This window comes from Neltuma alba, unplaced genomic scaffold, assembly GCF_004799145.2.
Source record: "Neltuma alba isolate B1F8T4 unplaced genomic scaffold, ASM479914v2 tig00011058_pilon, whole genome shotgun sequence".
Lineage (NCBI taxonomy): Eukaryota > Viridiplantae > Streptophyta > Magnoliopsida > Fabales > Fabaceae > Neltuma > Neltuma alba.
Genome location: NW_021635802.1, coordinates 21,308 through 165,486, shown reverse-complemented (window position 1 = coordinate 165,486; position 144,179 = coordinate 21,308). Strand labels below are relative to the sequence as shown.

At 33.2% G+C, this 144,179-nt stretch overlaps 10 protein-coding genes and 2 pseudogenes across 15 annotated transcripts in view; 6 read left to right on the top strand and 6 right to left on the bottom strand.

Moving 5' to 3' along the window:
* LOC114760967 (indole-3-acetaldehyde oxidase-like) overlaps positions 1–1,034 on the top strand; it is an 8,331-nt pseudogene extending 7,297 nt beyond the window's left edge.
* A 2,123-nt stretch (positions 1,035–3,157) lies between these two features.
* On the top strand, positions 3,158–5,742 carry LOC114760955 (indole-3-acetaldehyde oxidase; the record flags this gene model as incomplete). The annotated part of the gene is given in 4 exon segments (XM_028950273.1): positions 3,158–3,232; positions 3,400–3,498; positions 4,212–4,399; positions 5,344–5,742. Coding segments are annotated over 4 exon segments (582 nt in total), but the record flags the coding sequence as incomplete, so codon positions are not given.
* Positions 5,743–32,326: 26,584 nt separating this feature from the next.
* LOC114760953 (indole-3-acetaldehyde oxidase-like) lies at positions 32,327–34,869 on the top strand. The gene is made up of 3 exons (XM_028950272.1): positions 32,327–32,560; positions 33,514–33,701; positions 34,650–34,869. The coding sequence occupies exons 1-3, from the start codon at positions 32,327–32,329 to the stop codon at positions 34,867–34,869; spliced, it is 642 nt and encodes a 213-aa protein (XP_028806105.1).
* Positions 34,870–36,426: 1,557 nt separating this feature from the next.
* Positions 36,427–39,127, bottom strand: LOC114760957 (uncharacterized). 3 transcript variants are annotated; one of them, XM_028950276.1, is made up of 3 exons: positions 38,904–39,127; positions 37,143–37,330; positions 36,427–36,948 (listed from the first exon to the last, which is right to left on the bottom strand). In XM_028950276.1, exons 2-3 carry the CDS (start codon positions 37,315–37,317, stop codon positions 36,632–36,634), a joined length of 492 nt encoding a protein of 163 aa, XP_028806109.1. In that variant the 5' UTR covers positions 37,318–37,330; positions 38,904–39,127; the 3' UTR covers positions 36,427–36,631. The 3 variants fall into 3 exon arrangements, with proteins under 3 accessions (XP_028806109.1, XP_028806111.1, XP_028806110.1); XM_028950278.1 differs by lacking the exon at positions 38,904–39,127 and adding an exon at positions 38,655–38,835; XM_028950277.1 differs by lacking the exon at positions 38,904–39,127 and adding an exon at positions 37,506–38,581.
* Positions 39,128–45,116: 5,989 nt separating this feature from the next.
* Positions 45,117–53,093, top strand: LOC114760958 (indole-3-acetaldehyde oxidase-like; annotated as a pseudogene).
* Positions 53,094–58,235: 5,142 nt separating this feature from the next.
* LOC114760969 (50S ribosomal protein L20-like) lies at positions 58,236–61,159 on the bottom strand. The gene is made up of 3 exons (XM_028950290.1): positions 61,046–61,159; positions 60,121–60,325; positions 58,236–58,561 (listed from the first exon to the last, which is right to left on the bottom strand). Exons 2-3 carry the CDS (start codon positions 60,304–60,306, stop codon positions 58,382–58,384), a joined length of 366 nt encoding a protein of 121 aa, XP_028806123.1. The 5' UTR covers positions 60,307–60,325; positions 61,046–61,159; the 3' UTR covers positions 58,236–58,381.
* A 2,937-nt stretch (positions 61,160–64,096) lies between these two features.
* On the bottom strand, positions 64,097–70,384 carry LOC114760961 (putative DEAD-box ATP-dependent RNA helicase 29). Of its 3 annotated transcripts, none has more exons than XM_028950281.1 (11): positions 69,863–70,384; positions 68,553–69,714; positions 68,308–68,365; positions 67,383–67,487; positions 67,151–67,199; positions 66,561–66,643; positions 66,389–66,441; positions 66,008–66,089; positions 65,867–65,923; positions 65,605–65,743; positions 64,097–64,613 (listed from the first exon to the last, which is right to left on the bottom strand). In XM_028950281.1, exons 1-11 carry the CDS (start codon positions 70,236–70,238, stop codon positions 64,375–64,377), a joined length of 2,403 nt encoding a protein of 800 aa, XP_028806114.1. In that variant the 5' UTR covers positions 70,239–70,384; the 3' UTR covers positions 64,097–64,374. The 3 variants fall into 3 exon arrangements, with proteins under 3 accessions (XP_028806114.1, XP_028806115.1, XP_028806116.1); XM_028950282.1 differs by having other exon boundaries at positions 66,561–66,637; XM_028950283.1 differs by having other exon boundaries at positions 66,561–66,634.
* A 7,706-nt stretch (positions 70,385–78,090) lies between these two features.
* LOC114760963 (beta-glucosidase BoGH3B-like) lies at positions 78,091–82,673 on the top strand. The gene is made up of 8 exons (XM_028950284.1): positions 78,091–78,512; positions 79,401–79,491; positions 79,646–79,791; positions 80,373–80,616; positions 80,918–81,022; positions 81,098–81,280; positions 81,500–81,704; positions 82,192–82,673. The coding sequence occupies exons 1-8, from the start codon at positions 78,091–78,093 to the stop codon at positions 82,671–82,673; spliced, it is 1,878 nt and encodes a 625-aa protein (XP_028806117.1).
* Positions 82,674–84,552: 1,879 nt separating this feature from the next.
* Positions 84,553–100,273, bottom strand: LOC114760959 (structural maintenance of chromosomes protein 3). The gene is made up of 30 exons (XM_028950279.1): positions 100,149–100,273; positions 99,479–99,515; positions 98,668–98,743; positions 97,932–97,970; positions 97,727–97,794; positions 97,555–97,626; positions 97,179–97,258; positions 96,964–97,042; positions 96,742–96,859; positions 96,485–96,660; positions 94,439–94,684; positions 94,231–94,352; positions 93,324–93,468; positions 92,465–92,637; positions 92,295–92,394; positions 91,453–91,589; positions 91,019–91,220; positions 90,508–90,595; positions 90,273–90,422; positions 90,004–90,155; positions 89,695–89,886; positions 89,438–89,621; positions 89,275–89,345; positions 89,050–89,201; positions 88,152–88,320; positions 87,642–87,788; positions 87,280–87,375; positions 86,557–86,731; positions 85,357–85,548; positions 84,553–84,905 (listed from the first exon to the last, which is right to left on the bottom strand). The coding sequence occupies exons 2-29, from the start codon at positions 99,491–99,493 to the stop codon at positions 85,358–85,360; spliced, it is 3,615 nt and encodes a 1,204-aa protein (XP_028806112.1). The 5' UTR covers positions 99,494–99,515; positions 100,149–100,273; the 3' UTR covers positions 84,553–84,905; position 85,357.
* Positions 100,274–109,667: 9,394 nt separating this feature from the next.
* LOC114760960 (uncharacterized) lies at positions 109,668–111,888 on the bottom strand. The gene is made up of 3 exons (XM_028950280.1): positions 111,760–111,888; positions 110,823–111,154; positions 109,668–109,865 (listed from the first exon to the last, which is right to left on the bottom strand). The coding sequence occupies exons 2-3, from the start codon at positions 111,116–111,118 to the stop codon at positions 109,757–109,759; spliced, it is 405 nt and encodes a 134-aa protein (XP_028806113.1). The 5' UTR covers positions 111,119–111,154; positions 111,760–111,888; the 3' UTR covers positions 109,668–109,756.
* A 4,582-nt stretch (positions 111,889–116,470) lies between these two features.
* On the bottom strand, positions 116,471–119,375 carry LOC114760952 (zinc finger CCHC domain-containing protein 7-like). The gene is made up of 7 exons (XM_028950271.1): positions 119,038–119,375; positions 118,645–118,761; positions 118,391–118,549; positions 118,082–118,243; positions 117,848–117,964; positions 117,190–117,396; positions 116,471–117,012 (listed from the first exon to the last, which is right to left on the bottom strand). The coding sequence occupies exons 1-7, from the start codon at positions 119,335–119,337 to the stop codon at positions 116,482–116,484; spliced, it is 1,593 nt and encodes a 530-aa protein (XP_028806104.1). The 5' UTR covers positions 119,338–119,375; the 3' UTR covers positions 116,471–116,481.
* Positions 119,376–135,536: 16,161 nt separating this feature from the next.
* LOC114760951 (ubiquitin carboxyl-terminal hydrolase 12) overlaps positions 135,537–144,179 on the top strand; it is a 15,520-nt gene continuing 6,877 nt past the window's right edge. The window contains exons 1-15 of one of the 2 annotated variants that reach the window (XM_028950270.1): positions 135,537–135,699; positions 136,060–136,126; positions 136,561–136,711; positions 136,831–136,988; positions 138,190–138,455; positions 138,552–138,770; positions 138,874–138,982; positions 139,069–139,184; positions 139,820–139,918; positions 140,755–140,864; positions 142,041–142,115; positions 142,569–142,647; positions 142,740–142,886; positions 143,266–143,346; positions 143,504–143,623. In XM_028950270.1, coding sequence (XP_028806103.1) covers positions 135,670–135,699; positions 136,060–136,126; positions 136,561–136,711; positions 136,831–136,988; positions 138,190–138,455; positions 138,552–138,770; positions 138,874–138,982; positions 139,069–139,184; positions 139,820–139,918; positions 140,755–140,864; positions 142,041–142,115; positions 142,569–142,647; positions 142,740–142,886; positions 143,266–143,346; positions 143,504–143,623 — 1,827 coding nt within the window. In that variant the 5' untranslated portion in view covers positions 135,537–135,669. Of the gene's footprint in view, positions 135,700–136,056; positions 136,127–136,560; positions 136,712–136,830; positions 136,989–138,189; positions 138,456–138,551; positions 138,771–138,873; positions 138,983–139,068; positions 139,185–139,819; positions 139,919–140,754; positions 140,865–142,040; positions 142,116–142,568; positions 142,648–142,739; positions 142,887–143,265; positions 143,347–143,503; positions 143,624–144,179 lie in introns of both variants that reach the window. The other variant, XM_028950269.1, reaches the window with a different exon arrangement.

Sequence of the window (144,179 nt, the reverse complement as noted above, 5' to 3'; positions counted from 1 at the left end):
TAGTGGACATCACAAAAATCGCGTTCTCTCCTCTAAGGGTATGACATTTTAATTCAAATTTTATTTGCCAGTAGTTGTTTCTACGTAGGAACGCTTGTAAAATAGTTTGATTTTTGATTAATTTGTAGTTGAAATGGGGTAAAATGCATCTCTTAACAAATTAGTACCCCTAAATTTGTTTCTTCACTTGGAATTTTTTTTGAAGTCGGTTGAACCATGTATGAACGAAAACATATCATGGTATTGGATTTATATGTCAACTTCTGCTTGAGAATTTGATTCTTTGGCACATGCATGCTAAAAAAGTAGAGAACAGATCTTCTGTAGTTGAAGTTTGTTAAGTTAAACTTCAATCGCCAGTATGATAAGTATAACATCAATTCTTTATGTTCAACTTCATCATCAGGTTCAATTCATAGATTCTCAACACCATAATTCCATAGAAGATATGAAATGCCAAATGAACAAACGCTTGATGGTGCATATTGTAAAGTTGCTTGGCCATGAGAGCCTCCTTTACAGTATATCTTTCAATAAGCAGCATGTGCCTTGTTCTTTTCTTTTTAAAAAAAAAATAAGGAAAAAAAATTTAGTATAAGTACATACAAAATGGTTTTCCCGCTTAACAGTCCTGATACTAAAAGGCTACTTCAAATCTTGTTTATGTAGCTTCTGGTGAGCCGCCACTACTTCTAGCAGCTTCAGTCCATTGCGCTGTCAAAGCAGCTGTCAAGGAGGCTAGAAAACAGCTTCATTCATGGAGCAACTCAGATGCAATTGATAAACCGTTCCACTTAGATGTGCCAGCAACCATGGCTGTGGTAAAGGAATTCTGTGGATTAGACATTGTGGAAAGATACTTGAAATGGAAAATGGGCAAAATTTGAAGGTTCTCAATGTCTTGGAAAATAAATTAGCGTGTATTTTATGTTTGCATGTTGAAGAAATATGTATTCGTTTTTTCAATGTTTTATGTGTACCTTATGTTTGAATAAGAGGAAATATGGCCTCATGCTCAAGACATTAACACTCAACTGCAGTCAGTGGGGATTTCTTTGTTTTTCTTAATAATAATAAAATGGTTTTGTCACTGTCATTAGATGTTCTCCAGATTCTGCCTACTTCATAATGAAAATTACATCAACCTTATGCTAATTGACTAATTAATAAGGGCCCACATACATATAGATTATTAGCTTTTGGGATAAGACTTACGGCATTTGTTTCTATGTTTCCATTCAAGTGGGTTATACGGCACTTTGAATGGTTATCTAGATCAGCAAAATGTGGCAGTATCGTGGGGGGGGGGGGGGGGGGAAGAAGGGGCAATCAGAGCAATAATTAAATCAGAGTCTTACGAGTCCAACATTGTGAAACATGATTAGGACTTGCAACCCCTCTATCTACTCATGGCCTATTGATTATGATGTTTTCATAGGCAATGCTCGGATCATGTGTGTGTGTTAAAAAACAATTCAAAGGTATAACATTTTAGAAGAGAAGGTTTCGTTCAAGATGAAGACGTTGTTATTTGCAACTATTCAGAATCTAAAGGGCAACGACAATTGTCACAGTAAAAAGCCCCGTACGCCATCCATCCATCTCACCGCGAATTACATAGTCCACATTCATGATAGACGCATAAATGAAAAATTGAAATCGTTTTAGAAAATGAAAAGTCTCCATAAATCTCCGATGAAAGAGAGAAGGGAAAGGCAAATAGAGGCAGCGAGAAAGAAGAAAACTCACTTTCAACAAGAGCAAGGGCTTTGGAATCCTTCGCCGTTCAGCGAGAGGGGTTGTCGACGGGTTCGGAATCGAGGGGCTTGGCATCCACGGGAGCGGGGGTGGAGAGAGGTTTGGAACCCTTCGCCGTTCGTAATCGGAATTCTAGCCGTCGCAAGTGAGAGCCAGAGCGAAAAATGGAGTGTGAATAACTGAATATCGTGCGAGAGGGCCAGGAAGAGCCCCGTAAAATGCCATTTCCTCCCCAAAGTCTCTCTTCCGTGCTGAGGACTACATCCTTTTTTGACCCGCCTTTTTTCCTTCCCTCTTTTATTTTCCCTTCTACTTTTCTCACCATGCAAACGCAGAGTACAAGTCATATCAAAGCTTCTTTGTAAGTATCAGTAAGAGGCCATTAATTTGATCCCTTCTGTAACTCATTAGCACCAGCACCAGCACCAACCCCTTTCCTTTTTAAAATAAATTACTAATACCTAATATAAAAATTGATTTGAAATTCAATTTAGTTCTAAATATAAAATTTTAATCTATTTTATTTATCATATTTATCTATTCTTTTAAAATAACCATTATAGTAGTTACACATATTGAATATTTTATCAAATGTTAGTTCTAACTCATATACATGCAAAGGTGGGAATACAGGTTTGGCTGGCCCTAGCCGACAGGTTTAAAAGCACCGGCCCTACGGGCCAAAATTTTAAAAATATCTCAATTTTGCTATATCAGCCCTTAAGCCGACAGTCTTAGGACCAAGCCGCAGGCTTTCCACCCGTTTAGGAAATTTTTTTTTTTATATTTCTCACATTTTTAATTAAAAAATAAAAACAAACCAATAAAATTATTAATAAAAGACATAAATATGAATAAAACTAAGTCACATACAAAATATCATCATATATAAATATCCATCAACATCTAATAATATCTAAAACATTCATCAACGACCTAAAAGTATGTTCTAGTCTTGGTGATTTCTTAGAACCCAACTCACCTAAACTTTATTTTCTACCCAGAAAAAAAACATTCATTAATGAGACAACAACATCCAAAAGTTCCATTGATAGTGCAAATATGCAATAGATAAATACTATTATTATTTTTTTTAAACTTTATCATCACTATAATCAATTGCTCTTCTTCATAAGTATGCAATTCTTTCGTAACAAAAATATCAAATTTTTCTTCTTTATAAGAATTTCATTTTTAAATTTTATAGTCTAACTATTATTTTACTTTAATTTGAAAAGTATTGCTGTTGAAATTCATAAATTTTTAGTTCAAATTATAGAATCACAAGTCATATAAGTATAAAAAAATTCTTTTATTAAATATATATAGTTTGAAAATATTAACACATATAATATAAATTAAATCATTATTAAAGTTCAAATTAACCTTTTTTTAAAACTTATCAGCAACTTCATTTGATAATCCTGACAGTGCAACTAGCACGTACCTCAATTATGGTGTCGCAGTAGGTGAGGTTGGCTCATTTTGTATCCAATTTCTTATTTAGAAAGTGATTTTCTTTTTTAAATTAAGCTAGTGGATGGCTACATTGCTTAAATGTATTTAAATTTTTGTGGAAGCTTGTTGTTACATCAAATTATCATTGATGTGGGAAACTAAAGGTTGAATATTATTTTACATGTGGAAGTAGATCTTCTCACAGGAGAAACCACTATTATGCAAGCAGATATTGTCTATGATTGCGTAAAGAGTCTCAACCCTGCTGTAGATTTGGGACAGGTGAGCGAGCTAAGATTTCAATATCACCTGACATTTAGGTTTCTTATTACTCCCTCCGTTTTTAGTTTATAAGATGCTTTTGGAGCAAATTAAAAAAAAACCAAATAATCTTGTTAAGCATGGTTAAAAATCTTAATTTTTTAAGAAGTATAAATTTTCAAAAATGCCCTTCATTTAACACTAACCCTCTAATTAACTCATGCTTGATTAATGGAGATTTTTGCAACGAGGTCATTAATGAATCATAATTTTTTTCCATAATTTAAGAAGTCAGTTAAAATTAGTTATTTCTTATAAAATATCAAAATTATCCTAAATGAAAATTATTAGCTAGAGGAGTTTGTTAATTAGTTAGGAAGTTTTATAATTACTAGCTAGGTGAAAAAATTAATGCTTTAGATGAAACATGGACTAAAGGGAGTATAAACATCTCTCTAAAAAACACCTTATAAATTGAAACACAGAAAATAATTTAATAGTTCTTTAAGTCTAGAAAGTTTACACAATGTTGAAAAGCTGGAAATTGAACAACTCATTTTGGGATTCATGTAACTACATGGAGTCCACATTGTTTTGAAATTAAGGAACTAAGATGAAAAGGCTTGGATAACCAAATAAAATAATGTGGCATAAGTTATTCTCATGTATAATAAGCAGAAGTTATTAGATTATGAAGTTGTCTAGTTTGACATAATATCTTTTGGTTGTTGCAGATTGAAGGAGCATTTGTGCAAGGGTTAGGGTTTTTCATGTTTGAAGAATAGGAAATAAATCATGAAGGATTAGTGTTAGTCGATGGAACATGGAATTACAAAATCCCCACATTAGACACCATAACTAAACAGTTCAATGTTGAAATTCTCAACAATGGACATCACATGTATCACGTTCTGTCTTCCAAAGATATGACTTATCAATTGTTAGAATTTTTAATTTGACATTTTCTTCCAAATTATTTGTTCCTTACCAGCACACATATGCTTTTTGTACCATCCTCTTTTAGTTGATTCATGAAGCCATTAGGTATGTTTGGCATGGCTTTTGCTTTACTAAAATTGACTTTTTAAACCTAAAAACCGATTTAAGTCTAAAAGTATATTTGCCATAGGTTTGGCGGCAAATGACTTTTTGCCTAAAAACCACTTTAAAGTTGAAGTAATTTTTTTTTTGGTTTTTTACTTTTCTTTTTTTATATTTGAACCTTTTGAAACTAGCTTTTCAATATATTATCCAAACAAATTTCCGTCAAGCTGACACTTTTATAATAGTCTATTAAAACATAAATTACATTACACTAATTAATTTTTACCTCGACTTTAATTTATAAAAGTCAATCGAGATAAAAGTCACTTTTGCAAACGTCCATTCAAACAAACCCTAATTTAATAAATCATGTGAAAGTTAATTGCAAAATGAATGAAACCAATATTAAAGCATTCGAAAGTTGAAATTCCTTTAAATTTCCATGCTTATATATGGTTCATCTTTTAGCATTGTCCTTTATGTTCTTAAGATGTTAACGTTGAGTAAATCAAATAATTGTTTCAACGAACCAAAATAGACTTGTAAAATAGTTTGTGTTTCACATATTCTCAACTTTCAAGTTGCATGTCATCTATTTGTTAAATGAATTAATTGTTGTTGAACACTTTTTTTTCAAATAAGAATTGTTGTCGAAAACTGATTCCAAAGAAGATATGAAATGTCAGGTGATCAAGCATATGATGGTGCACACGGTTAATTAAATCTCTTATTTCGGACCTGATTGCAATTATCCCTTTCTTTAATACTAAATTCTCAAAAAAGAATTCTTATACTAAAAGATACTTGAGAATTTGTTTCGATAGCTTCCGGTGAGCCACCACTACTTTTAGCAGCTGTGGTGCATTGCGCAACAAGAGCAGCAATCAAAGAAGCCAGAAGACAACTTGCTTCATGGAGCAACTCAGATGAACTTGACAAACCATTCCAATTGTATGTGCCAGCAACTATGCCAGTGGTAAAGGAACTCTGTGGATTGGACATTGTGGAAAGATACTTGAAATGGGAGATGGGCAAAATATGAAGGAGTTTAATATCTTGGAAATAGATTGATGTGTTTGTTTCTTGTTTGGATGCTCAAGAAATACGTACTAGTTTGTCAAAATGTTGTGTTTAATAGTTCTATCTTCTTATGAACTATATTTTCAAGATGATTTCATTTGTACCATAGGTCATATAGAAGCATTATGTGAGATGCATTTGGAAAACTTTTTTTTTTTTCAGTTGTTTCTTGTGTAGTAAATGAAATTTGAAATTTATGTGTATGTCGGCGTGGGCGTTACACTCAATGCAATTCATGTTAAACTTTCTTGGATTTTGATTTGATACAACTCAATCCTAGTTTTATAAAATATATAATTTAAAATATAAAAACTGAGTTACAACTAACTTAAAACTATACAAATTAAATTGTACTAAATTAAAATTTAACTAAGTCAAAAATATAGAAACTACAAGATTACTTTTCCAAGCAAAATAATAATATTATGAACAAAGCTGCTTCCAAGTTCAATTTGGGTCAAACAATGGCTAAGTTTAATCCAACAATATTAATTCTTGACAAACGGATAGCAAAAAAAAACAAAACAAAACAAAACTGCATGCACCCATGAACAGAAACACAAGAGGAACACACATAAATACTATATTTAGTCTTTAATATAAAAGTCAGATAATTAATTTACAAATATGAATAAAATCAATTAAAATGATTATTTGTAATAAATAGATGTTATCTTCTTTAAAATATCATTATTAATCATATTCATGAATACATATTGGAGATAAAGGTTTTATATTAAAAAATTGAATATCCAATTAACTTGTATATTAAGAAATAGAGCTGGTACATACATATTTTCACTTTTATATCTCAAATCATGAATATTTAGTACATCATGAAACAAACAACGAAGACATTTTTTTTCACAAGGGGTCAAAAAAGACTTTAGATCCTAGTAAGTCTTACTTTGTTGGCAATGCTTGTTTCGTCTTCTAACCATGAACTTCATTTAAAATTTATCCTCATACTACATCCAGTCCTTAATATAAGAACTAGCAGAGGTTTATATCTCCATAATTACCTCTTTTCAATTTTGGATTAATGACTCTTTGATAATTTTCAAATGCGGCGAAAACTAAATTGTAAGATGGTGATTTATTTCCATATTCATGCATTTACTTTTATTTTACTCTCTCGAAATAACTGATATAAAAACATAAGTAAAATTAGTTGATTGCCTTATTTAACCCATATTTTCAAAAGAGGAGCCATAATTATTTGTGAATTCTTTATCGTAGTTTTTAATTAATCTACCATATTACTCAACAATATTCAATTATTCATACCAAAAGTAGTATTAGAAAAAAGTTTTTTTTGGCTGAATATTAGGAATAAAATATTAACCAATTCATTAACTTTACACAAAGACTTATATATACATGAAAATGGTATGTTGTTTTTTTAGCAAAATTTAAGTCAAGTTGTTTATATTCATTAACTCAAGTTTATAAATAAATGTATAAGTGCAAATACACATGTTAACAACTAACAATATCAAGATTACATGTGTTCATTTTTCATAATAAATTTATAAGTACAAATACACATTTTAACAACTAACAATAACAAAATTATAAGTGTTCAAATGAAAATCTATAAATCCTAATTCACATGAGAAGAATTGATGTGAAAAAATTTATAAGTATTGATAGATAAATTTTACAGGTGTGCACACGTATTTTAACAATTAATATCCACCTTAGTTACTTATAATAAAGATTATTTTTAAGAATATTCCTTATGACAAGAAATATTTTGAAAATTTTAAGATTAGTTGAACAAGATAATAGAAGACATGGTATACGGTATACCTGTGTATTACTATTACAGTGATATAAAAACGGTTATGATATATTAACAAGATAATCACATATATGGTTTCGTTTATTGTCTGCCCTTTTTTTTGTATATTTTCACCAGCGTTTATTATGGCATTGACTTTGAATTTCCTCAACCATATCTCTCTTTAATTTCAATTAAGAAATTCAACAATTTAATAAATCCAACAAGAGCATCCTATTGCCAAATGAATGAATGATCTTTCTTTGTTTTTTCTTTTTTTGGTTTTTTCAAATACAATAAGCTATGGCTTGAAACCATGCAGAGATTAAAGATCAAAGTGCCAATGCATGGGATTCATTATAAGACTTGATTGACTAATTTGAAAATATAAAAAAAAATTAAATAAATTATTTAATTATAGCATGTATTATCTGGTCTCACTAAAATACTTGTGTATCATTAGATTATACATAAATTTATAAGTGATGTAAATTAGTTTGGAAAAAAATAAATGACAAATATAAATACTTTACTTATAAATTTATATATAATTTGATGATACAACACTTTAGAGTTTTTTTAAAGTGTGTCCACCATAAAAATATTAAAAAATTACTTAAGAATGATTGATACATGTTCATTTAATGGACTTTTGAGGATTTAATGGGTATGTTAAAATTGTCCCGGAAAAATAATTTAAAGACACAATTGCTCCTTAAAAAAATAAATACTTTAAGAAAAAATTATACCACAAAACACTACTACAGAGTGAGGAATACTTGACGCTAAATATTTGACGGCTATTACAACAAACCGTCAAATATAGTATCTTAGGGAGAAAATTTGATGGTTTTAATAGGAATAGTCAAGTTTCATGGGAAAATACTTGACGGTTTTTAAAAAACTGCCAAATATTCTCCAACAATACTTGATGATTATGTTATAACCATCAAATATCTTTGAGGTAAACTTGACGGTTTCTCCATAAACCGCCAAGTTTTATAATACTTGACGGTTTTTGACTAAAACCGTCAAATATTATTGTAAGATACTTGACGGTTATTAATAGAAACCGTCAAGTATTATCTTTTAAAACCCCTTTCCCCGTTCATTTTGCTTTGCCCAGTTCAAAATTTCTAGCGCCCCCTTTTGCTTCGAACTCTTTAAGCCACCATACCCACCTCATTTCAGCCCTTCCCTTTTGTTTTTATCGATCGTTCTCCATCATCGTCCCTCTCTGTGTCCTCTTTCATCACTGAGGCGTCCTCCTGCATCGTCGTTGTCGCGCATTGTTCTCCAGATTTGACAGCTTCAGGTTGTTCCTCCTTCGTCACTCGCTCCCCTTATTTCCTTTAGTGCTTTATTCGAAATAATTGTAGTTGAAAGAGGATGATAGGATGATGTTAGGACCGTTCACAATGCGCATACGGAAAATGGATTTTTCTGTTCAGCCGAATGGGTCTTTCACATTTTGATCAGTTTTTGGGTTTAGGGTATTTTCAATTTTTGTTTTCGTCATAAATTTTTTGGTAAATAATCAAAATTGCTAATGTTTCAATTTTTTTCTGTAATTGAAATTGACTGACTGCTGGTTTTCTGTTTAATTAATACTTCATTTGAAGTTAAATAGAAGGCATAAAGCCTGGGGAATGCTAAGTTATAAGCTGTATGCTGTTAAATTTTTTTCAAATGGAATAGCACATCAGTAGTAGTAGAATATTTTTCAAATTGAAGTGAAAGTGAATTTTTGTTGAATTACTAGTTGCTAACAACTAGAATTCTAGTTGTTAGACAAGTAGAATTAAAGAGGGATAAATGTGATCAATAATGTCTCATGTGTTGACTTTCTATTTTTGTTTAATTCTCACAATATCTTTGAGTCGCTGATTACATTTTCCTCTAAATGATTCATCTTAGTCGGGGACCATGGGCAAGGAATGGATGTCCGCCAATCGTCTATCAAAATAATATTGGGATAGGGTAGAAGATTTTATTAAGTTTGCGATTGAGCACGCCGATGATTGCAACAGGATTATTTGCCCCTGTCTTAAGTGTTGCCTTTTGAAGTGGGTTTCGCCATCCAATTGTGAGAGCCACTTAATTATCAATGGAATTGATCAAAGTTACAAGTGTTGGACAAACCACGGAGAGACAAGATATGTGAGTAATAGTAGTCGAGGGCATAGTGAAAGCTGTGGATCATCTAATCTTGACATGAGTACATGTGAAGCTGATCGTCTTGAGGAGATGACAAATGCGATTGAACGAGAACTTGATGATTGTCCTGAAATGTTTGACAGATTAAAGTGTGATGTTGAGACACCTCTATATGAAGGTTGTACTAATTTCACCAAATTGTCTGTAGTGTTGAAACTGTATAATTTGAAAACAAGAAATGGGTGGAGCGACACAAGCTTCATAGAACTGCTGTTGCTTGTTAAACAAATGTTACCAAAAGAAAATGAGCTTCCAAGTAAAACGTATGATGCAAAGCAAGTGTTGTGCTTTGTCAACCTCAGCTATGAGAAGATACATGCTTGTCCCAACAATTGCATTTTGTTTAGGAAGGAGTATAAGTCACTAACTGAGTGTCCTAAGTGTAATGCATCGCGCTACCAAGAGAATGGGAAGAGCTCGAAGAAGGCATTTTGGTATTTTTCCATTGTACCAAGATTCAGACGTTTGTATAGTAATGTAAAAGATGCGAGAAATTTAAGGTGGCATGCGGATGAAAGGGTTAAAGATGGCATGCTTCGCCATCCTGCTGATTCTCCAGAATAGAAGTTTGATATTGAGTATCCTGAATTCGGGGAAGAAGATAGAAATCTACGCCTTGTATTAGCCACTGACGGGATGAACCCGTATGGGATGCAAAGCAGCACCCATAGCACATGGCCAGTGATTTTGTTTATATATAACCTTCCTCCATGGCTATGCATGAAACGCAAGTATTCAATGATGTCTATGATAATCTCTGGGCCAAAGCAACTAGGAAATGACATAGATATATATATCTAGCTCCATTAATTGAAGACTTGAAAGTATTGTGGGAGAATAGAGTTGATGTATATGATGCATATAAGGAAGAAACATTCAAGTTGAGAGCTATGTTATTTGGCACAATTAACGACTTTCGTACGTATGGTAATCTCTCAGGGTATAGCATTAAAGGGCAACTTGGTTGTCCCATTTGTGAAAAGAACACAGATTCCATAAGGTTGAAGCATGGAATGAAAAATTCATATATGGGACATCATAGATGGTTGCATTGTGATCATCCTTACTGGCAATTCAAAAAATATTTCAATGGGAATTCAGAAGAAGGTAAGGCACCTACACCGTTAATTGGGGAGGATGTATTTCAAAAGGTGAAAGATATAGATTGTGAATTTGGAAAACCTTTCGTGAAGCATGTTGGGACAAGTGGGTGGAAGAAGAGGTCTATTTTCTTTATACTGCCATATTGGATAACCCTGAATGTGAGACATTTTCTTGATGCTATGCATATTGAGAAAAACGTATGTGAAAGTCTGTTTGGTACATTACTCCATATTCTCGGGAAGACTAAAGATGGCATAAATGCTAGGCTAGACATGATTGAAATAGGGATAAGGGAGGAATTGGCACTAGAGGATAAGGGAACTCATACATTTCTTTGTTCGGTAGCTCACACGCTTTCTAGAAAAGAGAAAAGTAGTTTTTGTGAGTTTTTTGTTTCAGTAAAAGTGCCCGAAGGTTACTCTTCTAATATTAGTAACCTTGTTTCAATAAAGGATATGAAGTTAAAAGGTTTAAAATCTCATGACTGTCATGTCTTAATGGAAAACTTTATTCCAGTGGCAATATAGGCTATTTTACCTGATAAGGTGCGAGTTATGATCACAAAGTTATGTTTCTTCTTTAAGTCTCTTTGCAGCAAAGTGATTAATCCTAGTAAATTGCCAAGATTGCAAACCTGAATCATAGTTACGTTATGCGAACTTGAAATGTATTTTCCTCCGGTCTTTTTTGACATCATGGTCCATTTAACCATCCACTTAGTTAGAGAGGTCCAACTATGTGGCCCAGTATATTTAAGATGGATGTACCCAGTTGAGCGTTACATGAAAATATTGAAAGGGTATGTGAAAAATCAAAGTCGGCCAAAGAATTGTATCGTAGAATGATATATTTGTGAAAAGGCCACTAAATTTTGTACCCATTACTTAAAAAATGCAAGTGATATTGGGGTTCCAATGTCTCGTCATGAGGGAAGGACAGATGGAGAAGGAATTATGGGAAAGAAAGTTGTAACTATTTCAAACCAACAGTGGGAGCAGGCAAATCTATATGTATTGCACAACTCCGAAGAGATTGAGGACTATGTGGATGAGCATATTGATGAGTTAAAGAGGGATAATCCCAATAAACTTAAAAGTTGGTACACCAAAACACACAATAAACAATTTACAGCATGGTTGAGAGAAAAGGTGCATGGCAAGTATAATAATGATCCTAATTCTGTTTCGAAGAAATTAAAGTTGTTGGCGGATGGACCGAGCAAACATGTGATTTTTTTCACAAGCTACTTTATCAATAGGTTCACTTTCTATACTAAACAACAAGATGATCGGAGTAAACAACAAAATAGTGGCGTAATTCTTGTAGCTAGTACCATGCATATATCGAGTGCCAAATATAAAAATCCTATCTATGCACGTATGTCATACTTTAGAGTGATTGAGGATATTTGGGAGTTAGATTACATTGAATTCAGAGTTCCGGTATTTGGTTGCAAGTGGGTGGATAATAATAATGCATTGAGGATTGATGACTTAAGGTTCATACAATTGAATTTGAATAAGGAAGGATACAAAGAAGAGCCATTCATTTTGGCTTCTCAGGCTACACAAGTGTTTTATGTCCCTGACTTGACTACTAAAGGATGGTCTATTATTTTGTTGACTAATAAAATGAATATTGAAGAGATGGGGTATGAAGACAATGCAGTTAAAGATGATCCATTTCAAGGGACATCACTTGATTCTCATTTAAATGAAGATCAATCCATGTACGTCAGGCACGATCACAATGACGGAATATGGATTTCAAAGAGAGGGAAAGTGTTTCGTAAGAAGATCAAAACAATTCAAACCAAGAAGAATATGCAAAAACATAAGAGTATAAAAAGAAAAAGATCTTCTTAAACATGCATGTAAATTCCCTTATTATTTTCTTTGATTCTTTTATTTGTTTTAATTTTGTTCAAGTCAATTTCGTCATTAATGACTTTATTTTCATTTAATGGATTCTGATTCATTTTGTTTAATTGAATTTCATTGCAGATGGCAAACGATAGCAGATCTAGCACCGATAATCCATCTCAGCTGAGAGATGCCTCTGACCAGGAGAGACAGTTGCAAGACGAGGCAGCACACATACAGAGGGGCCTTTGTGTCATGCAAGAGGTCGTGAAAGCTCGAACGAAAGGAAAGAAATTTTCCGTATAGTGGAATAAGAAAGAATAAGATGTACGATCAAATAAATTTATCAACTATATTGGGGCATTGGCACGAAGCACCATGCCTATTACAGCGCAGCACTAGAGGAGGGTTGATCGTTCAATGCGAGACGCTATTTGGACAGATGTATCGGTAATATATTATAACAACTCAAATTTCATTTTCTTACAAGCTGCGTAACATTAATGTGTTGTTGTATATGTTTTGCAGTCTGCATTTGATATAGATGAGAGCAGGAAGAAGTTTGTGGAGGGGAAGGCTGGGAAGGCACTGCGCTCTTTTCGATACTTTGTGACACACAAGTACTTGAAGGATCCTTCCACAACCGACGAGTTCGAGGTTGCTAGCTTGATACGGGATTTGGTCAAACTAGAGGATTGGGCTGCTTTTGTGACTTCACGTCGTGATAGTCAATTTCAAGTTATAATACTTGCTCTTTTCGATATTAAATAGTCCATTTTGTTTAATCTATATATTGTTTAATTGTGAATCTACTTTGTTTTTGCAGGAATTAAGTACCCAAAATAAGGAAAGGGTAAAGAAGAATGAATATCCCTACCGAAAGGGGTGCTTGGGTTATGCGGGCCTCGAACAAGAGGTGACTCAGAAGGAGGGATCAGATGTCATTGTATCCCGTCAGATGTTGTGGGCATTGGTCAGGCAAAATAAAGATGGCCAAATTGATAATCCTCCCGTTAAGGAGGTCGTGGATAGGATGGTGAGTATTATTCTAAATTAAATAATCCTCACGTTATTGTGAAATATCTTTAAGTATGAATAACTATGTCAATGTTTGTTGCATAGGAGAGTTTGTCCCAGGAAGTTTCGCAGGGGGCATATTCTGCAGATGACCAGGATATATTGAGGAGGGCATTAGGGACTCCTGACCATCCTGGTCTTCTTATGGGTGTCAGTTATGGAGTCACCAAGAGGGATTACTTCGAGTACCGATAAAAGCCCTCTTCATTGTGCATGCCTTCCTCTTAAGTTCATGGAGCTGAAGAAAGAAACACGCTGGTTAAAGGAGCAAGTTAAAGCGCAAGCGCTCCTAATCGAACAGTTGATCAAGAATCAAGCACCACAACAGCTTTGAATCTCAGCCCAAGTGGCAAAGACAGCTGCACATTCCCTTTGCTACTTGAGGTATAATACTTGTGTTTATACAATTACATTTAATAATTTATATATCTAGCTAACTTGTCTCTCATGTTAAATCAGGGTGAAGCGGACATTCAGTGTATGGCAGATAGCCCTAAACATCACACTGTTGCAATTGGCCGCATGTTCAATTTACCGGGGGAGAGTATGATTCATAATGTGCCTCTCCCTACTGATCATGTGAGGGTGCAGTTGAACACTGCTATTGATGCGAATTATGCCCTCCCGATGCCTACCCCAGATGCAGAGACAGTAGCTCAAGCAGTGGGTAGCTTTGTCGCTTGGCCTGGCCGTCTTCTTTACATTAGGACATCCTTCAAAGGTATATATGTATAGGTCCACACATTCAGCTGATTTAAAATAAACTCTGTTTTAATTACTAACAGTCTGTTTGTCAATCTAAGGGGAAGAAGAGCCTATTGGGTGATCACTCATTATCATCGCCACAGAAGCAACCCTTTGAGCCCGTTCAAGCGATATCATCAAGATTCAAAATATGTCTTAAGGAATATGCAGTTGGGGCCAGATTAGAACATGATGAGGATTTCATGATTCCCCTAGAGTTTGAGCCAGAGGTCTATGGTCGACCCTCGTCAGAGTACGTCACGAATGAAGTATTGAAAGAAATTTTGACGCATGGAATGGCCAGCACAAATGCCTGTAACTTTTATATCAAGTATTTGTTAAAACTTAACTAAATACTTAAGTACTTGAGCATTTATCCTATTGATATCTTTGTTTGTTGATTTAGATATCTTTTCAAGAACTTTATAGCCCCCAGTGGCCTTGATAACAAGTTCAAGATTATTAGCCCCCACACTTTTGCTGGCCACAGACATGATATGAAGAAAGACTTATCCAGAGACTTGTTGGATATCTTCATTTCTAGGGCAGCACCGGGGGCTTAGACTTTGTTTTTTGCGCCTTACTGTCAAGGGTACGTACGTAGTATACTGATCTTTCCTAAATTCTTTCATTTTCAAAATAATTTGTAATTGTTCTAATTGTCTTTCTTATACTTAAGGGACACTAGATGCTGATTGTGGTCAATCCCACAAAGCCGAGGATTTGGTATCTTGATTCTCTTCATGGGGATCCAACCAATCGACCATTTATGGTTTCATCGTTCAACAAGTAACATTTATATCTATTATTTAAATTTAATTTAATTTCTTGCTTCAATCTAGTTTTTGACAATAATTAATATTCAATTTTATTGTCTTCTTAGGGCTTTGTGGCTATACCGCACAAATCAAGCCTTAACCTGCCCCTCGGTAAAAAACAGCCAATTTGACGATAGTTTCCCTTGGAAGAAAGTGAAGGTATTCATTACCATTATTTACTATTCTACTAAATATGGTTTATTTATATGATTGACTAATATTATTTCCTTTTCCATTCTTTACAGTGCCCACGTCAGCCCAAAAAAAGCTCCCATTGTGGATATTGCGTGATGAAATTTATGAAGGAGATAATTATGCACAATGCTAACACAATCCCTACGCAGGTAATATGCATTTGTTAAACTTCAATTTATATATTTAAGAATTGTACTTACTGTAGCTTTACATTTATATCTAACTTATGTCATAATTTGTGGTTGCATACAGTACTTTGCTGACACATATTGCACAGTGTATTCATCCGCTCAGATGGAAGAAATCATTGAAGAGTTGGCGATGGCCTTATTCTGTCAGTGGGCACAAAATAGATAAGGAAGTGTACATTAAGACATTGCATGTACAGCTTTAGTTTCAATTTTGGTTTTGGTTCATTTTTGGCTGTTGGTTAGTTTTTGGTATTGCACAACTTTGGCAATTGGCTAATTTTAAAATTGGTTCACCTTTTGTACTTGTCCAGAATTTTTATATTACTTGCCTTAAACACAAGTTTTTTTAATATCACAATTGGTTTTGGTTTATGTATATATAATAATGTAAATTACTTTTGGTTCATTAAGATGTATATGGCTGAATTGGTTTGAATGCTGGCATGTATGGTTCTGTTGAATGAGCCTTTGTTCGATTTCAAAATTACAGGGGGGCTGCTGGCAAAGCAGAACGCGTATTAAAAAAAATTCCCATAATACTTGACGGTTCCTTATGGAACCATCCAGTATTAAAGTATACTTGACGGTTTTTCAGAAATAACCGTCAAGTATTTTTAACCATGCATGACTGTTCCCAAAATCATCAAGTATTGATACTTATAATTGACGGTTTCTAATTAAAACCGTCAATTTTTGTTCCCAAATAATTGATGGTTTTTTAGAAATAACCGTCAAATATTTAGACACATAGTTTATGGTTTTTCTGAAAAACCGTCAATTGTTTGAATAATAATTAACGGTTCTTCATTTAAAACTGTGAAATATTATTAAAATATTTGACGGTTAATAACAATCAAATATTTGCGGTTGAAATATATGACGCCAATATACTTGACGGTTTCAACTGCCAAATATGACCAGAAATAACCGTTAAGTATTTATCATTTTGTAGCAGTGAAATATCTTAAAATGCTAAACTTATCTAAGAAAACACTTCATAATATCAGATCAACCACAGTACAAAATACTTTATTTTATTATTCTCATATTAAACAGATTGGGTATGGATATATAAAGTAGGGGAGAATAACAACAGCAACAAAGTTAAAGATTACTAAATCCCATATCAGATTTGATAACAACACTTTATTTGGCCTTAATAATACTGAATTTACAAATAATAACAAAAAAATTGTGATCCCTCTTAAATTTCTGGACACATTAAAAATGCTGCAGAAGTTGATTTTGAAAACAAATCCAAGAATTGCATATTAGATATTAGTTTCGTGCTTTAACTTTGTGGAGGAGAACTGCCCAACCATTGTTGTTGAAAGAAATAATTGAATCCCGATGACACCCACAATGTTTGTGCTCTCACATAATTACCAAGTCAAGTTTCTTTGGCTTTATCATTTATGACAACGTCGGTCAATGTCATATTCTATGACTTTCATGTTTTGTGCACGTCCGGCCAAAAACAAAACACAAAGAAAGAGAGCTCGCGAATGTTTTTTCCCCCCCCCCCCCTTTTTTTTGGTTTCTTGACACAAGTTAGGCCCTGCGCAATGGTCCATTATATGGATAAGAAAAGCTTTAATTAAGACGTTCCGCCCAGTCTTTGGGTTTGTTTCAGGAAATTGCAACCTTACTTGAAAGGAAGGAAGGAGAAGGAGAGATAGACACGACTTGGACACCCGACGCCAATTTTGTCCCGTCTCAAAAATGATTAGGAGGAGCAGGGATGATGTACACCTTTAAGATGGGTTTAGTAAGATTGATATGACATGCGCCCCTCCTGCCCACGTGCTTGCGGATAAAAGAGCAGTTTGCATCTCAAAATTAAGAATTTGTTACGTCAAGTCGTTAAATATGTTTTAAATTCAGATTTAGGCCAATACTTTTAACAAAACTCCCTCCGTTCCTTATTATAAGAGACATTTGATGCTATGGCATGTTCCTATATATAAGAGACACTTAAAAGTTGTCTCTACTTTTTTGTGTTGATTTCCTATTTTACCCATATTTATTTTGTCTCCAATTCACACTCTCTCCCCTCCCACTTCTCTTTCTTTTAATAATTAATTGTTCTCTCTCATGTTCTCTCTCCTTATTAATGAGGGCATTTTTTAGAAAAAAATTATACTTTTACATATTGATTAGTCTTAACTAATTTTAACTACTTTTTTGATCAACGTAATTCGTCTCTTATAATAAGGAACGGAGGGATACTAATTAGGCCATGAGATCTAATTAGAAATTTTTGAATATTATTAAATAATCATAATGCTCTATTTTAATCAATATTATCCCATTTCAAAAAAATTCACTGGCAGCCACCACACCGGTAGCCGGCACCGGTTGTAACGTACTGTTGAAAAAAAGTAAAAAGAAAAAAATAAAATCAATTAAGGGAAAATGACAAATAAAGACCCCTAAATTACCGAAATTACGCAGAGGTTACCTGAATAAGCAAAATTACCATGAAAAACCCAGTCCCATATTGTAAATATGAAATCTTGGCGAAATATCTGAAATGCCCCTCATTCAAATTGTAATTTGGTCTACTGAAATTGTCATCCGCTAAAATAAACTTGTTATTTCCCATAATCAACTTGTCATTTGGCATACCTTCAATCAAGTTGTGATTTTATCTACTGAAGTTGTTATACGTTAAAGTGAACTTGTCATTTGACTAAGGGTATTTCAGACATTTCATCAAGATTTCATATTTACAATATGAGACTGGGTCCCTCATGGTAATTTTGCTTATTCAGGACCTCTGCATAATTTTAGTAATTCGAGGGTCTTTATTTGTGATTTTCCCATCAATTAATTAAAACAATATTATATTATTATATTATTTTTTTAAAAAACAATACCCAGCTTTCGGCCGGGTAATTCATAAAGAACAAAAAAAAATAAGGGCAAGCATTAATTGAAGCTGGGAAAAAATTGGGGGATGGGGTCGTTGGAGGTTGGGGGTGATAAAATAAAAGAGAAGGAGTGGAGACGAAAGAGGAAGAGAGAACGAAAGGAGAAAAAAGAGCGAAAGCTAAATTGTAGAGTATTTGACAGTTTTGAGGATTATTTAGGTACACAAAACTATTTCTTCTTGTCAAAATTTCTATATGAATATTTCTTATATATTTATAGCTTTATATTATTAGTATCATTATATTATTTAGAGAAAAATTTACTATTTTGGTATAGAGTAAATAAGAAGTTTTGACAATGTATGACCGTAAAAATTTAAAGATATAGTATTAAGGAATTTTAATCGGTTTATATTTACTCAATGATTTTTGAGAGTTTAAATTAAAATTTTAGTTGAAAAATTTGTTATTCGAAGATATAGAATATTTTTATCAATTAAATTTAAGTTAAATAACTTATTTGAGTTATTTAATATATTATTGAGGTTTTAATTGGTTTAAATATTAAATAAGTTAAAGATATATTTTTGAAATAAGTTTTGAAGGCTTGAAAAATTGTAAATTGAGAATTTTGTGAAATTAGATAAAGTTACAATTTGTTTATAATTTAAAGAAGTTGTTTGGTTTGAGAAAAAAAATTTTTAATGAGATTATAATAAATAATTGAGAATTTTAATATAAAATATTTAGATTTTGGGTAATAAAAATATATTTACTTAAGTTGTTAAATTTAAATAGCCTTATATGTAGATTATATTTTTCAAAATAATATTATATCCATTATAAATGGCTAGATTTGGAAGAGTTAATATATTTATGTAATTTTGGTTTAGAGAGTGGTCTTAGAATTTTAGAGTAGTTCGGAGTTTATATTAATAAATATTAACGTGTAATTTTATAGACTCTTAATAATTTTGGAGTACTCTTTGTGAATACTTGTAAGCTAGAGTATCAGGTAACTCTGAAAATTCTTTCTTGTACATGTGAATTGTGTGTGATTGTATTATGAATTTACTATATTTTTATATATTGAAATATAATACTATGATTTTTCAAATAAATGTTTTGATCTATTATTTGATTTTGTTAAGATTTATTACTATTAATTATGATCAATATTTAAATATATTGATGGCTATGGAATTGTCATGAGTTGCTATTAAATGGTATATAAGTTTTATTGCTATCTTATTTTTAATATATTTGCAGACGTATTTATGATGTAACATTGGCATCTGACATGCATTGTTGGGCTAAGGATAGGAGGAGATTGCATGGATATAAAATTACCATGTGGTATGCCATCACTTGGTGCACAGTGGATGGCACTTGTCAGGGCCCCTTCTTCCATATTTTCTTTTGGCCGAGAATTCATTAGAGTTGTGAGACATGTGACACCTCCCTATTCGTAAAGGAGGGGAGCCATAGTTCGAGCTTGAGCTCTCTATCTTTGGCTGGATATATCTCTAGTATCGGTGAGTTTGGAATAATTCAGTGAAATGGATTAGTTTCTATCAGACTATGTGTTAGCCTATGGCTCTAGTCAGCAGATAAAGGTGGACGGTGATATAAAGAGGGCAGCATACTCCATTATTTTTTGGATATATTGAAAAAAATGATATTGGTATATTGTTGAATCAAAAATGAAATTGAGTTGAATGTATCAAATCCGTGATTTTTAATATATTTATACACACACATATAAACAGATTTTTGGTTTACCATATATGGTTTGCTTGTACAGTAGTTACTGAGACATTTGATCTCACCCCTATATTAACAATTTTCAAGCGAAGGATCTAGTAGGAATCAAGAGAAGGCACCAATAGAGTGAGCCGTAAAGGCTTCTGTACTTCTCAAGCACATGTTATGTTATATTTTTATTTGCCATGATTATAAGACTTCAATAGTTTATTTTGTTAAGTTATGTTAGAAATATTCTGAAATTATGACTTGTTTGAAGTGTTAGAAATATTTATGAACTTTTAAATTAAATATTTTGTTGCGTATATTGACATAATTATGTGAGATGTTACACCGATGGTCATAGGCGGTCGTCGGCCGTAAGGGGCCATTCGCTAGTGGTGGCTGCCTGCCGCCAGCCACCAGTGAGGGACTGAGGTTTTTTTTTAAAAAAAAAAGACAGAGCATTTTTGCCACTTTATTAAATTTCAAAATTCCAATTTGGGAAAAACTTCCCTCTCTGTAATTATATTTTCTTAGCTTTCCAAATTGACATTTCACATTTTCAAGCTTCTTTGTGTCATTTTCCCGAAATTATATCTATATATATACATATTAATTTGCATAAATTTCCTCCATTTTTCATTGAATATGAAAGAATGGAGTTTATGTATAGCTTCTAATTTTGGTCACAGTATAATAAGATAGTTTTGTTGAATTATGAAGTAGTCAAGAGTAAAATTAAAAAGAAAAACTTGTAAAGGGGGAATGTGATATTAATGGACTATATTTGAGGAGAGTATATGGGGAATATGAGTTTTCTTCTCATTTTCTCCCTATACGTTGAGAGAAAAGTTGGAGAGAAAATAACCCCTCGTTCGTGGGTTCAACTGGCGAAGGGGTCAGACTCTCTTACCAAAAGGAGGGAGTTCGATCGTGGGGAGTACCACTTTATTGTGACTCTAGTCGTAGCGTTGGGAGAGGCATCACCACAGCGTAATGAAGCTAGGAGATTTGTAACATTCCATTTTTTTTTAAATTTTGAGTTATGGTTGTGATTAATTAATAATAATTAGATGTGTGTTACTATTTGAATAAGGAGTTTATATAGAATAAAATTTATTCTTAATGACTTAAATTACAAACTATATAATTTTAGAGGAAAAAGAAAATAAATCAAGTTACGTTGAAAAAATATATATTAATATTAATAATTTAAAAATAATTAAAATAATTAAATAAGTAATATATATTATAAAATAATATAAGTGGGTGGCACGTGGCCACCCACTGTTACCGGAGAGGGAAGGGAGCAAGTCCCGTGACCCTCTCACCTTTAGTTAAAAAAAAAAATAGTGGCAGTGTCGTTTTATTAGTGGGGGTCACGTGTACCCCACTTTCAAACCCTTCCATCCCTTTTTGCTGTTTCGTTCCTTCTCCCCTAGTCCGTGTCCTCGCCACCACTGCGACAGTGAGTGAGTGTGAGAGGAAGATTGAGGGTGTGAGAAAGGAAGGACTCTACTTGGGTACATATAATATATTTAGGTAAGCTATTTTTATCCTACTATTTTTATTTAGCTTTTTCTTTTTCATTTCTGTAAGTTTATGGCAGAAAATAAAGCCTATTAGGGCTTGTTAGATTTTTAATTTTTAAGGGTTCTAACTTATTTTGATGATATAAATGGAGCTTATGGGGTTAGAATAGAAGCTTTATGACTTAGATTTTTAGTTGGATGGTTGATTTGAGGCAATATAAGTTAGGGTTTGGTTGGGAAATTGTGATTTGTGTTAATGATGATATTAATTTCGAAATTTATCTCTTAGTTGGGTTCATTGGAGGTTATATTGAGGATTCAATACTTGAACTTTGAGGATTTCTGTTAAAATAAGAATGTTGATGATTTTTTTGGAAAGACTTTAACTAGTGAGAGTTGGGTGTTTTCAATAAATTGGGAAAAATAATATAAGTTGTTGATTCTAATGAATAGAGAATGGTTAATAGAAATAGGGAATAGGATTATAATAATGATTGGAGGTATAGTTGATATATAGTTATTTTTCTAAGAGTTAAAGTAAGTACTTTTTGGAGATTTTGGATAATTTGAAGGAATTATTCTTATTAATAATGTGAATGAGAAAAATAGAGTTAGGAATTACTAGAAATTGTCACTTGGAGGAATAGATGAATTATTATTTTTCCTAAAAATAATTTTTTTAAATTAAGCCAATTATGAGGATTTAGTTAATAAACTATTTTCAATGCTATATTAAGTAGTCTTTTTATTAATATACGTTTATAAATTCATTGTGTAGAGTGAGCTTGGTTTGGGCTCTTGGGTCTTGAATCCTCCTACTTATAGTTCTTGTGTCAAGAACTTGAGATAACCACTTTCTAATTTACCTTGTATGCTTGTTGATGTGATTATAAGCATATGTGGATATTATAAATGTCATCTTTATATGTTATAGTGTTTTATGTATAAAAAGTGTGGAACAAATATATGAAATTTATGTTTTGATAAATTTTTTAGTTAAGTGGGCATGAATTGTTTAATCTTGAAATTATATTGTTAATATTGAACAAAATTGAGTATTGAATATGAAATAATTTATGGATATTGAATTATGTGAAATTGAACTGTTGAATTGTTTATAGAACTGTATCGGGTTGTGATGGAGTATGATTGTGGAGATTTGGTTATTTCATACCACGTGGTATAGCCATCACTTGGCGCTCAGTGGTTAGCATTAACATTCTTAGGGCCCTCGATATTACCCTTCCTTTGGCCAGGTCAAGAGTCAACCTAAGGGACATGACACCTTTCCATATTCCAAGGAAAAGGAACCCATGGTCTGATATGAGCTCTGTAACTTTTGACCGAGTTACACCTCATTATTGGATAACTTGGTGCAGTCTTGTAAAAAAGACGAATCCTGTTATGTGTGAATAGCTCATGGGTTCTATCAGAGGTTACAAGGAGGTTATAAGGATGGTCGATAAAGTTCTGTGCATGCAAGTTACTTTTTGAATTATTTATATATTGTTTTCCGTAAAGATGTTTATCCTATATGTTATTTGAAATTGTACTTTACCCGCTTAATTATCTTGTAATCACTCCATGTATATTGGTTGAATTAGAATTGTGGTTACTGGGTCAATTTGACTCACCCTGTGGTTATTTAACATTTTTTAGGTGAGGGTTCAGGTGTTGATCCCAGGAGAAAGTGTCCGAGGCTTGAGTTTTCTCTTCCACTCTGTATAGCCTTTGTTTTGGTATACATGATTTGATTGATGTATATTGCCAAACTTTAGGGCTTTTTTGTTATACTTAACATAATTTTAACTTTTCCACTGCATTCGGGAATTATGCTCCGCCCTTTTTGACACATATGTGACTTTTATTTTGGTTGCGATTGTTATAGGCGTTAATGACTGTTATTCTGACGGGCTTCAAGGCCCTAGCCTATTTACAACTGGTCTTAATTGTATTTTGAGATTTCAGAATATTGTTGATGGATTTGATGCATACGTGGGAAAAAAAAAACCAAGTGTTGATTACTTCTTCTTTCATTAACTATCTTTACTCTTATAGAATAGTAGCTACTGCTTTGTTATAGAAATAAATGGTTAATGATTATGGTAAATTTCTATTTGATTAGTTTTGTCCTTCTTACCATAGTTAACCTTTCGAAATAATTATCGTTTTGAAAATGTTTATTTACCATGAATTGTGGGGGTTTTTACAAGATTCCTACCTATTGGGTCAGGAGAAAAAAAAAAAAAAGACTTGCTTGTCATGCACCCGTGCCCGTAAGGATAAGTCCCAGTGGATTAAGCATTAGGTGCCCTACCTTTAGATTGTGGGTGAACCCAACTCTTTTCCTAAAATTTTCACATCAAAAACAAAAAAATTGGAGAGAAAATAAGGTGAGTCTCACACCCTCTTTTTTTTCCTATTTTTCTTTCCTCTTATTTTTCTCCTCTCATCCAAATAGGAAAAAAGTTATTTCTTTTCCCATTTTTCTCCTCCAATTTCTTTCCTTCCTCATTTTCTCTCCATCCAAACATGGGGTAAAACAATGTTTGATCCAACCAAAAACATAAATTATTAAAACTTAATATTAAATATTTATTATAATTAAAATATTTAAAATCTTAAAATAAATATTTACAACCCGAAAAGAAAAAATACTTATTTAAAGACTACTTATATTATAATTTGAAATGTTTTACGAAAATATTTTGACGGTTTTAGTTATACATACAAAATTTCAAACAGAAAAAATTATTTATATTTTTTGTCTAAATATAAATAATAAGATGTGATGAACCACTTTAGAGGGATAAAATAATTAATTTTTATTTTTAATTAAAGTGGGGCATTATGATCACTTAACAACCTTCAACAATTCCTAATTAGGTCAGATCTTGATTAAAAATTTATTAAAAGTATAGGCCTCAATTTGTATTTAAATATTTCGGTTGAATTTAATTGAGATTTTACCTTAAAAATTCTCATCCCTCCCTCCCTCCCTCTCTCGTTTAAACCTCCCTCTCCTCCTTATGATAAGAAATAAAAGTAGAGAACTATCCTTAATTACCCTGTCAATCCTTGATATTTTGGGTCAAAAAATTTTTTTTCCCTTAAAAAACTTCTTATATCTTGAATCTCTTGAGGTTGGTTTCGTATGAATGAAATGGAAGGAAAGGGGAGGGAAGAAAAATTTTAATGAGTTGGATTTAAAAAATTTTAAAAAACAAAGTTAAAAACTTTTTATTAATTTTTGTTATTCTACTATTTTATATTTGAAAGAATATGGGATGAGAGCACTAAAGTAGTCCGGAAAAGAGTTTATTTGCCTCTTTGAGAGTTTTACTTGGACTTATCCTCCACCTATTAAAAAGTACTATTTCAGGTCCTATTTATAAGTTTTAAATTTGAAGAGGAGTGTGATCTTTTATAAGTTTTAATTTAGTGTTTGCCTTAATATTTAATTAATGTAATTTTTTCAATTATATTTTTAATTATTTATTCTCTCTTATTCTTCTTTCGTTTAACCCTTTTTTTTTTTTAACTTAAAGTTCTTTCGTTTTATGACAACGTTGGTCATTGTCATATTCTAGTACTTACGTGCACGTCCAGCCGAAAACAAAACCCAAAGAAGAAAAACGCACGTAATGAGTCAACTCCTTGATTTGGATTTAACAAACTTTGTTTTGTAGCCAACGTCACGTTCTAACATTTTAAAACCAACAAGAGTTATTTGAATCAGTAATGAGTCAACTCATAACCCACATGGTCATGCATTCTAAACTCTATGTTAATGTGATAACCTTATTAGTAGACAATCTGTAAGTTTTTTTGTGAGTACTTTTTAAACTTGGTGACATGTCTTAGTTTTAATGAATTCTCAAGACCCAACTCACTTCAATAAATAGGGTATAAGAGTTTAGATACAACTAAAGGAACTTAACGAAAGAGACTGAGTGCATAGCCGAAAGGAAAAGATTGGAAAGCTGACGAACATGTTGAAGGACCACATTTGAATGATTGAGAGCTGAAGATAAGATGTGGTTGCTGATCGAAACCTCTCATCCTTAATGTAGTCAACCTATTTTAAATATCTCTGATTTTTAATATAAAAATTAGTTTGACATTCAATTTAATTCTAAATATAAAATTTCAAATCCACTTTGTCTCTCATATTTATTTATTTATTTAAAATAGTTGTTATAGTAGTTGCATATGTTAAATGTTTCATCAAATTGTAGTTCTAACTATTACCTTTGATTAGCAAGATATTTTAGGAAAGATAATATCTATTTATTATAAATAAATAACTCAACTAATTTTCTTAACATATTTAAATTAGTCAATTAGTTCTTATATTAAAAACCGGAAGTAGTATTATATAAGGTAAATGTGTTAGAGGAGTTTTATCTCTTAAATCTCAAAAATAATTTTTTGAGAGTAATTAAAAGTTAAAATACCCACCATATCTAAGTTTACTCTGAAGATACTCAGGTTAAAAGCTATTTTGACAACTTATACAAAATTTCTTTTGTTGATATATAGATAATGATGGTCTTTATTTTCTAGCCCTTGGATGGCGCTATGAACTTTAATGGAGGCATATTAATTCTTATGATTTTATGGAATTTTGATTCCTATAATTTTAAATTATTAGTCTTGGTCTTTATAATTTTATAATTTTTTTATTTGAATTTAACAATTGATCCTTATAATTTTAACAAAATAATCACATATATGGTTTCGTTTATTGTCTGCCCTTTTTTTGTATATTTTCACCAGCGTTTATTATGGCATTGAATTTGAATTTCCTCAACCATATCTCTCTTTAATTTCAATTAAGAAATTCAACAATTTAATAAATCCACCAAGAGCATCCTACTGCCAAATGAAGGACCACATTTGAATTATTTGAAAGCTGAAGATAAGATGTGGCTGCTGATCGAAACCTCTTGTCCTTAATGTAGTCAACCAATTTTAAATATCTCTAATTTTTAATATAAAAATTAGTTTGATATTTAATTTGATTATAAATATAAAACCCTAAATCAACTTTGATTCTCATATTTATTCATTTTCTTAAAGTATTATTATAGTAGTTGCATATGTTAAAGGTTTCATCAAACTGTAGTTCTAACTATTACATTTGATTGGCTAGATATTTTAGGAAAGAAAATATATATTTATTACAAATAAATAACTTAACTAATTTTCTTAATATATTCAAATTAGTCAATTAACTTTTATATTAAAAACCGGAAGTAGTATTATATAAGGTAAACGTGTTAGAGGAGTTTTATCTCTTAAATCTCAAAAATAATTTTTTGAGAGTAATTAAAAGTTAAAATACCCACCATATCTAAGTTTACTCTGATGGGAAGGAAGATACTCATATTAAAAGCTATTTTGACAATTTATACAAAATTTCTTTTGTTGATATATAGATAATGATGGTCTTTATTTTCCAGCTCTTGGATGGCGCTATGAACTTTCCTGGAGGCACATTAGTTCTTATGATTTTATGGAATTTTGATTCCTATAATTTTAAATTATTAGTCTTGGTCTTTATAATTTTATTTGAATTTAACAATTGATCGTTATAATTTTAACGAGTTTGGTCCCTGTACTTATGCTCATACTTTGTCTTTACAAAATTACAGGAAGGACCAAAATAAAAGTTAAATCAAATTATCACGACATATTTATTTTATTGATTTTAAAATCGTTTGACTTGTGTCTGCTTTATTTTAATGCTGGCATGATGAACTTATCTGGATCCACATTTTATGTCCTGTCTTAAAATTTGTATGATGTCAATGTCATGCTGAAAAACTGTTTTTTTGCCAACACATGTTAAAAAACAGATTAATAGTATAAATATAAATTTAAAAATATGAATATGTGCCACATAATAAAAAAATTGGAGGATATATTATTTTCATATGATATACTATCTTTAGACCTAAATATAAGATCTAGTTTATAATATAAATTGTAGTAAAAACTAGATACTGTATTTAGGAGCAGGGGTAGTATATTATTTTCAATTATTAGCCGTTAAAACATAAATATAATAAACTATTCTTTTTTTTTTTTTACTCAAAATGATGTTGTGTCATACTCAAGCAGAAAAGATATATAAAATCTAATTATGTTACCTTGAGTCACTTATTTTCTAGTTTAGATGATTAATCTAACCAGCCAAATGACTGGTTTACAGAGTTGCCAGTCTAATCCAAATTTGAAAACAATAATTACAAATTTACAATATGAGTTACATAATTTCTATGCTTCTTAAAAGTTTATTTAAATCTAGCAGTTTGACAATATAGCCCCTCGCCCCCTCAATAATTTTGACATATTCTTTGGAAAGTAATGTTGATATCGCTATCCATGTCAATTTATATACTATCTCCGATTTTAATTATAAGACCTCATTTATAGTATTTCTTCGATCCTTAATATAGGACTCAATTATTGAGTTGGTTTTAGTCCTAAATATAAGACCCATTTCTCATATTTATCAATTTTCTCTAAATTATCCCTATAGATACTTTCAACCATAATCAAGTAAAACAGAAAGAAGAGGTATCAAGAAAGATGATTATAGTGTTTTAGAAAAAATGTGACACTTTTTTTATGATTAACTAACTTACCTAACTTCTTTAATCTAATCAAATTAGTTAAATGATTTTATATTAAAGACCGGAAGAGTATATAAATAAAAACTTATAATTAAGACTGGATGTAGTATTTTAAATGTTCATTTTATTTATTGTATAAGACATGGACGCATAGTCCCTCGCGGACACACCCCGCATGGCGTATTCTAATTTGGACAAAGCTCCTTTTGTTTCATAGTAAAGTTGGAATCCGTGGTAGATTCTCATGTTTTCAATGATTACTACTGCTCATTTATCTATCATGTTGTAAATGATTACCACTTTTCAGTTTTAGATACCAGATTTATTTTACGATATAATTTATACTACAAAATAAATCTTATATTTAAAATTAAAGAAGTATTATTTGTGCCATATGTCTGTGTTCCTTTTATTTGTTTGTCTTACTGTCTGTTTGGTACGAGCAAAATGGATAAGAAAATTTTAATAAATTTGTTTTAAAAAATTAAAAAATAAGTTTTTAAAATTTTAATAGAAAAATAGACAACAATAATAAAAATTAATTAAAAATTTTTAATTTTAAAATTTTAGTAGAAAGAAGTTGTAAGATAAAAGAATAATAAGAATTTTCAGCATCACTTTTCTAGTTTTTTTTTTTAGTTTTTTAAATTCAGCTCATTAAAATTTTTTCTGCTGTCTTTTTTTTCCCCCTTCATATGTAGGATTAGCCCCCACACATCAAATTATTGACATTTTATCTTTTTATTTATTTACATAACAGTAAAGGAAAAATAACATACGCGGAAATTATATCAAACAAGAATTACTTCAAAATTTCAAAAATAAAATATTTTCTGAATATTAATAATATTTTTTGTTTTAAAGTTATTGATAATAATTATCCTCAATTTTTTTTAAAACTTTACTACCTCCGAGACCAAAATTGGAAATGGAGTGCTTGGCAATGGCTAGGGTTGGTTTTCTACCAGTACTCTTTTTATCACCAAAATTTTGACACTATTTAGTACTAGTTTTCATTGACCAGATACAAAACCAGACTAAGCTCACAACCAATTATTATCTAACTCGATACATATTTATTCTGACTACATATTTACTCAAATACTATCTACTAAAAAAATAGTTATATATTTAATCAGATTATAAAAAAGTAAACTACAATTTATTTTATATGACAATTAATTATATGTCTACATTTTTTAATTAAAACAAAGTCAACATGTAAAAATGACTAAATATAAAATTTTTATCCATCATTTAGCAAAATACATACCAAAATTAAAAAAAAAATCAAGAGAATATACCTTAGTTAGAAGAAAAATAAAATTTCAAGTTGAGATAACACGTATACAATATTTGCAAGACCGCACACACCACCTACTTCAACAAAAGTGTGAAAGGAGAAAGAAGAATAGAAGGAGTCGGCGAAGTTCAAGAAGAATTTGAGAAGTGATGAGAAGGCAGATTGGAATGGGAATGCCGAATATCATTATATAGACAGAATTTACACCATGCATTCACATGCCAAAACAAAACATTTACGCATGAACTGAGTTGAAAATAGTGAATGACTACTGCCTGAGTGACTTTGCGTATGGGAATATTTGGGGAAGGAATTCTTGCGCGTGAGTTGAGCTAAAGACAATGAATGACTACTCCCTGAGTGACTTTGCATGCGTGGCTGAAAAAAGCAAGAGTATGGTCTTGTCAAATAGGAAAGTTGAAAAGTATGGGAGGAAGGAATTTCACATGGAGTGTAGACAAATATGGATTGTGGGTCACATGAAGTTGTTCAGACTAAGAACAATTTTCATTTTGTGATGTGGATCTCACTGAAATTGTTCAGATCAAGAAGAACTTTGATTTTGTGATGTAGGCCACATTGAAGTTGTTTGGATAAAGAACAAGGTCTATACAAATTTAAAGTAGATCACGGTCTGAACGATTTCAGATATAGTATTTTGATAAATAGTTTTGTTGTTATCCTATCTGAATAAATTTTTTTATTGTTAATCGTATCGTATCCGAGTAAAAAAGCCTTCTACCAGTCCCTATCCACCCAATCCTAAATATCGTCACTTCATGTGCACAATGCGAAGTGTGAATCACGGTTCACGAACACGAGAAGACGGTTAAAATTCTGTGAGTGTACGAGTGTGTGGACATGGAGAGAGAGGCACATACACTCCATAAAAAGGCGTAGAAAATTGCTAAAGGATGGCTAAAAGCTGAGAGCTTTATCGTTTCAGTGAGCAGAGTCCGTGAGGACAGTACGGTCTTCCCCGAAGGCCCTTCATTTTTGGGCTTTTTGGGTTTATCTGGGAAATGAAGGAGAACGGAGAAACAACAGTAACCCTGGTTTTTGCTGTGAATGGAGAGAGTTTTGAGCTCCCAAGTGTTGAACCATCAACCAACGTGCTTGAGTTCTTGCGTACTCAGACTCCGTTCAAGAGCGTCAAGCTCGGCTGTGGCGAAGGTCTGTCTCTGAGGCTCTGTTTCATGATCACCATGTTCATGCTCACTAGCTGTAGTGGTCTAGATCTTTGTAGGGGGTTCATCATTCTGAAACTGGTTATTCTCCAAAAGGACACTCAAAATACTTTTATGAGTGTAGCTTTGAATCCTCCTAACTTCATGAGCTAGTGTTGATCCTCTGGCAACTTACTCTGTTTCTTAATAAATTCTTATCCATGCTAATCTCTGCATTAAAGTATTTGAAATTGCAGGTGCCCAGTGATTTAGAGAAAAGGTCAATCTGAGATCATTTTTGGTTAAAGTAGTTTGTTTGAAGTGTTTCTAAGGCTCTGTAGCTGTTCCTTCCATCATTACTATTTCTTGACCTTCCCCCTGCCTTAGGCTTGTTCCTAGAAACAGCATAAACCATGGTTGATTGATATGAAAAGGCGGAGTGATCTCTTTTAGTTTTGTAATATATATGTTAATTTGATCATGCGATTGAAATTCTTAAAGAGGTTTTTATTTCTCTGTTTTTTTTTTTTCCCGGTATATGAAATATTTGGATGTTGGCGCTTCTTTGGACATTTTAAGAAACAGAGACAAAAGAAAAATTGGATATTGAAATTCCAGTGCCATTAACGTAATAATTTTGGGCTTTAGGAGCTTGGAACAGAGCATACTATCCTTTGCTGTTTCAATTATTCGTTGACTTAATGACTAATTTTCTCCTTCATACCATCATAGAGGTTTTTAAAACAATTTACAAAACATGGTGTATATATTATTCTATTTTTATCGATAGCTTGAATATATGGTTCTTCTTCTATTTTTATTGATCGTTTCAATGTGAACATGAAGCTCAGAGGTGTTACTTTTCTTGGTTATGCCTTTAATCTATGTTATGATTGAAATTAGTGCTCTTTTTTTTTTTGCGTGTATGTAATATTTGAATCTTTTTATTTGGCATTCTACGAAACAGAGGTAAAACAAACTTCAGAACCATCATCATGATTTGGGCCATGAGGAGCGGGGAATAGAACGCTATACGCTTATCTGTTTAGAATTATTTGCTAACATCATGATTGATTTTCTTCCTCGTATTTTCACAGAGGTTGTCCAAAACAATATATAAAAAGTACATACATATTTTCTTGTTCTAGTTTATCGGTAGTCTGATTATGACTATGAAGGTAAAAGGTGTTAATTTTTCCCCCAAAAATTTCATCAATTTCTCATTTCCTGGTTCAATCTGGATCGTTTACAGGTGGTTGTGGTGCTTGTCTTGTTTTAATATCCAAATACAATCACGTGCTCGATCAAGTTGAGGATTTAACAGCAAGTTCCTGTCTCACGCTACTTTGCAGCATACATGGATGTTCCATAACTACTAGCGAAGGCTTTGGGAACAGTAAAGATGGCTTCCATCCAATTCATGAAAGAATTGCAGGATTCCATGCTACTCAATGCGGATTTTGTACTCCTGCAATGTGTGTTTCTCTTTATGGAGCTCTTGCCATTACTGAAAAAACCAATCGTCCTCATCCCCCCTCTGTGTTCTCAAAAGCCACGGCTGCTGAGGCTGAAAGGGCCATTTGCGGGAATCTTTGTCGATGCACTGGCTATCGATCACTTTCTGATGCTTGCAAAAGTTTTGGTTCTGATGTTGATTTGGAGGACTTAGGATTAAACTCTTTTTGGAAAAAAGGAGAAAGTGATGATGTAAAGATCAGTAGGTTGCCAAAATATGATCATCACTACAAGAAGAGTAAATTTCCTGAATTTTTGAAATGTATCAAGCCTAATCTGTTCATGGCCCCTGAAAAACACTACAATGGAAGATATAAAATCCATAACTATTAAATTTTATGCATATGCTCTCTCATATGGAATGAGGAGTGAATAACGCGTAAAATTTTAAAAGCTATTAACTATTAAATTTTATCATTAAAAATATTTTGAAATAAAAACTGAAATTCTAAAGAGACAATTATTTTTAAAAATAAGTTGGTCATTCTATGAACTATACGAATAAGAAGATGATTATAGGCCTCTGTGGTTTATCCTGGCACACAGCTACTCAATCGAATTAAGTGGGTGTCAAAGATGAATGGATTTTGTTTACTTAAGTTATGATATTTTTGTTCATACATTATGACTGATTACTTAATATAAAAAAAAACCTTCAATTGTATGTTTGAATTGGCATTTTTGTTTATCTTCCTATTTTTCTTTCGAAAATGGCAACTTAGGGAAGTGCTTTTCAAACAAAAGAGTCCAAGAGAAGTTGGATTAGCCCATGCAGTATGTTTGTCCTATAGTCTTGTTTCCTTCCCAATATTAGTTCAGTTCTACAAGTTGAGCTCAACTATGGTGTTCAGTTGTCCAACTATTATTCCTGGACTAAATTAACATTTTTTGTCCTCTAAGTATGCTTATCATTAACTTAATTATACTTATTAAAGATATACAAATATAGCAAGTTAAACAATGTGCACTAATCAGAAATGATGTGGTTCATTTTGGGCTTTGTGTAAATGCATGGGGCCCATGTCATTTAGAAGTTAAAGGACTAATATAAAAAGAAATAAACTTTAATATATGCCAGATTGAGTTTTTCTCATGCAGCATTTTGAACTTGCCCAATTTAACATAATATCTCTTGTTTGTTGCAGATTGAAGGAGCATTTGTCCAAGGATTAGGGTTTTTCATGCTTGAAGAATATGAAACAAATCATGAGGGATTAGTGTTAGCAGATGGAACATGGAAGTACAAAATCCCTACATTAGATACTGTACCTAAACAGCTCAATGTTGAGATTGTCAATAGTGGACATCACAAGCATCGTGTTCTTTCCTTGAAGGATATGGCTTTTTAGTTGAAATATTGTTTGCAAATAGCTGCTTCTTCATAGAACAGGCTCGTCAAATAGTTTGATTTTTGTAGAGTAATTTACGTCATGGTGGTGGAAATGGGGTAAAATGAATCTGCTGATAAATTAATACCTTTTGGTTTGTTTATTTATTTAGAATTTGTTAAATGACTCTTCTATGAATGATAACACATTATGGTTGGATTTGATTCTTGAGCTTCTGCTTTAGAATTTGATTCCTGGTCACATACATGCTAAAAAGGTAGAGAACGGATTCTCTGAAGTTTATGAAGTTAAACTTAAATTTCCAGTATGATGCTGATAATATCAATTCTTTATGTTCTGCTTCATCAGCTTCATAGTCGTATATTCTCAACTTAAAGGATCTGAGTTCCATTTCTCTGTCATCAATTTGTTGAATCAATTGTTGTCAGAATAACTCCATAGAGATATGAAATGTCTAGTGACCAAAAATTCGATGGTGTATATGGCTATGCTTGGCCATGCTTGTGCCTTGTTCTTCTTCTTCTTCTTCTTCTTTTTTTAAAATAATTGTTAAGATAAATCGATGTTTCTCTATCCAAAGGTTATACCAAAAGAACTGAATATAATTGTTTAAGTTGTACCATGAAAATACTTAAAAAGTCTCTTAGTCATCCCTTATTACTATTCTATATTTTATTTTGAACATTGAACAGTTCTTAAACTGCTTTGTAATATGGTTACCAAAAGAAATTGCTCTGTAATCAAACTCTATTCAAGAATATAATAAACGAAGCAAGGTATGGGTCGAGCTTCTCTTCAAGTTTCTTGGTTTTGGGTTGTTCAAGTAAACAGTGTTGGCCTGCTTTGTAAACATGTGGACATGTGCGAGGGCTAAAATGTAGGGGTTGACCTGGGAATTCCTATACGAATGACGCTTCAAATCTTGTTTGCGCAGCTTCTGGTGAGCCGCCATTACTTCTAGCATCTTCAGTTCATTGTGCTATTAGAGCAGCTATCAAGGAGGCTAGAAAACAGCTTCATTCATGGAGCAACTCAGATGAACTTGATAAACCATTCCAGTTGGATGTGCCAGCAACCATGGCCGTGGTAAAGGAATTTTGTGGATTGGACATTGTGGAAAGATACTTGAGCTGGAAGATGGGCAAAATGTGAAGGAGTTTAATGCCTTGAAAGGAAATCAGTATCCGTTTCATGTTTTTAGTACTAATATCAAATATATTATAAGTAGTTCTCTTTCTCCCCTGTTTCTTCTAAATTTGGTGTTTTGTGTAGTTGGCGATATCCATATATGTATGTATTGTCACTTGGCAGTGAAAAGAAAAACATTTTTAACAAACTAATAGATTAAAATCTCTTATATGTTTAGGGTTAAATTCAACTCCCAACTAGTTTTTTCCCCCTACAAAATGATATCTAGTAGTGTGTTGTTTATACCAGCATGTGTTGTTAGTCATAGTGAGATAAGGGAGGATTCTATATTCATAGTAAAGTTATAAGCCATATGAGTTACCATTTCATTTCTCCAAGACATCGTATCAGCCAATGGTTATATAGGCTAAAACAATAAAAGGTAACACAAGTAGTCTCATGATCTTGCAGTTAATACCAATTTGGGTAAGTTCAGCTGGATGCGTTCTTTTTCAAAGAGAATCAAGACTTTTCTTTGTAGAAGGGGTTGTGAATGATAGCAGACCATTACTTATTGGTCAAAAGGTGTTGACCAAATTTTAACCCTTGAGAAGCGTATAGTCAAAAGAGAATTGTAGCCTGAATATGAATTCCTGACTTACCAACAGATTTGTACAACGCTGGCTCACTTTGAACGATATGAAATTTGGTATCTCAAGAATCAAAATGCAAATTTCAATTTGTGGGTTTTTAATTAACGAATTCCCTAAATAGAAGTGTTTCTGAATGTGTATTTAACATGTTGAAGTGAAAGATATTCTTTGGAATTAGAAAGTAAAAAAAAAAAAAAAAATTCACTGATGCTTGTGTGACATGGAGCAAGCATGTTTTTGGCATTACGGCCATGGTAAAGAGGAAGCTTATCCAAAGTTTAAATGGAATTGCCAAGGTAGAGACTCCATATGGTTTATCAACTAAGGTTTGACGAGAGTCAACACCAACTTTGTGATAAGCCCGAAGATGTCTTGCTCCGAGGGTCTTTTAATTTGGGCTCAAAAGGTTAGGAGTGCCCGTGGTTCACTTACATGTAGAATTACTTATCCATCTACTATATTTAATCCCTAATATAACATTCTTGATATACAAATTAAATAACTAATTTATATGTTAAAAAATTATTTAAATTAATTATTTATAATAAATAAGTGTTATTATTCTTAAAATAACTTTATAATATGTAAAATCATCAAATAGACTGCTTTAAAAAAAACAATATATATATAAAATGGTGTAAATTAAAACCTTATATGTAAGACCAAATTAAAACTTATATTAAGAATTGGAGATACCATCAGGGAAGGCACATAGGCAGGGAAATTGCAAATGCAAAAATCCAAACTTGAAAAGCGCGACATTTAGCTCCAAGACCGGACGGGTTTAATGTGATATTTTATCAAAGCCAGTTGATGCATGTTGAGCAATCGATTTGTGAAGTTATTAGAAATCTATGGAGACATTGATATCAAGCGAATAAATGATATTCGCTCGTCCTAAGCTCGAACAAAGACCACCCTGAGAAGCTGAAGGATATAAGAAACACTAGCTTATGCATCATATAATGAAGAGTCCGAATCAGGCAATTTTGTTCCTAGATGCCATAGGCTCATAGCTTACAGATAATAGTTGAGTAAAACACATACTTCCATACTGATCAGTCTAGTTAAAAAAGTTCTCGTTACGGACAACAACGTCAGTGCACGTTAATCAATACAATACTGAACCACAGTTACTTAAGTACCCTCCATGTGTCTGGGTCATCTGCTGTCCGCCGCAACCATGTCATCAAGAGCTCTCGATTGTCCTTTAGTGCCATGAACACTTCCCTACACCACTTGAATCGGCCAATCATGTTCAAACATTGATGTCGGAAGTCAGGATCAGATGTAATTTCCTCAAGGGTGAGTAAGTGCGCTGTAACATTAGAAACTGAAGCCTCATTCATTTTGATTATTGCCTCTGTTCTTCGTTTACATGCGGTCGCTATGGTACTTGCCGCATCTGCAATTTGTCTTGCGACAGGAGATTTTTTCTTTTTGTTCCTATCTGAAAGTTGAGTAGAAGGAAAAAGAAACAGCCAAGGGAAAAAAGGAATGAATGAACCATTCATTTCCATCAACTTGAAGCTTTGATCAATTACTACATATGTGAAAGGGAAACAAAGATACTTTTTTCTACTCTCAACATTTCATGGCATGGATCATCATGACCTGCCAAAATTTCTTGCACCCATAAATTACCTGTTTGCTCATCAGTTCTGCGGCGCTTTTTGCACATGCAAGACACACAGTATTGACTCACCAATACACTTGTCGCTTCATATTCTGTTAATTCATCATCTATAGTGGACAACACTTTAGCCTCGTCATCTTCCTCCTCTTCATTTGACCATGAGTCATCATTCCAATTTGCCATTGTATGGGGTTTCCTATAAGTGTGATGAAACTAAAGTGTGAGCATGTTAAGTGATAAATAAATACGATTCCAAACTCTAAACATAGAAACACGCAAATTCACACCAAACACATATATGAAAATTTGCAAGTAGCATATTCACATTACATACTTGTTAATTTAAGTTTAAAAAGGTTCCCATTACATACTTTCATATCGATCAGGCTAGTTAAAAAAGTTCCCGCTACAAACAACATCAATGCATGTCGAATCAATACAATAGTGAACCACAGTTAATTAAGTCAATGGGCTAGGGATCCCCTCCATGACTCCGGGTCATCTGCCATCCACCGCAACCATGTCATCAAGACACATCAATGGTCCTTTGCTGACATGAACATTTGCCTACACCACTTGAATCAACCAACCATTTTCAAATACTGATATCAACGGTCAGGTTCAGACTTTGAAGACATGCCTCAGATCACCATACACACCAAAAAGCCCACTCTGAATATATAAAATATGCTGGGCTTGTCAAAATGAACAGGCAGGTTCCATCCATTAATATTTAATCTCCAGAACTTCAATAAGAACTAGAGATACAATAATATTACAAGAACAAACATCTCAAAATAATAACTCAGGACATGAAAGAAAAATAATGATATATTACATGCTTGGATATATAAAGCCAAAAAGCAACACATACTCTTCCTCGGAGTTGTCTTCTGGATAAACAATTTATCCATGTTATGAGACTCAACAAACAGTTAAGTGGATTACCATAAAATGTACCGAAGAATGCACTGGTGGCAAACCTCCTCTAAATATGCTCTTTTGTGAATCGTTGGCTTTTCCATAATGAAATGCAAAGTATTTAATTCAAGAATTCTGTGTTTTTTCTAACTTGTTGGTATAAATTGAATGCAAAAGATTCAAGCTTCTTCCTCTGAAATCTGAATATCTCTATCCTGCACCTTTGACCTAGCTAAATCCATAATCAATCACATAGAACAATCTGCAGGAAATCTACGTTTTCCATAATTAACTACATACTTAATTTACAAAAAAAGGTCGAAGAGCTGACACAAAAATGGCCTCCTCTACCATCTTAATATTTACATAATAATCAATAAAAAATTTTAATGAATAAAAATCAACACTTCAATTGAGGGATGAAACTAAATACTCAGAAAGGATGAACGTTCCTGATCAGCCCATTCACATTAGCAACGGTTCCAAACATATCTTTAGCATTTAAAAGATAACAAGTACGAAAGCACTGGTTTATCTATCTAATCTTAGACTAAAATTAATTTTATAGTGAAATGCCAACCCATCATTAAGGTCCTCACCACTTATCAAAACGCCAAAAAAACAAGGAACTGTCACCAGAGGGCCAAGCCGGACGAATTTCAGGAAATATTCCACACAAAGCAGAGAATGAGCAAATCACAACTACAAATTGCAACCGGAGTTGTGGACCAAAAAATTCAACAAGTCAGCCAAACACGCAGACCTCCGCATCGTAGCAAGAAACTGATCAGATCGGCTACTTCAGGACTCCAACAAAAAATGTTAAAAAAAAAAAAAGTTCAACAAACCTGTACCAGATCGGCGGCTATGAAAACTGAGAGGAGTAAGGGAAGACAATTGGAGGCCAAGATATCCACGCACAACTCACATGCACAGAGGAGACGACGGCGAGCACGACTTGGAGACAGCGGAGATGGAGCTGAGACGAAAACCAGACAACGCTTTACAGAGGAAAAGGAAACGGAGCCGCGTTCGAACGAGGGAGAAGGGGATCCGTAGCCCTGCCCATCTTCTTCCCATTCATTACCCTCCTTTTCCTTCACAACCATTGGATGAAAATTCTGACGGTCAAGATTTAAAACTTTATAAAAATAAAATGTTATTGTAATTATAATTTTGGATAAAAACACTAAAATAGGTAAATAAATGAGAAAATTGAGAATAAATGCCATTTTAAAAAGTTAATTGTAAAATGTGACATAAATTTTTGAGGTTCTTTTAGAGAATTTTTAAAAAAGAGAAAATTACCGCAGTACCCTTAATAAAATGTAATTAGGATCAAGTATAAGTTACTCGAGATCAAGCATATGCAATTAGGATCAGTGATATGTAATTAGGTCATATATACATCTAGACATATGTAATACTCCTCCGGTCCTTAATATAAGACCCATTTAACTAATTTGATTAGATTAAGGAAGTTAGGTAAGTTAGTTAATTATAAGAAAATTGACACATTTTTCCTAAAACACTATAATCATCTTTCTTAATACCCCCTCTCTCTTTTACTTAATTATGGTTGAGGGAGTATCTATAGGGGTAATTTAGAGAAAATTGATAAATATGAGAAATGGGTCTTATATTTAGGACCAAAACCAACTCAAGAATTGGGTCTTATATTAAGGACCGGAGGAGTATGTAATTAGAATCAATTATATATAACTTGGAATCAAAGATATGCAACTTAGATTATTTAGTCTTTTTACCCTTCAAACTTATTGCCATATAAAATCATGTCACATTCTATAATTAGCTTTTCAAATAGAGATTTATTCCCTATTTTCCTTAAATTAATTGTCCACAACTATAAACTATTATTATAAAGCAATCTTTTTCCAATTTTTTCATTACATTTGTAAACAGTTGATGTCAAATTTTAACCATTTAAATTTATTTATTTTTTAGGGTTAATATAAACTTTAGTCTTTTAAGTTTATTTTCATTTTGGTTTTGGTCATTCAAATTTCAAATCATAAGTTTTAATCATTCAAGTTTTTTTCATTTAAAACATTAGTTCCTATAACCCTATAAAAATTTGGATCATTTTGTCCCTAGAGGGACCAAAACTGATAATTTGAAACTAGAAAGACTAAAACCAAAATAAGAGCAAATTTAAAGGACCAAAAATTATATTAACCCTATTTTTATATAAAATTATGATAATATTTGTTTTTATAAAATGTTAAATCTGGATTATTAAAATTTTGATTCAGTAGTTGTGAAGAGAAAAGGAGGGTAGTGAAAACAAAAACATTTTCAACAAACTAATAGACTAAAGTCTTAAATCGAACTCTCAACTAGTTTTGATATGCCTATAAAACGATATCCGGTGGTGTATTCTTTCTACTTTCTTGTGTTGGTGGCTTTACTGAGGTGAGGGAAGATAAGGATGCAGCAAATCTTTCTAAGTAACAAGCATACAACGATGCAGACATAGTGAATTTACAAATGAATAACAGACTCGACAAAGAATTCACGTCTTGTGAGATTCTGCCAAGACAAAAAGTGTGGTTGGAATTGGTTGGCACTGCCAATCATGGTAAATTTTTTGGGCTAACTTTGAGGGATTAGATTTGTTCCAACATTTGCAACCAAGGGCCAAATGGACGCGAAGGCTGGAATTGTTAGAATGATTGTGTTTTTGAAAGTAAAGCTCTATAAGCAACGAAAACATAAAAATTTAAGCCATATCCAACATCTCAGACTGAATAGGAACGTAGCAAGTGATCAGAACACTTGTCGGCCACCACCGGGTTCAAGTTAGGTGAAGGTCAATGTGAATGGATCATTCTCTGCAACAGATGGTATTAAATGTGAAGGTCTCTTGAGAGATAAAGATGGATCTTTCATTGCAGGTTTAATGAAACATGTAAAGGTTTCTACTTGGATTGAAGCTAGCCTCTGGGATAAGAGGATTTCAACAACTATAGCAGAGGTGAAAAGGCTCATGCATGAACAAAACCGTGGAGGCGGGAGCCATGATTGATTGAAATTGGGTTATAAATTTGAGGCACATGTAAACCACGTATTAAATCTTATGTTAAGAACGAGAGATAGTATTATCTAGCATGATTGTCTTAAAGCTATGGATACTGGGTAGCTTATAATTTGAGGGCTTACCTCCCTTTGTCTATTTAAAAAGGGAATCAAGAGCAAAAATGAGCAAACTAATCCGATTTGTGCCATGCAAATGGAATCTCCATGATCCATGAATTATGTTTGGGTTAGGATTTTCATGCTTAAAGATTATGGAGTAAATTATGAAGGATCAGAGTTAGTAGATGATGAGACATAGAATTACAAGATATCCTCACGTTAGACGCCATATCTAAACATTTTAATATTAAAATTGTCAACAGTGAATATCACGAGTATTGCATTCTCTCTTTCAAAAGCTGTGGCTTATAAGTTGTTAAAATTATTAATTTGAAAATTTTCTAGATCATTTGTTTCTAACCATATATTCCTCTAGTCCTATATATAGGATAAATAGAGAGAAAAGTTCTTTTTAATCTTATTTATAGTGTAGAGATAGAAATTTTTTATATGAATATATAATTTTAATCTTTATTTATTATTGTGTTGATTTTATTTTTATGAAGTACATTGTAAATTAAATAGGAATAAAATGATAAGGTTGCTGGATTTTTAAGGAAGAGTTAATAAAGTTAAGATTTTTTTTTTTTATATAAAACACGTGAGAAGTAGCTTATAAATAAAACTAAAAAAGTAAATGCATATCTTTGTTAGAGATTGAAGCATTAGTTAAGGTGATTTTTTAACAGGAAGATCATTTTTTTGAATTTAGAAAAGACAAGTTACAACCAGAGCTATGAAACAACAAAACAGCAAAATAGTCCAACAAACTAGAGGATTAGAGGAAAACAAAACAAAAGTCCAAACTAAACTGAAAAAAGCTAAAACAGTAACAGTGCTATCCAATTCCAGAGCTTGAATTCCATCAGTTGTTTTTGTGACCATCTTTCTTTCATTCCTTGAATTGAGTACTATCATGAGCCGTCCATAGGATCCCATCCCCTTTTTTCCGGGTCGCTGCAAGAAAGTCTGCGACATGATTTCCTTGTCTAATAACCAAGAAAAAGACAAATGTTCGAGTTCAGTTGGATCAAATGAAAGATTTTTGAGAGAATAGAGTAACTTTGTCATTCTGCTTTATCCAAAGTTTTAGTTTGAATTATTTTAAATAACTCCACACAACCCATTGCAAATAGTGACATTATGATCTGATGCTGTTGACAACACTGCTGATTTTGTCAATGCCTTCATGGGGGATATGATGTTATCTCCTAGTTTTGGTTTACGGTCATTAATGTAATTTAAAGAAGTCCGTAGCCTTAATAAGTATGGTAGCTTCAATACTACCCCATAACTAAACTACTATCACAAGTTCAATCCTATTTGTACTTTCATGTCTGTTTATCTGTTCAAGATGATGATGATGATGATGATGATGATAATAAAGACAGTCTCCCTTAATTTCCTTATCAATTGATGTATCTGTTTAATTCATGATCTTCTAACTTCCAAATTTAAACTTTTGGGATGGACTGTCAAATACCAATGTAGAAAGAAAAATCACCTCATCCTAAATAAATTAATCCTCCAGTTCTTAATTAATATAGGACCTAATTGTTAAATTGGTTTTGGTCTTAAATATAAGACCCATTTCTTATATTTATTAATTTTCTCTAAATTACCTCTATGGATACTCTCTCAACCATAATCAAGTAGAAGAGGAAAAGGGGTATTAAGAAAGATAATTGTGGTATTTTACAAAAAACGTGTCACATTTCTTATAATTAACTAACTTACTTAACTTTCTTAATCCAATCAAATTAGTTAAATGGGTCTTATATTAAGAATCAGAAGAGTACTTAATTATATGAAACATGATTTTCTTAAAATACTCATGTATGATATTATACTACCTCCGATACTTGACATAAAATCTACTTAAATAATTTAAGTAGATTAAAAAAATAATTAAATTAGTTATTTGTCAAAAATATATGTTAACTTTTCTAAAGTATTCTCTTAAATTATTTGTAATGAAACTATCATTTGGTACAAATTCTCTTAATATATGCGATTAATAGGGATAGTTTATAAAAAACGATAAATATAAGAGATAAAATAAATTAAAATTTTATATTTTAGACCAAAGTTAACCCTTTAGAGTTCTTATATTAGCTACTAGAAGTAGTATTGCATGTTAATTTATAAGTTAAATAAATTGGTTTCAAAAGATAAAATAAGTTGTGTTGTAAAAATAAGAAATATGGATGGTAGTTCTTATCCTATTTAAAATACTAAATATATGATATATGCCCTCTTTTACAGGCACAACTTTATACTCTTAACTAACGTAGTAAATTTAGCATCAAATCTAAATCTTAACGAGCTTCTATAATAAGAGTCATAGAGACTACTTGACACGCCATATAACATGTAGAAACCGACAGCACCAAGTATGTAGCTTCAAATAATAGCTGCCTAAGAGATAAATTTTATAATGCTGACGTTGGCCAAAAAATAATAATAATGCTGGCAAAGAAAATGAAATTTTAGGTGACGATAGATGAATATAAAAATAAAAAAATGAAAGCAAAATCTCTAGCATAATCTCAACCCAGTCACGTTACGTTAATGTGGCCAATTAAAACCTATAGAATAATATATAATTGTCGGTAAACAACATAATAATAAAATTGCATGATATATTTATTTCGTTTATCGCATATCTACTTTATTTTAATGCTGGCATTATGAACTTTTCATGATGAGCCGCATATTATAGGTCCTATCTTGAAATATAAATATACTCCTTCGGCCCTTAATATAGAACTCAATTGTTGATTTGGTTTTGGTCCTAAATATAATATTCATTTCTCATATTTATCAATGTTCTCTAAATTACCCCTATGAATATTCCCTCAACCATAATTAAGTAGAAGGGGGAGAGAGGGTATTAAGAAAGATGATTATGGTGTTTTAGGAAAAATGTGTCACATTTTTTATAATTAACTAATTTACCTAACTTTCTTAATTTAATCAAATTAGTTAAATGGGTCTTATATTAAGAACCGAAGGATTATAATATATGCCACATAAAAGAAATTTGGAGGATATGCTTATTTATTGGATTTGAAATCCTTCTACTTGTATCTAGTTTATTTTAGTGCTATATTTTATTATAGGTCCTATCAGATATCTTTATTATTATTTATTTTTTAAAATTTCTTAATGATATTTTTTTCTTATGCTTTTCATATGATATATATTATTTTCAAGTATTAGTTACTAAAGTACAAATATAATTGCTATTTTTTTATCTCAAAATGACATTATTTCATTTTTAGGCCTAGAGGAGAAAAAATAAATAAAACTTGATTTATCTTTAATCTATCTTTGATTCTTAATACAAGAGTTAAAAAACTAATTTGAAGAGATTAAAGGAATCAGTAATGTTTGTTAATTGTAACAAATATGTATTGATTATCCTAAACTATTATATTAAATCATGCGTTTGGAACTATTTCTTGGTAAGAATCCCTTACAACTACTAAGGATATTTTTAAAAAAATATTATAAATTTAAGAGACAAAACGGATTGAAATTTTATATCTATGAGTAAATCCAATTTCTAATTAGTTTTGATATGAAGTGCAGTACAATGGTTACAAATTTGCCATATGAGTTGCGTCTTCCTTGCAAGTTTGTTTAAATTCAGGAGTTTGAGAATTTAATTCGGCTCAACGCATTAACCCCACTACCGTAATTTTGACATTTGCTTTTGAAAGTAGAGTTGGATATCACTGTTGAAGTCAACTTTCATATTTTCAATGATCATACAAGTCTTTGTTTCATGTTGGGGTCCACTATAACTTTATAAAAGTAATCATAAAAAACAACTAATTTTTAAAACGTTCCTTCGTATAAAGAAATAGAGAGGCATAGACACATGCGTCACCTAGCAAGGCATTGAAAATTGCAGATGCACTGCCCAAAGCTGACGGCTTGATCGTTTCGGTGAGCAGGGTGCTTGACGGTGTTCTCTGGAGGCACTTCATTTCTGAGCTTTTGGGTTAATCTGAGAAATGAAGGAGAAGGGAGAAAGAACAGAAACTTTAGTTTTTGCTGTGAATGGAGAGAGGTTTGAGCTCCCAAGTGTTGACCCGTCAACCACTGTGCTTCAGTTCTTGCGTACTCAGACTCCATTCAAGAGCGTCAAGCTTGGCTGTGGTGAAGGTTTGCCTCTCAGACTCTGTCTTTGTGATCATCAAGTTCACTAGCAACTGTTCTGGATTTTCTCTCAAATATGGACTTTATTTGATTGAGATGAATGGAAGGAATGATCTCTTCTCTGTTTGTTTAGATTCCCCAATATCTTGATTTTGTCATAAACATATCCTGTTCTTTGACTGAAATTTTGGATACAGTTTTTATTGTTATTTAACTTTTTTCAATGAAATTTCTTGCTGTCGCCATGCTTCTTTTGGTTGAACATTTTTAGAAACAGAGATAAAGATATTAGATATTGAAACAGAGTATACTACCCTTCAATGTCTGCAGTTATTCTTCGACTTCGTCGTTAGTTTTCTCCTTCATATTATAACAAACGTTGTTTGAAAAAAATTCTGTAACAAACTAGAACACAGTTTTAAAAAGAACATGGAGGTCAAGGTGTTACTTAGTTTGTCGCACTTGTTTCTTTTTTCAATTTCTCATTTCACGATTCAATTTTGATGGTATTGCAGGCGGTTGCGGTGCTTGTCTTGTTTTAATATCCAAATACAATCATGTGCACGACCAAGTTGAGGATTTCACGGCAAGTTCTTGTCTCACACTACTTTGCAGCATACATGGATGTTCCATAACTACAAGTGAAGGCCTTGGAAACAGTAAAGATGGATTCCATCCAATTCACGAAAGGATTGCAGGATTCCATGCTACTCAATGTGGATTTTGTACTCCTGGAATGTGTGTTTCTCTTTATGGAGCTCTTGTCAACGCTGAAAAGACCAATCGTCCTGAACCTCCTTCAGTGTTTTCAAAAGCCAAAGCTGCTGAGGCTGAAAGGGCCATTTGTGGGAATCTTTGTCGATGTACTGGCTACCGACCACTTTCTGACGCTTGCAAAAGTTTTGGTGCTGATGTTGATTTGGAGGACGTAGGGTTAAACTCTTTTTGGAGAAAAGGAGAAAGTGATGATGTAAAGATCAGTAGGCTGCCTAAATATGATCATCACCACAAGAAGAGTAGATTTCCTGAATTTTTGAAAGGTATCAGGCCTAATCTGTTCATGGCTCCTGAAAGACATGACTGGCTTAGTCCCGGTAGCCTAAAGGAGCTCCAAGGCTTACTGAAATCGAACAACGATAATGGAACTAAGATAAAGCTTGTTGTTGGTAATACAGGAATGGGCTATTACAAAGATATAGAAAGATATGACAAGTATATCAATCTAAAAGGAATTTCTGAGCTCTCAAAGATAAAAAAGGATGAGACAGGAATTGAAATTGGAGCAATAGTGACTATAGTTAAGGCTATTGAGGCTTTAAAGCCAAAGAGAGGATCTGAATTTCTCTCTGACTTTGATGTGATACTTGAAAAAATTGCTGATCACATGAGCAAAATAGCCTCAGGATTTATAAGGAACACGGCCAGTGTAGGTGGCAATCTAGTGATGGCTCAGAAGTATCATTTTCCTTCTGATATGGCTACAATACTTTTAGCAGTGGATACGATGGTTCATATAATGAATGGCACAAATTTTGAATGGCTCACATTGCAAGAGTTCTTGGGAAGGCCACCATTATGTTTGGAAAGTGTGCTTTTAAACATCAAAATTCCAAGTTGGGAATCCAATAAAGGTGGTCCTGAAAAGGGCAGAAGGAAAGTTCTCTTCGAAACTTTTCGAGCTGCTCCTCGCCCCCTTGGAAATGCACTGTCTTATTTAAATGCAGCTTTCTTGGTTGAGGTTTCTCAAGGCGGAGATTCAGAAGGGACTTTGATAGATAATTGCAGGCTTTCTTTTGGTGCTTATGGGACCAAACATGCAATAAGAGCAACAAAAGTTGAGGAGCTACTCGCAGGAAACTTTGTAAGTGTTGGTATTATACATGAGGCTACCAACATGCTTACAGCTAGTATTGTACCTGAAGAAGGAACTTCAAAAATTGCTTATCGGATAAGCTTGGCAACTGGTTTTCTCTTTAAGTTCTTAAGCCCTTTGATTGGGCAAGTTCATCATGATAAAGCTCCTACTTTTCTATCATCTGGAAAGCAAGAGATTCAAGTGGATGAAGAGTACCCCCCTCGGTGAGCCAATAACAAAATCAGGGGCTACCTTACAAGCTTCAGGTTTGTTCTATATGCAGTCAAGTTTGAAAATCATTTGCAATATATTTTCCTTCCATATTTATGGCATTTGAAAGTAGTAAGCAAATGTTTTAACAAACATGTCATCTTTCACACCAACCATTTTGTCACACTCAGAAATATGTTCATTCTAGAAATTCTTGCGGCATGCAATTTTAATGTTCCATCACAGATTACCTGAATCCTCTATTGGTAACACTAAGTTTTAAGCACCTCAATTCTATTCTCTTCGTTTGAGCTATTTTAAATTTTGTGGTTTGCTTTACACATTCTTTCATTGCTGTTTATACGAAGTATAGATTGCTATGATTGAATATGGTTTCCCAAGCTCCTAACTTGCAACAGCTTTTGTATACAAAAGGAATGAAGTTGATTGTGATTAGCAAATAAACATATAATTCATTTTCAATACTTCTGCTAATCTTTATCCAATGAACTAAGCATATTTTCTTATTTTGGCTATCTCTATTTTTTGTGCTAACATTTATGTGATAGAACATCACTTTATTAAGAAGTACATATTTCGCAAATAAATCATAGGTGAGGCTGTGTATGTGGATGATATTCCTTCACCAACAAATTGCTTATATGGAGCATATATTTATAGTACGAAACCTCTGGCAAGAGTAAAAAATATAAAGCTCCAACAAGAAGATGGAGTGAGGGCAGTCATTTCAAGTAAAGACATTCCTGATGGTGGGGAAAATGTTGGTTCTAAGTTTGTCTTCGGTGTTGAACCTTTATTTGTGGATGAGATTGTCCAATGTATTGGTGACCGTGTTGCATTTTTGGTGAGTGCATGACTGCGTCACTTTTGTCTTCCTAAAAGGGAGATCCTTTGTTACTTATTATTTACTACATGATTTTATTTAGGTTGCAGACACTCAGAAAATAGCAGATATGGCAGCAAACTCTACAGTTGTTGAGTATGATTTCAAGAATCTCGAACCACCTATTCTATCTGTTGAAGAGGCCGTCGAAAGATCAAGTCTTTTCGAAATTCCTCCAACATATCAACCACAACAAGTTGGTGATATATCAGAAGGCATGGAAGAAGCAGACCACAAGATTTCTGCTGAGGTAAATGGAAAACATTTAATTTTTCCTCGGTGTAATCATTCTTGCTCCTAATCTAATACAACCATGCAATTGAAGAAGACTGAGATGATTTCATTGAATTGTTGAAACTATCATGGATAGCCCAGACATATGATCAAACTCCAACTAATTTTGGCAACCTACTAACAATCTTTAAACAGAAATATAGACAGACAAACCTGATTAACTAACTGACTTTTGTTTTAAGAACCCTCTGGTCCTGTCACCCCTTTTTGTTTCTCTACCATTGATTCAAAAGTAAAGCTTCAATTTGATTATGAGTAAATATGTGTTGAATTAATTATATATCAAGCATACTCATTTTCATCTAACAGTTTGACTTTTTCTTAATCCAATATCACGTCTCAAGTATTAGTTTTCACATTTATCTCTCGCATCCATATTTTGGAATGCTTTGACAATTTTTGTGCATTTCTTTGAATAATTTAAAATCCAGCTTAAACTTGGGTCTCAGTACTATTTCTATATGGAGACGCAAACTGCACTTGCTGTTCCAGATGAAGACAATTGCTTAGTGGTTTACACTTCATGTCAAGGGCCAGAGGTTGCCCAATCTGTTATTGCAGGATGCCTAAATATTCCTCAGCATAATGTTCGTGTAATCACAAGAAGGGTTGGTGGTGGTTTTGGTGGAAAGTTCTTGAAATCCCTTCCCGTGAGTATCAAGTTTCGTATTGTTATTTTTTTCATATTCTTTTTATTATGTTCTTTTTATCTAAATTATGCTCATATTGACCATACATTTGAATTTGAATAGCTTACTGTTAAAAGCAGGCAATGAATGTGAGAATTGGTAGGCATAGCATGGGAGTTTCTTAAGTTGCTTTAGAAGAACTGACTAGCAATTGTGCATGATGTCAATTTCAATGCAAATACATGATTTCTTTTTGGTGAAGCAAAATAGTTATAACATATCAGCTTACAAAAGAATTATATTTGCTGCTCAACAGAAGAAAATGGATATTATATGCATGGTGTTCATGATTGTTTATAGTAAGTACTTACAATTAAATCCTTCAGATGGCTACGACATGTGCACTTGCAGCGCACAAATTACGACGCCCCGTCAGGATGTATATGAATCGTAAGGTGGATATGATAATGGCTGGAGGAAGGCATCCTATAAAGATAACTTACAATGTTGGATTCAAAAACAATGGGAAGATTACTGCTTTAGAAATTAAGGTACTGATAGATGCAGGGATATATCCTGATCTATCTCCATACATACCATATTCTATGGTTAATGCACTTAAAAAATATGATTGGGGTGTTCTGTCTTTTGATATAAAAGTATGCAAGACTAATCTTCCAAGTAGATCTATAATGAGAGGCCCTGGGGATGTTCAAGGAACATATATTGCTGAAGCTATAATAGAACATGTGGCATCTACACTTTCAATAGATGTAGATTCTGTGAGAAGCACTAACTTCCACACATACAAAGTCTCTCAACATTCTACAAGAATTCTGCAGGGCAACCTCTTGACTATACCCTAGTTTCAATGTGGAACAAGTTAGCTATTTCTGCAAGATATGACCAAAGGAGAGAAACTGTGAAAGAGTTTAATAGGAATAACATTTGGAAAAAAAGAGGTGTATCTCGTGTGCCTGTTGTGTACGTACTGGATGTGAGACCATTACCAGGAAGAACAAGTATTTTAAGCGACGGGTCAATTGTTGTTGAAGTTGGAGGGATTGAAATAGGTCAAGGTCTTTGGACTAAGGTGAAGCAAATGGCTGCATATGCTCTGAGTTTGATCCAATGTGATGGACCACAAGACCTCCTGGATAGAATACGTGTCATACAGTCTGATACATTGAGCTTGATTCAAGGAGGGTATACAGCTAATAGCACTACATCAGAGTCAAGTTGTGGAGCAGTTAGGCTTAGTTGCAATGTCTTGGTTGAGAGGTTAATGCCGCTCAAGGAAAAGTTGCAGAAGGAGACGGGTTCTGTCAAATGGGAGACACTTATTTCTCAGGTATACACTGGATGATTTTTCTTTTTTTTCTCGGTTGAAAAAAGTCATCCTTATTTTTCATGTTTTGATTATAAGGTAGACGTGCTTTTCAACAATCACGTGGTAACTACCAAAAGCTTTCATAATAAAGACAAATTTTTCTTAAAATTTGCATAATTCCTTTTATTTTATTTTATTATTGTGAAGGCCTTGGAATAAACCATAAAAGAGACTAGTTCTGGAATTTATGAGGATGATGCATACCACCTTTGCAAAGCATGAGAGGTCTCTACAATACATAGGAGTAGGAGTTGTATCATTATGTGCCAGCCAATTTGTGTATACATAAGATTCATGGCTTTTGCAAAATTTATAGAAAGCATATTTTTGTTTTCAAAACCTATAAAAACCACCAAGAACATTATGACTACCTTGTAATCAACAATGTCTCCTTGTGAAGGCACATACGCAATCTGTGAACTTATCAGCAACTTCATTTTATTACCCTGGCAATACTACCAACAGTTACCTCAACTATGGTGCTGCAGTGAGTGAGGTAGGCTTATACCTTGTTCAATTTCTTATTCGGACAGTGATATTTTCTAAAGCTCATGAATGGCTGTCTTGGTCAAATGTATTTGAGTTTTTGGAAGAAGTCATATTTTTGCATCAGATTATCAATAATGCTAAGCTAAAGGTCAAGGAATATTTTGCAGGTGGAAATAGATCTTCTAACAGGAGAAACATTTGTTCTGCAAACAGATATTATATATGATTGTGGAAAAAGTCTCAACCCTGCTGTAGATTTAGGACAGGTGAGCCAGCTAAGATTTCTATCCGCTATACTCTTTATTTCAAATTCTATAATTTTCATTTAAAGTAATGTACAAAAATCCATCAATGAAGGATATAAAATCTATAACAAGCCACGTCATTTAAATTAAGAAGTTAGCTTCTATTTTAAAAATCTGAAATGCATCTTACTAAAATTTATTTACTTTTTCATGTCAAGCTAAAAGTACATGTACTAATTCACTGACTACCTTCTCTCTCTCATATGGAATGAGGACTCAATAAGGAGTCAGATTTTAAAAATTCTTAATTCTTAAAGTTTTATAATAAAAAATATTTTGGAATATTCTTAATTCTTAAAGTTTTATAATAAAAAATATTTTGGAATAAAACTGAAATTCTAAAGAGACAACTATTTTTAAAAATAAGTTTATCATTCTAAGAACTATACGAATAAGAAGATCATTATAAGCCTCCATGGGGTTTATCCTCGCACAGCCACTCAATATAATTAAGAGGGGGTCATAGATGAATGGATTTTTAAGTTGCCCAAATTGACCTAATAATTTTTACTTATTGCAGATTGAAGGAGCATTTGTGCAAGGGTTAGGGTTTTTCATGCTTGAAGAATATGAAACAAATCATGAAGGATTAGTGTTAGCAGATGGAACATGGAATTACAAAATCCCCACATTAGACACTATACCTAAGCAGCTCAATGTTGAAATTATCAATAGTGGACATCACAAAAATCGCGTTCTCTCCTCTAAGGGTATGACATTTTAGTTCAAATTTTATTTGCCAGTAGCTGTTTCTACGTAGAAATGCTTGTAAAATAGTTTTTTTTTTTGTGGTTAATTTACACCAACGTAGTTGAAATGGGGTAAAATGCATCTCTTAACAAATTAGTACCCCTAAATTTGTTTCTTCACTTGGAATTTTTTTTGAAGTCGGTTGAACCATGTATGAACGATTGAACAAAAACATATCATGGTATTGGATTTATACGTCAACTTCTGCTTGAGAATTTGATTCTTTGACACATGCATGCTAAAAAAGTAGAGAACAGATCTTCTGTAGTTGAAGTTTGTTAAGTTAAACTTCAATCGCCAGTATAATACGTATAACATCAATTCTTTATGTTCAACTTCATCATCAGGTTCAATTCATAGATTCTCAACACCATAATTCCATAGAAGATATGAAATGCCCAATGAACAAACGCTTGATGGTGCATATTGTAAAGTTGCTTGGCCATGAGAGCCTCCTTTACAGTATATCTTTCAATAAGCAGCATGTGCCTTGTTCTTTTCTTTTTTTCAAAAAAAATCTAGTTACATACAAAATGTTTTTCCCGCTTAACAGTCCTCATACTAAAGGATACTTCAAATCTTGTTTATGTAGCTTCTGGTGAGCCGCCACTACTTCTAGCAGCTTCAGTTCATTGCGCTGTTAAAGCAGCGGTCAAGGAGGCTAGAAAACAGCTTCATTCATGGAGCAACTCAGATGCAATTGATAAACCATTCCACTTGGATGTGCCAGCAACCATGGCTGTGGTAAAGGAATTCTGTGGATTAGACATTGTGGAAAGATACTTGAAATGGAAAATGGGCAAAATTTGAAGGTTCTCAATGTCTTGGAAAATAAATTAGCGTGTATTTTAAGTTTGCATGTTGAAGAAATATGTATTCGTTTTTTCAATGTTTTATGTGTACCTTATGTTTGAATAAGAGGAAATATGGCCTCATGCTCAAGATTAACACTCAACTGCAGTCAGTGGGGATTTCTTTGTTTTTCTTAATAATAATAAAATGGTTTTGTCACTGTCATTAGATGTTCTCCAGATTCTGCCTACTTCATAATGAAAATTACATCAACCTTATGCTAATTAACTAATTAATAAGGGCCCACATACATATAGATTATTAGCTTTTGGGATAAGACTCACGGCATTTGTTTCTATGTTTCCATTAAAGTGGGTTATACGGCACTTTGAATGGTTATCTAGATCAGCAGATATACAGCAAAATGTGGCAGTATCGTAAAGGGGGGGGGGGGGGGAAGAAGGGGCAATCAGAGCAATAATTAAATCAGAGTCTTACGAGTCCAACACTGTGAAACATGATTAGGACTTGCAACCCCTCTATCTACTCATGGCTTATTGATTATGATGTTTTCATAGGCAATGCTCGGATCATGGGTGTGTGTTAAAAAACAATTCAAAGGTATAACATTTTAAAAGAGAAGGTTTCGTTCAAGATGAAGACGTTGTTATTTGCAACTATTCAGAATCTAAAGGGCAACGACAATTATCACAGTAAAAAGCCCCGTACGCCATCCATCCATCTCACCGCGAATTACATAGTCCACATTCATGATAGACGCATAAATGAATAATTGAAATCGTTTTAGAGAATGAAAAGTCTCCACAAATCTCCGATGAAAGAGAGAAGGGAAAGGCAAATAGAGGCAGCGAGAAAGAAGAAAACTCACTTTCAACAAGAGCAAGGGCTTTGGAATCCTTCGCCGTTCAGCGAGAGGGGTTGTCGACGGGTTCGGAATCGAGGGGCTTGGCATCCACGGGAGCGGGGGTGGAGAGAGGTTTGGAACCCTTCGCCGTTCGTAATCGGAATTCTAGCCGTCGCAAGCGAGAGCCAGAGCGAAAAATGGAGTGTGAATAACTGAATATCGTGCGAGAGGGCCTGGAAGAGCCCCGTAAAATGCCATTTCCTCCCCAAAGTCTCTCTCCCGTGCTGAGGACTACATCCTTTTTTGACCCGCCAGTTTTCCTTCCCTCTTTTATTTTACCTTCTACGTTTCTCAGCATGCAAACGCAGAGTACAAGTCATATCAAAACTTCTTTGTAAGTAGAGTTAAAGTACACTCAGCACTCCCAACTATTTTCTCAGGTGTATCCAGTGTCCTAAAGTAATTTTTGGTGCATTCAATTCCTCAAACTAATTAAAAAGGTGCATCTATATCCGGGCTAATAGAAAAGTTAAGTTTGACCGTTAGTTGACCGAAAAATCTGACGTGGCGGACACGTAGGCATCTGATGTGTATTATTTTGAGGAGTTAAGGTGTGCCCAGCATCCTGAACTATTTTTCCAGGTGCGCCCAGTGTCATAAAGTAATTTTTGGTGCATCCAATGTCCCAAAATAATTAAAACAGTGCGTCCACATCCCAGGCTAACAGAAAAGTCTCGTTTGACCGTCACCTTGTTGATTCAGCTGAAGTTTGATCGAAAAATCCTACGTGGCAGACACGCTGGCGTCTGATATGTATTATTTTGATTGAAAATTCAATTTATTTCCTCCGCTTCTAACATTTATCTTCTACCAGTTTTTAAACTTAAAAAAAAGAAAGACCACCGATCTACCCTCTTAAATCCTGGTACATGTACCACCCATTCAATCCCATCCTCATCTTTAACATTTTATCCCATTTCTTCCACCACTCCGATTTGAAACCACAACTGCTGTCACAGGCTCACAGCACACTTCCATCTTCATCTCTGTCGACTCCTCATTCGACTCGAATTTGTTTTCCTCCTCGTAGAACACAGTAAACTTCCCCTTAGTCACTCCATCGACATCGTCATTGCCTTCTGAGAAAACACCGACCGCCACGGGGCTCGTCTCAGGAGCTTTAGTCGAAATAATACACATCAAACGCTTGCGTGTCTTTCATGTAGGATTTTTCGGTCAGCCTTCGGCTAAATCAGCAAGGTAACGGTCAAACGAGACTTTTCTGTTAGCCTAGGATGTGAACGCACCGTTTTAATTAGTTTGGGACACTGGATGCACCAAAAATTACTTTAGGATACTGGGCGCACCTGGAAAAATAGTTCAAGGTGTTGGGCGCACCTTAACTCATCAGGATAATACACATCAGATGTCTACGTGTCCGCCATTTTAACGGTCAAACTTAAGCCCAGGATATGGATGCACCATTTTAATTGGTTTGGGACACTGAATGCATCAAAAATTACTTTAGGACACTGAGTGCACCTGGGAAAATAGTTCGGGGTGCTGAATGCACCTTAACCCTTGTAAGTATCAATAAGAGGCCATTAATTTGATCCCTTTTGTAACTCATTAGCACCAGCACCAACCCCTTTCCTTTTTAAAATAAATTACTAATACCTAATCTAAAAGCTAGTTTGAAATTCAATTTAATTCTAAATATAAAATCTCAATCTATTTTATCTCTCATATTTATCTATTTTTTTAAAAATAGTCATTATAGTAGCTACATATATTGAATATTTTATCAAATGTTAGTTCTAACTCATATACATGCAAAGGTGGGAATACAGGTTCGGCTGGCCCTAGTCGATAGGCTTAAAAGCACCAGCCCTACAGGCTAAAATTTTGAAAATATCTCAATTTGTTACATCTACCCTTAAACTGACAGTCTTAGGACCAGGCCGCAGGCTTTCAACCCGCTCAAGAAAAAGTTTTTTTTTAATATTTCTCACATTTTTAATTAAAAAATAAAAACAAAGCAATAAAATTATTAATAAAAGACATAAATACAAATAAAACTAAGTCACATACAAAATATCATCATATATAAATATCCATCAACATCTAATAATATCTAAAACATTCATCAACGACTTGGAAGTATGCCTTGACCTTGGTAAGGCCTTGGGACCCAACTCACCTAAACTTTATTTTCTACCAAAAAAAACATTCATCAACAAGACAACAACATCCAAAAGTTCTATTGATAGCACAAATATGCAATAGATAAATACCATTATTAATTTTTTAAAACTTCATCATCACTATAATCAATTGCGTAACAAAAATATCAAGTTTTTCTTCTTTATAAAAATTTTATTTTTAAATTTTATAATCTAACTATTATTTTATTAATTTGAGAAGCATTGCTGTTGAAATTCATAAATTTTTAATTCAAATTATAGAATCACAAGTTATATAAGTATAAAAAATACTCTTTTATTAAATATATATATTTTGAAAATATTAACACATATAATATAAATTAAATCATTATTAAAGTCCAAATTAAGCTTTTTTTAAAACTTAATTAGACAAATTATTGTCTAAAACCAAATAAATCAAACTATCATATGAAATTTAATTTTTAAATGGTAATAACAACTAAATATTCAAAATATTATTAACAATATAAAAAAAAAGTAATAATATTATAATTACACAAAAAAATTTAAAAAATATATAAAAAGAGGTCCTAAACAAGCGAGTCCTATAAGGCCGGTCTATTTAAACTCTCGGCCTTACAAAACCAATCCGGCAATCCCTTTAAACATGTTTCCTATTTGATGAGAAAAATTTCAAACCCAGCCCTCATAATTTTTTGGGTTTAAACAAGCCTGCCTAACAAACTCAGTCTATTTTTCCGACTCTATTAATACATGATTACCAAGAATATTTACATACTTACCAAGAATATTTGAAAAAAATAAAACATATTTATTACAAATATTAACTTGATTAATTTTTTTAATATACTTAAATTAGTTAACTAACTATTATATCAAGTACCATATATAGCATATATATGTGTGTGTAAAATTGATACCGAATGACACCATTTATAATTTATAAATAAACATAACTCATTTTATCATGAAAGAATTATAATGAGATTCCAAAAAAAGAAAATAATTATTCATAAGTCTTAATAACGAGTAAATAATTATTATTTACTATATTGAAACTTTTTATTATAGGCTCCTTTATTGTCATTAAAACTTTTTAGTAATTATATTTCTTAATTAGAGCTTTATTATAATTCTCCTTTTTATCATTCTCTCATGCAACATCAAGTTAGGACTGCTTCATTTAACACCAGTGACTAACAACTAATTCTACATTAGTAGCTCCTAGTTTGAGAAACAACACAAATGCATAGAGTTCAGCATTGCTATGAGATAAGCATAAGTCCAAAGAGAGGACCCAATCCTAAAAAACTAGTCTATCAAAAGCGAGAGCCCATTGATTTTATAAACCCCACAATATTTGTAAGATTCCCCGATATGAGACTCATAACAAAACACCTCTTTCAAGAGGCAACGTCCCGACGACTCCACTTTACGACACTTCACCCGGTCTTCTTACCGAGCAGAACCCTCCGTAGGTAGCCCTTTCCGACTGGCCAACTCTCAATCAAAGCACCAATGTGATGAGTATAAGTCCAAGAAGAAAGCTCAATCCCAAAAGACTAGCCTATTAGGGGGAGAACCTATTGAATTTATAAATCCTACAACAATTGTGAGATTTTTCAATAGGGGACTTATAACAAAGCACCCCTCTCGAGAGCTAACGTCTCCAGCGGCTCCACTTTACAGTACTTCACTTAGTCTTCTTACCAGTCAGAACCCTCCGTAGGTAACTCTTTCCGATTGGTCAACTCTCAATGAAAGCACCAATGTGATGAGTATAAATCCAAAGAAATGGCCCAATTCCAAAAGACTAGTTTATTAGGAGGGAGAGCCTATTAAACTTATAGACCCCACAACACATGAGATTCCCCATGTGGGACTCATAACAGAGGACCCCTCTCAAGAGCTGAAATCCCCGACAGCTTCACTTTACGGCACTTCACTCGGTCTTCTTACCAGTCAGAACCCTTCGCAGGTAGCCTTTTCCAATTGGTCAACTCTCAATGAAAACACCAATATGATAATCATAAGTCCAAAAGAAGAGCCCAATCCCAGAACACTAGCCTTTTATGAGAGAGAACCCATTGAACTTATAAACCCTACAATACTTGTGAGATTCCCCAATGAGGAACTTATAACATGCTGCTAATTCAACTATCAAAAATTATTAACGGCCGGAAAAAAAAAAAAAAAAGGAACAGCGCGGTGACTATATAATGTTAACATCCCAGCAAATGAGGAGATCACCAAGTAACTGAGTACGGGGGTATATTGATAAGGATACTTGACGATTCTGTTACAAACTAAACCACTGCTTAAATGGCAAATGCTTTAAACGGCCACCTTTCTCGGAGGAATGACCACATTTTTGTTTCCTGGAAAAGCATTTCGAGAAATATCAACCAAGGCCTTAAAGCTATACGGTTCATGCATGGAAATCTCTGATAAAACCTTTCTGTTAAGTTGGATATTCTCCTTCATCAGCCCGTGCATGAAGTTCCCATAGTTAACCTGGTTCATAAAAGCGAAGAGACAAATGACCAAGAGTAAGAACATTGAACACTCAAGATGGTTAACAAAAGCAAAGGAGCACATAAGAAAGAATCAGAAAAATGAACAGTCCAGAGCTGATGCACGAAGATATATCTAATACTGCGAGAAAAGTTCATTAAACCAAGGGTAGTAGACTGCAAAAGAATGAAAAGAAAGGTGCAAGTCTACATGGTTTAATGTGCAACTTATAAGCACCAACCCATAAGCCCCAACTGGACAACCCAACTCCTATCCATATGCAGTATGGATTTCATCACTAGTTTACCCAAGTCACTGGATATGACGTCATTATGATAGCAGTTGACCGGCTCACTCATAGGCAAAAAAGAGGGCTGCATTGTTTATGAAGGAGGCGGTAAGACTACAGGGGAACTCGGAACCCAAGATCATAGTTTCGATCAGAGAACAAATTAACCAATTTTGCAGGTGAAGCTAATGTCAACCAATGTTTGGAGATCTGTGTGTTACGTAGTGGAAGGGAAACCAACATAATCCAAGTAAGTGATTATCATGCATAGTTTGGCTCAATACCTCATACAATTGCTACTCTAGCATGTCACCTTTTAATTACTAAATTTTTCAATGCAAGAACACTCAACACCCTTTTTCCCTGAAGATCATCCAAATGCTGATAACATTAATATTTCTCCACACATAATAAAAGCTGCAATCACCACATGTGCTGTATGATCACTAAGTCGCAAAAAATATTATGCACAGCAGTGTTCCTCAGATTCTACAGAAATGCAAGATTGATATACAAAACCAGAATTTGTCTGACTTCAACTAAGGGAACCTTTCTTGAAAGCAAAATTGTTCACATAGGAATGCAATTTTTTAACTTAATTAACTTCTCTAATAAAAATTCATGTTAGACAGAACGGATTTAAAGGAGGATATGGTGGGATTCCCTTTAAAATATGCAGCTAAAAATTGTGAAATGGAAACACCAGCAGTAAAAATAGACACAACAAATAACTTCAATAAAAAATAGTTATTCATAGTTTCTTTGATGAATAAGACATGGATACACATAGTGATACCAAGATAGCACCACATTTGAACACAGGCATTCACTTACAAGGGACTCTGGTAGAAATAGAAAAGAAGGAAAAAGTTCAAAATTTTCAACAAAGTAATACTTTCTTTATTGCACCACTCTGTAACCACTGAATTAAAGAAGAAACGGATACAAAAAGGTGGATATCAATAAAATCAAACAATTCAGAACAATGTTTTATTCATGTAACGTCCCCCCACAAGCCAGACCAATTCAACAACTAAAAGCAACAAACAATTCAAATTCCTTCTGAGCCAACTATATTACTTCCAAGATCCAGAAATTCATTTTTGTTTGGACCTCTTTATTCTGCAATATCCTCCTTTTTGACATTCTTAACATTTTTAAATTCATTAAAGGAAAATTCATCTAAGCAAAGAAAATTCCTTAATAAGCAAGAGGATCGATCCTCTGCAAACTAATAATTAGCGAGTAGAGAATGGAATGTAATACATACTCCATGAATGCGGGTGCCAGCATTAATCCGTTGGATCCAAAGGGAGCGCATGTCCCTCTTTTTGTTACGGCGGTCCCTGTAGGAATATTGCAAGGCCTTCTCCACCCTTTCCCTAGCTATCCTTATGCAATTCTTGGCTCTTCCACGGAAGCCCTTTGCCAGCTTGAAGATTTTATCCTTGTTCATTTTCGTGTATTAATCTGCTCTGCAGTCATAGTTCCACTCACTCAACATAGGATATCAAAATAAAAAGTCCTAATTTCCATCTTTGTATGATATTTTTCTTAATATATTTACATTCTTATTAGCTGTGGAACCAATGAGAAGGTAAGAACTGTTTCAAAAATTCTTCTTCTCAGGAATCCCATTATTAATTCTTAGGGCCAAGGGAGAGAGAGCTATCATCATATGAAGCAAATGAGCACATTAACAATAAGCTTGGAAGTAAATGACAAGTTTTGCCAATTAGCGCCTACAATAGCATCATTTCAGCAGCAAATACAAGAAAAATGATGAACCTGACACAGAAAGACGCTCAACTGCAAACGATGGCAGGAGATATCTGCAAACATAGGCAGACCTATATTGCACTAAGTGGGGCTGATATTTGAAATATGCATAGTCCGTATCATACGGTTTTAATTTTTATTCCAGATAATTCAACGAAAATGCCTTAGTAAGCCAAATGATTCAGGCAACTCCTCCAAGCCACTGAAGAATGACAATGGTAGCACTCTTGCAATTTATGATCTTCCAATTAATTGAAATGAAAAAACAATAAAACAAAGAAAGAAGCGGAGCGACGGCGTCCGACGCAGGATGAACAGATGAGCGGGGGGAACAAATTCCAATCCAGATTCAGAGTCAGATTAAACAAATCAAACTCGTTGGATTCTGGGAGAGGACAAAACTCTAGGGTTCGTACCTTCTTCAATACCAGCCGGAAAAAACCACGCAGGCCTGACAACAGTGGACAGCGTCCGACGGCGAGCTCAACCAAGTGTGGACTGTGGAATGCCGACCCAAAAGAATGAATATGCGCCTCCTACCAGCCGAGGGCGCATTTTGTTGTGGTAATTCCTTTTCTATAAGGGCGTTTTCGTCTGTGTCCTTTTTGTTTTTTTTTCTATAAAAACATTTTCGTCATTTTCTGTACCAAATCAATTCCATTTCTTTTAATAAATACAAAAAAGCAAATAAACCTTTATATTTTACCATGACAATAATTAAATTGTATTAAATTATTAAATAAAATGCACTTTGAATTTAAATTTATATTAAAATGAATAAATTAAATTAAATTTAAAGATAAAAGCACAAAATACACTAACACTAATTGTTATAAATTTATATATATTACTTATAAAAAATTTATAATATCACTTGTAAATTTTTAAAAAATATTATGCTTTTATAAATATAATAAAAAAATTTAAACCTTCAATTTTTATTTATATACCTCACTTTACACATAAGAGTCACACTAAGTCAAAAAATCCAAGTATATATTTAAGATACTTCTCCGATTCTTAATATAAGACCTATTTAATTAATTTGATTAGACTAAGAAAATTAGATAAGTTATTTAATTATAAAAATATGATATGTTTTTTTTCTAAAATACTATAATTATCTTTCTTAATACCTCATCTCCCTCTTCTGTTTAATTATGATTGAAAGAGTATCCATAAGGGTAATTTAGAGAAAATTAATAAACATGATAAATGGGTCTTATATTTAAGACCAAAACCAACCAATAATTGGGTCTTATATTAAGGATCGGAGGAGTAAAAATATAAAGAATTATTCATATTTATAAATTTACTTTCTTTAAATATATATATATATATATTATCTCCATTAACTCAACATTTTGAATTTGCCATTGTTTGTAGAGGTAATAGTTTCCCTACAATTTCACTACACCTTCTAGATCAAATCCAACACCCAAAAAAAAAAAACTACAACTGAAATTAATTTAATTAAATTACCAAATCAATAGGGAAAAAAAAAGACTAATCACATTATTAAAATGATACCCTCAACACCAACCTTATCGCCTAAATCCTGCCCATATCAAAATTCATTGTTTACTAAATCAAATCGCTCCATTTACTTAAGAGAGTATTAAGCATAATTGTAAATGAAGAGTTCAAGTTCACACTTTGGAACAGGTAACAAATAAAGAAAGAAATGTGAGAGTAGAATGTAACATTGTTTTTTAAAACTTAGAAAATCAATTATAGGTCATGAAAAACTTTGGAACAAAGAATTTAACTAAATAAGGCAGGATATAAGACAAATGAAGTCAAAAATTAAACAAGGCCAAATATCTCTAATTCTCAATATAATTAAAAATTCAATTTATTTATAAATATAAGATTTTAATTTATTTTGTCTCTCATATGTATCTATTTTTTTTCAAAATACTCCATCCATCCCTTACTATAAGATCTAATTTTTTTGAATAGATTTGTCCTTTTTTATACGATCCCTTTTGAGTTTGTTTGAATATTTAATACATTATTACCTATTTTATCCCTAGTTTAATGCATTCAATACATTCTCTTTCTTCACTTATCTCACTCTTACTCTCTCACATCTATTCATTTATATATAGGAGTATATTTGGGAAAAAATTGTATTTGCTACATAATTGCTTTTAACTAATTTTAACTTTTTTCTTAAACCGTGCAATTTAATTAAAAGGATCTTATAATAAGGGACGGAGTAGTAGCGATTATGATAATTGCATACGTTAAAAATTTAATAATAGGGTGATTCGAATACATATGATTAACAATGATACTTTAAAAAAAATTTATATGTATTTATTATAAATAATTAGCTCAAGTAGTTTTTTAATATTCATAAATTAGTTACCTAACTTTTATATTGAGAATCACAACTAGTATATTAAAAGATATATAATATTTTACCAAAAAATTAAAGGATATATAATACTAATTGATGAGAGACGCTCTATATTTTAAAATTAGTTTTACATATTTAAAAATATTTATAAAAAATTGTATATAAATATCACATCAAATACATCAATGAAATATATTTTTTTAAATTTATATAGATGTATTATTTAGGAGTGGATTAACTAACAGTACAGTAGGTATAGAAAGCTTTTAATATTTTAAAAGAGTGAGATTAGATTAAAAAATCATTTAAATACTATCTATATCTAATTATGTTTTAATATTTTGATAATTTTTAAAATAAATGAATTTAAATTTTATTTTTATAAAACAACCAAATAAAATTAAAACAATTCCTGTGAAAAAATGTAGACAATTGAAATTCAACCCCCCCCCCCCCAAAAAAAAAAAGGTCCCCACTGTCATAACCAAAATCAAGTTTGCAAAATTGATTCAAACTTGGTATGTCAGTATTACATATCTCTTTTTCTTAAGTAGGAAAACAAAGTTGTTAGTGTCAACTTCAGAGGTTATAAATTAATTTTAACTTTATCTTATCATGTATTATGTATATATACACATTAACCTGCTCTAATTTTAAATATAAGCATCAAATTTTTAAAGAGGTTTACTTTTTTTTTTTATTTTATAAGACACAGTTTACATTCATTTTATCACTTAATACATTTTTTTTATTTTTACTCATAATTGATTACACATCTCATCTATTTTTTTCATTTATTTTCTCTCATTTCTCTTTTCACTCAATATTTCTCCCACTTGCACTCCCCATAAATAAGAGGGATTTAAAAACAAATTACATTTCTTACGCATTTATTATTTTTAATTAATTTTAACCGATCCTTTGAGTTGTGTGATTTAATTATTTGATACTTACACTTTGACCCAGATGGATGGAGTATTACATACAAGCCATTGAGTCAAAGCCCGAAATTTTTATAATTTTTCAGATCCACTAACATTTTACAGTTTCCATGGACTTTATAGCTTTTGCCGAAGTAAATAAAATGATTTTACACCAAAAATAAAGATGAACTAAAAATGTCATGATTGAGAAAAGCACTGGAGAATAGGGCAAAATTCAAGAATGAGAACTGCACAACATTACAATGGAAACCTTGCATTTAACCAACAAAATTGCCCCCAGGGAAAAAATATACAGTTTACTTTTCTCCTCACTTCACTAGAGAGCCACATTTCTCTAATTCATTTCCTATCTTCTTTGTGATCCTCGCTTTCCCTGCTCCTAAATATTTTAAAACAAACAAAGTAACATTTCCTCCAAAATGTCACTGACAAAATCTTACCTTCCCTTCCCTTTCTTTCCACGTCCACCACCACCCTTTCCTTTTTTCCCATTTTTACCAAATTTTTTACCCTTTTTAGCAGACTGGCTCTTCAGATAAGAAAGTCTGTCAGCTTTCTTCTGCCTGTCCTTTCGAATTTGATCAAGATCTTTGATCTCTGAACGCACATGAGCATTTGGCACTGAATGCTGCTTCTTGCTGCCTTTAAATTTCCGGGGACCGCCTCGGGAGTGCCCTGAAAGATGGAAAGAAAGAGTCAAATGATGAAAAAAATTTAGTTTACACATTCAACTTGTCATTAGCATCGGATAAATTGCGCCAGTATGACATTACAAAACAACAGTCACCACCAGCAAGCAATGAACAAGAGATTCACTGGGTGAATGTTTGTCTTCCAAAAAGCCTACTTGACCAATCCAACCGTGATCGAACATAGAATAGAAGCACGTAAACATGAAATCCGCAGAAGTCTACTAATATGCTGACAAGTTTATCCATGATTGGATTTGTCAGCTATTGTTTTTATTGACAGGATCTATGTAAGAATATTTTCTCGTTGCACAGGAAACTTTACAAAAATAACTTACCAAAAATGCAGCAATTACAAAGAAAACTACCTAATTTTACTGAGATAGATCTGATTTAAACAAGTACAAATTCGTTCCAAAAATAATTACTCCCTCCTTTTTTTTTCCCCCTTACAGGACACGGGAATAGTAATTACAGGCATGGTTGACCTACAATTAAATCATTCCTTTAAGTTTTTGTTTTCATTTCTTCATAGAATGCATTGTGCCATTCGATGAATCCAATGACAAGATGGAAACAATGAATTACAATCTAAAACAAGTCATTGCTCATAACTATCATATAATTAAAGTTAACCGCCTCATGCTACTTCTAAAAACCTGTTAAACTAGCCTGATAGTAGGTTGATGGCTTTCCAATTATTTTATACCTTCACCTCATTCCATTCCACTTGTAACTAGTAACTAGCAAAAGCCAACACCTTTTCTCAGAGAAGTTACAGATAATAGAATTCAAGTAAGCTAGAACATATTTAGGCACACTTCACAGCATTGAGCTGCAATGATCCTTCCTAGGGAAGCAAGGTAAGACCAGCCCATGCAGCCTCCTTTGTATCTATCAGGATAGTAGATACTAGCTAATCTCCAACATACAGGAACTCAAACAAACATGTAATATCAAGAGAAGCAAATCCACACCTGCTGAACTAGTGGCTCCATAAGAATCACCTTCATTATCCATCCCCTTATGACCTATCTTATTGTGTGAGCGTTCTTTCCACTTCTTATATATACCAGTCTTGGTGGCCTTCACTTTTGCACCACCCTCTGTCTTTATCTATAATCATGTATAGAACATAAACATGAGGCATAAGGTCATATTAAGAAGTCAAAAGAAGAGAACCCCATATTATAGAGTAAACAACCAAAGATGAGAAAAGGTGTTACAAAGATAAGGTACCTTTCCATTTGCAGCAACACGCTCACCATTGTTTAGCTTGATGTACTTTTTACTTTTCTGCAAATAAAACGTATCCATGAGTAAAATAGGGGGATTTTGAGTACAATGGCGATAACATTAACGCACAATTGATTCACATACCTTGTCCCAATGATATACTGACTTTTGTTTCTGAATGCCCGCACTGTCATCTGCAACTAGATCGAGGACAGCTGATTCCAATCTACAATATTAAGTCTCATTAAGGCAAGCACATAAATAAGAGACAAAAGGTAGGCTGGTAGGGAGGTGATAAATGACATCTATGTTGAATTGCAAACAGAACACGTGGAAAAGACAGATATGGCTTCTTGCTTTTTGCTTCAGAAGCAGCAGAGCATTTTCCAAATGAAATAATTTGAGGTTGGGCCACAATTATGGTGGACAAAAAGATCTGGCACGTTTTACATATTCCTCTCTAAGATAAACCCCTCCCCTTATTGCAAAACACAAGGGCATTGCTGATCAGCACAGTGAGAGTACCTATTAGAAGAAAAGTCTTCTTTAGCCCTGACAGAAAGACCTGCTTCCATATGCTGACAATGACAGCAGAACACAACATATACAGTTAGCCGCCTCTAATGTCAAAAGTGATGCAACCGCATAGTGTATGACATGGTTGTACTCGTAATAGAGAGAAGATAGCGTGACATACGTGATTTTGGGGTATTGAGCTTATGTAGAATTCCTCATCCTTGAAACTTTGTGGCTTTCTCTTAGAACCAGATACTGCTGAAACCAAAAGAAACATGGTCAAATATTAATAACCTTGATATACGCTTTTCTAATTATGTGATACTTGTTTTAAATTATAATCCAAAAAGCAACTCCAAGAAACTAAAATCCTTCAAATGTTAACAATCCTAACCTTCTAATTTCAACCCGTTAACAACCCTTTGGCTTCATATTTTCTCATGCAATAAAATATTTCAAGGCGCTTGAGGTTGATTTAAAAAAAAAAAAAACTCCAAAGCATCATTACATCCTACGTTCTTCCTTTTTCTTTTTCTAATAATAGAAGAAAAAAATATCACAACATCCTAGCTCCTTTTCAACAAACGATATTAAGATTTATGAATAGAAGACAGAATGCATTTTCTATGATGAAAGCAAGAACCATAGTCTGAAAGAAAGGGAAACTGAGGGCGGGGGGGGGGGGGGTGACTTTGACAATTCCATATGCATACAAAAAGACAAAATATCAAAGTGAAATAAAATTAAATGACTAACACAACAGGCACAAACCTTTTTTCCCTTTCTCCACAGAAGGCGTCATATCCAATTGAATTTCCCCCTGCAAGGAGCCAAGAAATATATCATACAAAGAAATATGTACTGACAAAAAAGAAATGCAAATATACCATTATTAACTCATTCTAATATGTTATCCAGGCATGTAATAATAGAGTTCATTTCCAAACAAAAAAGTAGTCAAATTGTAATGAGCACAATTACAGCATTAATCACATTCAAATACCTCTTCTTCCTTATTCTTTGAGCGTTGCTCATGGACTAAATTTATAATATTCTCATGAATGGCTCTTTTTTTCTTCATCACATCAACCCATTGACTAGCAGGTCCCTGCAAGTGATCATACTTTTATGTAAGACAAAACAGAGGAAAGCCAATTATGATCATGTGCCATTATATCAAATAATTCAGAAACATGTATCAAAGTTGGCAGCAAATTTTCATTGAAGAAGCTGGAACCCTTAAGGGCCCAAGAGGCAATTGATGCAGAAGATAAATTTTAACGCATCACACTATCTACCATCCATAGACACAATGAGATGTATAGGATTAAAAAAAAACTATTTTCACATCCAAATGTTTAACAGGCTTCCAAAATATTCTGATCAGAAATATACAAGGTGTGTCTCAACATAATTATACATCAAGTCATCAAGACGTCTTTGAGGATAGTCTCATTATCTCAAAACATTCAATAACGTCCCTAGCATGGTAAGTACAAGCATCAAACAAACATACAAGTTTACATCCAAGACACATGCTTGCACGACATTTCATTATGAAGTTCAAACCATGCATGATTCTTGCATGTTGACGAGTAATACTTCAGTAAAAACAAAAAATGAAAAGAAAACATAAGCCCTATATGCTGAAGTGAAAGGAGAGAAAAATGATAATGAAGAATTTCAAATTTTAGCAAGACCATCCAGATATTTATATCAACTTAGTGAAGCAATATCTGAACAAATAGATCAAGCAGAAGAATGAGGAAAAAAATTTTAATATAATGAACTCAATGAGATAAATAGTATATTTTAAAGATGAAAACTTCAAGTTTGTCTAAACAACACAAACAATAAAGTTATTGAATTAGACCAGAGCATGGGTTTTAAAATTGAACGAAGCCATGGCATGAAGAAATTGAAATTACCTGCAGATGCTTTGATTTAGCTGCTTCACCTTCAGCCTCCAAAACAGTCTGCTTTGGCCTAATATAAAAAGGATTAAAATAATGCAATTTAAAAACCTATTAAAGAAGTAATCTACTTTGACTCCACTATTCAAATACTCCTCCGATCCTAAATGTAAGACCCATTTTGTAGTGTAATTTTATTTTATTACACTACAAAATGGGTCTTATATTTAGGACTGGAAGGAGTATAATATTGCACTAACCTAAACTTTTTCAAGTGCTCTGAAAAAGCAAGTGCCATTAATTCCCCTGTTTCCAATACATTCTTGAATATTGGATGCAATCCCTCGCGTGGTAAATCTTTTACTCTTCTAATAGACTCCTTTGCAGGCAAGGGTTTTGTCTTCGAGTATAAACGAAATGCATTTTGACAGCTCTTCTGTAATGATATTAGCTCAGCAGAAGCATCAATGGTTTCTTGAACTCTGTCTGATACAAGATCTAAGACCTTTTGAGGGAAACGACCATAAACAGTTTCTCCCTTTGCTATTGCCTGGTCAATTTTGGAAAATGCTCCTTGCATATCCTGCAGAACCTCCTCTTCAGTTGGAGCAGCTCTGATTGGTTTTGAGAGGAACAAATGAAGATCCAAAAGGTATGGCATATCCTCTGAAGTTACAAAAGAAAAGGCAGCACCAGTGCGCCCCGCTCTTGCAGCTCTCCCCACTCGATGAACAAATATTTTAGGCTTGGGGGGGAAGTCCCAATTGATAACATTATCAAGTAATGGAATATCTATGCCCCGAGCAGCAACATCTGTCACAATCAACAACATTGTCTTTCTTGACCTGAACCTTGATATATGAATTTTGCGAGCATCTTGATCCATGTCACCATAACATACAGATGGCTCAATACCCTCTTCCCTAAACAATGTGTTAAGAAATTCCACATGATGTTTCGTGGATACAAATATAAGTGTCTGCTGATCGGAACTAATTTGCTCCCTAATCAAATACAATAATGCTGCATATTTTTCTTCCTGCCTCAACGTGAAAAATGCAAGCTTCAGGTCAGGGCTGATTTTAGTTTCCAAATCCAGACGAATAAGCTGAGGGTCACGCAGGCCAGCCTTTGCAAATTCAGCAAGGGCGCTAGGTAATGTAGCACTGAAAAGCAAGGTTTGACGGTTCTCACCCAGCTGCGTAAGAATTTGATGCAATTGCTGAGCAAAACCCATGCCGAATAAACAATCTGCCTCATCAAAAACAACATATTCGACAGTGCGCAGCGACATGTCATCAACTTCAGACAAATGGTGCATAAGCCTACCAGGCGTTGCAATTATAATGTCAGGATTTTGAGCTAACTCCTCAAACTGACTTTCCATACTGTCACCTCCAACTAATAAACTAACACGAAGGTCTGAAACAAGAAAGACGAATCAACCATGTCATTTAAACAGCACAAAGGCCAATTTTTCTAGGTAACAATGACAAGTAGAATGAGCTAAAGAAATTAAGCTGTAGAGGAGAAACTGGTAGAACTTAGGCCATAAATTATGGGTTCTGACCTGTGAAGTGGCCAAGCTCTTTGGTGAATTTCAAAGTCTGAAGCGCCAAGTCCCTTGTAGGGGACAAAATGAGAGCCCTAACACCACCCTGAGGAAGATGCTGATTCAGACGCTGAAGCATGGGTACCAGAAACGCAGCGGTTTTACCAGAGCCAGTACGAGCCATGGCAACAACATCAGCACCTGAGAGAATGATTGGCATCGTCTTCCTCTGAATTGGTGTCGGCACCTTATAACCTTTTCGCTTGATTCCTCTGTACACATTGGGGCTAAGACCCAAGGACTCAAAACCGCCAGACTTGGCCTTCTTCTGTTGCTTCTCCTTCCGTTTCAACTCCGCTTTGGAACTCACGAGAAAAGCACGTTCTTTCGCCATATTTCTGAACCTCAAGAACACTGAATCTGAAAGTGAAAGGTCTGTGGAAACTGAAGAGAAGAAGACTTTGAGTTGATCGGAAGACGACGGGAATCAGGGGGATGGGTGGCTACTGAGTCTCAGAGCCGCCTCATGGAAGAGGAGGGCGCGATGAGGAAGATTATGCCGTTCCCTAATTCCCTCGAAAACGGAAACGCACCGTTTAGGATCTTGGCTTTTTTTTTTTTTTTGTAGTTTCTAGTCTCATAAAATAATTTTTATTTTGATTTTAATCTTTTAAGTTTTAAGTTATAGGTTTTAATTTTTAAAATTTTTTATTTAAAATATTAATTGTTATAATTTTATAAAAATTTGCACTATTTTACCACAAAATCTTTGTTGGGAAACTAAAACTGAAATAAAAATAAATTTGTTGGGTAAAAAAATATATTAACATTTCAAATTAGTGGCCAGGACAAAAAAAAAAAAACAAAACAAAATCACCCTCAGATAAACTGAGGGGGCTTATCACCAAAATGAGAAAATTTCGTCTAATCTTTTGTTTTGACTTTTGAATACATTTTTGGTTGCTAGGCACAGTATCCTTTGTTACTATTAGGGGGAAAAAAACAATATTCACTTATTAGAGACGCGACCAAGTAATATGTGGGGAGAAGGGTGTCTCCGTTCCCTTTTTCCTCTGTTTTCCCTCACTTCCCCTCAATGATAAGATTATAATTTGAACAGTACAAATTTCATATTTTATAAATTATGAATAAAGTGATATTTTTTAAAAATAAATTAGATAAAATTAAAATACTAAATTTCAGCCATGATTATTTAAAACAATAATAAAAATATTTTATAAATTTATTTTTATATAATATGAAATCTATACTATTCAAATTACTATCTTAACAATTGATATGAGAAGTGGATAAAAATGGGAGCAAGGGAAATGGAAACACCCTTTTCCCATTAAATGTGATAGCTCATCCAATGGGCTTCAAACTTGACTTTTTTTTTTTGAATCAATACTTAGAGGTTAAAACATTACAACAAATCCAACAAAACCCAATTTCCTTTCTCAACCCTCTCTCACTCATAGAAGGTGATTAGTTTAGAATACAAAAGTTGCTCTCCATGAAATAAAAGAGTTTGGCTAAATGATCAGCCATAGGGATATATTTATTAGTGGTATGTACCGGGACAACAGTCTGATTCCTATGAAGTAATAATTTAGCATTATCACCAATGCTTTTAAACATGTAATTTTCATCACAACCTCTATAAAATAGAGACATGGCCTCTACATAGTTAGTATACATCAATATCTTCCTGTAACTTCTGCTCCAACAGAGTTGCAATCCATTAATCATGCCAAGAATCTCTACAATAGCAGGTGGTATGGAGATAATCTTACAGCTAAAACCCCCCATCCATTGGCCATGACTATTCCAAGCAGCAGCACCACAACTACTTCTACCATCTAGTAAGACTAAAAAGCAAGGTTTGACGGTTCTCATCCATCTAACTTGACTTTTGACTTTTTTTTTTTTCCTAGGGAAATAAAGGCAACTTCATTCACACAAGATAAAAAGATTATAAATAAAAAGGCCAGCTTATTACAAATGGTCTGCTTGAGTTGTGCCCAAATAACCTCTAAGAGCAGGCCAGCTCAGAGAAACAACAAAAACTACAACAAAAAGCAAGCCCAACATGCAAGACTCAGAGGGTGTTTGAATTGCAACCAAACTATGGTTTCAGAAGTAATTTTACAGTCTACGAGACAAATATGTGGATGAGTTTATCTTGATTTACGGGAAAGTGTTTTTCAAAAGCACTTCTGGGTGTTTCTAAACACCCCATCAGCAAAGAATGCCACCACGAAGCTCAGCTCCAAGATAATCGGATACTTCATGACGTCTACACCAGATGTGTTTGAGCAAAGCCTAAGAACAGCACCGGAGGTGCCATAAGCTTGACGAGCAGTAAGAAGGGCTTGAATTCAGAACAGCAAAACGTAACCTACAAAGTAAAAGCAACAAAACAACACAAACAAAATCACAAACCAAACGATAAGCAGCCTACAGAGCAAGACTGTCATAGCACTGTCCATTCTATGACAACTAACCATCGAAGCAGATTAAAAACCATCAAACAAAAGCAGCAAAAGGTTTAGATGAGCAAGGAAACCCAAGTTGGGATTCCTATACTCTCGAACTAAAAATCCCGACTAAGAGGGATAAGAGAGGCAACGAACAAAAAGTATGGGAGAAGAGGAAGGGGACATGACCAAAGAAATAGGGAGGAGTGAAAAATTGAGACAGAGCTGAAGGACAAAGAGATAGAGGAAGCAGAGCTGAGGGAAGAAACAAAGAAACAACCGAAGGCAGTGAAGAAAAGAGCAAAAAGAAGGTCAGCGGAAGATAATGGCAGTGGAAGAAAAAGAAACTGAAGGCACAAAAAAAGATAGAGAAAAAGAGATAAGAAAGGTGGGAAGGGAGAAGAAGTCGGCAGCAGCAGAAGAAAACTGATGAAGCAGCGGAGCAAGAGGGCGTAAATCTAAGCGGAAAACAAAGGAAGTTTAAGGCGGAGGAAGAAAAAAGAAACGAAAGAAGAAAGAGAAAACGGTACAAAGAAAGGTAGAGAAGAAGAAACACAACAAAGGAACACTGAAAGACGATGCAGGAAAGTGCCAAGCAAATCTCCCAGAACAGAGAAAACTCAGAGCTCTCTCTAGTGTTTCATTAACAATAACTATCTTTTGAGTATATTTATATAAATATCTTACAATTTTACACTACGTAGATAATGTAATTTTCTTCTTCTTCTTTTTTTTTTTACCTGTGGAAGTTATGTGGATAATTTGCAACTTGTTCTACATGAATATTGTCCTTGCTCACAGTAGAGAATGAATGTAACTAAATCTAGCTAACATGCTTTTCGATTCTTTTCTTTTTTTTGGGTTCTGAGAGGTATTCTCTTACTCAACCTTTTAGAGTTCTTATTGTTGATCGAATGGGAAATATCTAGCAACATGAGTTGATGCTTAAAAAAAAAAATCAATTATGTATCAAGCTCCCATCAATGTTGTCAGAAATAAAATATATTTTTAATTTGAAAAAGCACATCGTTTCCTCATGCCTTGTGACTCACTCTTATAAAATACTCCTCTGGTCCTATTTACAAGGCAGAGAGAGAAATTTTTTTTTATCCTATTTATAAGTCACTTTATTAAATTTTTATCATGAATGTACCATATTGTCCTTCATTTATAGTGTAAATGGTTTTTTTTTTAAAGAAGTATATATTACATGGGGTAAAGTTGGAAAGTTGTTATATTTTAGTGAAGAGTTAATGCAATTTAAGGCTTTTCTCAGTCTGTATGAAACATATTAGAAGTGTTTTATAAATAGGATCAAAGGAGTATGACTTAGTTCCTTGCCCGATATTTATCAAATGCCATGTTTTACCCCCATAAAAGTAATTAACCTTTTTAAATTCTTCTTACATGGATTTCTTTGCAGTTCCCCTAGTGATCGAAAGAAAATTTACTTTTTAACTGAGAATGTCTTATATAGCCTTGTAATAAAAGGTGGGGGACTTTGGTTGAAACCAATTAATCAAATTAATCTATCTCTTTTAGTTAATCATATTTGGAGGATAATGGGTGTTCAGAAAAATTCTCTCCTTCTTCTTGCTACTATGGAGGTCGAGTGAATTGATAAGAATTCAAATTCTTCGTCAAGATTGGTGTAAATAATGTGTGTCAATGTATTAAAAGAAGAATCCCACATTACTTGGAATTGTGGGATCTAAGTTATAAGTAATTTTGGGCTATTAAATTAAGCAAGATGAAAAGTGAGCTTGCATACATAATGAGCCACTGGCTGGAGGCAGCCTCTTCAATATTCGAAGGTTTTATTCTTCTTAAATAGTCATGCATAGCACTAAAGAGGAATTGAAAGATTCACCGAATTTTTGGAAAATTTAGGTATTGTTGCCAACAAACGTTCCCTATAAATGCCTCTTGGTTTTGGAAGAAAAATTGTTCTACGTCAGATTTGATTGTTCTTAATCCTAGGTGAGTGGATATTAAGCTCAAATATTCATGTAAGCCATAAATTATGGGGGCCTACAAGATCTAATAGCCCTCTTGTTATTTATCAGACATTAACGATGGCCAATCTTACTAAAAAGGAAGCAATAACTGATATACGATCAAATGGAACGCTCAACTCATAAGAAGACTATATGGCTCTCGGATTTCTAGACAAATCGTTAACAGTCCTTTATCCATTCAGGGTGCAAACGATATATGGGGTGAAAAAAATTTTAAGGTAACCTTGGTAAAGATGGTTTCAACATTTTAATTGAGCTTATTGCTTCTCATCAACCCAAATAAATATATGGAAATTCCTGAAAGCTTCTCTACCAATAGTAGAAATTCTTAAAAGCTCATCATCTTTGGTCTTGTTTACAATCACAATCATAAATCCTTATAAATATATTTCATGTAAATTGTGACAAAACTTTTCTCAGATCCTGACTTCATAAATCATGATTAAAAAATTATTTATAAGCCATTTCAGGCAGATTCTTAATGTATCATCTTTATGCTTCTTTGGATGTCAAGGATGAAGAAACTTTGGAGCATTCGCCTTTTCTTTGTCCTGTCCTGTGGTTTAAGGCTTTTGAAACCAGAACAGATCTAATTCACCAATTGGGCATTGCTACTTGGGTGAGATATTTGATTTCTTCTCTTGTAGAGGAAAGAAACTCCCCTCCTATGAAACAAAACATTATTCTCCTAAATTTGATTTGGAAAAGAAGCATAGAAATCAAAGTGTTCATTCAAAAGTTACTTTAACTCGTCATTGCATGATCAGGGAATTCATGGGTATCTTATTATATAAGCTCTGCAGCCTCTGCTTGTAAGCTGTTAAATCCGATTCCTAGTAGTTATCCTTTTGCTTTGGAAAATGTCAGCTTCCCTTCTAATGAGTTCCTGCTTGGATGAAATATTTGGATAAGGGAAGTTAAGGGGAGGAAAACTTCTTCATATTTCATCAATGTTAGGTATTTTGGGAATTTAATTCAAAATCTTGTTTAGGTTAAAAATCTGACTCTCTTAAAAAAAAATGATCTCCTACATCAACGAATGATTTTCATTTGAATAATAAATTATAGCCCTTCAAGGAACTTATCAAGAGATTTGGTGAAAATAATAAGTTTCATGAAAATTCCATGCGCGTTGGCAAAGGAAAAAACACAGAAAAATCTAATGCTACATCAAACTATTTCTTATTCACTCTAATGTCATTGCAAAAGATCTTATGGCATTGGCCATTTTTTCCCCTTGTTTTCGTTGACGTATTTCTAGCAATGTTTCTCTTTTAGTACTTTTGGTTCATTAGTCTAACCAACCGATTTTGCAAATGAAAATAACATATTTATTCTATATACTATATTCGATCTTAATTATAAAAGCTAATTGCCTAATTTGAGAAAATTAAGAAAAGAAGTTAAGTTAGTTATTTATAATAAATGAGTGTTGTTTTTTCTAAAATATCCTTGCTAATCAAGTGTATTAGTTAAAACTATCATTGTTAGAAGAATTACCTTAGGGGGAAAAATACATAAATACCAGAGACAAAGTGGATTGGAGTCTTATATTTAGGATCAAAATAAAAATCAAACAAGGTCTTATATTAAATACCGGGAGGTAGTATATATATAATTGAGAATTTAACTTCAACTATTCATATTGACCAGAGCCTCTAACACCCACAAGCCACAATAATCATAACCTAAGCTAGTTATTGATATTAATGATTCAATGTTCTATTCTTTAGTGTTTCGGAAAGACAGTTTCAGTAATAACAACTTTTTATTTGCCACGTTCAAAAACAAAATATTGTTGATATATTTTTTAAAATTAGTAAGAGTATTAGAGCAAACCAACTGGGGCAAAATTTTGTTTTTATCACAGATTTACATGCAATCAATATTGATACCATCAATTATCAATTAATATCAATAAAAATAACCAACTTAAATGATAATATCATGATCATAAATATCGATATTGATATTAATTAAATTCATCGATATCAATTTTAATTTTTAAAATATACGCAATCTATAACAAGGTCATCTGGATAAGTTGGCCAAAAAAAGGCCAATTGTATGGATCACAAAGGACCCTGCATAAAATTTCGCTATCTATTAGTATCTTTTTTTTTTCACCCCAATTTAGACAATATATTTTTTTGGGAAAAAAGAATTTATAAAGATTACATGGATGGTCACGGAAAAGTTTTTGTTTTTAGCAATCCTACAATGGATTTTATTTAAAGAAATTTCAGATTTAATCTTTCTGTCAGCCATATATTTAGCAATAATTTCTTTTTGGCCACCACATATTTTCCCACTAGTTTTTTCGCCATCATATATTTACGGATTTACCAATAATTAATATTCATGCGTATATATCAATAATATCATGATCGTCAATCTCAATATAAAATTTTTTCCAAGAAAGTTTAAACAATGGTTTAATCATTTAATTTTAAATTACTTAAAAAGTTAAACTTAAACTTAAACTTTTTAATATGAATAATATTATACTATATCATTCATATTATACCAAATCATTCTATATATGTTTTCCGACTTATAAAAAAAAATCATTCTATATATCATGACAAAACAATTTTTTTGCTACTGTAGAATTTTAACTTTAATAATCTCCTGCATTATACAAGTATAATGCTAGTTAAGTATAGTAAATATGAATATGTTCTTAGTGACTAATGCCGCAAGGTGACAACTAACAACAAATAATATTTTTGTCCTAAAAATATCTGTATTTAAATTTAAATAATTGCTCCGACAATCAAATAATATTTAGGTGATAGAATCTAAATCTTTATATTTAGAATCTCATTCATCCTTTATGTTGTATTATCTTTTGTTAATATTCACCTCACCACCCCATCAAGAATCTTATACTTTATGATCGTGTGACTAATTTGATTAAAATTAAAATTAAAATTTAATCAAATATCCATCCAGTTTTCTATAAATACCCTAGCTCTTCTAGCATTTGACCTAAATTATTGCGTTTAACTATTCCATCATTGAACACAAGTTCTTTCCTCTTTGTTCCGGATATATTCTCCAAATTCGTAAGTGGTCATGTTTATTCATCATGCATCATTTATAATTATTATTTCATTCATATTAGCTGGATTACTCTTCTTAATCGCTCTTAAAATGTGTTTGGCTAATCTAGTTTCAACTATATATCGTGCTTTGAATTATTGATTGGGAAGCTTAAATCCAACCTCATTAGCAAATAATGCCAACTATGCGCTCTTTAAGTTTTATGGTTTATTTTGAGCCATTAAGGCTTTTTATTGTATCATATCAAGTTAATATTAGTTAAGTCAACAAAGGTGTTTTCTTTTTCCGATTTGAGTTGAAGGAACTTTGAAGGTATAGACTCTAATAATCCCTCTAATTTAGAGGAGAGGGTAGACGATTTTTTTTCTTTTTTTTTCCCCTCCAACCGAACATGGTATTAGGATTTAGGACCCTTCAAAAGCAGTTTTTCAAATATGACTCTTCAAAAGTATGTGAAAAGAATTTTATCTCGACTTGTTTATATTAATCAAGCAATTCTAAACAAGTATAAACTCTTAAAAATACAATGAGATTCCTAACTGTATCCATGTGAAAATTTTGTTGATGGATAATAAGCCAAGTAAACTAACAAATGTAGCTATTTTTTTTAGCCTTGAGACTACTTACCTAATTTTATTTTTTTGCTCCAAAAAATCAAACATTAGTTAATTTTTTTTTTTTAATGCAGGCAATGACGATGTTAAGGTTTTTGGTGCTTTCTCTTTGCTGTCTGGTTGTGGGAGGGGCAACAAAATCAGAATACCTAAACCCAGGATTGCCAATCCCACACAGAATCAACAAACTACTCTCAAGAATGACATTATCAGAGAAAATTGGGCAAATGGTGCAAATAGAGAGATCAGTGACGTCAGCCGAAGTGATGAAACAGTACAAAATTGGGAGTGTTTTAAGTGGCGGTGGAAGTGCTCCATCACAAAACGCAAGTCCCCAAGAATGGATCAAAATGGTGAATGAATTTCAAAGGGGAGCAATGTCAACAAGATTGAAGATTCCTATGCTTTATGGGATTGATGCTGTTCATGGACATAATAATGCTTATAATGCCACCATTTTCCCTCACAACATTGCTCTTGGAGCTACCAGGTATATTTGTGTCTTTTTATCATGATTTATTTCAACTTGATGGTTTTGATGAAGCTAGTAGAAATCGGACTAGTCTTTAAACCGGTCGGGTTAGTGAGATCAAACTAGTTATAATTAAAATAAATTATTTTTCTTATAATACTTAAAATGAAGAAACTGCCTAATGTATTTGTGTATGCATGATTTTAGAGTTTATGAATATTAATCGTTTTGTTGATATTTCAATATCAACCAATATACCAACAAAGTTCCCTCATTTATTATTATTTTATTTGTAAAAAAAAATCCCTTCTTCTCTTTTCTTTATAAAAATCTTCTACTTTTTTTTGTTTTAAAAATTCTACTGTCATTTTCTTTTTTTTTTATTTATGATACTTTACTATAAAGATAATGATATACTTTGTCTTTGAGTTAACACAATAATGTTTTAAAAGACACATACTCTCTTAAATTTTCACAAAGACCAAACCATTATCCTTATTATGTAGCTTCATAAATTAATTTTAACATTTAAAATTTTCTGGTAATCATTTAACAAAAATACATTAGTTTTTTTTTTAACTATTTTATATTTAATGATTTTTTAGTCATCTATGATACAGATTATAATTATAATATATACGGATATAGTTTATTTGTCCCGAACTTTATTTAATAATAATTTAAAATTTTATGGCCAAGGAAAAGATACTGAAGATTAAAATTTTCACAATATAATTAATCCAATTTTTATAACCCTTAAAAACCATATATAATTAGTTTTAATAAAATGATATATATATGTCTATATATTATTATTATTATTATTATTATTATTATTATTATTATTATTATTGTTAGCCCCAAGAAAAATATTATTAAGATTAATATTAATATTCGTTACTGCAGAGATCCTGATCTTGTGAGGAGGATTGGAGATGCCACTGCTCTGGAGGTTAGAGCCACGGGAGTCAACTACATTTTCGCGCCATGCATTGCGGTATGCAAGTTCTATTTTATTATCATCAAACTAAACAATCTTCGAATTTTTATGTGTTTTAATTTTGATTTCTTAGGATCTTGCATATGTATTGTGAGTTTCAGAAAGCTTGATCACAAAAATTTCTTTTTGTTTCTTCCTTTCCACGTAAAAGGTTTGCAGAGATCCTCGATGGGGAAGGTGCTACGAAAGCTACGGCGAAGATCCCGAAATCGTGAAGAATATGACAGATATCATTCTGGGGCTTCAGGGGGAGATACCTCCTCGTTTTCCCCAGGCCGTTCCTCATGTCGATGGACCGTATGTGATCCGATTTCTATGCTTTTTCTTATTTCCCGTACCTAAGTTGTTCAATTATCATCTAATAGGGTTACATTATTTTTGACACAAAAGTGAGTCTTTCACCTGACCTGAATAGGGATATAGATTCGAGGACTTAAAATATTGTGCCGGAGCATTGTTTACTAAGTATCACTCATCGATCATTGTTTAATATATCTGAATGTGATTAATGTGTTTCTCGAATGAAGCATATGGGCTAAAACATACTGTAAATTAAGTAAAATTTTATGAAACTTTATGGTGTTTCAGAGTCTAGTGCTACAGAGCCACATCTCTGTTTTGTCGTGGGTAGATTTGTTTTTTATTAGGGAATTAGGGTTTCTGTTTACCACTTCTCTTTTTGGTGCTTGAATGCTAGTCATCAACACCCTAAGAAGTCATTTACTTTACCTTTCTGTGTGTTTTAGGTATGTTGGATGTAGTCTGTGTGCCCTACTTTTGTATGAATGGGAAGATTTAGAAAAATGTGTGTATATATTTTTATATTTGCAAATTACTATATTCTTATCATTGATTTTTTGTTTTCTTTTGCTTAACAGGAAGAAGGTTGCAGCTTGTGCAAAACATTTCGTAGGTGATGGTGGCACCTATCATGGAATCGATGAGGGCAATACAATGATAAATTGGGACACAATGCTGAGAATTCACATGCCTGCTTATGTCGAAGCCATTCAAAAGGGTGTGTCCACAATCATGGCCTCCTACTCAAGCTGGAATGGACTGAAGATGCATGCTAATCATGATCTTATTACTAATTATCTCAAGAACACTCTTAATTTCAAGGTATTGTCATTTTCCTGACTGCCGACTCTTTAATAGGTAGGAGGATATACGCTGGTGTTTGCAATATCAATAATATCACTCAAGTATCCAAATACTAAGCTTTTGAGCTGATCAAAATAGGATTATTGTATTTGTTCTCTGTTGTCACTTCAAACGTTAAAGACTTGTATGAGAAAACATGATATAAATATGAATAAGACCAATCATGAGGCTTCACTTTAGCACTTCAAAGCAAGCAGTCCTTGCAGGAATGAAGAATATTGTTATCTTGCATTTGAATTTTTTTGGGGTAAATTTGCAGGGATTTGTCATATCTGATTGGGAAGCTCTTGACAGGATCACTGATCCTCCTCACGCAAATTACACTTACTCAGTTCTAGAAGCGGTTAATGCCGGAATCGACATGGTAAGTGTCCCTGAGAAGTAAGAACGTGGTCAAGTGATATATGCTTCCAAGTCTAACCTTCATCTCATTTTTCAGGTCATGGTTCCCTATAACTACGCAGAATTCATCAACACTCTGACTTATCTTGTCAAGAACAAATACGTTCCCATGAGTCGCATTGATGATGCAGTTGGCAGAATATTGGGAGTAAAGTTTCATATGGGACTTTTTGAGAAACCAATGGCTGATAATAGTCTTGTCTCAGAGCTAGGAAAAAATGTTAGTTTCTGCATTTTTCCTAATTAATGAACTATTTTAGGTGTTCATTATCTGGTTCACCAATTAATACATAACAACAGAAGAAATTTTTTTGAACTATCAAACCTACACATTATGATTGTACATGAGAATCTGATAAGAACGCCTAAAATCTTTACTTTACTTGTGTTCTTCTTTGTAATACTTACTTTAAACTCTTATTTTACATTACATTAACAGGATCACAGAGAACTGGCAAGAGAAGCTGTGAGAAAGTCACTAGTGCTCTTGAAGAATGGGGAAGATGCAGATACTCCGGTCTTACCTCTTCCTAAAAAGGGAGCTAAGATTTTGGTTACAGGTAGTCACGCTAATAATTTGGGTTATCAATGTGGTGGCTGGACCATTTCCTGGCAGGGACAAGGCGGCAATAACATTACCAAGGGTATGTTCTTACTCTGATTCAATCTGGAAGATTTAATTGTACTTTTAGCCCCTCTAATTCAGTTTATTTGAGCTATTTTTTCCTTCCAGTTTAATAATCCAGAGCATTATAATCTCTCTAATTATGAAATAGACGCAATTAAAAATAATAATTAGATAGAACCATGGCTGGATTTTGTTAACTCTGAGAAAGACAAAACTTTAGCTTCTGCTGAACAACACCCCCCCCCAAAAAAAAAACCCATAAAACAGTTCTTGACGCATTGTTGATCTAGTTGGAATTTTGTATTAAATGGCTCTGGATAATTTGGGAGGACAATATCCCTTTAACTGGAAACTAGATAGATCAATTTGCGTTCTTGAAACATAAATGAAGCATCATTTCTTGTCTGACAAATTTCGAACGTATATTGAACATCAATGAATTTTTGGTTTGAAGTATTGACATTATATAATATAACATGATTTAATCCTGGTTTGGCAAACAGGGACCACTATTCTCCAGGGGATTATGAACACAGTTCCCTCTAGCACTGAAATAGTCTTTAACGAGAGGGCAAATGCTGACTTTGTTAAGAAAAACAATTTTGATTATGCCATTCTTGTTGTTGGGGAGATGCCATATGCAGAGATTGCAGGGGACAGCAGAAACTTGACAATTGCAGGCAATGAAGGTGTAATCACTGACGTCTGCATCAACACTAAGTGTGTTGTGGTAGTAATTTCAGGGAGGCCAGTGGTGATGGAACCTTTTGTAAGGTTCGCAAATGCCATTGTTGCTGCTTGGCTTCCAGGAACTGAAGGCCAAGGAGTTGCTGATGTTCTGTTTGGTGATTATGGTTTTACTGGGAAACTGCCACAGACTTGGTTCAAAAGTCCTGATCAATTGCCCATGAACGTTGGCGATCCTCATTATGATCCTCTATTTCCATTTGGGTTTGGTCTTGAAACTCAACCAGTCCAAAGGTAGAATAGGTTTAGCACGCATACCCATTTTTTGCAGGACATATTTTTTCTTTTTTGTAGATTATTGGCGGTTAGTTTCCTTTTGTTTTGGTAGATGTTTGGTAGGCTTTTTCTTTCGGTAGGTTTAGAAATTAGATTTTGCAAAAACTTTCTTGCACAAGAGAGTTAGGGAATTTTAGGAATTGTTTAGAAAAAAACAGTGGTCTTTAATTTTTTTTTTTTTTGGAAATTTCATATCTTTAATGACAAATTAATTATTGCTTCTCACAATTTACATCAATTTTTAATCGAGCCCGTATAATTCAAAAAGATATAAATTCGTCTCTATATCGTATTTTGATTACCAAGTTGAATCTTATGTTTCCATCCGTTAGGAGATATCACCCGTAAGTTGATAGGGTAAGGGTGCTAGCTTATATATGGTAAGTTAAATACTCTTTTAATCTTTAATATAGGATCTAATTGTTAAGTTAATTTTAGTTCTAAATATAAGAATTATTTTTCATATTTATCAATTTTTTTTCTAAATTATTTTTATGGATACTCTCTCAACCATAATCAAATAAGTGAGGGAAGGAGGATATTAAAAAAAATGATTATGGTTTGTTAAGAAGAACATATCATACTCTTTCAATCTTAAATATAGGATCCCTTTTGTAGTGTAATTTACACTACAAAAAAAGTCTTATATTTAGAATCGGAGAAGTATTTCTTATAATTAACTAACTTACCTAACTTTTTTAATCTAATCAAATTAGTTAAATGGATCTTATATTAAAGATCGGAGCAGTATAATGCTATTTTGTTTATGGTGATATACTCTTTAACACTATCATACCCTGTAGGATGATAATTAACTCTTGTAACAGAACATAAACTTTTCCTAAAAATATAAAGTATTGATATAAATTTTACTAGTTTATTTTTTTAAAATGAATGTGACATTAATTTTTGGGTAAGAGCATACTATTGTCGTCATCAATCGAAATCTATTAGTGATGATTTATCATTACTGATACATCCATTGCCTGGCCTCCAACTCTCGGCGTATCTTACCCGATTCATACCCAATTCAATCTCAATCAATTAAAGCACCGAAGGCTGAAAAAAATATATTAAACAGATAAATTCACAGAGTTTACAAGTAATACACTCAAATGCCTCTGTAAAATTCACACACCTGCATGTGCGCACACTTAAATGTGCAAGCAGCCTCTTCAAACATGTAATTACCTTCCTGAACCAATATGCAGTTAATTTTCTTGAGATACAATTAGCTTTCATAACGTAGAAGTGGTCTCCATAATTGTGCAATTACTAGTATATAATATGAACCAATATGCAATTACTTTCCCCAAGGTGCTATTAGCTTTCATAATGCGCATGTCTCCTCAAAACCATATGCAACTAGCTTCTCCAAGACACAATTAGCTTTCATACTGTGCAAGCAGCCTTCCCAAATCTGCAATTACCTTCCCTAATTAATACCACCTCTGATCTTAATTATAAGACCTCGTTTGTATACTGCAAACAAGGTCTTATAATTAAAACTAGAGGTAGTCTGCAATATGAACTAATATGCAATTACCTTTTCAAGATGCAATTAGCTTCCATAATATGCTGGTGGCCTCCCAAATATGAAATTACCTCGTCTAAATCAATATGTAATTAGCTTCCCCAAGAAGCAACTTAATATAATTTTAACATTTAATTTAATATATCTACGTTTTCTTCCCTATCTCCATAACAATTAGAATTTCCCTTGTAATTCTCAATAGAAGCTCACTTATTATGTTTTTATTTTATTTTTATTAGATACCGAGAGAAGCAACTTCTGGGTTATTAAAAGTACACAGGCAGAAGGTTAAGAGAATGAACACAAATAAACCATAATAATCAAATAAATTATATCCGGCACCATTGAGAATTTAAGTAGGGTAAGGAGAAGTATTGTTGTACATAAAATGATTTCCTTCGTCAATATCAAACAGTGTTCAACGTTTTTCCCCCAAGACAGCTACAAGATGTATAATATATTGACATGTAAACAAATTGAGAAGCATATACAAAAATATATAGATAAGGAGAGATCAGTAACTACTGGGTTATTCTAAGACCTATGCAGAAGCCAGATCAGTCAATACATATCATACAAATGGAAGTGCCGTCTCATGGATTTGAACTGGAATCTGCTATCTACTTCAAATCATGGGACCTTCAAGGGAATCATAAGCACCTAACAACAAAAAGAACATCAAAATATATACAACACACACAAATTGTATTCATATATTCCATCGGATCCTTATCATAAGGCATCTCCAACCACCTTATTAAAACCAAAAAGTAGTTAAGTTATTAAATTTGTTTGATAATGAAAACATCTACACTTACCCATATTCAAAACTATAAATGACATCTTGAGCGAAAAAAGAAAATTGCATCCATCTTTGAATAGGGACAACCTTGGAAAAATATAATTAATGCCCCATTTGGTGATTTATAATAAGAACCATTTGTTTCTTCTAAAAGGTGCGGGACCGGAGTTATATATATAAATAAATATATATATTAGCATTATCGGTGTACCGTGCAAGTTTGATCCATTTAGTTGAATACCATTCACCACCCAAAGCAGCTGTCTAACATCAGTAAAGAGACATGAAAACTTTTGATGGTTCTCTAACCTCATTCAGCATTGTGAGTCTGGTCATGCTCAATAAACTCAAGCGCATCTTCCTTGGACACCAGATTAACACGGCTGACCCTGTTTTTATGTGTCACTCCATATATCTGGTCAGCAACTTTCACAAGCTCTGGTCGGAATGTGGTCGTAATAAATTGAGTGTTAGCAAGGTCAGCCAGACGTCGAATCATATCTGCACAAGTTAAGAAATCCAAACGGCACAGTAGGATGCAAGAACCCAAATGCTGGTGAAAATATAGCAGAAGGCCCTATTTGTCTCTAATGCAGTGATATAAATTCTTCAAATATCAGTGTCAGCCCATAACACAATGGATTTATCTCCAATCACCCTTCCATTTAATTTATAAGTTTACTAGTACACATAAACCCCAGCCTCCATGACTTCCATGAATCAACAAGAGCTTGTTTGGAAATTACCGTCACACCCTAACCAAAAAAATTATTAGCAAGCAATAACACCCTTTAAGGTGATTCCAGAGAAGGGCCACTATACTGTAGGTTGAAGAAATGGAGAAAACTTAATAGATAAGGTACTTCTCTCCAACTATATTAAAACAAGTGAATTTTAAATTTAAAATTAAAAATAAGTCAACAGTGGTAACCCATGAACCATGAATCGTGTATAGTTAGGCTCACTTGTCAAAACTCTCCGCAACACACATAGGGCCCACCACTAGTTCGATTGGAAAACAATATCTAAAGCATAAAGAGTAGGTACCTAAGTATTTTCCAAAATAAATTGTTAATTAAATAAAATCCCAACCTCAAAGTTTTTATTAAACTATGGATCCCAAATAACAACTCAACCCAAACCTGAAACAGATAAAGAAAGGAGAGCCAAAGAAAATCACAACAAAATTGTTGGCATGGAGTGCGAACAAAGCACAAAACAACTAATATCTTTAACCAAATATAACAAACAAAAGGGAATAAATTGTGAACTCTGGACACAACGAGGAGCCTATGGATGCTTTCTGACCACGTTAAAGAACCACAAAATCCAAAAGCACAATGCAGTATGGCATCATATGCATTATATATATATATATATATATATATATATATATATGTCTAGATATAGATGCTTGAATATAACTTACAGAATTTGCAAAAAAGACAATGCAAAGCACTTATTTTATATTTGAAGTGAAGCTAGTAAACAGTTTTAAGAAAAGGATACTCCCAACTGCAGTTCGGTACTGTGGATCCAATGCTGCATCTATCTCATCAAAAAGATAAAAAGGAGCTGGATCACATCGCTGGATGGCAAAGATAAGCGTGAGGGCAACGACAGTTTTTTGACCCCCCGACAACTGCTTCATGGACTGAGTCTCTCCTTGTCCGGTGAAAGACACCTGTAATGCAAAAGATTGTCCATGGTTATCAGAAGAAATTTTTGGATTGATGCCTGACAAACACCAACTGACAACAGACATCATTACCCCACATGAAAAGGGGCAGGGGGATACAAACATGCATGCTTCACAATCATATAATGAATCAGGACATATCTGTATAGTTGGGTAATGATGTTTGCTTTGTCAATTGGTTACATATATCCCTTGGCTCGGTTTGCAAAGAAATGGATGTGACTCTGATGGAAACCTGATTATTTATGCTTTAGAAACGAGTTACAGCTCAGGAAAGATAGACGAAATAGCCTGGCCTAATTTCTTATTAATAGCATCAAGAGCCCCGTTGGACCTTGTCTTATTGTTAGCTTGGCCAAGACATTGTTGGGTTCATCAAACTCCAATCTAAATTCCGACAGGGTTAAGTCTATAGCTATAAATAATGATACGTCTCAACAGCATATCGTTCACTTAGTCACCACAACAAAATCAGAAGCATTCAGACACAGGAAAGCATGAAAGATTCAGCAAGAAGCCAAGTGTGCACTTACCTTTACTTTCACTCCAATATATTTTTCTACTCTCCCCTCTGGATCAGCTTCGCGAGGACCATCCTCATCTTCATCATCAGCAACAGGATCACCATCCTGTCAAAAAGAAATCAGAATGCACCAACACCAACCAAAAATATTATACAAAAAATTCCCAAAAAATGAAGCAACAAAAACATAATCAAGCGTATCATCGATGAAAACCTGTATAGGAAAACAGTGTGACATCTAAAAAAAATATTAAAATTAGTACAAAGCACAAACCTAGTTGCTAAGTTATTAGGCACCATTTCCCCCATCAAAATCCCAAGAATACAATGTAGAAGCTATTAAGCAAAAGATATTGATCAATCATTACAAACCTTCTTCTTCATCATAACAAGATGACCATGGCCGCCTTGTACAAGTTCAGAAAAGACTTCTCGGAAGTGCCTTGCCACACCTTTGAAAGTTCGTTCTATGGATTCATCCTTCCGTTGATCTAGAACTGATATTAATTCTCTAATTTTCTGCAAGTATTCAATGATAGAAATCAACTGAGTTACTGTTGCTGGATAACCCATTACCACATGATAAGGAGAAAGAAGGTTAGATCAAGCTCAATATCAGAGGACGCATTAGAACTGTTAATAAATGTCAGCATATGGCACTCTAGAAAACAAATAATGTTAAATAAATAGATAGAAATTATATAGATGTTGTTAAGAAGACATAATTACGCGATGCAGAAAAGAAGCTACATCAAATGCCAAGAATAAACAGTTGTCTCAAATCTTGAATGTAATAAATTCTGCATCCAACAATGCATGACAGGCAATATACACACTCAATGATCAAGGAATTTCCCGACAAACAGGACAGCAAATAAATACCTCATCTCCTGCATCAAGTTCAGCTTGTCTTTTCTGAAGTTCTTCTCGCTGTTCTGTGAAGTTAATGTATTGATCAAGTGCTTTTTTGTTCACGTGACTGAACTGCTGCAACTGATCATTGCACCTGTGCAGCATTTTGTGCAATTCTTTGATGTTTCGCCGCTTGTACCTATAGATTCCATTGCAAGAGGGGGAAAAAAACAAAATTCTCTTTAGAGAAATTCAAAATATATAGGTCATGAAATATTGTGAAATACAACAAGCTTTAAACTATAACAGTTTCCCATCTCTTGGTAATTACCAACAAAATGACGGTGCAGTAGCAAAGTCAAAAGGTTTTAAACCCAAAAAAAAAAAAACACTGAAAAGGAAATTAATTGAACCAACAAGACAATGGACTAAGTGGCACGAAGGTAGGGGGTAAATTATGTTAACACTGTCCAGGCAAATAAAAAGGGCAATAACCATGCGTTTCAGACTCTGCAATAAGCTGTTTGGTGTATTTTTCATAGATATAAGGCATTTCAGCACAACTTCAAAATTTTAGCATGCCAAATCGGGACCCTTGGAATCAGATGGAAGAATCATAAATATATGCAAAATGCTGTCGCTTTAGCTTGCAAGGCTTAACAAAGACAGTGCAAAACTTTAAATAGCTTATGACAAACTGTTTAAGGAAAGAACTTCAGCTTTGCCTCTCGTGATGAAATGAAGCTAACTAAGGACAGTCCCCTTAGCAAATATTTAATTGGAGCACTCTACCATGTTATGTAATAGTTTCTCTTTTGGTTTCTCTAGACAATAGTTTTTAGTTGTCTAACACTCAAAATGTTCTCCTTGTAACTAAAAATACAAAAAAAAAGGGGAATAAAAAAAGAAACAATATGAGAAGGCTTACGTCTCAAAAGCATCTGATGACAATGGACCCAGTTCCCTGATTTTCTTGGTACATTCATCTTCTTTAGCAGAATAAATATTTTTTTTACTCAGCAATTGCTCTAATTCTTTAGCTTCTTCCTGAAGTTTCCTTTCATAATCATCCTCCAAAGCCTACAGTCATATGTAATCATTAGAGGAGCAGCCAAAATCGCCACCACCAAACAATTTATAAAAGAGTTACTACCTTCAATTTATTCATTTCATCTTTAATCTTTTTACTTTGCCTCATTCGATCATTTATACTATCAGAAACCCCTGAGAAAGATAATTTGGTCAGAAGGAAATACAAATTGGTTTTCAAATATATATACATATATATAAGAGACAACAGTGATTGAGGGCCTCACTTCTTAGCTGCTCTGTTGCATCTTCAACCAGTAGTTTAGCATCATTAAGTTCCTGTCCCTTCAATTCAGCATCAACAACCAGAGAGTCAGCTTCCACGGATGATATTACAGCTTCCAACTCTTGTTTCCTTCTCCTAAGGTTAGTTGTCAGATTAGTTTCCAGTTCTGCCTTTCTTGCTTCAGTCTGCAAAGTTGAAGTTAATATAGGACAAGGGACCATTAAAAGATTTCAAGCACCAGAGAATTCAAACATCAACCTCAACACGATCAGTCTTGCAAGCAACAAGCTTCTCTTTAAGTTCTTTGATTTCAGGATTCAAATCTGACAAGAGTTTCTTTTCCTCGGGTGTTAAGTGATCAATGAGCTCTGTGCCCATCTCAGCCCTTTTCATTCCCATACTAGCTCGAAGCTGATCAATTTGATTCTGAACATCTGCAAGTGACTTCTCCTACAAGCAATGAAGGCAAAGCTAAAAAACACTCGGAAAAAAAAATCAAAAAGAAATGACCGATATAAGAGAAGTTCTCAAAATAAAGGCATAGATAGTCTATAACTGCAATAACACCTTATTTTCAAGTGCTTTAGAAATTAGTTGTTTCTGCTTGTTGGCGTTCGCAATGTCCTGCTTAAGCTGATCCAGTTTTGATTTACCATGACCCCGCTCAACATCAAATTTCTGCTGCGCATCAACAAGTGTAGTGATTTTCTGGTCTATCTGTAAGATTAGTTCAGCGGAAACAACGATGGTGGAAATCCCTCTTGATATCAACACCATTGACACAAGAAATGTCATTTGCAACAACTAATTGATAGATTATAAACATGAAAGGATATCATGAAGCTCAAGTCTAACTTTCTCTAATTCCTCCTCCTTCATGCGAATAGAGTCTGCATTCTGCTTAATAATATTCATAAACTTCAATTTTGATCGCCTATGATCATAAAATCCCCCAGTCATGCTACCTTTCTTGCTCACTTGATCACCTGAAGTAGGGATGACCAGCAACTTGTTAAGGTAAAAACAAGGTAAAATAATGAAGACAACCTTTTTTAAGTGTTCAAACCCAACCTTCCAATGTTATGCAGTCCAGACCATCAGTACGAGCAACCCTTGACGCAACATCAATATTTTTGCAGATAACTGTTCTAGCAAATACCTAGGAGAAATGTCAGAAGCAATGTCAAGGGAGATCTAGCAATCAAACATAGTTAAATGGAGGCATCTACCTAATTAAATAAACAACAGGAGCACATGCAAATGTCCACTTCCAGGTACGGAAGCTCATTATTTGAAGAATTGAACATGTTTAGCATCACAAAAGCCAAAAAAAAAAAAAATCAAGATACAAAAACCTCTAAAGCCACGGGAAATCTCTGCCTGCTGCACAGATATAGAACTGAAGTGTATTGAAACAAGAAACACACTGAAACAGTTTGACTACATAAATTGAAAGTTTGACACAAGGCTTCCTCAAGTTATATTTAAAATAGAACAGACCAACTCCTAGGCATAAACCAGATAGAACCGGTATAGCAGTATTCACATTTAAATAAGACACAGCATTTGCAATAAAGCTAACCTGACTGAATGCTGGAGTATAATCAAGTTTAAAATTTAATTTCTTCAGAAGCGGTATGACATCAGAACTCTGAGGATAAGTGACAGTCGGAGCCTTCACTCGATTAAGTGGGATAAAAGTAACACGCCCGCCCTTCTGAGAATTAAGATGTCTAATTATCTGGGTTGACTTGTCATCATTTTCCACAACCACATGAAACAAGCTGTTCAAACAAGGATGATAAGTGGAAACATCAAAATAGACGTACAAAGAAGCCAAAGATCAAGGAATGCAATGATATGAAACCAGCAAAGAGACAACAGCAATAACAATTACAAGATCAACAAATAACCAAGTAAAAGCAAACTTACTATCCTGCTCCCCGATATTTCTGCTTGGTGAAGCATATATAAATTCACATACCAGGTATAAAAATTAGGACAAATGTCACACACCTGTTTCCTGCAGTGACTTCAACTGCTGTGAAAAATTTTTCATCACAGTTCAACAACTCAATGATTGGACCATGAACTCCTGAAATTCTATACTCTCTGCAGATTTTCCGAACTGAATTCAACCCTCTTCTCACATCCTGATGATTACAAGAAAGTTTCAATTTGAAAACAAAAAATAACTATTTGCCATGAATACATCTATTTACGTAGCATGACAGATCAACTGTGAACTGGAAAAAAAGACAGGTTGTCAACAACTATCCCCAGAAACTGAGCACTCTAAGGTGCCCAGTATTAAATGGAAAGGGCAAACATGGAGACAAAGATGGAAATATCAAGCATAATTATCAGGACTCTGCCTCACTTCATGTCATTGAAATTTTATCTTCCATCATTTGAGTTTTACACTGTTCCTGATATCAGTAAGATCACCAAAATCAAGAACTAAACAGTTTTTCTGTACACATATGTCTAAGATAAAGTTGTAATAACACGTTCAAGTCAATGTAAATGTATTCAAGTGGTGATTTATTCTAAGAATGCAGAGTGAATGGCATAGATTTACATACATTCGGGAACTTTTTGTTAATTAAAGCAGGGTATTTATAACATGAAAGATGTTGTCTTGTCAGAAATTAACTAGAACATAACATGTCAAAGGCTTTGCGCTTTGGATTCAGGTTTCTCCAGTGAATTCCTCAGTTGAGATAAATAGTCTAGTTACTTACTCAACATTTTAAAATAAACAAGCAAAGAAGTGTTGTTACCCGCTTTCTTGCAAAGCTAAACAGTAAAATCCAGAAATAAGATGCTCAAATAAGTTTAAAAAATAGATTACTGACTCCAGGAATCGCATGATCAAGGCTCTTTTCAGCCTTCTCAACTTCTGCTTTCAGCTTATCAATTTCAGAAGTAAGTCCATTCTCTCTGGCCCATAAAGACCTACAGTACTTCAAATCATCAGAACTAGACTCTGGAATCTGAACTGAATAAATTGTAAAACAGAACATACTTCCGCTCATCATGCAACTTGTCTCTTTGTACTCTTCGATGATTAAAATCTTCACGCGATTTAGCAATGTGGGACTCCACCTCAGTAATGTTTGATTTTTGATTCCTAATATACTCATCACAATTATGTAGTTCACCATTTAGCCGATCAATTTCTTCCCTGAGCTTTTGCTCCTGTTTTCCCAAAACACCAGGCCGGGGGGGGGGGGGGATGTCAGTCAAACAAGAGACATATTAAAGAGGTAAACCAACTTGACATAAATGATTTATTATACGTGTAGAAACACATAATAAATAAATGTTTGTTAAGCAGAGCCAGAAATACTAGTTAACCTAAGAAAATACTAAAACAAATATAGAAAACAACATTAAGGATCATTTAATACATCTGGGTTTAAGAGGAGACAGCAAAATAATTAATTTATATACACCAGAATATGCAAATCTAAAAACTAAGGTACAATCCCTTCCCCTCTTTACTCTTCTAATGACAAGGCAGTTAGATGAGTCTTCCTTAGAAATATGCTTAAATGATGCGCGAAGACAACAGCAAGCTTTTGCTTATATGAGCTCTTTAACCGAATGTTTTAGATTTGAAATATTTTAATTTCTTGCAAGTGAATATCTTATCTGCTAGATTATTCCTTCATTCTTTTACAGTCTTTCTTTCACCAAAACATATAAAAGACTCTACAACATAAAATTTTAACACGATTTCAAGTAACAGAACACCAAGAAGAAATTGACAGGAGAAGAAACACAAGAAAAAGATGATAATTTTACATATCAAAATAGTCTATTCAAGTGTCCCTTACACTATTAGAAATATTAAATACTCAAACAAATAAAGGAACCCATACCTGCCCCAGGTTCAAAGAAAGCACTCGTTCAAGATCATCAATCTCCTTTTGAAGCCATTTATCGCGAGCAGCTTTACTGGAAAACTGAGTCGCACGTCCTTGCTTCTGGTAAAGGATACTCAGCTTCTTCTCACGCTCCATTATTCTGTGGGGGAGAAAAGCATTTTCATGAGAAATAAACTGTCATATAAATAATAATGATAAATATAAGAATTAGTTAAGTTAGTTGTTAGTTATGCTAGTTATGATAAGTGGCGTGCATAACCATTAGCCTAGAGGTATACATAAGGGGCTAGGCAATCAGAGTGGATGTTATGTTGTTGCTGTTATTGCATATGCAGAGTAATTCAGTTCTGATCTCTTTCCCTAGTTCCTCTCATTCTCTCCATCTCCTATTTCTCTCCTCTCTTCTTTCTTCATGCCCCCTTTCTACATCATAAACATTAGAGTCCACTGATACTTCTATCAATAGGTTAAAAATTCCATTGCAGCAGATGCAGGATCATGTACATACAAGCAGTATAATGGGGTCAGCTACATGGATCTCGCAACACTACCTAGTTAAGATGTGTCAGATGCATGTGCATATGTGTAAATATTGATACGACTTGATCAATATACCAAACATATATCTTTCTATCAACCCAAAAAAAAAAAGAAAGAACAAGCAAAATGAACCAGTTGTGATGAACAGCAAATATCATACAGGATAGAAAGTAAACTTTAAATGACTGATGCTCCCATCATCATGGGCCAGAAGTCCTTAAATAAATTTGACGTAACATATCATAAAGATACCAATTTTAGATAACAAAAGGGATACAATAATGACATAGAAGAAAAATAAATAAATGTACATCACAAAGGTAGTGTCGCAAAAAATCAACTAAATTGAAGTACAGCATACTGCTTGGTAATGTCTTTCTCTTGTATAACTTGATTCTCATATAAAGGACTGATTTTGTCAAGTTCACTCATTGAGTCCTGAATTTCTTCCTCAAGTATTTTTAGTTGTCTTACCGCATCTTCCTGAATGCATGAAGGCAAAAAAAAATGGATCAGATAGAGAACCATTATATTCAAAAACTTCATAATAGGATATATCAAAATAATACTTTGGCTCGGATATTTCCGGAGATCTTCTCTTGTAGGTCTTTGGCATCAAGCTCAAGCTCAGTGTGCTTCTTTAACGCCTCTGTTCGTCTCTTCTCCATAATTTCTTTCTCTTTATTTAAACTTTGAAGTTCTTTTGTTATGTCTTTCAAAGTATTTTCTAAATCTCTGGTCTTCTCATTTGCATCAAGGACATCATTATACTTCTTTGTTGATAACTCAGAAACCTTTACTCGAGCTTCTTCTATCTAAAAAAGTCTGAGTGTCAGAGCTCACAATTCTAAAAGAGCACAAACGAAAAGGGAAAGAAAAAAGTATACAACTGTAAATTATTAGGGTCATGTTTGAGAACATCAATGATGAGCAACAAAAAAGGTAATTCACCAATAGAGTGCAAATAATTGCAACCAATATTATTTTATTTTGAATCACACCACAGTACTGAAAACGCTGAAAGAACACTCGATCAAATTAGCCAACTGCTCTCGACCAAATAAAACTTCCAGAGGTCAAGTTATTCTCCTAAATAACACATGTACAATCAGTATATGAACACCACAGGTAATGTTTTGCTAGTTGTCAATGACCATTTCAAGTGAAAATCGTAAGCTGTTGAGTAAAGGCCAAGAATTAGTTTTATTCAAATCTTTAAATACACCCCTATGCATAAATGTCCTTTGGGCTTGAAGCATGACCAGAGCACAAAGTCCATCATAACTAAAAATAATATTTTATTTAATTTAATAAAGAAAGTAGGGATGGATGACCTCCATGTTATTTGGCCCTAGGGGCTCAAATACTGCACGTAGGGTCATCCAATACCAAAGCTTAACTTGTCAGGTTAAGACCCCATATTGATTTTTCTGAATTTGAACACAAATAGAGGTTCCACAAACTTTGGGTAATTGATGCCGATCTAGGTTGAAATTAGCATTGAAAGGATACTGATGGGGAAGTAATTGATCAAGCAGTTTGAATTCTAGTGACTGTACTAATGCTGCCAAAGGATGCACTGTCATGTAGTTGCATGCAAACCACCATATGGCATTTCATTTGAATTACACTAAAAAGAAAAGGATAAGCAGACTAATGCATATCCCGTTCCATTAAAAAGTTATACTAATCAGAGCTCAACAACACAACATTAGAACACAAATACGTACATAAGGCACACAATGTAACAAAACATGATTTGATGTGCATGTTTCCCGAAACAAACAAGGTTAGGATGGTCTCTGCTTTAAAGAAAATGAAAAATTTTAACATCTACATGATGGAGAATCAAAATGTCCAAAATTGTCCATAAAAAAGGTCCGAATTTTAACAGATGAAATAATTATCTCATCGAATCACTTGTATTTTTGCCACCTTGTTATCTCTTTTCTGTTCCCTGCTAAAAATGCAGGAAGAGACATGGTATTCACTGACAAATAGACTAGGTCTGTTAAACATATCAAAACCACTGATTTTATTCTTTCACTATAAGCTCACAGATTACTTCATCTTTGCATTTCCTCTACCTGAATAGATTAACTATTCTTTAGAGAAAAAGGAAATCCAGCAGTCCGTAGGACCTGGAACACATAAATTACAAAACCTGGATAAAAGATCATGACTTTGATGCCTCTGTAATGTCAAGTTCATCTTATATGCCAAAGAGAATCTAGGTTCTATCTTAACAATGTTATTCATTCCCTACAGCATTCAAGTACTTTAATGACACCATTAAATTTCCAAGTCCTCGGAATAAAAACATTTTTAAGAAAACTATGATAGTTGCATTTCATCAAGTTAAACCCAAAAGATGGCACAAAAAATACTATGCCTCCATAAGAGTGGTTTGAACATTTTGTTTTCATAACCCAATAGACATCACATGGATTCAGAACAAGCATCAAAATTTAAGAACAAAAAGGATATACCTTAACCCAAAAATATTTACAATTGACAATTTAATTATAAAACAAGAGGGGTAAAGACAGATAAAGAGCACTAAAGGAAGAAAGTATGTAATATCAATAAATGTTATAGCATTTAACATAGATAACCTCTGCCAGTTTTTGCTGAGCATCTTGAATTTCTTTGTTATAAATAGCATATTCTAAGGATTTTCTCTGCCTGTCAAGCTGCTGATATTTTCTAAGTTCCTCTTTCTCCTCATCTAGCTCCTTCAGCCTTTCATCTAAATACTGGACAACTTGAATGATCTGCCTTCTTTTATTTCCTGCTTAACAGGAAAACATAGGTGATCATCAGAAGAATGATTAATAAATATTAAATATCAATCCCACGATGAAAGACTTGCCAGTTTCCTGCATTATCTTCAAACTTTCACGACGCCTCTCCTCATAAACTCGAGTACCACCAATTTCCTTCAGTAAATCTAGTCGTTCAGAGTCTTTCATCAAAGTCAGTGATGCTATCTGTGCCAAGGTATGGGAGAATAAATTTACAACTCAAGCCTTCAAGATATATCAATACAAATATATTCAAATCCACCCCAAGTTTAACCAAAATGCACCAATACCTTCCCTTGCTGAACAACATAGTAAGGGTTTGAGCGAGAGAATCCAGCACTTTCAAGTAAATTCATCACTTCAGTTTTCCTACAGATTATTTACCATGTTTCTTTAGGGCTCAGGGCTTAAGTCAGAATCAGATAGCATAAACTATAATCTATTGTTATCTGACAATGAAATATAAGAATAAATAAAATGCCCTAATTTAATAATCTAAACTCACGTTATGTGTTTTCCATCTAGAAAATACTCATCCTTTTTCAAAGCAATAGTCCGGCGTAGGCGCACTTCCTCTTTGTCAACCTGTCCGGAGGTTCAGATATAAGCTAAGATAGTAAGCAAACAAGTATAACACAAATAAATTACTATGGTTTATAATAAGGGGTAATGGCACTTAGGTCCCAAAAAATAATTTAATGACAGTTAAGTCCAAAAAATTTTGCTAAAAGATGAGTTGCAAATGTTGGTGTCATTCACCCTTATAACAACATTAACAAAATGAAACCACGAAGTAATTTAAACAAATTAAGTTGAAATGAAATACAAAATGGTCCAACTCATGCCGCCTAAAAGATAAATCATTAGCCTTAAAAGGTTACCGGTATGCGATTGTCTGAATTATCAAATACAATCTCCACAAATGCAGATAATACTTGGTGTCCAGCTCCCTCCTGTATAGAAAATGGTTCGCTTAAGCATAATTAAAATCCTAGAAAAGATTAGTAATGCTAAAAAACACAACCTGAAAAAGTGATATGAAATGGATCATACATGGAGTAGTGCATGCCTATCTTCACTGCGTAGGTTCTGAAACAGATCGCTCAACACAAAGCGAATTGCTAGAAACAAGAGAAAGAAAAGGCAAAGGTTTTCAATCAGAGGCGAGAGATCTAATTTCAGTTACTTTAACCCAAAAACAGAATGTCCCCAAAAGAATGGATGAAATGAGAAGCAAGCAGGGGAGAATTCAACTTACCATGGAAAAAGTTTGTCTTCCCAGATCCATTAGCACCAACTGTAAAGAACTCAATTAAATATTATTAACTTCACCGGTTTATATCATCAATACAAGTCTCTAGAAAGGTAAAAGGTGCAAAATGGAAAATGATATTCGCGAATAATTCTTACAGTTAATGAGATTTGATGAAGAAAGATGAGCTAAAGTACAAGTGATGAAAATAAGGAAAATGGAGTGAACAGAGACTCGCAGCAACCAAAACAGTTTTTACAGCCACTTGCTTAATGAATGAACATAGACAGCGCTAATATCAAATGTAGCATAATCATAATCATGTAATGCTTTCCACAGCTAATTAAACCATTCTGACTCCCTAATGCTTGGAGCATGTTTTGACCACTAACTTCAGAGGCTGATGAAGTTGCAATACTGGATATACTAAGGTTTCTTAAAGCAGCATCAAACATTTGATAATCATTATCACACCTCTCAATATTTTTTCATACTGAACAAACATGTCAGTTTATGCAGATATATTCATATAAAACTTCACCAAGTATATACAAGCATATATGCATACATATAAATATAAAAAAGCTAACTAAAAGGTTCATTCCAAATTGCCTTAATTTTCTACTTAATTGAGTTTGAGCTGATCATGACATTTCTGCATACCGTGTCCACATCATGCACCATGAATTATTATCTTGCAACAGAGAAAAAGCAATTCGAAGGTTTCAGATAGGACCAATACCAACACAATTAACTTTAGGGCTGAATGGTTCTGTGGCAATTTGCTCTCTGTAACTCTTAAAGCCTTCAATTATAACCTGCACCACAACACCAAGAAAACATCCAAAACAAATTTAGAAACAAATCAGATCAGAATAGGAGCCATATAAAGTAGCATGAAAAGACCAAAAAATCAACCAAAATGAAAAGATTCAATTCATACGAAAATTCTTCAAAATCCTACTAGGTTTGGCCATGTGCTTATAGCAGCACTCCCCATTAGGGCCATTGCTTGTGAGCCAGACCACCCTCTCCAACTAACTCTGACTAATAATAGAAAGGGCAAATGCCCCTAACATAAAACAAACAAGACACCAGAAAAACAGACATGCCACCAAAATGACATCAAACTACAGTCTCAGCCATGATACACTTGCCTGAGTATCAAGGAGAGTAAATTGTGAGTTTGTGATATCTATCCTCAGCAAAATCGGAGACTTCAACATTCTATTATTCAGGTTTACATTATAATTAAACCCCACCACTAAAAGATTTACAAACCCCAGGGAAGACCAATCTTTGAAAAGGTAGTCTATAAATTCTTGTCCCATCATTTTTACAGTAGCTACGGGTAGGTGCAATAGGGGCACAAGAATTGATCGAGAAAATTGCATGTCAAAAATATAAGGACGCCTAGAAGAGAGTCAGTCTGTGTAATACAAGAAGGGAATCACATTTCTTTTCTGCATCCAATCCATATCCACCTATTGGGATCAAATCTGAAAAAATCAAATGAAATCAAGATTCAAGAACGCATTTTACAGTAAAGTTACCTGTTTTATGTGCATCTTGAAAGTGTCATAACCCGACCTATAGAAGCAATTACAAAATCCATCAGCACCGTTTTTTACAAACGCAAAAGAAACAATTCAGAATATCAGGAACCACAACGCTAGGGAAGCGTTGTTTTATTGGATTTAGAAACTTCCTTGCTGTTGAAGAACAGCCTCTAAGATAACGACAAAGAAATCCACCGAACTAAAAGATGCAAAATCATCACAATAAGTTAACCAGTATTATGAATGCAATTGTATACCCACAAACGAACAATCACCCACTTCCCAACTGCTAGGTAAAAGCTTTCTAGGCCAAGTAATCTTACATTCTCAAACAAGAAAGAAGGCCATTCCCCAAATGATCAGTCTATCTCAAAAATCACAACATTTCACACTACAATACGCTGACATAGCACTTGTCTTTACATTTCAGCAATGAAGTAAAATACTAGAACATGCAATTCACAGTAAATCCAGCTCAAGAAATTTTCTAGGGTTCCAAAAACTGCAAAACCTCCGGCCCCTAAGACTCATCAGTTGAAGTCAAAACTACAGAAAACTCGTTGTAAACAGAGGAAAAAAAAAAGCAGAAATATGGAAGGAATGAGTTGCTAATTGAGGTTGCAGCTCAAGTTCACTTGTTGCGCAGAGACAATCTGGAGTGTACCTGGGCGTACGGAACTAAAAAAAGATTCAACAGACAAAGCAGCGAAGAGATGAAGTTAAACTAGCTTCCTTTCGAGCAAGCTTGTTATTCTTGTATGGGGTGCGAAGGATAGACAGTACGCTACCGTCGCGAACTCTAGCCCCGGGGCTTCGGGCGGACACGAAGGAAGCGGGGGGAAGAAGGCGGCAAAAAATTGAGAAACTTTTCGATTTTTTTGTTTTCGCACAAAATCGGGAAATAAGAAGGGAATATCGCTAAAAAAAACCATGGAATTAAAAAAATTATACACAGGTTCTTAAATATTATTGTCAAAACCCATACTAATATTATTATGAGTCCCAATTTATAATTTTTCTAATTTCATAATTTTTTTATGATTTTTCCAAATAAAAACCCATGATTACTTATTTTATTTTTCAATTTTTACTGGCCAACTCTATTGTTTTTCAAATTGAATAATAAGTTTTAATTTTTCAAAAAATGTCATCTTCAATAATTTGGTAAATTATTTTCCTCTCTTAATTCAAAACATACAAGCTTCCTTTCTCATTAATAATTTCTGGTCATGTTCCTTCCTTTAGGAGCATTTTGTTTGAAATTTCTCAATGCACTCATAATTATCAATAAAAAAAATGAAATTATTACTAATATGATTTATTTTAAAATTTTAAATAAAAAGACTCATTAGTAAATTTTCTTTCAAACTTAAGTCCTCATACTTAATCATCCAAAACCCTTTTCATTAAAACCAAACTATTAATTGAGTTTGATATTATTTTGATATGATTTATTTTCTTAGATCTCATATAATAATGAGATCACATTAATTACAAGATCATTCTTCTCTATCAAAACTAACTTCAAAATAATTAATGTTTTAAGACCCATTTTTTCCTTTTCATGGCTTCCTTTTGCAATTTGAGCCATTCAATTTATCGTAAATATGTAATCCTTTTTAATTATCAATATCAACCACGAGTTAAGCCCAAAATGCACACACAGATATATATAGACACACACACACATTGTTGAGGTAACATATAGTCAGCTTGATAAGATTAGACCTAGACTATTTTGAGTTTAAAATTATTGCTTCAACGGCTCCACTCTCCAGTTGCTTCAAAAATTTCCTATTTTGAGTTTAAAATTATTGGTATGAATGAATATATGAACATTCTATTTTGTCCGGACTTTCAAAAAATAATAAAAACAAATATAAAGAAGTCTTCATGATTCTTCCTTACAATTTGAAAAAATCTGTCTTCTTTGAAATAAATGACAAGTTAACAATGTAACATCCTAAATATTATTAAAACAAATTATTATTATTTCAAAAAAGCAAATAAAAAATATAATATATAATAATATTTTATTATTATAAAATAAAATTTTTATATTAAAAAAAAGGGGAGAGGGACAACACGTTCAGCTGAACGCATTTAAGAGGAAGAGGAATTTTGGGGAAAAGCTTTTAACCGAAGGAAAAAAATATGGAAGAAGTATCAATGAATGAAGAAAAAAATGAGGGAGAACGGTTGGGGTTGAAGGATAAATAGAAGAGGGAGGTATTAGCATAAAAGAAAAAGAGGGAGAGGATGAGAATCAGAGGAAGAGAGAACGAGAGAGAAAAGAAGAGAAGTGTTAGCAGTTTGAAGAGTAATACAAACTTTGGGAATCATATAAGTACATAAAACACTTCTTTCTATGAAATTTTTCTTTATGAATATTTCCTATATATTTAGAACTTTATATAAATAGTATCATTACAATATTTAGAGAAAATTTTGTGTTTTGGGTATGCAGTAAGTACTGAGTTTTGACAATAAATGACCATAAAAATTTAGAAATAAATAAGTAATTAATTTTAATCGGTTCAGATTTGTCTATTTATTACCTATGGTATTTAAAATTAAATTTATTTTGTTGAAAAATCTGTCATTTATGATATATGTCATATTTATACCGATTAAAATTAAGTTAAATAATTTATTTGAATTGTTTGAGATATTATTGATATTTTAATATTTTAAAATGTAAAATAGGTTAAGGATATATTATTAGAAAAATTTTGAAGCTGGAAACTTAAGTTATAAATTGAGATTTTTACAATAGTAGATGAAAACAATATTTTTATAAATATTTAAATGAGTTATTGGGTAGAGGAAAATTGTTTTTTTTGAAGTAAGAATTTTGGGTAGTAAATGTGTGTGTATTAATAATAATAAATCCTGTATAATTTAAATTAATTATTTGTATGTATATTAAATTGTATCTATATTATTTGTAGATTATTCCGCACTTCGGAGTTTGTAATTTGTGCACTTATTTCTCAAGCTGTGAGGTTAAGCTTGGAATAGAGGTAATCAGGGTTAATTTATTTTATATACATGCTTTGGATTGTAAGTCGTTTATTATGTTTTTATTTTCTTAAATTAATTTGTTAAAGTATGCTTGTGAATAAAATATGTATTTGCTTATATGATAAATTTTGGTGAAGTAAGAAATATGTTGATTTAATTATGCCTGATTTTTGTTTTTATTTGAAATTATGTTTTTTTGTGGTGTTGAATTTAATATACTAATATTATGCTATTTAATAAAATGAAAATATGTTGTATTTTGTTTGAAATTATATCATCTTATTTTGAAGAACTATGATATTTTTAATATATATTGTGACTATGCATGGGGTTCATATGTGGAGGTTGGGATTTTGTTATGTGGGGGATAATTGTTTTTGAAGTCCGCGCGGCATGCCTACACTATTGATCCTAGTGTTTGGTCTTTTTGTTAGACCCCTGTAGTTCTTCCTTTTCCTTGGCCTGGAATTGATAACGAACTCTTGAGTAGACACCTCTTGCACCATAGTTCATTCTTGGGCAGTGTAGGTACAAGAGGGGGCCTATTGCTTGATGTGAGTGGGGTGACCTTTGGCTGGGTTACTCAGCACAGAAAGCTCGGGTCCTTGTCAATGAGTCATAAAGAAGAGCAAGATTATGGGAGGGCATATTTCATTGTGTTGTTGCATATATGTACTTTTATATGAATTGTGTTATGGATGGTGAGATATACTATTTTTATGTGATTGTATCTATTAAAGTATCATTTATTACTTAAACTATATTTAAGCACTACTTCATTAACTTGCCATCCTACTTGTATATGTCATAAATTAATACTTAGTTACTGGGATTTTACGTCTCATCCCACTATTCATCAATGCTTTTCAGGAGAGCTGTCTAGTTTGGCTCGGCGCGAAGGGAAGCAACCAAAAGCATAGGTGAGAATAGCCTAGTAGTCCTCTTTTGGTTTAGGCATGTAATGTTATGTATATTGCCATCTTAGAGCCCACGACTATGTTGAAATATACTTTCTTTTGTTTCGATAACTGTATTTGATGGAATACTATTAAAATTGCTTAAGGTCATAAGACCCTGCTGTAGCCTGTATGTGATGCTCTTATATGTATGACTTGTGGACTGGGTTGAGCACCCTGTGTTTCTTGTGCCCTAAGTCTTTGTAGAATGAATGTTATGTTGGGCTTGTGGGCGGTCACTGTACTGAATCCTTGTTCTACATGTTGTTAAACCCATAAGTGTTTTATGTATCCTGAGCTTCTTGGGATGTTTTCGGAATAAGCCAAACTCTTTATAACCATGGTAGTATTTTAACACTCTAACTCAATTCTTTTTCTACTGTGGTTATCATTTTAAAAATGGTTTTATAATTATGTATTAAAAATAGGCAAGGTAAAAAAAACCGGACCGGACCGGCCGGTTCGACCGGAAAACCGGTGAACCGGTCTGCAGTCCGGTCTGGTTCACCAGCTGAACCGGGGGAGATTCGAACCGGTAAAGAACCGGTTGAACCGGTCATAACCGATACAGAACCGGGTAAACCCGGTTGGGCGGGTTACCCAGTTCCCTCTTTTTTTTTTGCTGATATACGTTAAACGACGTCGTTTAACTTTAAAAAAAAAAAACCGGACCGCCTTTCTTCGAGTTCTCCATTTTTCCTTCCCCTGAATCTGTTTCTTTCTTCCTCTCATCAGCTCCGAGTATCGCAGTCGCAGCAGCCAGCAGCTCGCCTCCGGCCTCCCTCCTTAAAACCAAATCGCCTACTCCAAAATCCCTGCTCGCTAGAGTCATTGACGGCACGACGGTCTCCGAGACTCCAACACACCTCCTTGTTCGGCAGAGCTCCAAAATCGCAGAGTCATCGCAAGTCGAATCTCCGGTCTCTCAACCTCATCGCAAGTCTAATCTCCGGTCTCCCTCAACCATCTGAGCTCGCAAGTCAGAGGGTCTGAGCTCGCAAGTCTCCCTCAAGCTGAGCTCGCCCTCCTTGGCCTTCACCACTCTCCTAAACTTGAAACGGTAAGAATGAGTTCCAATACTGCCTCCCCTGTTCCTCTTTATGCCCTAAACCCCTAAACCCCTGAATTTCTGATCCCATTTCCTAATTCGTCTGTCTTTGCAAGCTTTTTGGCATACGCATCGATTGTTGCTGACTTGCTGCTGCTCGTGACCTCATCTCCTTGCCGCTGCTGTCGTTCCCGGTTCCTCTCAAGTCTCAGCTAATATTTTCTGGTATTCTGGCCTTTTCTTGCATTTTCATTTTGGTTTGTAATTTTGTATCGGTCCGATATGACTAACTTTGTAATTTTGGTTTCTGGTATTCTGGCCTTTTCTTGCATTTTCATTTTGTCGTTCCTGGTATATGACTAACTTATCGGATGAATTTTGCCGTTTACTGTGATTAGTCTTGCTGTAAATGAGATCCTGAATGAGTCTGGCTGATTACTGATTATAGACTATGTATAAATGAGATCCTGAATGAATCTTGCTGATTACTGATTATGGACTATGTATAAATGAGATCCTGAATGAATCTTGCATTCTTGCTGATTACTGATTAATATTATAGACTATGTATAAATGAGATCCTGAATGAATCTTGCTGATTACTGATTATGGACTATGTATAAATGAGATCCTGAATGAGTCTTGCTGATTATTAATTATAGACTATATATAACCGTGGCTGTGGTTTGATTCTTATTCAGCCAAGTTGAATTATAGACTTTGATAAGTTGAATTATGTTTTTCTGAATGTCAATGTCATTGCATATATGCCATCTTAATGCATCTGTTTCTGGATTAAATTGATTTTATATGGATTTTGTTTTCTTTTCAAAAGGTAGCAGTGATGGATATTTCAAATAATCAAAGTTCTGGAAATGATAATGTCACTCCTAATACTCAATCTTCCACTCCCAACACTGAAACTTCCAATCCTCCTACACCAATTTCTTCATTGCGTGCAAAAACTGATCCTGCATGGGCACATGTTGCTTATAAGAAAGAAGGGACACAAAATGTATACACCTGCCTTTTTTGTGGTAATAGTTATAGAGGTGGTGGGATAAATAGGATGAAGCAACACCTTGCTGGTATCACTGGTCAAATATCTTCTTGTAAAAAAGTTTCGCATGATGTACGTCATAGAATGACAGAATCTTTGAAAGAGTGTTCAAAGAAAAAAGCCATTGAAAATATAGAAGAGGAAATTGAAGATACTCATGTTGATTCACCAATTATCATGAGTAGTGCAAAAAAGAGAAAATCTATAGGGAGTATGGATAATTATTTTGCTCCTCGCACAACCCCTGATTCTCAACCGGGTATTAAAAGTGCATTAGCAACTAAAGAAGCGAAACACAATGTAAAAATGTTGATTGCTGAGTGGGCCATTGTGAATTGCATTCCATTTAAAGCATTTGATTGCCCGTTATTTCAAAAAGCTGTAGATGGTATTGCTTCAATTGGGCCTGGGTTTAAAGCCCCTAGTGCTTATGATTTCAAAACCAATTTGCTGAGTGATTGGAGAAAAGAATGTCAGTTACTAATAGATAGCCATCGAGCTAAATGGAAAAACAATGGCTGCATACTCATGGCTGATGGATGGACTGATGTGAGGCAACGTACTTTGATAAATTTCTTAGTGTATTCTACACACGGAATGGTGTTTGTGAAGTCTGTTGATGCTTCAGATTTAGTCAAAGATGCGAAAACTCTATTCACTCTATTCTGTGAAGTCATTGAGTGGATTGGTCCTAAGGATATTGTCCATGTAGTAACTGACAATGCAGCTAACTATGTAGCATGTGGCAGGTTGATTAAAGAAAAGTATAGAAATATTTATTGGTCACCTTGTGCTGCTCATTGTCTGAATCTTATATTAAAAGACTTTTCCAGCATGCCAAATGTGTCAGACCTCGCATCAAAGGCATCCAAGGTAACTATCTTTGCATATAATCATATGGTTTTCTTATCATGGTTGAGGAGGAGACCGAGTTGGAAAGAAATAGTGCGTCCTGGTGCCACAAGATTTGCTACGACATTTATTACATTGCACAGCATATATATGCATAAAAATGACTTGCAGGCTCTAGTTGTTGATAAGCATTTTGTGGATCATAGATTATCAAAGACTGAGGCAGGGAAAAATTTTAGTGCAATCATTTTAGATAACCGGTTTTGGAATGACTGTTATCAAGTTGTGAAGATTGTATCTCCTCTCATCAAATTATTGAGAATTGTGGACTTAGATGAGAACCTTATTGCCTTACGTTTATGAGGGGATGAGAAGGGCAAAAATAGCAACTAAGGAGATGTTTAAGAAGAACAAGGAATTGTATAAGCCTTACACAAGAATCATTCAAACTCGATGGGATAGACATTTGAAGACCAATCTTCATGCGGCATCGTATTTGTTGAATCCTGCAATTACATATGGTCCAGATTGTCCTAGCAAGTCAAAGTTAATGATGGCTTTGATTGATGTGGTTGAGTCTTACTCAGATGAAGATATTGATGGCTTCCTAGTGATGAAACAAGCGACTACTTATCGCGAAGGCAAGGAATCTTTTAGCAGGCCTTCATGTCAAAAAGCTGCTCAAAAACTAGACCCCTGTAAGTATTATTATTATTTATTGTATTCATGATTATTCACTAATTCTATATAGTATTGGATACTAAATATATTTTATTATGTAGATGAATGGTGGACATATTATGGTTGTTCAGTTCCAGAATTGCAGCGTGTTGCAATGCGCATTCTTAGTCAAACTTCTGCTTCTTCTGGTTGTGAGAGGAATTGGAGCTTATTTGAAAGAATTCATACGAAAAGAAGAAACAGATTGGGACATAAAAGACTGAATGATTTGGTTTTCACCAATTATAATCTGCAATTGAAGCATAGGTAATCTTGGAAACAGTGAATAACTTTAGTTTTTTTTAATTGATTTATATTTATCTAATATTTGTTTGTCATTAAAGGAGTACATTGAAGAAGAGCAAAAGTTATGATCCAATTGACTATGAAAACATTGATATGGTGGATTTTTGGGTGGCTGAAGAAGATCCCACTCCAGAGTTTGATGATAGAGATGTGGATACATTGGAAAACGTCCTTAACAATGACGGCACTACTAATTCAACAACTCTTGAGAGTGCTAATGAAGGTTTATATATTTAATTAAGACTCTATTCTTATACCAATATATAGTTATTTGTATAATCTTTAATGTTGGTCACTGTCTTATATAGGTGATGAAGATATGAACATTGCTGACCCTCCGCCTTTACAAGATGATGTTGTTGCTCCTGCTTTTCCTTGTCCAGCTGTTGACATTAGCCCATGCAAATGATCTTAGTGATGATTTTGATTTTCCCTAGTTAAGATATACATTTCATTAATGTTTACTTGGTACTATTAAATATTTAAACTACTACTTTTGTAGCTTCTCATCTTTTTTTAGTGATTATTATTTATGAATTTTGTTTTATTTTAATATTATGAATTAATTATATTATTTTAATATGACCGGTCCGACCCCGGTTCAACCTCGGTTCGACCAGTAACCCTTGACCCACTGTCTCGACCGGTTTGATGCTCGGTCCGGTTTTTTGTTCCTTGAAAATAGGTCTTTTCAAACAACATAAATATAAAATTCAGAATTCAAAGAAAAAGTCTCATTTATGATAATTGGTCCCAAATTAAGAAATGAGATTTTAAGCCATTATTGTGGAAAAGAATAACAAACAAAAATCAAAATAAAAACAATATCAGTTAGGATGATTGGCTTCCAAATTAAGAAATAAGGTTTTGATTTGAGTCATCATTGTGAAAAAAAAGTTGAATAAACAAAGCATAAAAAATCTCAAATCGATGATGATCTAGTGCTGGAACAAAAAAAAAAAAGTCATCTTGAATCATTAAGAAAAAAATTTAAAAAAAAGAAAAATATATAAAAATGCATTGATGAGATAAAGAAATCCTAGGTGATTCTTATGGAGAAGAGATGAATAGGCTAGACACCGTTTGCAGACAGATGATGTGGAACTACGGAAGAAGGAGCCAATTCTCTAGCCAGGCAAGGAATTTATCGTCGTATTTGTGACCACCTATGTGAGCCTCGACAAAATGTCTATGCTTCTGACAAATTCTTCGCACAGAATTGACTCTCAAATCTTAGTTGCTTTTGGGGACCATATTTTTTCTAATAATTTGTCAAAATTATGCTTATAAAACTTTGGTCCCTATTGGAAAACCCTAACATGTTGTTGACAAATTAATGAATATCAAACAATACCAATATCAACATAAAACATATAAGCTACTCCTACGGTCTTTAATATATGACCTAATTGTTGAATTGATTTTGATCCTAAATATAAAATATATTTCTCATATTTATTAATTTTTTTTAAATTACTCTTACTGATAATCCTTTAACTATAATCAAGTAAGGGGAATGTGAAAATATTAAGAAAGATAATTATGATGTTTTGAAAAAAAATACTACCTCCAGTCCTCAATATAAACCTTATTTGACATTTATTTTGGTCCTATATATAATATTCCGATCCACTTTGTTTCTCATATTTATGTATTTTTCCCAATGTAATTCTTTTATTAATAATAGTTATTTATTACAATTGACTAACTTAACTTATTTCCTTAATCTACTCAAATTAGTCAACTAGTTCTTATATTTAGGACCAGATGTAATATGTCACATTTTTTATAATTAACTAACTTACCTAACTTTCTTAATCTAATTAAATTAGTTAAATAGGTTTCATATTAAGGACCGGAAGAGTATATTGTCACATTTTCATGCCCTGTCTATAAAGTATAAACAATTTGAAACCTTTTATTATACTAAAGGATTAAGGAATTATACTGTAACTGGGTTGAATCCATAAAAATAAATTAAAAAAATATTAATACTGAAGCATAAAAAAGGTGAGCAATACATTCAAATCTCGGCCATACATAACAAAAGATTAATATTTATCTCGCACCATTGCTGCATGAATAGGGTACGCCAAAAACAAAAACCAAAAAAAAAAAAACAATCGGATTTGATTCAAGCAGGAATGGATAAACAGCCAGCCCATCTCTATTGCTTGCATTTCTTATATATATAGCACAAATATTGAGCAAAATAAATAGTGGGGAAAACAGAAGAGACATGACAAATTTACTCAATGTAGTGAAAATATGCAGTAAGGCATATATACAATTTTTACGCCCCAGATTCAGCTAAAGTCAGCCATGTCTAAGGGCTTGAAGTATTTCCCATCTAGGAGATAGGTCCCAATGCTAAGCCTCACTGCCCACACATCTTTGGGTTTCCTTGATACGATTCTGCAGATGAACAACAATCTCAGTGATTCTAACAGCATTTATAGTGAGCACTGTAAATGCAGATTTTGCTCAAAATCCAGCAAACAGTAAAATCAGATATTCAACTGTAAAAGGTCATCTCTCAGGTGCTGTATTCTCTCTGAATACATCTACATGTAATATGAAAATATAATGAATCGTACTATCCCTATTCATGTAACTATTTTTAGGCTCCATGTGTCTCATAAAACCCACACTAGTCTTTTTTTCTTTTTTTGCCAACAAAAAACCCACACTAGTAATTATTAACTGTTTATCACTCATTAATATTTTAGTATAGTCTTATTAAACATTTTATGCTATCCAAGGCAGTATGGCATATCAAAGCAAAAGAAATCATGTTACCCCAAACCAAAAAAATAAGTGAAAAGAAATCATGGGATTTATGATGTACATATTTGGTATTACAGATGAAATTTGTCGAAAGAACCCCCCAAAAAAAAAGTACATAAAAAGTCAACAAAGCAAGAGAAATGATGGGAAAATCGAGTAGACTTTTGGCCTTTAAGTGATCAAAGACCAAATTTATCATCTCCTATGGTATGGTGTTGGATATTTAGAAGGCACATGCCTCCCAAATCTTGAAGTGCATTTGACAAGTAGAGAACTCAAATTCCAGAGCGCCTGAACTTTGAGCCTGAATTCGGTATATATCAAAGTGCACCCGGTGTGAATCTTATCTGGATAATGCAGATTCAATTTCAACAATTCTGATCTCATTACTTTTTTGGGTGTACCATCTCATTGTTTTCTTCGAAAATTAGAATTGTGGTCGTATATAAGCTGACAGATAAAAACTTGACAGGATTTTATTCCATGCGATTTAACATGAAATATACCTGAGCCTTCCAAATTAAATTTCAATGAGGGGTGCAAAGTACAAGAGATCCAAATTAGAAGAGGAACAGTTGATAATACCTTCCAACATCACCGGGCTTGACCAAGCCAGAATTAGCCCTAAGACAAGGGACAGAAGCTGCAGTCTTTATGACCTTGGGAGCCTCTATGACAATAATGGGCGACCCTATCTGCAACTTCTTTGAACCTTTTGCTGCCACATCTTTTCCCACTGATAATTGGTCTTCTGAAGATTCACACCTTATCAAAACTGCATTTGGTCTCTGATTTCCAGGATTTAGGCCATTTGGCTGTTGAGTTGATGTAAACTTTGAGAATGTCTTAGTCATAGCAAAAGAAGAAAGTGATGATGCCATGATTCTTTACTATCAAATGCTTTGATTTTTCCAACCCTGCAAATACCACCAAGAGGAAATTAACCACCTTCAATAGTTTTTGAACACAGAATTCAGAGATTGAGCACCGTTACTGCTTAATTTGTTTAATTGGAAGAGTAATGAATGGGTATGCCTGGACTAGCTGTTGTTACTATAATTAGCAGAATTACGACAGAGATCTTTTTTCTCTTCTCTTAATTCAGAGCAGGTTAAGACAAAATAGAGCAGATCCACCTGAGAGAAGATTTTTATAGAGTTCTGATTTGCTAAAGGAAGAAAATGCCCAGTGGCAGCCGAAACAAGAACAAAACTACTGATTCTCACAAAAACTCCATCAACGTTGGACTTTCATCTGTGACTTCCACTAGTTTTTCAGTAATACATTACAGGCAGCAAATTACACAAATATCAAATGCATTTTGCAGAATTTCTGCTACCAGATCATTCCAGAGAATATCCAGCACAGAAGACAAAGAAGCAATGTTTCATTAGAGTAGTAGAATCTTTGTCCTTGCTTGATAACAACAGAGAGATTCACAGAAACAAATTAGGTTTTCAAATTACAAAAAAGGCATCCCCTGGATGGCCAATGCAGCTCAAATATCAGGACGTGTTCTTACTACAACATGCTGAATATAGCGTGTGCCTTCACATTTAAGCCGCGAAGTCAGACGTTAGAACATGAAATTCGCAGCAAAATAACTCCAGAAACTATCTGCGGCTATCGTGAATGCAATTACGAGTCTGTAAGCGAACGCTCACCGTGCTACAGTAGTATAGTGGAGAAGTCTCGCGCCACCAGCTTCAGGCGAACACGGAGGGGAGGGAGTGGCATGCGAACATGTGATCAGGATATACCGCAAGAGGATAATGCTTCTTGTGAACATGGAGTGAGAATATTTCAAAATACATGCATTGAAAAACTAATTTAGATGATTTAAAAGTTAGTTAAAATTAGTTAGAGATAATAAGTATATAAAAAAATACAACTAATTTATGGGGATGGTGAGTGGGAGGGGGAATGCATAAAAATACAGACTCAAAAGAATGAGTGAAAAGAACCATTGGCTGTTTAGCCGAGTGGTATGTGTGGGTGTGTGGGTGTGTGCGTTGCGGGTTCGATCCTGCTCCCTTGTAACCAATAAAAAAAGAATGATTGAAAAGAAAATACCAAGAGAGACATATAGTTAATTAGAGATAAAAATAAGAAAAATGCATTAAATTATCCAACAAATCTAAATCTAAAACAAAGCTTATAAAAAAAAAACCAGAATGTCTCAAATATTTGATGTTTACTTTTTAAACCTGATAGAGTATTCTTATTTAGGATGGGGTAATAACATATGATCCAGAAAAAATCAATAAAAGTTTTTTGAAAGAAAAATTACTAGTCAAAAAGACCTGGATTCAAATACTAATATATTTTATGTCCTAAAATATATCATGTACTTCCAAACAATAAATTCTTTTAAGAACTTTTCATAATTATACTAGATTTTTGGGTTGAAAGCTCATTTACAATTTTTTTACCCTTAAAAATCTCATTTGCTATTTGAGTCATTTATTGTAGCCATGGTTTTTCTTGCTTCGACGTGTTTTTATGCATGTTTCATCTCCTCATTGGGTCTTCATTCTTCAATCATCGTAGAGAACTCGGGATTTTTTTTTTTGACTGATATTTATGGGAAACAAAAAAGGAGAAAATGGCACTGAGATCTCATAGAATACAAAATGCTACAAAAAGGTCTTAGGAAATTTGGTAATGATTTTAAAGTCCCAAAGAGACTTGAGTGCAATTTGGTGAATTGTGAAAAGACATCTCTGCCCCTAGTGTAATGCACTCACAGTAACTGAAAGCTGCCCTATTTTTTAATATGAAAATCAGCACTCAATAAGTAGGAAGCAAGTGGGGAAAAACCCAGATTTCATTCTACTTCTTTCCCCATTCCTATTTGAAAATCTTATCAACTCCACTCATGTCAATCATTAGCAAAAATGGCTTGTATTTTTGGTTTAGTATGTGTTTGGTCATTCACGTTGGGGTTTTATTCCAGGTGATTAGGGTTATTATGAATGTTTTTTTCTGGGTATATTGTGAGTGAGTTGAAGATAGGTTTGCCCTGTCTAGGCATGATTTATGAGAAATTGATAAGAAAGATGAAGGTTAATGTGGCTAGAAACCCTTACTGTGAAATAAGAAGATATGTTGTCAATATAAACCGTGACAATTGTCAATATAGCTCCTTGACTTATCAATAGTAACAGCATTGTATAGATTTACATTAACTGATTTTTTAAATTTTTAACACAAAAGCCATGATCTTCTATACTATTGACTCATTGGTAAAGGTTACAAAAAAAGAAAAAAGAAACAATGAAGAAAAGTGAGCAGTCACATAAGGCAAAAGAAAAAAAAGACCGGACAAAAAGCCACTTTAAACCTGGACAATAAATTCATGTCACTTCAATTTACAAAAAAAAAATCTTTTGCCATCATTTGTTTAGGCAAAGTGGCCTTTCTTTTTGCCTTTTTTTTTTTTTCCTTTTGCCTTATGTGACTGCTCACCCTTCTTCATTACCTCTTCTTTTTCTTTTTATAACATCTACCAATGAGTTAAAGACACAGAAGGTCATGGCTTTTGTGGAAAAAATTTAAAGAATCAGTTAATGTCTTGCCCCACCTTGTTACTATTGACAAATCAATGAGTTATATTAACAATTGTCGTGGCTTATATTAACAATATATTTTCCTATTTCGCAATAAGAGTTTTTAGCCACACCGTCTTGTATCTTTCTTATCAATTTCGAACCATGCTCAGACAGAGCAAGCCCACCTTCAACCCACCTACAATATACCTAAAAACAGAACACCCATAACCACTCTACCCACTTATAATAAAACTCCAACTTAAATGACCAAACACACCAAACAAAAAACACAAGCAATTTTTGCCAATGATTGACATGAGTGGAGTGGATGAGATTTTTATATGAGAGTGGGGGAAGAAACAGAATGAAGTTTGGTTTTTTTTCCCCTCTTGCTTCTTGCGTAACGAGTGTTGATTTTCAAACTGAAAAATAGGACAATTTTTAATTACTATAGGTGCATCTCACTAGTGGCAAAGGTGTCTTTTCACAGTTCACCAAATTGCACTCAAGTCCCTTTGGGACTTTAGAATCATTCCCAAAAATTTTGAAACCTTTTTGTAGTATTTTATGTTACATGGGATCCAATGTCATTTTCTCAAAAAAAACAGAAGGAAAGTTAAAAATGAGAAAATTATCAAATTTGATCCAAAACTCTGGAAAATTACAAAATTCTCTCATCATGGTGATGCAACTGCCAAAATCCACCACGTAAGGATTCTAGCTGCAATGCACGATACGAGGGTCGAAGGCAGGATTTGGCCATTGAGAATATTATATATTCACTTTGCAAGTGTTATGCTTTTTTTTTTTTCAATTTTTAATTTGATAGTTATATATTGTCCTCTGTTAATAAAATACTTTAATTTTTCTCTATATTAGCATTGTTAGCCCTTGCATTAAATCAAAGTTATGGATATTAGAGAAAACTTAAAATATTTAATTAAGAAAAAATAAAACACAGGTACCAAATTAGAAATTAAAAAATATATTTCTATTTAAATTACAAAAAAATATAAGTTGTTTATTGAATTGCGTAGCTTCACTTCCAAAAACATTAACCTCATTTTCAGTAGTCTTATTTTTAATTACCAACAATTTAGTTCATGCCTGAAAAATATAAATTTCAAGAGAGATTAGCTCTCTCAAAAGGGGAGCTACACAAATTTAATAGACACCTCGTGACTTTTCCCTGGTGTTATTTTTTATTGTCACTAAGTTTAGTCGAAATCTAAAATGTAAAATAAGTAAATGTTCAAATGAAGTCAGCGATTTTCAGAAGTAATGCTACACAGATTCAATAGATGTCGGGTGTCTTTTCATTATTATGATATTCGTTTACCAACAATTTAATTCAAGTCTAAAATAGATTTAGTTTACAAGTGGAGTTATGCGAAAGCAATTGACACCTCGTATTATTTCAACAATCATAACTTATTTTTGGATAAAAAAAAAGGTTGAATAACCTGAAACAATAAATCGACCTTGCCACCATACCTTTGGAGATTTTACAGTAACTCAGAAAAAAATGTTTGAATGAAAACACTTTAAAAACACTTTTAAAAAACATTTTTTTAATCAACCAAACACCCCTTAACTCTCCAACGAAGGATCTTTCACTCAACCCACCTGATTTTGCTTCTTTTTTTTTTTGTCTTTTTTGAATGAAATTTGTAGCTACTTGTTTTAAATGTAAAAGTTAGATAACTAATTTATAAATATTAAAAAAAATAATTAAGTTTTTTTAATAAATAAGTACTATCTTCCCTAAAGGCTTAAAACAACATTCTTAATAATGCGTATTAAAATTACCATTTGATAAAATCTTTAATTTGTGCAATCACCATTACTCCTACTTTGAGAAATATTGAATCAATAAAAATGTAAAACAAATTGAATTATGGCCTCATATTTAATATCAGACTAAATTATGACTAGCTCTTATATTAAAAACGAAAAGTAATATTAAAAAACTATATCAAGGTACATAAACAAGACATAATCATCCTTCATCCAATGCACTAACCACGCCCAGCATCAAGAATCTGTTCCCTATTCACGTGTTTAATTCTAACTATGCAGTCCTCATGAGTAATTAATCTAGCTCCATCAACAATATCGTGAGACGGATGACTGTCTTCAGAACTTTCAGTGACCAATTTTGTAGCTTTTATACAATTAGAAAAAAAGGTTGATCTTTCTATACAATCTAGCTCCATGGATGCAACTAGTCAGCTCTGCAATGGCTGGAGGAACCATCGTGAGCGTATACCAACAAATCACAATTGCATGATTTGTTATGGCTTCTTCATGTTTTGCTGGTTTTGTTATAAGCCGGTTCATCTCTTGTTCCGGACCAAATTAAGGCATGAATCATGATTGGCCAGTTTTTGGTTAAAATGGCCTGTCCAGACCAATTTTCCAAACCTTGCATATAACCGAAAACACAGCCCTGTTGTCCATCCGCTTTAAAAAAGTACGTGTAAAACAATTCTTGATCCCCGTCTATAGAAGTTTGAGATTTACACGAAAATGAACGTTTCGGGGGATCGATGAAGATGGCCAAACCCAAACAAAAAGGTTGGTATCAAACGAAGAAAAGAAAAATTAATTTAATTGATTGACTTCGAACTTACAAATGCTATTGTAAGGTAATCTGACAAATGGGGACATCCAGATTGCAAAATTATGGAAAGCTACCACCAGTCATACCTTGGTGGTGGATTGTTACTTCTGCCAAACCTCGATGCTGAGGATCTATGATGAAATGAATTGGTTAATCCTTTTGATCCTGAGGATCCAGCATGGTTGAATGACTTCCGCCTAGGCGGGGTTGCAGGAGACATCCATCTGTTGTTGAACTTTCTGGGATAGAGTTCTTCAGGATCCTCAGCCATCCAACCACCTCTACGCTTCGATTTTCCCTGAGGCTTTGGTGAATCATAGTCTCCAGGATCCTCAAACATCCACCCGCCTCTCCGCTTGGATTTCTTCGGAGTGGTAGCACCTCTGTCTTTGAACTTTGAAGGAAAATCTTCAACATCCTCATTCATCCAATCAACCCGCCGCTTTGATTTGCGAGAAGTGCTTGCAACCATATCATCGGTTCGGATCTTTTTCTTTTTATGGGCCTTACCCATATTAGGTGGTGCAGACCCATATTCAACGTAATCTTTCTCTTTACGGGATCTAGGAGATTTTAATAATTGGCGATTCTTCTTCCTTACCTGAAAAGGAACAGCACAGAGGGCATGAAACTACTTGTCTTCCTCCAGAGACATGGAGGTAAAACCCTGACATATTTAACCTAAATAGAACCATAAAAAACTGAATAAAACATATTAAAGATTTAAAATATATGTTTACAATAGTAATAATAACCGAAATGCATGTCCCTATAGTACCTTGGCGGAACTTGTACATTCACGGGCAAAATGTCCCTCTTCTCCACACTTAAAGCATGAACTAGGCGTGGCTGCACCAGTGGTCTCTTCCAACATTACCTTGGCAAAACTGGCGCATTCCCGAGCAAAATGCCCCACTTCACCACACTTAAAGCATGAACTAGGTGTGGCTGCACCAGTGTTCTCCTCTTGTAACCTCAAACATGCCTGCATTGTTGATTCTCACCCATGTGCGACATTATTTGATAAAACATGCATTTCTTGATCATTACAAGTTTTTTTGAACCAATTTCTTCAAGATTATATGATTGATGCAAAAAGCAATATGCATAACATCCAGCATCTAATCTAATAAGAACTGGAAGTAATAGCAGCACAAGTCACATAGTATGATAATTCAGAAACTATAGCATGACAGTGATAGATAATGATGCACATGACTTGAGCAAGTGAAGACAGTAGAAAACACATTCAATACCCGTAAACAATACTCATCTGGATAGCTCACTAGATTTTCCGAGTTCACATGAAAGTCGACATCAAATTTACTTATAACTTGCTTTGTGATGTGTGTGTGTGTGAAATGTCACAATAACATCATATCGAAAGAAGTTTCCCTATGCCCCCAGATTATGCCAAAACAAAGGCTAAAACTTACCAGACCAGTATGACCCAATCGACCACATTTGTAACAAGAAACTTCCCATTTCTGACCATCATCAGAATCAACACAACACAAGTGGCCAAATGCTTTGCAAACATAGCATTGTATTTCCTGAAAACATACATGACATTTACTAATTATATTCAAAATTCGACAAAAATCCCTCACAAAGTTGCAAGGAAAATAAAATACCAAAAAGGAGAGCAAAATGAAATGGAACAGAACAACCTTAAGATCATCTGATGAATAACTATTCTTGCATTGAAACATATCATGCCCCGAATTCCCACACTTCAAACAGCATACTGAACTTTTAGACCCACCAGTGATCTTCTCTGGACAGTCTTTGGCACGGTGACCACCTTTCTTACAGATGAAGCAGTCTCGTGCCTACAGAAAAACACAGGGAATTTGGATATACCAAAGAAAAACAAAAGCACTAGCATTCACTCTCATTCACATACAGACCCAATCCTCTCCATCGAATTAGCGGCTGAATCAAACGAGGCAGAAGATATTTAAAAATAAAACACAAACCTTGGTGCAATTTTTTACAGCATGCTCCAAGCTTCCACATACAAAGCATGGTTTCTTGCGTCTCCCTGCTTTACAGTTCACTGCAGTATGACCTCCTTCACCACAGTTGAAGCACGTTCCCCAATTACTATCAGGAGGATCAAAATACCTCGGGCCCCGCTGATAGAATAGACACAGAAAGGCATATCCAACTAAACCTTCGTGTATGATATTATTTTCAAACTCACAGGTTAGAAAAAGTAGTTCAAACTCACAAGCAGCTTTCGTAGAACAATATTGTCACCCATCCGAACCGGACTTGCTTCTGGGGGCTCATTTGTTTCGCTGGCTTTGATTGCCTCGCTCGTCTCTTGTTCTTCTACTGTAATAATCTAATTAAAAGAAGAAAAAAAAGCCAACCATTAAACTTTAATGAAAAAGCAAAAAAAGACCAAACAAAAGCCCTTGTATAAGTCAGCAGAAGCACAAGCTTCCAATGCAGCTGGATACCTCATTATTTCAGTTCAATTACTCTTGATGCCCATTCCGATTGAATGGGAAATTTTAATATGAGTGTGTTCTCACTTTCACTTATACCCCAATTGCACGAAAAAAATAAACCATACTCACTTTATAAAAAAATAACCTCAAGACGGAATAATACTCACACTTTGATCCCCAGATTCAATTTTCTTAACCTTCTTTTTATTCCTGTTCATCTCAATCTCTGCACTTTCCAGATCGACATCGCCGCCAATCTCACCATCACGGCCCAATTCGCCACCGTTCTGGAGAAGCTTCGCCTCACGCATACGTTGGGCTTTCTCCTCAATCTTGAGAGTCAGGTCCTCGTTTGCTTCTTCATCGTCACTGCTTGAAACGACCACAGACGACGAAGCCTTCTTGTCATCTTCAAGATCCTCCTCGTCCTCAATCTTTGCGCTCTGCCTCTCCTTCCTCCTCCTCATGGGGGCTGCTCCAAAATTACAAACCCAAGCAAAACTTACCAAAAATGTGAGGGAGCAGCGAAAGAAAGAAAGAAGGGCGATGCAGCAAAGCGTGTTTAAAAGCTAGGGTTTTTTTTTGTTTTTTGCTTTCACAGATGGCCAAAAACAGTACGGTCTCTCTCTCTCTCTCTCTCTCTCTCTCTCTCTCTCTCTCTCGTTTTTTGTTTTTATCTTCTGATGGATGACGGAATTCGAAGGGAAATGAATCCTCTCAGTTGAGAAGTATATCCCAACATGGGCTTATCTAGTTTGGGCCTTAGCCCATAAAAAGTTATATAAGCTGAGATAACATTTTAATTTTACCATAGGAAGAGGCCTAGAGAAGAACCAAATCTCTCATAATGTGACAAATCAATATTTAAATTTTATTAAAAGAAATATTCACTTTCAGTACTCGATAGCATTTTAAACAGGATTACCTTTAATTAGAAGATATATATGCTTAGCCAAAAAAAAAATAACATTTTAATTTTAACCATATACATATATAATTCAAATACCCATATTTAGTATCAGAGATCATAGAATTGCATGATCTCTGATAGAAGGATACATGTGCAGGGAGAATGGCTTTAAAAGCATTAATATGCTAACTTTTTTAATGATTGTGTTCAGCCGAATTAAATTATTTACTAAATATAATTAATTAAGTGATTGGAAAATTATTATATAACTATTAATTCATTTTAGATCTTAAATTTTGAAGCTTAGAGGAGTTGGAATGTTTTTATTTCTTCTTAAGCGATGCAAAAAACCATACATCTAAGATCTAAGTCCTCGGTGGAGATCTATGTCATAAAGGAAAACAAATATTAAAAAAATAAATTTGTGAGAATATGGGCACAATTTTTGAATTCAAATGCAAAATGTCAAAGTTTTGAATTTCTAGATAAGTCAACGATCAACGAATTACACTAACGTCAATCATATAGCAAAGCCAAATGAAACATGGAAAATTGAAAGACCATCCTTTTGGAGGCATTACTAAACAAGGACTTAAAATATTAAAGTGAATATGAACAAATTTTAAAAAATATTAATTTTTCAATTTGATTTTAATTAGGGTTCCAAAATTTGTTGGGGTGGTTGGGGGTAGAAATGTCCGTAGGAGTGGCTTTTCATTGAATTGGCAAAATTATTAAGGAAAAATTCCAAAAAAGTGACTACTGAATTTTAAAATGTCAAATTAGGAATTACTAAAAAATAGGTTGTTATTTGCTCTTTGAAGGTAGTTATTTTCTTTATGAGTAAAGTAACGAATACTGATTTGAAATTTTGAAATTCAGCTATCACTTTTTTGAGATTTTTCCAATTATTTTTGCCCCATAAGTGGAAGAGGATTCTGCCCGTTTTGCTTGAATCGTTTTCTCATTGGAATTTGGTTCAATTATGCCAGACACAATTTTGTTAGCCTTTTTTGTTTTTTTAAATTTGGACGACAGGAATAGGGCCTGATTAATGGTTCAGGATTGAACCCCAATCGTGGCATCACTAAGGACACATTTTGTGCCACTAGATCATATAATTTTCTACACCTTGTTAGGCATTTCTCTTCAATGTTTTTCACACGCTCAAGATTCTACCTTACACTGGGTTCACAAACAATACAATCACAATATATAATTATTACATTGAGATTTTGGTCAAAAAAATCATAAATTGACATAATTAATTTGACCATTGTGAGGCACAGTTTTTAATGCATTGCATGAAATTTAAACTTGTCATCTTGTATTGGTGGTATGGTGATGATGTATCTCTATTTTATAATACATTTTCATATACAATTAAAAATTTTTATAATATTTAAAGGGCTTAAAATGTAATAGATACTCATAATTTGACTTAAAAAAATATATAAGTTAATCACTTAGAGGTGTATTTTTTATTATATTTTTATAATTCTTCTTTTGAAAAGTATCTTTGCTTTGATTTCAAGAATATTTTGTTGAACAAAATATGGACCCCGTGGAAACTACATTTATAGCAGCCACTTGAAATTAAAAGAAAATTTTTCAATTATCTAATTAAGAATTATCTAAAATATCTTCTACCTTCCATCCTAAATTGAAGAGTTTAAATAATTAATTTCTTTTATGGATAATTCCTTTATCGTTTTTTAAATTTGAATAAATATTTTATTTATATATCTATTATTCATTTAAGTTTTTAAATATCCACACCTAAATTCTAAGCTCAGTTCATCCTACAATCATATCTTTTCTCAAATTTGAAATATTATCCCTTCATCCACTGTTATATAAATTCAAAAGCTCTTCTTTGGTTGTTATGAAGATTACACCAAATCAAGAGAATTCAAATTCAATTTCTATCTTTTGAATCAAGATATATTAAATAAAATCATTTTCCTCAAATGCAAGAGATTAACAAGATTACAAGATAAAAGAAGAAAAAAATTAACCTAGAAGTCTCTAGGATTGCCTCATTCAACTAGGATGGATTCAAGAGATATAAAAGAAGATCAAGAGAGTTTCAGAAAAGAACGAAGCCATCTACACTTACATAATCACAAGCATATGCTTGGTTTCTTTTGTGTCTAATTGTTTACTATTTTCTTCTTCTTTATTTATCATGATGGTGTCATCTAGCCATAAATGTGGCTAGTCCTCTTTGTTCTGGAGAATAAAATAACGCGGCTTGAGTTCCTACTTATATTTAAGGAGTTTGTTAGCTTTTATATTTTAGTCCATGGATTCATTGTCGTTATAAATTTTCTAGGTTAGGGTTTTGTTTTCTTTTTATGGACTGTTATTAAATTTCTGTTTTAGTCCAACAATTATGTTTTAAAGTTTTCAATAAATATATTTTCAGTTCCTCGTGATTTTATGGGTGTTTATCTTTGCATATTTCTATTTGATTTGCACAAGTAGTTCATATTCTAGAGTTTTCGATAGGTAACTCTCTTTAAGAAACAAGATATAACTATTTAATTGAATTTACAATTTAAGTGGCTTTTAAATAATTAATTAAAAGATAACTATATACTAGCTTTCTAATATAATTGTTACTTAGTTAATCATGACTTAAATGTTATCTAGGGTTTTCTTTTGACTTAATAAACTGTTTTTATACATATTTCCCAGCTTTTTGAGTCGTGATAGCCATACATCAATGGTCTTAGGAAGTGTATCATTCTGCTAAGATTTTCTATAATTTTTGTTTTCTTTTAATTATTGTTACTTTCTTCTTTATTTTTCTCAATTTATTTTCCAAAATAAAATTCAATCAAATTTATCTTCTTCTTCTTCTATTTCTTTTAATCACCTTTTAAGAAAAAGGTTTTTAAACTTTAATTTAGTTAATTAATTTGAAAGTTTACATGACGGGGAGATCATATCATATCTACTATGCTTGAGATTTCATGAGCAAATATTCAATGTGGGAGAGAGAAAAGGTTGAGAAAAATAAAAGTTCTACCCCACAAGTTTAACATAAGAATTAAATAACTAATTTTAAAATATTAAAAGAATTAGTTAAGTTGATTATTTATCACAAATACATATTAGATTTTTTAAATTATTATATTTAATCATGCGCTTCTTGAGAATATTCTTTACAATAAATAAGAATATTTTTAGAAAAAATGAGAGATAAAGTGGATTGAAATTTTATATTTAGAACTAAATCCAATCTTTTAACTAACTCTTATATTAAGGACTGAATATAGTAGATTACAAAATTGAAGAAGTAAATTTTATGTTTGAATGACAAGCGGGAGAAAAATACTGTACTATCTCTAATCCTTAATATAGAGCACTTGAAGGTTTAATTTGGTCATAAATATAATACATTAGTCTAATTTATCTTTCATATTTATCCATTTTTTCTAAAATAGTAATTATGGTGATTGCACACATTAAAAGTTTTATAATAAAGTGATTTCAATGCACATGATTAATGAGTATATTTTAGAAAAAAATACTTCTTTATTATAAATAATTAACTTACCTAATTTTTCAATATATGCAAATTAGTTATTTAGCTTTTATGCTAAGCACCAGGGTTAGTATAATTAGGTTTGAGGGCTCATAACATAATAAATTAATATTCAAATACTTGTTGAGAGATATTCTCACATTTAGTACTCAATATTGCTTCAAATAAGATTACTTCTAACAAGAGGATATTTGTGCCTGACCAGAAAAAAGATTCTATGAGCAAATTCAACCATAAAAAAGAAAAATAAAAAACACAATTCAAGCAATTCCAAACTAGTAACTAGAAAAAAGTTAAATAAATGTAAAATAAGGTTGCGTTTGAGGTCATTTTTTGAGATATCAAATTGACTTCTAACCACCAAAAGTAACTTCTGGACAAAATTTTTAATTTGGGATCATAGTGAAATAAAAGAGCTTCATGGAAAGAAGTATCTTTTACCTTGAATTCATTTTTTGTAGCTTCTCTAATATATCGCGGTGCGGTGAAAATTATACTTTTTTTCTCGCCTAAAAAGGAGTGTCATTTGCATAGGAAATGATCATGCTACCCAGATTTATTTATTATTATTTTTATTTGTTAATGTGAAAATAATAATTAAAATAAGAAGTATTTTACAACCTTTTCAATAGTACATCAAATCTATTTTTATAATTTTTACTTGAACATTTTTTCTTAAAATTATGACATTATACACATATAATATATATAATAAAATTCATGTTCTTTTGAGTTATTTTATATCTAAACTTGTTTTTTTTATTAATCTTCTAAATAAGTTTTAGCTTCTTAAAGTCAATTTAAACATAAATCATATAATATTATTGGGCTTTTATTGAATTTGATTGTTATAAAAATCAGATTAAAAAAACAAGTAACTCCTCTTACTATTAATTCAGACACACCCTAAATGATATTTTAATTATCATGCGTGAAAGAAACTATCATTTAAATATTTTAAATTTAGAACTTTAAATTTAAACTATTGAAAGATTTTACCACAGCAAAGCAACCCGTCTAAGAGAAAGAAAAATAGTGTGTATAAATAATCAAAATAAAAGATTCCATCTCCAGTACGAAAGGTTGTGTCGCCATCAAACTAAAGTATTTAAGGAAGCAAGGAAGCCACTTTCAAATATGTCAAATCTCATCACCCAGTCATTTCAAAGCTCCAAATTATAAAAACTAGAAGCCTAGTCAAAGCGATTATGTGAAGAATATTTCTAAATTAAAAAGTATTTTTGATTATTATGCCCAATCCAAGTCATTCCCGCAAGCAGTATCTACAAGTAGATGCCATACTATTAGATACTTAGGATTGGGTACGAGATACTTGCGAATTTTTGGGCTTATAATCTCCTTTTTTTTTTGTGGGTTAAAACAAATTTGTCTTAAAAAATTTTCATTGAATAGAGATAATATCTCAAACTTTTAATTAGTATAATGTCCCCCGGAAAGTTTAAAAAGTGGTGTAATATCACTTACGATAATGTTTAACATGGATTGTTAATCAGTTGAACAATTTTGTCTAGGGTTAAAGGATAGTTTTACCTTGAAAGGTTTTTTGAAAAGAATAATTGGTACTATAAATGTAACAACGATTCTTCCAGATCGGTTTACCAACCTTTTTAAATTACCATTTATAACAATAATCATGGTAAAAAAAATGAACTTAATATAACATTTGAAAATGTTACTATGGTTATAGAAGAAACTTGAATCATAAGAAAAGCTAACTATGATAAAAAAGAGTTAAACTAATTTTTGAAAACATTTATCATGGTTAAAAAAAATAAACTCATCTTTTAACGCTTATCTATGATGGAAACAAATCAAAATAAAACCTTTTAAAAGCTATTATAGATATTAGAATTTTATTACAGCAATCACATACAAATCAAGAGTAATAATGTTTCACAATAACTGGACCTTGGGCATTATGAAGCCCAACATGTCACATTCAATTACAAACCCATAATAAGACATTTTCTGAATAGTACATTTTATCACTTCCCAAAACCAACAGTACATCAATATTGTTGAAAGACATTGTGGATCCGTAGTTTACAAATACATGCGAACACTCAAAAGGCCTCTGGCCTTCTACCAACATGTAATACAATAACAGTTTATCAAAAATATATAGTTAATACAAACAGTCTCAAATAATCAAAGTATGCAAAATGAACCCTATATGGCAATATACAAATAACCATCACATAATAAAAAGACGCTATACAAAATTAACTTGATAGCTAAGCCTCTAACACCTTTCCTAATATACCAACGCTAGAGCTATCACTTGAAAATGTTAAGTCACGGGATGAGACAAAAGTCTCAATAACTAGAAATTCTACTCATCAAGCATATAAGTGTTTGAAAGGTGTCAAGTGGAACAGTTACTAAAATCACAACATTCATAGTTGTCACATGGTTACACATATATCAAAGTACAATATTTTTATTTTAATTCTACCTTATCTCTTCTGATTGAACTCATGGGCTGGTACTCACTCATGTAGCTGATAACTTAACACAACAAACTCACCGATCAAGTGATGTGAACCAACAAGAATCCACAAAGTACAAGACTGGATCATGAGTTCCCCTTCGAATCTACTAGCAGAGTGCCATATGTCCTAGAACACACGAAAAGGACTAAAGGATCAACCAGTGTATGTAACATTCTAATTTTTATCCCTAAGACTTATGTAAATCTATGAGTAAATATTTATTAATATCAATTTAACATAGGTTAAATATATATAAGCAATTGAAATATTTATGATCATATGTATATATATAACTATGTGTATATAAATCAATGAGTAAAATAAAAATGTTAAGAAGTCCCACATCAACTAAATGATAGGAAGATAGAGTTCTATAAGCTTATAAATAGGTGGTAATAGGGGAGAACTGAGAATAAGTTAAGTAATTTTCACACAAAGCTGAGACAATCTTAGTGAAGTGCCATGTGTGAGTTTGTAAACTATTGGATCAGGCTGAAATTTGGTCTTCCAGTCTGATGCATCTAACCTGTCAATTTCAATGGTTGGATTAGTGATTTGATCTTTGAGGTATGAGTTATTAGATATGCATTGAACTTCTTCTTCTTCTTTTTTTCCAATTTTGTAGATAGAACATTGAGTAGAAAATTATTATTTTTAAATTTGTTCACCATTAGATCAAGTCAAAATTTGGAGAATATATTCAAAACATCTAATACATTGTTAGATTAATAAGTAAACTTTTGTAATGAGAATAACTTAATTCTATTAAATATGTTTCTCAAAGTTCTTCAAAAATAAAAATAAAAAATGCTATAAATTGATTGTTTTCTACTTGGGTTATGAATCAATTATAATTGATGATTTTAATGATATAATCTAATAATTTAAAAATAATATAATCTAAAAACTTAGAAATTGAATCTAAATCATAGTATCTCTATTCTGACTTTAAACCTTAAAGAAATTGTACGAGCTAGAATTCTGAGTAGCAATTCGAAAACATTAGAGAGGGAGTTATTGGTTGAAATTTAATATATAGCTTATCCATAAAATATTGTAGTAATATATATTTCCAGTTGTAGATCTGAAATTTGGTTTGATGACCCCAAATTTAGGGTTTTGATTTTTGACGGGTAAGCACTTGTTAGATGCTAGGTAGCGTTTATTCCTATTTATTTCTTCTGTCAATTCCCCTATGAGGAGTTTTTAATTAAATTGAACCCTTGATGATGGATTTTGAATAATATGGACTAGAAAAATTGCTTGGAAATTGTGAAAAGGCTTTTTAGAAATTTGGAACTTACTTGATGGGATTGGTTTGTGAAAAATGAATCAATTACTTAAGAGTAGGTGGAAGCTAGGTGAATGATTTTTTTTTGGATGAAAATGAAATTACGAAATTGTGGCATACGAGTTATGTGATACGTTTCTGAAATGATATGTTTATACTTTGATTACCTGAGAATGTTATTGTATGGTATGATGTTAATTATCCAATATAATTAAGGTATGTTTTGAACCTCATATAATGCATGTTCTCATGGTAATTAAGTAGAATTGAGAAGTGTCATGGCTTTGATTAATTGGTTTAACACTCTGGGAAGTGTTTGTGATAGAGACTAATATACATATATTACCACGTGGTTTGCCCTCACAATGAGCACTATGGTTGGCTTCTTAGAGAAGCTAGTATCTCCTCATTTGTAACACTTCAAGAGTATCCTAGGACAGCATCCCTGCAAGGGCACTAGGCACTAAACCTATTGGGGTAGCATTCCTTTTTTCTGGAGGAACCCATGGCCCCGCGTGTGCTCTATCGATTTTGGCTAGTTCGCATCACACTTGTAGAAAGCTTGTGAGAGTCACCAATCACGTTATTGGGACTGAGCTCATGGGTTTAGGTCGGTAGGTACAAGGAGGATGTAAGGCAGGAATTAAATGATCAATAATGAATAGTGAATTATGATAAAAGTATGTATATCTGTCCATATTTTCTTTATCTTATATATTTTTTATATCTGTTACCTCTTATGTAATAGTACTATATTTAATGATTATTTAAACTGTTAGTTCTACCTGGCACCTTGTAAGGATGCTACTAAGTGAAGGAAGTAAGAGTTTTCATTACTAAGACAATATTCTCACCCTGTTACACACACACACACACACACACACACACAATTTTCATGTAAAAGTAGTAGAGGAGCCGCAACGTGGAACGAACGAGAGGCGTGAGGTTACCTTCACTGGTGATCATGTCTTGAATTTTGGTTATGTTTGGTCATTAATTATTTGCCACTTAAGACTTCATTATGCATCTCTTTATATTCTTCATGTTGAAACTAGTTATATGTCTTTCACTATAAATTTTCTGTTGCGAGTCCTAAGGGCCAAACATCCACAATTAAACATTTTTTAGGATTTTTTTTAGAATAAGTTAAATTAAGTTTTGTTATATTACTTGTTACAGATTGTGTTAGTCAAGTATATAGGAGGCTTTTTATAACCATGTTAAGAGAATAATCATTTCCTATCGTGGTTATGCACAATGGGCAAATAAAATTCTTTTATAACTATGATATGTTTAACTGCTAACTGATTATCTTATCCTTTTATATCATGGTTATGCAACAAAGAGTGTAAAAATCTGGAACAATTTTTATAACCCCCTTCTTTTAATTGCCATGATGACGATGTTGTTATTCTTTAATTGTGTTAAGTGTGACCAGTTTTTAGATAGAGTGTTACAATATATACCTGGAAGTGTATAACCGTATTTCCTCTTTTGTATACAATACTTCATCCCTTTATTTTTTTAAATATACCTCCCATTAAAACAATATTCACCGTCCCCTCTTATCATCACTCAATTTATTTATACAATAATTATTCATCAACAATATAACTACTTTTCACATTTTCTGCCAAAACCAACAATTCCAATTTCATTCATCAACACCAATCCACAAAATCATTTCTCAATAAAATCATGTCCCGCAAACCAAGTTTATGAAATTATAGTTCCATAGCTATATTTCAATAACATAAAGTATTTCAAGATAATTTCAACAATAATATATCACGTGGCTCAAATAGTAGCCTAATGACATTTTAACAAATTTAATGTAATCCAAAATCACTCACAACATTATACGTGAATGCATAACAAGTAAAAAACAGTTTTCTTTCACCAAGCTGTACAATATCACAATCAAACTAAACCTCGTATTCAAACCAACAATTTAGAATTAATCTACAACAATCACAAGTAACCATATATTATTAATTCACAATTAATAAAGTGATTCATAATAAACTTAAAGATTCAAAGTTCTTTTAGAGCTAACTCTTGCCATTATCACAATCCAACCATTCTAACACTAAACTTAGAATCTTAGTAGCTTAATTAATTTATTTAAATCATTCATTCACATCAAATTACTCAATTTGAGCAAAATTCTCAATTTTATACATAGGTTTCAAATCTCAAAATACCCATTTGAAATTTTCAAGCTTTATTAACAATCTAAACCAATTAAATATCAATTCTAACCCGTAATAGCATAACCCAACTTTTAAATCTCAATTCAAACCATCACATTATTATAATTTAACAAAACCTAACTAAAAAATCATACTCTTGCTCAAAACTTCATATAACTTTAGATCCAACAAAACTAAATTGATTAGACTTTTAATTTGCTTCATATAAGTCATTTAAACTCAAAAAATTTGGTAGAAACATTAGCCCATTCAAAAATCATCATAAACCATAGATTTCAACAATATCAAATTTGAGAAATCTAAGAGAAAGTGGTAAAAATAAGGTTAGGAATACTTACATTGATATTTGAAAGCTCAGATATCCTCTCATAAGCCGAAAACACCAAACCCTAGCAAAGTTCCATGAGTTCTCCTCCTAAAACCTCTTTAAAATCATGTTTGAAACTAATTTGTAGCGAACACATCAAAATTTAGTTTTATAAATTAGTTTCAAACATGTGGCGAACGTCTAACCAACATTTGGTAAACAATACAGTGAATGTTCTGTTTTGTTCACTATAGCAAATGATATAGTCAATACATTGTGTTATTTGCTTAACATCTAGCAAACGTCTAGTGAAAAACATATAAAAAGATTTAGTTTTGAAAATTCATAGCTAAATCCGTGAATCTCTAACAATTACAAACTATGCCTATTTAGAAAGCTTGAGATGTCTAATTTATAATAAAAAAATAATTAATTAAAAAAAGATCATTTGACCCTTGAAAATTCTCAATTTCAAAGAATACCAAAAAAAGTATAGAAATATTGCTCTTAGTCATCATCCTTTACATTTGTATACCTTAATTAACTTCAAGACTAAAAGATTAACCGATTTAGTTACCTAAATTCAAGCTTAATAGTTTCTAAACCTCATGAACTAAAGCCTAGAATGTTACAATAAACTTTCAAACAGAAGAAACAATTTACAACCTACTTATTTGGTCTTAAATATAAGACTCACTTTACAGTATGATTCACATTACAAAATGAGTCATATATTTAGGACTGAAGGAGTATTATCAATGTTAAAAAAAAGGAGTATTATCAATGTTAAAAAAAAAAGGGAGTTCATATTCCTATATTTTGACAGAAAACCTTGCTTGAGATTAGATTACTAGGTGCACAACTAGTTCTACCTTAAATCTTGAAATTTCTATGAATAAGCATGGGCTTGCATACACTTGTGCCCCGTTGGTATAGTGGAAGAGCTTTTGATGGAAGCGAAAGTAGAAATGAAAGTGAAAATAGAAGTGGAATTAGGATCAAAAGTGTGTTTGGTACGACAATGGAAGTAGGATATAATTTTTAATCAATATATGTATTTTTTTATGAAAAGACCAATGTACCTTTATTTTTATTATTATTATTACTATTATTAAGTAAAGATCTCCTTCACCACCACCCTCACTCTTCACCATTGGACCAATACCCATCCACTTTCATGCATTCTGTCTACCATTAACTAAAACTAGAATAGCATAATCAAATCACCCAAAACTCAAACACCATAAAAAAGAAACAGGAAATAAAAACTTCAAATCAAAATGGCAAAATCTTTGTAACCAGAACCAAAATCAAAACAGCAAAATAATCAAGAATCGCTGGTTTTGGAATCGAAATGCTCCTTCCTCTTTCTTGGATTCTACATCTATGTCCATATTTGAAAAAAGGACAGATCTAGAAGACAGAATTCAAGAACATTGGCAATTATGAACCTCAACAGCAACGATGATGGTTAGAAGATAGAAGAACTCTCGTGACAGATCTGGATCTAGAAGAAAGGACATGATTTCACAACGAACGATGGGGCCGTCATCCTCAATCAAGTTGACGCCATCTTCCATTGTCCTTGCCAGAATCGATGCCATCTTTCATCATCCTTGCATCATGAGATCAGCGAAAGGAAGATGAGATCGGGTGGTGAGTGAGGAGGAGCCATGGAGGAATAAAGAAGATGAGATTAAAGGGGATGCCAGAGGGGAAGGCCATGATCACTAGAAGTAGGTGCCGGAGGGAGACATCAGAGGGGACAAGGGAGGCGGTCATTCAAGGGGGAGAAGAAAAACATGGTTTTATTACGATGGATAAGATTGTTAATTGATAAAATAATTAAGGGTAGAATGGTCATAAAATTTTGATCCCCAGGAACCCATCTCAGTTCCATGTGGTTCCCAAGGAACCCAATTCCATCAAATTTGATGGAACCCATTTCCATTAGAAACTCACTTCATACACACCAAACAAATTAAACATGGGTTTTGCCTCCACTTCCATTTTTTTAGGCCCAGTTCCAATCTACCAAATATGGCATTAATTGTGAGTAGACTTGCCTAGACTTACCTGTGGGAAAAATTGACTAGCCTAAGTTGGGGGGACACAAGGTGGACTTGGTGAATTAAAGCAACTTGGACTAAATTAAATTTCGCTGATCATGCATGGCAGCAAGGCCACACTGCTGCTTAGTCAAATGTGTATTTTAAACACATGCCTCCGGCTTAATGAGAATTTCTTTAATATATTCTTTTCATCTCATTTACATATCATAGGGTTTCACCGATGACACATGATGGTTTTAAGGGTTGATGCCCTTATCATAAGTCGTCAAACACAAGACAAGTGCATGTATTGTTTTTAACCTATATTCTAATTTAGAAGTGTTCGATCATAATCCAACATGTTGGATCCTTCTTCTAATTTGAACATCAATAACCTAAAAACATTATGGATTCAGAAATTTATGATAACCATTACTCTTTTCAGGTAAACATTTTTGGTGAAATTGTACTTTAACCCTTAGTACTGTTAAGCTAATGGTGTTAAGTATTTCGTTGGGGCAGCAGTGCACCGTTAATTCCCTTTTTTGGTACATTAGATTTTTCAAAAAAGAATTATTACCACATAGTTTGGGCCATAAACTAACTATTAGACAACTCAAATTTTATTAAGGCTGAATATCTCTAGTATTGTTTAACACAAAAGAACACTTATAATTAAAAAATTTAAAATATTTCAGCTACCCTAATACTGAAGGATGATTATTTTTTAAAAATTAAAACAGTATAACAAATTAATATAAATATATTATCGCTAAATAAAGAACATTGTTGTTAAACATATTAAAATTAAAATTTATTATATACATAACAATGGATATCACCAAGCATGTCATAATAGTTTGTTCAACAATGCAATATATATTATTTTATTAGTAACCCATGTACTGGTAAATTGTTTTTTTTTTTTAATTTTTATCGATTATTGACTTGAATTCAAAAATGGATTTTTACTTAATTAATATATCATATGTATTTTATTCAAATTATTAACAATTTTCATACAAAGTAACCTAATTACAGTCGTATTAGAAAATTAAAAGATATGTGAGATTACAACAAATTTAATAGATTGTGGGCAAAATTATAATATTAAAAAAATTTAAGATACTGATGCATTTGAAAAATAAGATCATAGTACCGGGCCCACCCTTACCTTAAATTTGATAGTGTCATTTGTTTTCAAAATGTTTAAACAAATAATGCCCATAACTTATATACATTTCTTTTATGTTATTATGATACTTCCAAGCCATGAAATCCAGTGTGATAACAGAGTTGTCAGCCATAGAATTTTGACAACTGGTTACTGATTACTGTTCATTACAAATCGCCAAAATCATTGAACATTTTAACTAAAATATATAAGCTTCCATAATAAATCAGACCCATCAAACATATATAAAAAAGAGACAAATAAATCAATAAAAACACATCATAACATTTTTTTTTATCTATTGAAACATTTTTTTTATGAAAAAGAAAAATTATATCCATTTTTTGCTGGATGTTAATAAGCTCCAAACTAGATATATGGATCTGACCATTTAAACCGACCAATTCGATCGAGTTCTAACAATATTGAATAGTAATAACCAGATGTAGGCATAAGGTGAATATAAACTGTTACATGTAGATGTAGATGACTTTTTATAATAAGTTGTGATAATGATTTATCTATTAGAAGGTTCCAAACTAAATATATGGATCGGACCATTCGAACCAGCCAGATTGATTAAGTTCTGATTATATTGGACGGTAATAGATTGATATAAAATATGAGATGCGTATAAATTGCTAAGGTCTAATCTAATTTTGACAAATACTGAATAATATAACAGCTAGATATCTAATAATTTGATAAATTATTAGAGGCTGTGATAGTAATCATCCATAAAAGACGTAGTAGAGGATAGCAGGTTATTTTTCTAAAAAGGTTAGAATGTTTAGATCCAACACATTTTTGGGAAAATCTTGGGTTCGGTTGATTACTCAGCTAAGTCCTCCTATTATTAAAGAAGGTAATTTTTGTACTCTTGATCAACTTCCACCTCTCATGCAGGATGAGGAGGAGATTGATGATGAGAATTAGCTAAGTCCTCTTATGCTAAAGAGTCATACATTTATATCTATATCTATTTTAATACTAATTCCTATCCAGAAGATGTTTAGATAAAAACCAAATTATAATTTTAAAAATAATTTTACGATATACTGTGTGAGAGAAAAAGCACTTTTGTTAGGATCTAAACACCTCATCGTTATAAGAGCTAGTTATTGACTTTTTGATGAATACAGTTTCATTAAAAATTTCTTAGTTAAATTGGTTAAGCATAATGAATGTGTGTTGACTTTTCTAAACTATCCAAATGTGCATTGAAATTGTCTCTTGACAAGAATCTCTTACAATTAGTAGAATATTTTAAAGAAAAAAGTATAAATTTTAGAGACAATATTAATTGAGATCTTATATTTAAGATGAAATTTAATTTCAAGCTAACTCTTATATTGAAAAGATTAATGAAATTTGTTAAATTAGTTATTTGTAATAAATATGTGTTATGTTTACCAAAACATCATTATTAATCATATATATTAGCTATACCTATAGTGTTATAAAACCTTGAACATATGCAACTAATATAACAACTACTTTGAAAAATAGACAAATAAAAGAGATAAAGTGGATTATGGTTTTTATATTTAAGACTAAATTAAATATTAAACTAGCTCTCATAATGAGGGGGTGTTTAGATCCTAACAAAAGAGCTTTTCCTCCCACATATTTCGTACGTTGTAAAATTACTTTTAAAATTATGGTTTGGTTTTCATAAATATTCCCTAAAGACAGGAGTTGGTATTAAAATAGATATAGATATAAATGTATGACTCTTTAATTTGATAATCTTATGCTACCTCTGTTGCTTAATATAAGAATTAGTTAACCAATTTGTGGATATTAAGAAGATGAAATAAATAATTTTAAATATTTATATTCATCGTTTTTCTTCAAACTAATAATTTGCTTAAATTACATACTAACATATAATCTAAAGATACATATAAGTATTTTAAAGAGATAAGGTAATATACTTTAATTATGTTATTATTTAATTTTCTTAGTCACTCCAAACCAATCAATTGGATCTTATAGGTAGTAATAAGTTATGGTTTATCAATTAAAATATATACTTGTCTTGGATAAAACAACTATATATTTGTCTAATTTCGATGATCTATTTCTCACACACCCACACTTGCGCAGTTTTTAAACTTTCTAAACTAAATTAATATATCTTAAATTTAATTTTTTTAATTTTAATTTTTTTAAATATTAGATTTAAATCATAAAGGTTTTTTTTTAAAATTTAATTAATTTAATATGAGTTGGTGAATTTTTTAAATTTAGATTTTGTTTTTTCAGGGACCAAGTGACACATCACATGATGGAGGTATCTGCAGCGACCAAGGAAATGCCTAAACGTCAGCGAACCGCATTATAAAATCTCACAACATCGTAAAGAGCAATTAAAATAAAGGTACTCAAATATTATAAATTCTCAGGTGAGGTCCTTGAGTTAAATCGTATTTCATTTTGGTTCCCCAAAGGTTTTCGAAATTATTCTTGTACCCGATCACATACTTATTTCTACGTCCTCGTCCTTCGACGCCGTCGGAAATACCGAAATTGCCCAATCTCCCAAATAAAGAGTTAAAGGCCAAAGACCTCCCTCCCTCCCGACTCGACCAGCTTCTGGTGATCTCGTTGTTCACAGTACTCCCTCGCACAACCTCCTCCTCCTTCTTCCCCCCCCACACTCTCTCTCTCTCTCTCTTTCTATTTCTTTCTTTCTTCTCGTTACTCTTTTTCTCTGCCTTTCTCTGATATTGTCCATTGTTTCTCAACAAGCTAGCAAGAGAAGGTTAATTTTCCATATTTAACATGACGGTGATGACTCCTGCTCCCATCGATGTACGTTCCCTCTTCCACTCTTGGTCGCTCAGCCACACTCTATCTGCACACGAGGCACTCGTGTTTTTCTTTCGTTTTTATGGTTGAATCACTCCTGGGCTGCAATTTGCTCTTCGCCTTTTATTTAATGGCGTAAATTTGTGCTGAATGTTATTTGGGTCAATTTAATTATTCATTCGGGATTGTGGGTTTTCATAAATAGATTGTAGGTTTGATTTGTGCGACTGGAATTCACTGCAATTTTGCCTCTTGGCTGCATTTGATGCTTGGATTTTAGGGCTTTGTGGGCAATTAAAATGAGTTTGTTGTTTGATGGATCCGACCTAGTCTGATGTTCTGTCTTCCTTTACTTTGCAGCAGCAAGAGGAGGAGGAGATGCTTGTCCCACACTCGGATTTGACGGAGAATAATCATCAGCCCATGGAAGGTAATTAATGTTCTTTATCGTGATTCGTATATAATCCCGTCCTTGGTACTCTCTGTATCATCCCTTAGATGATCTAATCAAACTGCTCAGAGTTCAAGAACCTGCTTGTCCATCGTTTCGTTGTACGAGGTAGCAATAGAGATAGAGAGAGGAGTGAGTGTAAATTGATCAAAGGATTAAAGATTTCACGTCATCATTTTTCTGAGAAAAAGTGATTCTTTGTTAGTTTGTGTTTTGGAGGTCTTCTAGTTTCAATGCCGTGGTGTAATGACCTGTTCCTTTCCTGGTTTTGCTCATCTTTTGTAGCAAGCCAAGAACTTTGAGGCTCTAGATGTCTAGTTCAGTTTTGGTCACTCTATTCTTTAGTTTTCAGCTGATCACGGACATGATACTCAGTTGTTCGTTTCATTCTTTTTTTAACAAAAAATCATCAGTTGTAGCTCAACCTGAAATTGCCAACGCTGTGGAGAGTCAGCCTGTCGAAGATGCTCCATCCACAAGATTCACATGGAGAATCGAAAGCTTTTCTAGGCTGAATGCAAAGAAGCTCTATTCAGATGTATTCATTGTTGGAGGTTATAAATGGTACTATGCTTGCCTATTCGCTGAGTTGGTTGATGATATTCATTTTTTCTAACTATTCCATCCTATATGCACTTATCTTCAGTTATCATTTCAAAATCTGCCTTTTTTTTTGGTGGCAGGCGTGTGCTTATTTTTCCAAAAGGGAACAATGTGGACTATTTGTCCATGTATTTGGATGTTGCAGATTCAGCTAGTTTGCCCTATGGGTGGAGTAGATATGCACAGTTTAGTTTGGCAGTGGTTAATCAAATGCATATTAAGTACTCTGTGAGAAAAGGTAAGCTGTTCAATGGGTTATTTTTACTTGTCACAAGATGGAGAGGAGTGACTAAAAAGTAAATGCTGTGACAGTGCATCTGTTACAATTTAAGGAATGACATTTGATGCCTGGAAAACCCTCTGTTGCCCTTTGATAAAATTTTAATATGAGCCTGAATGAGTATATTGGAGTATTTTATGTCCATTCTCATAATGTTCCCTATCTTATTTTCGTGTCTATCTGTTTTTTGTTTTTTTTTTTAATTTCTTTTTTAGCAATTCTGTATGGAGATAGGCTCCATAACTTAATTTGTGTAGGTGATTTACTCAGGTTCTTGTCTGTAGACCTCTAGAAAAATCCTGATGTCCTATAAAGCTTTATGTTTTGGCTAACTATTTTTGGCTTCATCTGCTCAGTTTTTCAAATATATAATTAAAATTTATTTCTTTCTACAAATTGAGGCAGCTAATAGCATATATATTTTGCTCTTGATTTGGCTATCTTTTTATATTACGTATCCATTTGCTTGTTGTTCAGTGGCATATGAGAATTATTTTTAATTGAAAGTTTAATAACTGTCAGATTTTTGTGAAGTTAAGGCTCGAGTTTCAAGAGCAGAGTCATATGCCACTTGTTAAGCTAATAAGTGCACAGAGTTAATATGTATGATTAACTTAATTGCTTGTCACGTGGCCGTGATTCTTTTTAATGGTTTATAATCCTTTTGCCTGTGAGTTGCTTTTCCGTGGACTATCCATCAAAAGATATATTTCAGATCAGACAGAATCTAATGTCTTCCATTAAGTATTTGACTTAGCCCCTGTTCAAAATTTATTAATTGCTATGATTCTATGACGATCAATATTAGCTGCGTGGTTTTCTGAATTCTTCTGATATTGAAGTTTTTTCTGTGAATAATTTAATAATTTTTGATATCTCCTGCATCTGTTTGAATAGACATGCTGTCCAAAATAGTGCTGAATGTTCTTCATACTCATAATTTCTCATTTGTTTGCTGATGTTGGCATTTACTAATGCCCCTGTTGCAAATATTCATATTGGGCTTAGTAATCTACAGGTCTACTTTATACATCTTATTTGGCTTGTTAGTACTGCGTGCTATTTTTTTTAAATAAAAAGAAGTGAATAGAAATCTTTCACCAAAGTTTTGGATAGAGTGGAGTTTCTGATATCAGCTCATTCCACTTACACTATGCAGACACACAGCACCAATTCAATGCAAGAGAAAGTGATTGGGGTTTTACATCCTTCATGCCTCTTGGGGAGTTGTATGACCCTAGTAGAGGTTATCTTGTGAATGATATTCTTGTAGTTGAAGCGGAGGTTTTGGTCCGTAGGATTGTTGATTACTGGACGTATGACTCAAAGAAGGAGACTGGCTATGTTGGACTTAAGAACCAAGGGGCCACCTGCTATATGAATTCTCTTCTCCAAACTTTGTATCATATTCCTTATTTTAGAAAGGTTGAAACTACCTGTTGTTTTATTTGCTTTTTGCTGGTGCTCGCTTATTTGACTGCATAATAACGGGAAAGGTGGTTCCTTTATATAACATTTCAGGCTGTTTATCATATGCCCACAACAGAGAATGACATGCCTTCTGGAAGCATTCCTTTAGCTCTACAAAGTTTATTTTACAAGCTGCAGTATAGTGACACCAGTGTTGCTACAAAGGAGCTGACAAAGTCTTTTGGATGGGATACATACGACTCTTTCATGCAGCATGATGTTCAGGAACTAAATAGGGTCCTTTCTGAAAAACTTGAAGACAAAATGAAGGTATTGGAAGGCCTTTGGGATGTTCACACGTGAATATTTCTGAATGGTATTATTCTTATATTAATCATGACTTGTTTTTTCTATACTTTTTTATTTTTATCAGGGAACCGTTGTTGAGGGAACAATACAAAAGTTATTTGAAGGGCACCATATGAACTACATTGAATGCATCAATGTGGACTATAAATCGACTAGAAAGGAGTCATTTTATGGTACTTTCATATGTGTGCTCTATTTTCGTCCCCATATCTCCATGTGTATCTCATGTTGCTAATTAAATTTTGCATGTGCGTTTCAGACCTCCAGTTAGATGTCAAGGGCTGTCGTGATGTTTATGCTTCCTTTGATAAGTATGTAGAAGTTGAACGCCTTGAGGGTGACAACAAATATCATGCTGAACAATATGGTTTGCAGGTGAGTTTCAATTGTTTACCAACTGCTGAAGTGAGAGTGGAATGATGTTGGAAACTTTAATTTATTTTTGATATGAGGAAAATCTGTATTTTCTGCATAGATTTTCTTGAATATCTTTTGCTCTTTTGCTCTGTTTGATGAATTATTGCCATCCTATTAAAAAATTGTGGCTCTTGCAATTTTAGTGGCCTTACAAATTATTGAAAACTCTTTGCCCTGTGTTGTGATTGCTTTGATTTTTTTCCTTGTGAAAACTTTTGCATGTCCCGTTATTGATGTAATTTCTCTTTCTCTGGATGGCTCCAACTGTATGATATAAGTTTGACCCTTCCGCCTTTCTGAATTGTCATGTCATCTTGAATTAGTTTCTAAGACTAAACGTTTTACTTATATGGAAAGTTTTCTTTGTACACAATTTATGACAAGTCTAGTGTCGGTTTTTACAGGCACTCTGGGTAATAGGATTTGCCACTTTGAAAATATAGGAATTTTGTTAAGAAATATCTCATTAGTTTGCGATTGTCGCCTCGAGCTGCTTGGAGCTACTATTGTAATGCATTGTTCTGTTCAGTTTTATTTTATGAGCTCTACCCGGGAACTGATGTAATTTTGATGATGGTGCACTATTAATTCAGGATGCTAAGAAGGGTGTTCTATTCATTGATTTCCCCCCTGTCCTTCAGCTTCAGCTGAAAAGATTTGAATATGATTTTATGCGAGATACCATGGTAAAGGTTAGTAATCAATCAGACACACTGCTATCATTTAATTTTCTGGGAAATTGTTTGCCAGCATGTGAAGGAATTAGCACTTCAATTTCTTAATTCATTTAAATTTTTCTTCTAGTGGTCTTATGGTATGTAAATATAATATGAGAAGTGCCTTAGGTCTATAAGTGGGGGTAGTTTGTAAACATTGCTTATGCCCTCTCTTGTCAATCTCTCTCTGACTATTCCCACCCTTCTCTCGCCCCCACTCTGTTCTCCTTCATTCCTGCCTTTTCTACACAACGTCTTAATATTATTCTCCTGGTTTAAATAATGGGAATAGCCATGTGCATTGATTGTGTTACAGCTCTAGTTGCATTAACCTAATTATGTGTGGCGACGTACAATAGTATTCATTTTGTTGGTGTCATGTAGTCATTCACTAAATTCATAGCAATGTTATTGTTCATGCAAATAAGATAGTTTTTGGAGAACGCCACACCATTTAATGGCATCACAAGATATTCATGTGTGGGGAAGCGTTTGAGAAACTTCGGTGGAATTCAAAAGGTAATGTCTTGTGACATTGGAATCCACAGCGGAATTCCAGCTGGTGCAGTTTATTAGTTTATTAGTATTGATAACAGAAGATGCTTAATTGCTTCATTTTTCTTTGCTTAATGCAGCTAGGGGGCTATTAGATTTTGATTTTTCTGGTTGTCTTCTTCCTTGTTTCATGTTTGATATAGCATCTGAAACCTTATGCTATGCAACATTTGAAAATAACTTCTATGATATTGGAGAGATGTTATTCTTTTTGATATCCATGGAAGGTTGATTTTCTCTCCTTTCTCTTCATGTAGATTAATGATCGATATGAATTTCCCTTGCAACTTGATCTTGACCGAGAGAATGGCAAGTATTTATCCCCTGAGGCTGATAGGAGTGTCCGCAATCTTTACACGCTTCACAGGTATACATCAATGACATCATTATAGCTTTAGTTCTTTTATATGTCATTGCTTTATTGCTTTTTCCTGGTTAATTATCTTTTTGACTTGTTCCGTATACCTTTTTCCTTGGGGATCTTGTCGTATATTTATTCCATGCTAAGTATGCTGACTTGGGCCTTTCACTAAACATATTTACATCATAGGAAATAAGAAAGCCATGGCAAGGATGTGATACTAGAGTCGGAGAGGATGTTTAAAAACAAATTGGATGACATATTTATGGGTTTTTCTTGTTCCTAATTTTATTTGGACGTTTTTATACGCTTTATTCAAGTGTCTTTATTCTCTAGGAAATGAGTTTGTGGCTGGTACTTTGGTGCGGGGATTGATTATTCTTGGCAAAACATTGTACCTAGAATCATCTTAGGTGAAGTTATACACGAAGGAGCACTAATGATTGAGCAATTAATATAATTTTGGTGACAAATCATTTGGTATCTGGTACTAATGACTAATTCAGAGATGAGCCAAGTTGGGTTCCAATTGGGAAGAAGCTCTCTCTGAACATGCTTTTTATCATCCACAAGGCTTGAGCTTGATACCTTATTTAAGGGGTGTTCAGTCCCTTGCCATTCAACCCAATCACAATTGATCTCGAGTAATTGGTATTAAATATCACTAGTTAGCTTCTTAGGCTATGTGCTACTTCTGTTTTGGTGTTTCTGTATGCGCATGTTTGGTTTTCCCTCTGATTTTGATGATTTCTTATGCTCAAGACCTAATTCTTTTTCGTCCTTGTACAATTTCATTTTTTTCATATAAAAGAATATTTATAGTTTCTGTCAAAGCAAATTTTCAATCATCAGAAGTTTGTGGAAATGTAATGATTATTGTAATTTTTCGTTTTGTTGATGTTCCTGTTTTATAATTGTGTATGGGAAAGCGAATTATTAGTTATCAGTTAGTTAGTGGCAATAGTCTCGCCTATGGATGCCTATAAGTAAAGATAAGAATTGTACCTTGGATGATTATTGTTGACAGTTAATGACGGTGCAATATCCAATCCTCTCTGTTTTCTCCCTGTCTCTCCTATCTAGTCTCTTTTTGACTCTATTATATATGTCCATAATTGTGCTATTAGTTGTATTCATTTCTTTTTTATGTTCCTTGCTTGATGTGATTGAATTTTTTCCCAGTGTTTTAGTTCACAGCGGTGGTGTGCATGGTGGGCATTATTATGCTTTTATCAGGCCAACCCTCTCTGATCAGTGGTATGTACAAGTTTTTACACATCTGTATCATTAATTGCTTGGTAATCCTGCTCGCCTTTCATACAAATGAGATGGAGGATGGGACTATTGTTACTGTTCACATGCTGACTTCACTGTTTCCCTCTGATGTTCTTTTGGGGCTAGGAAGTTGTAGAGAAGTGTGTAAATCATATTCGATGAATACCCTTGATTATTTTCAGATTGTTATTGCAAGGCTGCATGTGCCTTGCTTAAGAATTGAAGCCACCTAGGGAGTAAAAATGATATAGTTAGTATGAGAAGAGAGTAAAGAGTGTTTGCATTCATTCCTTGTTAGACTTGGGGAAATATAATGTTAGGTGCATTTAAATGAGCATGGGTAAGCAGCGAGTGGGAGGCCATTCATTTTGTTATCTTGCATTTTTTTTTTTTTAATGACTGACCTTGTCATTTTCTGCACTTTGTGCTTGGAAGGTACAAATTTGATGATGAGAGGGTGACAAAAGAAGACATAAAACGGGCATTAGAGGAACAATATGGTGGTGAGGAGGAGGTAATTTATTTTGTTGTGGCTGGCCTTGGTCTGACGTCCTTAAACCTTTGAATATTTCTTTGTTTACGTTCAAGCATTTCTGATTTTGACAGTTACCACAGACCAATCCTGGATTCAATAACACCCCCTTTAAATTCACCAAATATTCAAATGCTTATATGCTGGTGTACATACGTGAAAGTGACAAGGACAAAATAATATGCAGTGTTGATGAGAAAGACATCGCTGAACATTTGAGGGTAAGATGCTGTTTTGATTTACAATTGGGGCCCAAAATGAACAAATTCAAGTTATATGGCAGAATTCTTGTCATTTACATGCAAATTTAAGTTCTAAAATATTCAGCCAGTTAATCATATATTTTGATATAGAAGAGCTTGCAATAGACTAACAGCTAACGCAATCAGCTTGCTCACTGATGTCAGTTAACCTTTTCCAATCATCATTTTATCTTCTTCTTGAGCTGCAATTAGATCGAATCTCAATTTATTGTTCTATGAAGTGTGAACCTATGACGCAATGGAGGATCCATTTTGTTAGTTCACAACTTGTTTTTGTGCTATATCTGTTGCTTTATTCTTGGGAAAATGATCCATTTTGTGCAATGGATTGTTGCAGGAGAGGTTGAAGAAAGAACAAGAAGAAAAGGAACACAAAAAGAAAGAAAAGGCTGAGGCTCACCTTTATACTATTATAAAGGTTCTTAGTTTTCCAACCTCGTTCTTAGTCAATAATAACTTTTTTGTGTGTTTTATATCTACCTCTAGAGTCCAGTGCTGTGAGTTTCCGAGTTAAATTAAAATTTAAATGTTACTGATTGTGAAGGAAAAAAAATCACTGATAGACTCGTTCTTAGGTGGCACGAGATGAAGATCTTGTGGAGCAGATTGGTAGGGATATATATTTTGACCTTGTAGACCATGACAAAGTGAGGAGTTTCCGTTTCCAAAAGCAGATGCCTTTCAACATGTTCAGGGTATCGTCATTAACCTTGGTCTTAAGCTCTTTTGCAAGAAGTATTCAGACTTGGCATGCCTTGCTAATTAATTTTGGTTTATTTCTGATTTTGCTTATTTAATTGCTTTGAATTGTCTTGAATCTTGATAGTAATATTTCCTTTGTAAGTGTTTCTGTTTTGTTGCATAAAGTCAAAACAGACCAAATTGCTATTCTATTGTAATATTCCTTAAGCCATTCATTTATGACGGTTTGAGGAAAATAATGCTAAAAGATTATTCGCAGACAGGGAACAGTCTTGTTGACATCCCAAGATGAAAATAACCTGGTAATATGGCTGTTGTTATCAATGTTGTAGCTTTCTTGTTGGGGCATATTATATTAATGTCATTGCAAGCTTAAATTTGGATTGAGCATCACGTATGTTTTGTGTTTCTTTTTCTTGCCTTTCTTGAGCCTTGACTTTTACGTTTCCATGCTAGTCAATGGAAATTAGTATCAGCTTTTGGATATTTTCTGTATTGGTTAACAAAGACTTGATGAATGCCGGCGAACCTAGGGAAAAGTAGGTTTTG

Excerpts from the sequence above, each read along its gene's own strand:
- LOC114760953 (XM_028950272.1), top strand. The coding sequence starts at position 32,327 with ATGTGTGTTTCTCTTTATGGAGCTCTTGCCATTACTGAAAAAACCAAT. Across the intron at positions 32,561-33,513 it reads AAAAAGGAGAAAGTGATGAT|ATTGAAGGAGCATTTGTCCA; the intron begins GTAAAGATCAGT and ends TGTTTGTTGCAG. Across the intron at positions 33,702-34,649 it reads CATCGTGTTCTTTCCTTGAA|AGCTTCTGGTGAGCCGCCAT; the intron begins GGATATGGCTTT and ends TCTTGTTTGCGC.
- LOC114760957 (XM_028950276.1), bottom strand. The coding sequence starts at position 37,317 with ATGGCAAATTGGAATGATGACTCATGGTCAAATGAAGAGGAGGAAGAT. Across the intron at positions 36,949-37,142 it reads CAGAACTGATGAGCAAACAG|ATAGGAACAAAAAGAAAAAA; the intron begins GTAATTTATGGG and ends CTCAACTTTCAG.
- LOC114760969 (XM_028950290.1), bottom strand. The coding sequence starts at position 60,306 with ATGAACAAGGATAAAATCTTCAAGCTGGCAAAGGGCTTCCGTGGAAGA. Across the intron at positions 58,562-60,120 it reads CTGGCACCCGCATTCATGGA|GTTAACTATGGGAACTTCAT; the intron begins GTATGTATTACA and ends TTTATGAACCAG.
- LOC114760961 (XM_028950281.1), bottom strand. The coding sequence starts at position 70,238 with ATGGCGAAAGAACGTGCTTTTCTCGTGAGTTCCAAAGCGGAGTTGAAA. Across the intron at positions 67,200-67,382 it reads CAAAGAATAAGGAAGAAGAG|GGGGAAATTCAATTGGATAT; the intron begins GTATTTGAATGT and ends GGCTCCTTGCAG. Across the intron at positions 66,442-66,560 it reads GCTCAATACCCCAAAATCAC|CATATGGAAGCAGGTCTTTC; the intron begins GTATGTCACGCT and ends TGTCATTGTCAG.
- LOC114760963 (XM_028950284.1), top strand. The coding sequence starts at position 78,091 with ATGCAGGCAATGACGATGTTAAGGTTTTTGGTGCTTTCTCTTTGCTGT. Across the intron at positions 79,492-79,645 it reads TTTTCGCGCCATGCATTGCG|GTTTGCAGAGATCCTCGATG; the intron begins GTATGCAAGTTC and ends TCCACGTAAAAG. Across the intron at positions 81,281-81,499 it reads TCTCAGAGCTAGGAAAAAAT|GATCACAGAGAACTGGCAAG; the intron begins GTTAGTTTCTGC and ends TTACATTAACAG.
- LOC114760959 (XM_028950279.1), bottom strand. Across the intron at positions 92,395-92,464 it reads AAGTTGCATGATGAGCGGAA|GTCTTTATGGGCCAGAGAGA; the intron begins GTATGTTCTGTT and ends GAAGTACTGTAG. Across the intron at positions 87,376-87,641 it reads TTGTTATGATGAAGAAGAAG|GATGGTGATCCTGTTGCTGA; the intron begins GTTTGTAATGAT and ends TCTTTTTGACAG.
- LOC114760960 (XM_028950280.1), bottom strand. The coding sequence starts at position 111,118 with ATGGCATCATCACTTTCTTCTTTTGCTATGACTAAGACATTCTCAAAG. Across the intron at positions 109,866-110,822 it reads AAGCCCGGTGATGTTGGAAG|AATCGTATCAAGGAAACCCA; the intron begins GTATTATCAACT and ends GTTCATCTGCAG.
- LOC114760952 (XM_028950271.1), bottom strand. The coding sequence starts at position 119,337 with ATGAGGAGGAGGAAGGAGAGGCAGAGCGCAAAGATTGAGGACGAGGAG. Across the intron at positions 118,550-118,644 it reads TTGTTCTACGAAAGCTGCTT|CGGGGCCCGAGGTATTTTGA; the intron begins GTGAGTTTGAAC and ends CTATTCTATCAG. Across the intron at positions 117,965-118,081 it reads ATTCATCAGATGATCTTAAG|GAAATACAATGCTATGTTTG; the intron begins GTTGTTCTGTTC and ends GTATGTTTTCAG.